Here is a 144,179-nt window from a genome sequence, read left to right as displayed (position 1 = left end):
TCATGCATATAAATTAAATTGGTAAATAAAGCAATAAGAGGTAGTCCGAAACTGAACGTTTTTAATCCTCTTAACTATCTATAACATGGAATATCAATAAATGGTTTCCAATATTTTATATTATATGTTGTTTAATTTTTTTTAACATTTATTCATTTTTGAGAGACAGAGGTGAGTGGGGAGGGGCAGAGAGAGAGGGAGACACAGAATCCAAAGCAGGCTCCAGGCTCTGAGCTGTCAGCACAGAGCCCAACATGGGGCTCAAACTCACGAACAGTGATATCATGACCTAAGCTAAAGTCAGATGCTTAATCAACTGAGCCACCCAGGTGCTCTGGTGATGAAATATATTTAAATAAATGAGTATGATCAATATTGTATTGATTGATATTGTCTCCATGTTTATTCTCACATATTTCTATGTATTATATCATAGCCCTCATTATCTAGCTTCATTTACAATTATGTTACAGTCCTTGTGTGAAAAACATGGTCAAAAATTATCCACCTTTCCAATTTAATTGTAGTTGGCAGAAATAATATTAATGATAAAACACGGAAGTCCAAAACTGTACATCTCTGGTTGAAGATCAGACATATAACTAAAGAAAATCCTGTACTAGAAATTCATTTCCTTACACAACCCGACACAACAGTGATAGCAATGTTAATAAAAACATAAATGAGATAAGCAATTCAGCCTTCCTGGTTTGTGAAAATTTGCATTTTCTTTCTACATTTGGAAAAATCTAAGTCATCTTCAGACTATTATATTGGTTTCTGGTAAGAGGCATTCAACTCTTTAATTGCCCCGCTTTCCAAAATTGTGTTATATTACCCAGTGCAACTGTAGGCATTCAATTTTCCTCATTCTCTGAAAAAAAAATACTTTGAGAACTCTGCATACCACAAGGCCCCTATCATGGTTGGGTGGAGAATGGGAAAATAAAGACACCTAGCAAATTTAGGAAGACGATTTAAGAAAGAACTGTTGTGCTATTGGCTTGTAGATCTAACTAGAATCAAGCAGAGCATGGGCCAACTTGGGTTTTGAGAGAGCTGTAATGTGAAAACACCCACCATCACTCTTAAGCCAGCATAACCTATGATTGTGGAAGACAATCTCCAGGTGACAAGAGGCAGGAAATGGGGTGAGAAAGGGACTAAGCCCCGTGAAAGTATCTTCTCCAATCCAGTTTAGACATAGTCCAGGAGAATAATGCATGAGAAGAGATGGCCAAAATACAATGCCATCATTTACAGGGAAAAGCTGCTGGGTGATGTCCTTACCTAGAGGATAGAATTAAGATCTAACCCTGGAGCATCTGCCGTCTCCAGGGTTAGGGCTCTTGCCATGCACACATGTTCAGAGTTGCTGCGTGTTGTTGATGCTCTGGGCACCTGGTATTCTTTCCAAATCCAAGAATGTATTTATGGGCTATATATCTGCTGATCATTGAGTATTGTTTCTTTAAGTTTGGAGAAGGCTTGTCTTTCTGGTATGCAGGTGTCCAGACCAAGAGGAGTCAAATTTGAATGTGATTAAAAAAAAAAAAATAGATGTCACTTAGAGTTCCTAGAATTTGAACTGAATCACAGTAACTGGACGAGAATTTTGCATTGTCTCCTGGAGGAATGAGGGAATGTGTCTGCACATAGCAAGGAGAGGAACCCAATATTGGGAGGGCAGGTAGACAGCCTGTGGTCGTCATTAAGGCTGTCCCTCTCACATCGCTGGCTCTCCTTCCAGGAATCTAATATGATTTCAGTGTCCTGCTCTATTGAAGGCCCGTAAAATGTAAGCAGAAGTGACATTGGTTAGGTCCAGGTGGAAATTTAAAGAACCAACAGACAACCTATCAGTCTTTCTTTACCCAGCCCTGACAGCAGTCATCAATTCAATATAGTGTCTGCCTTGATAACTTCAATTCTGGAGTAAATACACACAAAGCAGAGTCCCAACTACCCTTTATAAAACGTAGGCTTCAGAGGAAACATCACTTGGTTTTAAGACACTAACATAATACAGTTTTTGTTTTTTAAAACTATAGCCTGTTTTAATCTCGATAGATACAACCATTTACTGAAAATTACTCACTTAACACAGGAAAATTAAACAAAGTGAATAATTTTTATCCAGTGCTATTTTCCATGTTAATTAATTCAGACATTAGTCACAGTCCATTATGACTTTTTAAGCCAGAATATACCTCTTTCATTATTATTACATGCAAAAGAAACTGTTACCATAGGACCCATTATTTTTGTGGTCCATATTAGGGGGAATACAGTCATAGTCAAGGGAAAATTTCACTACAAGAGGCAGTACAGCCTGGCACACTGTGAACTGGAGTAGAAACAATCCGGCACACAAATATTGAGGTAATACACAAAATATTGAAGTAATACATTTTGCATATTTTTCCCCCAGTGACAATGTTTTTTTTTAGACCCAGGAACTACATAGATAGTGCATTTCCCATTTAAGTATGTTTCCCAGTGAGAAGCAATCAGGGAAGCAATTGTTATCTTGTTGCAAAAATACCTACCAAGAGAGCACAGAGCAAAAAATATGGCTTGCATTGTAGCCATCAATTTTATTGGTGAAGAAAACAACTACTATTCATTGGTTTAGGTCAGAAATACTTTTGCTACAGATTTTCCTAACATGAAAATGTTCTTCTTGGGATTTTCTAGAAGATGTATTGAAATGGAAACAAAGTAAGTGTTTGGACATAAATCAATCTCTACAAGTTAAGTTGCTTCCTAGGAACTGAATCTATTATTTATAACATATAGTGAAAGCAAAAATTTAGTAAGACAGATCAAAACAGTTTTGGGCAGTAAAGCTAAATTTACTTTACCGAGAGAATACTGGCTTTTTAATTAAAATTATTTTATGTTTCTCCAATAAAAGCATATACCAAATAATACTTGAATCGACCAGATATTTAACATAAAAATTCTTCAACTGCCTTTCAATTAGTGTATTCTGGTTATATGTGAATGAGGCTGTGATTCAGTAGCATGACATAAATTCACTCCCATGAATGTAATTATATGTTAGATTTCATTTTTTTTTTTGCATAGACTAAACATCAATTTTATTTGAATGTAAATGAGAAATATACTACAGTGTTCTTTTCCTCGCACCTTTGAAATAATTTTCGGAGAATAATTTTTATTTTGATCTTGAGTATTAACGTGAGGTATAACGTTAATATAGGAATCCTTAAAAGCAAACCTAGAATGTTCGAAAGCCTCAGAGTGCCATGGGTCGGATTACCCTGTGATGTTTCCCCATATGAATGTTCACGTGGCCCACTGCCAATCTTATAACAAGTAGTGTTAGCGCTTGTTACACAGAACTGCCTTTATCATGTCTTATAAGCTTTCATATTTTGGATACTTTATTGAATATAAAATATCCAACTAAGTCAAGTGCCTCTTGTTTAGTGTAGAGTTCAAGTGTAAACATGAAAACTAATGGATTAAGACATTCATTCTCACATGCAGCAACTTTGGTTTGTGTACCTTTGTGAAGTGCACTGTAATCATTTTGATATGAAGTGCGAGTTAAGTTGATGAAAGTACCATTGATTTTAGAATGAGGGCTTTCAACAGGGCTTGCTGGCAAACGAAATTACAATATACATACAATTGCAACGCAGGCACAAAAACTTGAAAATAAAGGAGCTAGATCCGAAGTGGAAGAAGCATAAGATGGCCTATTTAGGAAAATCTAAGTGCTTATCTTCCCGAGATTCAAAGAAAATTCTAAGATTTTTAGATTCTTTATCATTCCAAAATTTTAAATCCAGAGTAAAATTTCCCATAAAGGCATACTCATAGCTTCTGCATCTTTTCTTTCAGTTTTAAATTAGGCTCCAGAGGAAACAGCCTTTACTGCATATCGCCCTCATGCTTCAGCAGAAAAGGTGTGTCAATCCCATTGATGCACTAGAGGGTGGGGTGGAAGTGATGATCTCTAATAGCAGAGAGCAGAGACCATGGTGGCAGAAATTCCCACTCTCCTGGTGGAGCTTTCAAGGGAAGATAACGTGTCAGAGAGGCAAGGATGAGAACAATGGTGGTTTCCCTTTTTTAGTTCATGCTACTCAAATCCTAAGTCAAATGGAGATGCAAGTAAATGACTTGATTTCACAACTATCTACCATAAATCGTACTTGATATTTTAATACTTGATTTATGAGTCTATACATTTTTTCATTTATTTATTTTGAGAGAGAGCATGAGCAGGGGAGGGGCAGAAATAGAGAGGAAAAGGGAGAGAGAGAGAGAGAGAGAGAGAGAGAGAATCCCAAGCAGGCTCTGTGCTGTCAGCACAGAACCCATCGTGGGGCTCTATCTCATGAACCATAAGATCATGACCTGAGCCGAAATCAGGAGTCAGATGCTTAACTGACTGAGCCACCCGGGTGCCCGAGTCTATACATTTTTGGTAGGGAGGAAATAATGGTATTTCTGCCAACTCCATTTGGTCATTGTGGTGGCCATGAAAATCCCCCATATGATCTCCTGCTGTATGGATCACAGTTGACCGCCAGCCCCCACTAAGACCCTCTGAACTCTGGATCCACAACAATATGTTTGCCGGCTTCATGATTCCAAGAGGCTGCTCCCAGCCGTGATTGACAAAGACAAAGCTCCTAGCACAGGCCCATTTTTATGAGATTTCATTTGCAGACTCTTCTGAGTCAAATACCTCCCATAAGCTCGACCAAAACTTTACCAGAACGGTGCCACAGTGTTAAATCTTTACCGTTAACAGTGGTTTGGTAAATGTTATCTGCATGAATAGAATAATTATGACCATGGGCAGCTGAAAATAATAGAGCTCACCAAAGGGTAAAGCTAAGGGACTTAGGGAGCATGGACATAATCAATAATATGCTCTAGAGGTGTTCAAAATTATCACTGAGAAGTCTGTGTAGGAGCATGGGGAAATATTTAGGTATATTATTAGGTTAGAAAATGCGATTTAAATTTAGATTGCAAGTAGGTAAAGATACAATTCATATTACCTGAAACTTGAAGTGGACAAATTTGGAAACTTGCTAGGGTTGTAGGGATGGTGGGGGTTTTAATTTTTACTCCTAAAAAAAAAAAAAAAAAAGGTAGTTTTCGGTCACCGAGTTTGGAGTGTTGTTTTATGCAGCCAAAGAACTGGAACACTAGGGTAGTATTTCATTTATTGCCCTGCCTGTGTTAGTTCTGGTTCTAGTGTACTGGAAGAGAATGAAAAGAAGTTGGTCGTTAAAAGAATTATTTTCTCCTACTATCCCCAGTGGGTGTAGTAAACAGAAATGGAGCAATGTATTTTGTACTTTTTTGTACTTTGAAAAATTCATAAAACCCTATAATACACAATCTGGAAAGGGGAAGGCCTCATTCTGGCCAATGCATGGTTTTCTCCATTACTTCTAATTTGGGCATTGTTAATATAATCAGCATAGTTAATCTGGACATTGAGTGACAAGGCTTCATGTCCTGGCTGAATTCATATGAAGTTTCACATCTGAGGCATGACATACAAACTGAAATATAGAAGTGTGTCAGAAATCGGGAACAACATCTTATTTTGCAGGGCCTGAAAATATTGAAAATGAAAGTAACTTACATGGCTTCTCACTATAAATGACACTATGAATTTACAAGAAAATAAGAACAAAGCTTGAGCTTAAGCTGGACATGGGTGGACTCCATACATCATGGCCCCAGTAGTGAGAGATTTCACTTCTGTAATGCACAGCATGTTAATAGGGAACTTCCATGTGACTTACAACACAAGAAGTTCGTGATTGAGGAATTGAACTCATTGGAAAGAGAGATCTCAAGTTCCAAGGGGCTGGTATCTTTCTACCCTTTAGCAATGTAACTCAGACCCGCTAAATCCGAACTATGTTAAATGATAGCTGTGAGGAAGACAGTTTCTATGGATATGTTTTTCTTCATCTCTGAAGGCGTATTCCTGGACATAGAGCAGATTTTAAAGGAAGGCCCTACAGTATAGTGGATGTCCTTAATCTGTCAGTAACTGGCACTTAACGATTTAACTTGTAGTGAATCTCAAACATTTCCATTATAAGTATATTCTCCCGGTGCCAAAAATTATGAGGAGCCTCACCCGCAGTCTAATCCATTCTCCGCGTTCACTATTATCTGTTGAGTGACACCTCCCTTTTGCTTCACATTCTCCTCAAGCCACCCACCCATTTCTTAACTCTGCAGGCAAAATTTCTCAAACGACATATTTATATGGACTCTTCTCTTGTTCAGTTTGGTTGGGCTGCCAGCCCCACTCTTCCATGGAACTATCTTTTGACATTATCAGAAGTACTTTTTAATTTATGTTAGTTAGTTAGTTTGTTTGTTTGTTTATTTATTTATTTTTGAGAGAGATAGAATGAACAAGAGAGAGGGAGAGGTAGACAGAGAGAGAGAGAGAGAGAATCTCAGGCAGGCTCCCCATTCAGGGTGGAGCTCGACGGGGTGTTCCTCCCACAGCGCCAAGATCAGGACCTGAGCCAAAAGAGTCAGACACTCAACCAACTGAGCCACCAAGATGACCCAAGAAATGCTTTTGATATACATAGTCTGTCAATAGCATTTGACACACTGTTCTGTCATTCATTGTACACTCACAGCCCCCCTCTTTTTTAACTTCTTAAAAATTCACTGGACACTTGCCCTCAGTATTTTTTGCTAGTTCCCTTAACCTTCATAAACTCTATTGTTTATGGGTCTCTTTTCTTGTCTTCATTCATTTAAAAATACATCTAAACTAAAGGAAAAAGTCAAGTCAGAATAGGTTGCAAGAGGGTAGAGGAATAATACCGTTTGAATCGTGGTTTACACAACATTCATAAGTCACGTTCTTTTTTCTCTCCCTTGTCAGTTGTCTTCCCTCCAGTGTGGTCGTGAATTGGATTTGAGGACTGAGCGTGGTGACTCAAATGACAGACGGTGCCTGGAACTAACTCTTCTTCACCAGAGAGCTTCAGGAACATGCAAACCCAGCCTTACTGGAAGGTGCCAATTAGCTTGTGTTTTTGTGTGTGTGTGTTGAGTAGAAGACACTTCTAGAAAAAAAAAAAAAAGGTTTACCTAATGGGTTGCAGATTTCAAACAGCAAGCATTTGGAGAGTCTCATATACCTCATATATAATGAGTACATCATGAATATTGAGGTTTCTGGTGTCTCCGATAGGTTCTTATTGGTCTTTACATCTCTTTATATCTATGTTCAGCACGTATTCATATTTTACTTACCTTATCTCACGTGCCAGGTCTCAAAAGTGACTATTTTATCATGTCTTGCATCCTCTACAAATTATTCCAATAACTCATAAGCAACTTACTCTGTTTACTTTCATGCCTGCCCTTATTTTCTTGTCTTCCAAAGAAATGAATAGTTTCACATACGGCAGTTATCACATATTAAATCAATACTACCTAGATTTTCAGATAAAACAAAATACAATTCCAAAATGATGTTTCTCTCTCTCTCTCTCTTTAACTCTTCTGTTTCTTTTATAAAACTTTCTAAGTTGGAAGCAATAGGAATGATTGTTTTGAAGTCCTGTCACTATGTTGCATGCTATAAGTTTGGCTAAGTGAACATAAATGATAAAATTTTCAGGATTCCTCAAGGAAATTCAACCCCTAGATTCATTGAATCATCCATTCAACAGATATTTGCTTAAGTCCTGCAATCCAAATATGTGGCTGAGATATTATGAAAGGGAAGAAAGTGAATTGGATATCTTGTCTCCTTCAAGTTTGGCAGAGGTTAATGCATGAATCAGCCACATCGGTCTCCCCTTCCTACGAATACAGTGAGATTGTTTCCCAACCTTCAATTATGCTGGGGCCAAGGGACCAAATCCTTAACAATGAATCATGAGTGAGAGTGATCTGAGCTATTTCCATGCCTTGACCTTAAAAAATATTCTGCAAAACTGTATATTTTCTCTTCCTCTTCTGCTCTACACGTAAGTTATTCAAAATTTCCAGAAAGCAGAGATGCAAGATGGAAACAACTTGGATTCTTGTGTCAGTGCTTGGGGAAGAACTTCTTAGGAGAGCTGCGTGGGAGCTCAAAACAAATCCTCCTACCTTCAGAAGAGCCTAGTATTAAATGCTATTACCAATAGATATTCCAATGCAGTGGAAAAATTGACATGAATTCCTGGGAAGAGACAATGCTGGTGAATTGAGAGCAGGGAGACGTCTCTTCAAGACAGGAATCTGATAAGAAGACATAGAAAAGATGTCATTGAGGAGTGTGTTTGGCAGATTTGAACACTAGAAATAGGGTAAAAAGAAATGAGGACAGGTAACAGTATACATAAAAATAATATCCTGGAAAACATGAAGCTTCCAGGAGTCAATTAGGCAACTGCAAGCAGCTATGTGTGGAAGTTGCAAATGTAGTATTGAACCCTAGAGTGTACTTTTGCTTTTCTAAATGTGTTTAGGATTGTATTGAGAATGTTCGAGCAAGAGAGTGAAGATATCAGAATTATGATTGGTAAAATAGTCTAAAACTCTCAGGATTAGTTAGATGATTTGTGGGGCCCAGTAAAAAAGGAAAATATGGGACTTGTTCAAAGATTTTTGAGCCAGTACCATACAGTCTTGGTGATTCTGAAATCCAGAACTGTGATGCCAAAGTTCAGCTTTGGTTTTCTTCTTCTACATTACTTTGGTTATTTGGCATCTTTTGGGGTTCCATACAAATTTTAGAATTGTTTGTTCTAGCTCTGTGAAAAGAATGCTGGTGTTATTTTGATAGGGATTGCATTAAATGTGTAGATTGCTTTGGATAGTATCGACATTTTAACAATATTTGTTCTTCCATGAGCATAGGATGTTTTTCCATTTCTTCATGTCTTCAGTTTTTTTCACAAGTTTTCTATAGTTTTCAGCACACAAATCTTTTACATCTTTGGCTAGGTTTATTCCTAGGTTTCTTAAGGTTTTTGGTACAATTGTAAATGAGATCGATTCCTTGATTTCTCTTTCTGCTGCCTCATTATTGGTGTACAGAAATGCAACTGATTTGCATACGTTGATTTTATATCCTGTGACTTTGCTGAATTCAGGTATCAGTTCTAGCAATTTTTTTTTGGTGGAGTCTTTCGGGTTTGAAAATTTAAAGATGGCTACAGTAGAACGTGGCACTGAGTGTGGGGGTCTAAGAAAAGACCCTCATGAGACTGCATGAGTCACATGCTCATGGAGCTGTGTCTGCATACCTTAGCTACTAGCGATGATGGGAAGGAGAATATGATGTGCTTAGATTGAATTGCAGCCAGCGTCAATGTATATATGAAGAGACAGTTCACAGTTCTCAGCGAAAGAACAGTATTGGTGAGTAAAAATTATTTGATAAGCCACTAGGCATGGCAGATGTGGCAAACAATATGAAAGCCAGTGTCTACACATGAATATTTACTATACGTGTAAAAAAAAAGTTTCTGATCTATACATATATGTTCTCCCTACTGTGAAAATGAAATCCATGGCTTTCACATGGGGAGAATAAGAACTGTGTGCTGCAGGTATAAAAGAGAACCTGTAGTTTCACTGTATTTGGAGCTTTCTGTTGAATTACATAGTTGATTACCTGACTACTGAAATCCATTTCACTACTGTTTCCCATGATTGTCTTAACTGGGTTCTACTAAATAGGAAATTCTATACATTATTAAGCTGGTCAGAATTGGTGAGAGGAGTTACTTTGATACTCACAGATGTTCTAAAGATAATCCTCTGATGCCTTGAATAAAAGCTTCTATGATTATCCCTTCTATTATTATTACCCCAGATCAATTTGTGGGGCTAGTCATTCCAACACACAAAATCTAGCTCCATTACAAAAATAAAGTATTGAGAGGGCAGCATACATATCCATAAGAGTTTCATTTGTGCTTTATGAGAGAATATTTTATTCGTTTTTGTTGTTGTTGCTGTTTCTTTCTATATTAGTCTTGCAAAATTGCATTAGGTGTGAATAATGCAAGAACTTAAAAATATAACTTGAGGTAAAATAAACATATAATTTCTCCATAGAAATCCATCATAAAAATAAATATAAGGTTGATCATATAAATTGTTAAATGTACAAATCAGTTCAGAGGAAGCATGCTTTGGGCAGAGAAAAACATTATAAATATTAATATTTTCTATTGCCATACTGAAAAGGCTTACATTAGCATAAGGTCCCTTATTTTTTTACTTTTTAATTCAAAGCATACTTAGAATAGTTTTGTTGTTGTCTTTTATTTCTATCTCATTTTTCTTATTTCTGTCTCAATCCCTAATACACTGTCGTTCTTTGATAGTATTATGGCACATAAAAAATACAGAAGCCAAAGGCTGAATGATTGACATTTTTCCCCCAATGCCAAACTTCATGGCATATAAAAATAAAAGTTCCAAAAGCCTTGCATTTTATTATGATAGATCCTGTGGAACAATAATAGTGACATTTTTCTTAACATTGCCAACACTTATGAATATGACTTGATAAAATTGCCATAATAGGCAAAATGTTAGCCTCTTTAGTCCTTTTATTCCAAAGTACAAGTCGTCTTACCCACAAAATTACTTCTAGTGACGTGTTTGTCTCCCCTCCAAGTGCCTCTGAAACAGCACATTTATGTCGTCAACATTGGGAGTATAGTACTTGGGTTTGGTTGGTGATATTGACTATTTATTTGCTCTTTTTTTTAAAGACTAGATTTTTATAGCAGTTTTAGTTTCATAGCAAAATTGGGAGGAAGGTAAAGAGATTATCCCTATTCTCTCTGCTGTTATAAATGCACAACATCCTCTGTTATCAACACCCCCCTCCCACCCTCACCGGAGTGGTACATTTGTTAATAAACAAACCTGCATTGACACATCATAATGACCCAATATCCACAGTTTAAATTAGAGCTCACTATTAGTGTTGCACATTCTATGAGTTTAGACAAATGTATAATGACATATATCTGCCATTAGAATATCATACAAAGTATTTTCAGGGCTCCTGGATGGCTAGTTGGTTAAGCCTCTGACTTCAGCTTAGGTCACGATCTCTTGGTTCATGGGTTCGAACCCTGCATCAAGCTCTGTGCTGACAGCTCAGAGCCTGGAGGCTGTCTTTGGATTCTGTGTCTCCCTCTCTCTCTGTCTCTGCCCCTCTCATGCTCTGTCTCTTTCTGAAAAGAAAATAAACCTTAATTTTATTTAAAAAAATATTTTCACTGATATATATATGTATATACATATATATCATATACACATATATCATATATATATGTATATACATATATATCATATACACATATATCACATATATATGTATATATTTGCTTTCTTAATGTGACTTGGGAGAAATTCTAAAAGAGGACTTTTTTCCTTATTTAGAGTTTTACCACTTTTTTACAAGAATATTGTATTTTACTTTCAATGTTAATCAGAGAAGAACATTGTTTTCTGTCCCACCTCTACTCAGTTTTATTTTGTTAAACTTTTAGGACATTGTTTTTTCTTCGTTTTTACCAATATTTGCAATTAATCACAGTAGTATGTCATCCTTTGCAATATTTGGAATAACTGAGAATACTTTTTATCTCATTACATCCTCCACTTGTAGAGTCCTACTTTTATAGGACTTTGTATTTGTGAAATACACAAAGCCCCCAGAGGGGACAAAAGAGAATGAGTTTTTCTGAAAACAAACAAGAAAAAGAGTTTTTATTCTTTTTGAAATAAAACATACAAAGCACTGATGAGTTAGATGAGAGAGATTATATTAAAATCTAAGGAAATGCTAACAAAGGCAATTAGAGAAAGAACCAGTGGCATCTGATAATTGAACAAGTCTTCGACCAGATGATACGCTCATACTCTTATGCCAGATATGAAAGAACTAGGATTTATATTGTCAAATTGGAAAAAACAAATCCAGCCTAGATTAGGAGAGACTTCATTCAGAAGGAAGATGATAGAAGGAGAGAGCACGCTCTGATATCAGAAATTTGCCAGTGTCTCAAAATCAACAAGAAAAAGGCCTTTAAAAGAGGAAAAAAAAAGTAAGAAGAAATAAGCAAATATTAACAGATATTTTTCTGGGAAAGTTTGCCAGCCAAGGGGTAATGACCTGAGAGGTCTGACATGAAAGCATCTTGCTATGGTCAGTCCATTTTAAGGAAAAGCTGATAAAGGCGCATGGCCCACTTTTTACGCTTGGGGGCAAAGAGAATCAGGGACACGAAGGTAGGACAGAAGTCCGACTGAAGTTGGGTCAAGGTAAAATAGAGGGCCATAATTGAGCAGTTGTGAACATTTGGTCAGATGGTATTTTATTATTTTAGTGGAATAATGAACTAAAGAATTATTTTAATGAAATCATTAGTTTCGAGGAAGGAACTTCAACGGTAAGAGTTGAAAAGCTATCACTGCTTGGCACTGTCACATGGTATCCACACTGAGCCACCTGCCCAGGCCTTCTAATCTCTAGGCCTAAAAAAAGGGGGCTGTGGCTTTGAGTCTCCTTGGAAATACTATCATTGTAGAGGCTCCACGTACTCTTCCTTATTTTCTCATTTTGACTGGGTACATACACTAATCTGTCAAGATAAACACATCTGATGTTTTTTAGAGGAAAGTGCTTAAGAAAACCCACAATCCAAGTCATGTTTCGATATTTGTAATAAGGGCCAGTATTGGAGTTTGACCGGCCAGGGCTATAGAGAATCCCCACCATACACACCACGAGAGGTATTCAGAGAACGTTAGTGTGAAAGTGGCCCCAAAGTATTTATTACACAATCTGAAAAGCTGTGCACAGTTGCTTAGCTTTCTCTAGAGCTACATGAGAGGGAGTCTGTGTTTAAAGCAATGAAACAAGCTTCAAATGTATGTAAATGGTATTTAAAGGGTGTTTATTATCATTGCTATGATTATTCCGCAATTTACATATATTATGAATATTTATATCCAGACTTGTCTTCTATATGATAATTTAGTTGAGTCATTTGATAGCAAACCACCTATGTCCGTTCTATTCACGCTTGCCTACACGTGCACGTATCTACCTCCTTGGTCACCCTCTACAAAATACCCAAAGGTAGCAGACTAAGATCACTGGCTCAGGTGTCATGCTTCTGAAGCTTGAATTCTGATTCTGTCACTTATTATCTGTGAAGCTTTGAGGGACCTGCACTCTACCCAAACATAGCATGGGAAAAACATCTACCTAATGGGGATGTTATGCTGATTAATTGAAATCCTTACATGGAAGGAACACATAAGAGCAGTTAAGGAAAAGTAAGTATCGATTTATGTCTTCCCTACCTACAGGCTTATGTCATTTAGTATACACATACAGGCAAACTTCAAGTAACAGGTTTCTAGTAATTTAATCCCAGATTAAATGGCTGGGAGAAATCTCCTACAAATCACAACTATTAATTTCACAGTTAGAATATAGAAGATAGATAGATAGATAGATAGATAGATGGTAGGTAAAATAGAAAAGCATAATATATGTGCATGTCCAATTTTGTTATTTATTATTTACATAAACTGTTCAAAACGTGTGTATATATGAGTGGGTGTATGCATGCGTGGGAGTGTCTATTGATTTAAAGTTTTAAAATTCACTAAGACATTTGGTGCAACATATTAGAAAATATTTGGAAATGAATGATAATGACAAACATACCCAAATGTGTGGGCAACTGCTAAGGCAGAACATACAGGAAAATTAATATATCAAATATAATTAATATATCAAATAAATATCAAATAAATATATCAAATTAATATTTCAAATTATATATCAAATTAATTATATAACAAATTAATATATCAAATTAATGTATCAAATGAAATTAATATATCAAATATTAATATATCAAATATTATATAATATATATAATATATTATATATTATATAAAATAATATATCAAATGTTCATAATGAAAAAAAATGAAGGTCTAAAATTCATGATATAAGTGACCTATTTAAGAAATAACCTCCAGGGGCACCTGGTTGGCTGAGTCAGTTGAGCATCTGACTTCAGCTCAGGTAATGATCTCATGGTTTGTGGGTTCAAGCCCCGCATCCGGCTCTGTGCTGACAGCTCGGAGCCTGAAGCCTGCTTCAGATTCTGTGTCTCCCCCTCACTCTGCCTCTCCCCTGCTTACATTCTCTCTCTCTCTTTCTCTCTCTCTCTCTCTCTCTCTCTCTCTCTCTCTCTCAAAAAATAAATAAAACATTAAAAAAAAGAAGAAATCACATCCTAAAAATGGCAAACCAAACCCATAGTAAGTAGAGAATAGCAACCAATGAAGTTAAGAATGAAAGTCAATGAAATAGAAACAAAGCTTGTTTTAAGATTGGTAAAATTGATAAACCTCTATTTATAATGTGAGAAAGAAACAAGAGTGCAATTTTTATTCCATTAAGGAAGAAAAAGGTAGTGAAAAGATAAGGAGTGTATCATGAAAAACTCTATGCCAATAAATTTGGCAATTTAAAGAAAAAAAAAACTTGATGGATGCCTCAAAGCACACAAAGTATTTGACCTGGATTCAAAGGAAATACAAAATATGTGTATCCTTATATCCACTCTTAAATCAAAATTTACCTACAAAAAACTTCACACTTATATAGTCACCAAGTGATTGGTGACTTTTATCAAACATTATGCATAAATTGCACCACGTATGGACAAATTCTCTCGTGAAATAGAGAAGGAAAATAAATTGTCCATTCCTTTTTTAAGATCAACATTCCTGTGACCACAAAGCATAAAGATAAAAATCACAAGAAAATAAAACTATCTGATGCCATCACACCCAAAATTCTTAACAAACTGTTACCAAATCAAACCTCCCAGTACACACACACACACACACACACACACACACACACACACACACACCTTAGTCCATAGTGAACAAGAGGGATTTGTCCTGAGTCTGCAAAGTTTGTTTTACATTGGAAAAATCAATCCATGTAGCTCATCATATCGAATGAGGGGTTTGGTCAAACTATCCTTTCCCAAAAGACTTCCAAGTATTTCGAGCTAAATCAAACACTCCCCGTTCCTGCTCTGCTTATACATTCGTACTCAACCCCTAGCATTTCTCAGTGTCCACCTTAAAATCCGAGTAGGCAAATTTTTACACACTCCATGAAGATGTTGTTCTTTGTCATGGTATCGCACATATGGTTACCTTCCTTGATGTAAGTCGACCTACTCGTTCATCAAGCTCAATATGAGCAACGTCTCTTTTGGAAAGCTTTCCTGACTGCCTCCGTGCTCCGTCTGAAAAAACATTAGTAGATTCGGCCATATGCTTGTTGTTCTTGCAGTACTCTGTGATAAATGTATCACAACACTTATCAGAGTATGAGAAATTCAAGGCCCTTTAACTAATGGATGTCATGATTCTTTTTTACAACTTTTTAACCTATAGTGTTTTATTAGTTTCAGGTGTATGATACAGTGATTCAGCAATTCCATACATCACCCAGTGCTCATCACAAGTGCACTCCTTAGTCCCCATCACCTATTTATCCATCCCCCAGTCTCCTCCCGTCCCTTCTGGTGACCACCAGTTTGTTGTGTGTAGTTCAAAGTATGACGTAGGTCACAGTTGAATCACTATATTTTACACCTGAAACTAATATAACGTATGTTAACTAACTGGCATTAGAATAAAAACTTAAATTAAAAAAGAGTCTATTACTTGATTTCCCTCTCTCTCTCTCTCTTTTTCCCCCTTTGCTCATCTGTTGTGTTTCTCAAAGCCTACATATGAGTGAAATCATATGATATTTGTCTTTCTCTGATGGACTTATTTTGCTCAGCATTGTACTTTCTAGCTCCACCCATGTCCTTGCAAATGGCAAGATTTCATTCATTTTATGGCTGAATAATATTCCATTATAATACCACGAATTTATCCATTCATCAATCGATGGACACTCGGGCTGCTTCCATAATTTGACTACTGTAAATAATGCTGCTATAAATATCAGAGTGCCTGTATCCCTTTGAATTAGTGTTTTTGTATTCTTTGGGTACATACCCAATTGTTCACCTGCTGGATCATAGGGTAGGTCTATTTTTAACTTTATGAAGAACGTCCATACTGTTTTCCAGAAGTGCTGCACCAATTTGCATTCCCACCAACAGTGTACAAATGTTCTTTTTTCTGCACATCCTTGCCACCACCTGTTGTTTCGTATGCTGTTGATTTCAGCCATTCTGACAGGTGTGAGGTGATATCTGATTGTGGTTTTGACTTGCATTTCCCTGATGGTAAGTGATGATGAACATCTTTTCATGTGTCTGCTGATGGCATGATCCTTGTAGGGAATGGCCATACAGGAGTGAGTATATATGTATGTACGTATTTATTTTTTGTTTGTTTGTTTTTATCTACTTACAGTGCCTCATGCGTAGGAACACTCAGTAAACATTTGTACAATGAATGAATGTTGTTTATCACTTGCACTCACAAATATGACAGTGTAATAGAGTGGAAACTGTATCCATTCCGGCATCAGATAGAAGTTTGAAATCTGGCTGCAGATCCTTCTCACTGCATGATATTCCCTCAGTTTTAATTTCCTCATGCCTGATGTGAGGATAAAAAGAATAGCGGCCAACATATATCATGATGCCTGACAACCCCATGTCACCTAAAAGTGCCACAGCATCCTTTAACTACTGCTGGTGGAAGAGGATGCCGGGAAACTACTATTCATTGTGTACAACAGCATCTCCTCACTTTATAGAAAGTCGGACAAGAGATGTGAATCCAAAGGCAGGATTCACATAGGATCTTTGATGACATACAGAGAATACTTTGTCCCCTAAGAAATTTTATAGTTCAAATATTGTAAGTTTTCTTCAGTAAAGATGGATTGTGTGACAATAAGTACAACACACACTTTGTCATAAAAAAAATCTCTGATTTTTCAAGACCTGACTCTATTTGTCTCATGTTTTTCTCAAATGTAAAAAAGGACCAAACTCCACCTGGCAGACATGTCATAAGGATTAAGTAAGATTATGTGTGTATTTCTACCATAGTACTACCATCCCATATGTACTATAAAATGGAATAGCTGGGGCTCTCCATTTCTTCTGCAAAACCGAACACTCTGAACTTGACACGCCACCCTCTAGCTCATGAGCACATTTGGCTCTTAACCAGCGACATTTGTTTGCTAAGCTACTTGTGCCAAGGTTTCTTATTAAAAATATGGATCTACAAAATTTAACAAGTAAAATCTGTCTGAAAGTTACAAGCCATTCTTTTCTCTATTAACTCTAAAATACATTTTGCAGAAACGTTTATTAAAAGCAAGGTGTTAAAATGCTGTGGAAGGACATGGATGAAAACATTTAAAAATAGATACTAAAAATCATTAAAACCAAATAAGGAAAATTTATGTCCATGCAAACACCTGTACAGGTATGTTTCTGGCAGCTTTTTTCTTAAATGCTAAAACTTGGAAACAACCCAGATGTCCCTCAGTAGGTGAAAGGATAAACTGTGGTCCATTCAGATAATGGAATGCTATTCAAGGATAAAATGAAATGAGCTATCAAACCATGTAAAGACATAGAAGAATCCTAAATCCATATTGGTAAGTCAAATACTCTAACTGGAAAGGTTTCATACTTATGATTCCAACTCTATTACATTCTGGAAAAGGGAAAACTCTGGAAACAGTGAAAAGATCAGTGGTTGCCAGGGGTTATGGGGGAAGGAAGGATAAACAGGTAGAGCATAGAGGATTTGGGGGCAGGGGGCAGTGAAACTACTCCATATGATACTATAATGGTGGATACATGTCATTGTGTACTTGTCCAAACCCAAAGAATGTCCAACACCAAGAGTGAGCCCTAACTGAAACTACGGACCTTGGGTAACTGTGATGGGTGAGTGTAGGCTCATTGATTGTAACACATGTGCTACTTTGATGGGGGATGTTGATAGTGGCAAAGGCTGTTGCATGTGTGGAGGCCAGAAGAGTATGGGAGTTCTCTGTACTTCATGTTCAGTTTGCTTTGAACCAAAAATGGCTCGAAAATAGTCTATTAAAACAGGATTTTGCACCTATATGTCTGCATTTTGTGAATTCTCTCTCCATTCTTAAGACACAAAGTGGAAAACAGATACATGATAAATGTGTTTTATGGGAAACTATGCAAAGACCCATTCTGAGTATAATATCTCAAAGAAAATGCCTTGACACCCCACTTTGCTATACACACACATATCTACACATTTATATATGTATATGTGCATATATATATATAATATAGTTTTTAACTACATAGAATATGTTTAAACTATTTAAAAAACTTTTTCACCTATATTCATTTACTGACTCAGTGACAGACAGGATAATATAGAATAAGATGATTTCTGCTATATAGATTTTTATATATTTACATGTGTATTTGTACATACATTCATTTATTTTTAATTTTTTTTTTTTTTTTTAGAGAGTGAGCAGGGTAGAGAGAGAAAGAGAGAGAGAGAGAAAGAGAGACCTTAGCAGGATCTACTCTCAGTGCATAGCCTGATGAGAGGCCTGATCCTACAAGTCTGGGATCAGGACCTGAGACGAAATCAAGAGTAGATGCTCAACCAAGTGAGATACCCAGACACCCCGTATACATACATTTATTTACTGATCAAATATGTATAATTTAATTTTCAAAGAAACTGGGGCATAAACATTTAAAGTCACAATGTCACATGAATAGAAAGCAGGAGTTGGTAAACTTTTCCTGGAAATGGCTGCAAAGCAAATATTTTATGTTTTGTAGGTCAAAAGTCTCTTGCAAACACCCAAACCTGTCATTACAGCATGGAAGCAGCCATAATTTGGGCAATTTGTAAACAAATGAAAATGACTGTGTTCCAATAAAAAACTTTCTTCTTCTTCTCCTTCTCCCCCTCCCCCTCCCTCTCCCCTTCCACCTCCTCCTCCTCCTCCTCCTCCTCCTTCTTCTTCCTCTTCTTCTTCTTTTAATGAAACAGAAGGCTGGGTAGATTTGGCAAATGAACTTCTTAGTTCACAGATTCTGATATGGAGAAAGTTTGTCATTTAATTAGTATTAAAACATTACAAATTTCCAATGAGTACTTTTCATTAATTTAATATATATTTTATTATATCATCTTATATCATCTTAGATTATATCATCTAAGCAGGGTTGTTATTTTCATAGCCATATGCAAAATTGTTCATAAAATGCAGAAATGTATTAGGGATAGTATTATATTTCAGGGAACTTAAGCAACACAAAGACATGTAGTTGTACAGTATAACTCAGTCTGCAAACAAGATGTTATGTTCTAGAATCTCCATGATCAGCTCTTGACAAATAACATATATTTCGCATTTCATCACATACCCATTGAAGGTTGACATCCCTATTTTACCATGTGATTCTATTGGGTTTTCATCTTGCTTTCCTCCTTTTTGATGCTTTAAAAAATTATTTGTGCTTTTCATTTTCAAGAAATGGTTTGGCCGGAGTCTTATTGTCCCTGTATAACTCTAACCTTAACTCAACATCTTGCAAAAGTAAAGATGATAGATGATTGATTAATAGAGATCTAAAACTAGGGGTCAAGGGTGATGATTCTACATTTCTGGGGTTATATTTCTGATTTCCAGTATTTTGAGTTGTTTGTGTATTGCCAATTAAATATGTTTTTATAGAATAGGAATTTTATTATTTATGTGCTTATTCATTTGCCACTTTCCTGTGTCATGGGGTTTATGGGGTTTATGATGGTTTAGTCAAACAAAATGATTCCTTGGATGCAGAGCTCCAGAGCAAGATCCACTCACAGAAGAAAACAGTAACAAAATAAGACAGAAAATACGAGAAAAATAAAAGAAGAAAATATGGATACAGATGAACAGATAGATTTTAATTATATGAAACTAAGAGCTGCTGCAACTATAATTTAAAAGATAAATCTTCTAAGACACTACACATGTTACCATATTCAGTAAAATATTTCTTTACCAGGAGCCAAGTTTTACTGAGCTTGACAAAAAAGAATTTGTTCTTGTTTGAAATGTATGGAATAGCTAATGTTTTGTTTACTGTTGTTTTTCTTATCATTATTTTAGTTTCTCCTATTTATCATTGTGATATATGTACATTCTTTTTTTTTGATGTTTATTTATTTATTTGAGAGAGAGAGAAAGAGCAAGCGGGGGAAGGACAGAGAGAGAGGGGGACAAAGAATCCTAAGCGCTGTCAGCACAGAGCCTGATGAAGGACTCGAACTCATGACCTGTGACATCATGATCTGAGCTGAAATCAAGAGCTGGAAGCTTAACCAACTGAGCCACCCATGCACCCCATATGTGTGCATTCTTAAAACAAGTAGGAAAATATAGCGAATTGGACTTTTAGTAAAGAATAACATCTATAAATCGTACACAGCAGGAATTATTATTTTTATTTTCAACTTTTTACACAACGTTTACAGTGAATACACTTGGTTGGCAACTAGATTCAGCTAACCCTCCCTCCCCCCCATATTTGGGAAAATTAATCTGTTTCTGTACGAACTAGTTCTTACTCCTGGATGCATGAATGGCTTCATGTTTCTCAACATTTCTCTTTGGCATAATTTGTTCAGAGATGGAGACAAATAATTAGTCAGTAAAACACAAGTGAAGTGTCTTGGGGTCTCCTGGAATAAAATTATTTACTCTTTAGCACAAGAAGAGAGAATGAACCTCGATAACAAATGGCAATGTGAAGCCACCAGATCAACTAACCCTTAGCCTACTTTATCTTTCTATGCATGTGTCACATTTCTTTATTGTTTAAGCCTTTTTGGACATTTCCGGTTTTTCTTTTTTCTTTAATGTTTATTTCTTTTTGAGAGAGAGTGAGAGTGAGTAGGGAGAGGCCAAGAGAGATGGAGACGCAGTATCCGCAGTAGGCTCCAGGCTCTGAACTGGCAGCACAGAGACTGATTTGGGGTTTGAACCCATGAACCATGAGATCATGTCCTGAGCCAAAGTCGGATGCTCAACTCATTGAGCCACCCAGGTGCCCAACGTCTTTGAATTTTTCTACCTTCACGCATCATGAGTTTTTCTTAAAACCATTCATGAATATAATTTTAATTTGAGAAATCTATGCTCCAAGACTGTAGTGATGAGGATGTAGACTTTATGTGCTATCCTTCTGACCACAGTTGATTGGACTATGTCCACATATCTAACGAAGGCACTAGAATAGTTTATGCTGTGAAGTAAGTAGACCTAAAGTTTCTGATTAAAGGTTGATCTTCTAGGGGTGGGTCAGAACCTGAATAATGGATGGTTTTCATCTTCTTCCCACTATTAGATCTGAATATTAGCTGCTCCAGTCTTCAGTTAGTCAGTAGATTTACATTCCTTAATTATCTGGTTTAAAAAAAGAAATCAGGGTGCCTGGGTGGTTCCGTTGGTTAAGCGCCCGACTCTTGATTTCAGCTCAGGTCATGATCTCACAGTTTGTGAGATTGAGCCCCCCACTGGGGGCACTGTCAGCATAGAGCCTACTTGGGATTCTCTCTCCTTCTCTCTTTGCCCTTTCTCTGCTCGTGTGCACATACTCTCTCCTCTTAAAAAAAATCAGTAGTTCTTTAGGGCATTGATGAATTGTAATATTTTAATTCAAATCTTTCTTTTAGAGTAACTCAATACAGTCCTGGCTAACAACATCTGGAACATCATGCCATGTTCCTCAGACCACTGGCAGAAGACATTTGTAGAATCTACCCAGATGGCATGGAAAAGCTGACAGCTGTTTACCAGAATGTTTGTCTGTAGTTCTCAGAATGTTTCTCTATCTATGAAACAGCATCAGTGTCTCAGGAGTTACCGCCCTCCTTCATGCTTATCCTGTGGTATGGAGACCTCCCATCATCCTAGTGTAATGGCTTTGATTCTCATCTTGTTAGTAATGTACTTAATTCTGAGACGTTCCATTCTTACACAGCCATGTTCCATTCACCGTTCACAATTCCATGCTCTTTCCGCCTCTGAAAAAGACTTCATGTACTTTTCTTTCTGATACGAAGAAAATGCTGTAGAGTAAGCCCTGAGCTTATACGGTGACTAGTCTACATTCTTAATTGTGTCATAGGTATGGAGCCTTCCGGATTCCAGGTTATCTCCAGGGAGGACAAACATTTCGTAAGTAATTTAAAACACTTTGTGTCTATGTTAAAATTGAATCTAGTTTGTCACTTTGCATAGATGTTTTGTATTTCATGGTATTCCACCTGAAACGTATTAGTTCAGAACCCTACATTCTTTACAAAATTTACTCCCATCTCAGTGTAACTTCCACAGTTGTGATTATCCTTTTACTGTGATAGAATAATTGGGCTGACCTCTGTTTGCTCCCTTATGCCATAACATAAGCCCTGGAACATGGTGTTGAACATACACTTTCAGGTCGCACCAAGTGCAGTTGTGACCCAAAGTGGAGGTCAATGTGGTACCAAGACAGGAAACAATATCCCATAAAATGTTAGATTCCTACATAAACCCTGGAACAGGGATGAGTCTAGAGGATGTTATGCCAATGACCTGACTCATTCACAGAAGGACGAGTACTGGATGACCCCACTTGTATGAAGTATCTAAAGGCGTCCGACTCCTAGAAGCAGAGGAGAATGGTGATTAATTAACAGGGCCCGGGCGGGCAGAAATGGGGAGTTGCTCAATGGGGATAAAGTCTCAGCTATGCAGGGTAAATAAGGTCTAGACATCTGTGTTTAAAGTACATACTGGGTTATGTACTTTAAAATTTAAGAAGGTAGATCCTAAGTTAAGTGTTCTTAACACAATTTTTAACAAATGCTTAAGGGAACAAAAGCTCATTTTTGCTTTTGACCCACGTTGCAGAGGCATCTAAGTTGTTTATGTAGTAAATGGTAACTAGTAAAATATGTTGCTTATGAATTTACATATGAAGTAAGCATAAACCAGGCATCACATAATCGATTTAGTTATTACTGCCATTAGTTGTAATCCCTTCCCTACTATCCTTCCTTTGTTATGATAAAAAACAATGAACATGCATACGGTCCCAATACTGGAGAACACAAGTATCTGAAATCTGTGTTTGTCTCCTCACAATAATTGCTTATGTAAACCTTAACAATATTACGTGTTTCAGACATCAATTATAGTTTTAGCACTGTTTCGGCCTTAGGCCCTGTTCCTATTTTCGGACCTCTCTCATTTGGTACAAAAATACTTTAGCTAAAAGCAGCTTTAGTAATCAACAGATAGCTTATTATTACGTACTTCATAATAAATAACAATAATTATAACAAAATCTAATCATAAATTTAACACAATAAGTATATTTAGGTAATAAACCGAGGAGAAGAAAGGGATTTTAATTTAGACATTGCCCTCTTTCTGTATTTTATTTGATTCCTGAGCAGAAAGACTGACTAAAGGAGCAACCAGAAGGCACAGGCACAGATTGGAAAAGCTCTTCTGTTTTTAGTAACTTTTGTGCATGTTTTAAATCGATCATTTGTTTCATCAGCTAATCCTCAAGCGGAGGGCATGTCCTTTCCACTCGCAGAAGTTGAATTCCCTCCTTATCACCTCCAGCCAATGCGTACTTTATTTTCCTTTTGCTTGTTGTTTGGAAAAAGGAGGCGGGGGGTGGGGAGGAACTGTTCATACCACTTGCTGGAGCTGTCTGCATTTTCATCCAAGCCTATGAACGGACATCAGAGTGCCCTTATGATATTTTGCACAAAAGGCTCAGTGTTCATGGCTCTACTCAGAGAACCCAAAATAGCATTCAGTAAGCAGTGACATGGTGACATAGTGATACTAAAAGCCCAGGCATCCGCAACTCAGAGCAGTAACCCAGATGTCAGGTTCGACGAAAAGCTGGTGAAGCAAAATAAGAAGGCTTCCTCCTGCTGTTCCTTCTGCGTTTATCACGAATTTGGAAACTCAGTGTTTGCAGACCTCTTAGAACTTGAAGATACACAGGTAAGAATGTGATAATTAGGCATATTTGACTTCTATATATTATCTCTTAGTGGATAGGGGGCCCAAAGTACTTGAAAAGCTCTTTGCTAGTTTATGGTCCATAAGGGGAAAAATGTTCTACAATATGTAAAACCATGACACGTATATGAACTTTTTCAAAACCAAATATTTGTGAAAATGTTTGCCATCTCTGCACTAGAGATTTGAGGAAAAATCTAGAACATTAAAACGTTAAATTTATTGGGGGGAAAGCATCCCTGTCTCCAGGATTTTGTTTTATCATATGTTTATCTCTATACTATCAGATGCTATAAACCATGAAAGCACCTTAAAGGGATGAGAAAAATATAAAGTAAATATTTTAATTAAATTAATTGTTGATTTAATTAAATTATTTATGATTATCAGTATGGAGCTTTCTGCGTATCTGAATACAACTGAATGTTTCTTTGAAGGACTATCGATTCTCAAAGTTGACCTATAATTATTTTATTTTCTTCCCCTTTGCCAGTTGTTTTGGGTATCAAACTTTGTACTGACTTTAGAAAAGTCTTAAAACAAAAAGCTTCGGTAATGAAGAATATTATAATAATAATACTAATAAAAGGAATCTGTTGGGCATATTATCAATACAGACACATATTCAGGAATGTGCACATATTAATTTCAATAAATTATATCTATTACATGTGATAAAACTAATTCATCAAATGTGAAAGACAAAAATGTCTAAATTAAGAATATGTAAATTGTAGGAGATACTTAATATTGTTTCAGTTTTAGTTTATAACAAGCAATATTTAGTAGGGTTACTAGTTTTCATGAAATATCTTGGTGTAAATTTGCCTGAGGGATTTAGTAAATCTGTAACTGCAATAGAAGAAACACACAAAGAGGTAGCAACAAAAATATCTAAATAGAATGGCAACTATTTTCTTTAAATACATTTCTATTTTAGTTCTATGAATTCATTTTTTGAATTAATATATCTGTAGAGAAGACATTATTAATGTAAAATATTTACAACTTTAGCAATATATATTTATATTTTGGATCCATTTGCAATAACAAATAATGTAATAAAATAATATACATTCATATAATATCCTTTATTCCACATTTAAAAAACTTTAGATGTTTAAATATTACACATAGGCACATATACATACTTCTAATTTTTAATTTAAAATATTTACATTTTAATATAAAGTGTACATTTCTGTTTTCCAAATTTTGTAACTAACACAACTATTCCCAAAAAGGAATAAATATTATAAAATTAAAAGTGTAAAATTATTCAATCTTTACAAATAACCAGTTTATGAAATCTAGAAGTCATCTGATCTCTTATTCTTTACATGTGTTTTAACAATGACCAAAATGTCTCAGATCATTCTGTAAATTATATCTGTATTTTCCATTGTCAATTTTAGTTAGTTCTTGTGCCTTAATGAAATATTGAAATCTTTATACTATTAGTGTCTCTCTCTCTCTCTCCCTTTCTCTCCTCTCTCTCTCACAGACACACACACACACACAAACACACACACACACACACGTTGTAGAAGTCTTAAAGGATATATTATTTATTTATATTTTTGGTTTTGTTTTCTCCTCTGGAATCTTTCCAATATACTTATCCCCAGGGAGCTTTTTTTTTTTTTAACAAATTGAATCAAATTATCATAAATTAAGATGCATTAAAATCTTTAAAATGATGTGCACACATGCTTCTCAAGCATTCTTAAGATATCTGGCTCATCTTTCAGGAATTTGTCATAATGAAGACATACACAATTTGATAAATGATAACCTATAACTAAATATAAATTGATATTGAATATTTTTGACACTCACGCTCTTAACATGTTCTCTTTATATATTATATTCAAAGTGTTACTGAGTAGTATTTAACACGTTATTGGGTAGTAATATAGTAGAAATAAGTGTATCACATGATTTAAAAGGACATGTTGGTCTTTTCATATACCTTTCTTTAGTTTGGGATTTATTGCATCTGACCTAATGTTTGAGAACAATGATAATAAATAGGAGAAAATGAAACATTTATATTTTGTTGTCATGACAATTTCCTCTAATATTTATAATCTTCCAGTACCTATGTCTTTGCTTTGGTATAACAGGTTGAGGGTGAAAAATAAACAAACATGAAACATAATAACCCCACATGAATCCTTTCTTTCTAGCATTGCTTTTGACAGCTCACAGACTTGAGAAATGAGTTGCTTTTGCCAAAGTGACCAGAAAGATGTTTGACGCGTGCTTGAAAAACCCATACTCAAAGAGTTTTCAACTCTCATCACCACTCACTTGAAAGAATCAACTTAAATGTTCTAAAACCTACTTTTCTGCAACTTACAACAAATCAATGTCTTTCTGAAATGATGCATGCTCTGAGATGATCCAGTAAGAGCATTCTGGTCTCACTTTAAAAACCACTTTAGAATTAGGAGAGCAGAAATATTTTTGTCAGAAATTCATTGCACTAATTACTCACTAAAAAGACATTCAGAATCATCAAAGAATGTTTTAAAGTTAAGACAAAGTATCTAATTGTTGGAGGCTTTGCTTTGGCACACCAAGTCGAGTTTGAAATGTTAGTATAGGACAGTGACTTAACAAATTACAAGATCAGTACATCCACATTTTATCTGTTCCTTCATTCTAAGAACTTACATGATAAATGAACTTTGTAAATTTATAGGATAGTATATTAAAGTGGGAAAAATTCTGGCACATCAGTTATAGCTTAAAATAACCTAGGTAATTTTCTCTAAGTGCAAAATTTAGAAATGTCATTTCTGTGGAAATGAGCAAATTATACATATAAATCATAGAAAAGGAAAATGCCACCATTTTTTTCTGTTTTTAAATTGGATTATAGCTAAATTGTTTCCAAGGGTTCGCTACCATTTTTTAAAAAAATTCTAGTAGAGATTGACCTTTTTTTGATGAAGAGATAATGCTGCTAAATTCAGAGACAAACATAAAATGTAACAAGGAAACTAAAGAGATAAAAAGAAAAGGGTATACATGCATCTTTCTAAAAACTTTTTAATGGTATTGTTCTTTGTTATTAAGTAAATACTTCATGACAATGCTTGAGATTGCTTTTGAACCAGAAAAGCAAAATATAACGATTTCCCTATAATATTAGATGAAAAAGAAAGGGGTCATAACATCACTTTTCAGATAGAAGTCTCTCCCTTCTAAATAAGGCTTTTGTCTTCAGGTCCATAGAGGACATTGGTTACTCTTTGGTTATTTTCTCTCTTGTATCCAATGTCTGTAAGATATGCCAATTCTATAAGTATATCAGGATTTGACTCCAAATTAGTGGTTAATAATAAATAGCATATTTGTTTTCGTATACACACTTATACATATGTGTCTATGTGTTTGTTTATGTATTTATATATATAAATTTTAAATATTCATGAATTTGAAACATACGCATGTGCGCACACACACACACACACACTCATTTGATAATTTCAAGACCACACAAATTATTTGTTAAAATTCTATGCCTTTTCTTTTCCCCTCATCTTTTTTTTTTAATTTTTTAAAGTTTTTATTTTAATTCCAATTCATTTACATACAGTGCTATACTGGTTGCATGTGTAGAATATAATAATATAACACTCCCATACATCATCCTGTGCTCATCACAACTAGTACACCTACTTAGTACACCCATCACCTACTTAACCCATTTCCACACCTGCCTCCCCTTTGGTAACCATCAGTTTGTTCTCTGTCGTCAAGAGTCTGTTTCTTGATTTGCCTCTCTCTCTCTCTCCCTTCCTTTTGCTGATTTGTTTTGCTTCTTAAATTCCACACAGGAGTGAAATCAAGTGGTATTTGTCTTTCTGTGACATTTTGCTTAGCATAATAGTCTCTAGCTCCATCCATGTCCTTGCAAATGGCAAGCTTTCATTCTTTTTCGTGGCTCAGTCACATCCCATTGTATATATGTGCCACATCTTTGTTATCCATGCATCAGTCAGTGGACACTTGGGCTGCTTCCGCAGTTTGGCTGTGGCAGGTAGGGCTGCTATAAACATTGGGATGCATGTATCCCTTTTGAATTCATATTCTTTCGTATTTTTTGAGTGAATACCTAGCAGGGCAGTTGCTGGATTGTAAGGTAGTTTTATTTTTACCTTTTTGAGAACCTCCACACTGTTTTCCAGAGTGGGTGCACTAATTTGCATTCTCACCGACAGTGCGAGAGGGCTCCCCTTTCTCCACATCCTTACCGACACCTGCTGTGTCTTGTATTTTATGTCATTTACATAATGGATTATATATAAAGTTACTTCTATGAAATTTAAATTGAAACCATTTTAAAGATACGGAGTAATGTTGTCATTGTGTGTGTATATTAAACTAATGTTTAAAACACACAGCTCTTAGGGGCGCGTGGGTGGCTCAGTCGGTTAAACGTCGCACTTTGGCTCAGGTCATGATCTTGTGGCTCATGGGTTTGGGCCCCACTTCAGACTCTGTGCTGACAGCTCAGAGCCTGGAGCCTGCTTCGGATTCTATGACTCTCTCTCTCTCTCTCAAAAATAATAAACATTTTAAAATTTAGAAAAAAACACACACACAGCTCTTAAATCATAAGTATAATTTTGATGAGATTATGTGACATTGTATTATAATGATATTATTGAGCATTTGCATTGAGAAGAGGAACAAGCAATACATTTTTAATGCTGTATATGTGTGAGTTAAGTATCACAAATTTTAGTAAACTATTAATTAGCCGCTTTCTACATATTGTGAAACAAAATGATGTTAGGATTGCCACATTAAGAAAATAAGGTGAAGGATTATTTTGTGTAAGAACATCATCCCTTGGGGCCCCTGGGCAGCTCAGTTAGTCAAGCGTCCCATTTCAGCCTAGGTCATGATCTTGTGGTTCACGAGTTTGAGCCCCTTGTCAGGTACTGTGCTGAGAGCTCCGAGCCTGGAGCCTGCTTCGGATTCTGTGTGTGTCTCTCTCTCTGCTCCTCTCCCACTAGTGTGCATTCTCTGTCTCAAAAATAAACAAAAACATTAAAAATTTAAAAAAATTTAAAAGAACATCATCTCTTCATAGAACATATTAACTTTTTACCCATTTATAAATGGAGCGGCTCATAATCTAGAGAACTTAAGTTTTAGGGAGAAAAAGGAAATTTATTCACTCATTAATTAATTCATTAATTAATTTGTCAGATTATACTGAATGCTTCTACATTTAAACACTGAAAGGAAGCATGTTTATCTTCTCTGGCATAAAATGCAGAGGAATCAAAAACTTAAAAAATCTATATCATCTTGCTTTTGAAATCCATTTTGTACATCAAATTAACTATATTCATGTTGATTTTCCTTCTTGAAATCTATATGTATTTTTAACTCATCCCATCTCTTGGAGGTACACTTTTAGCATTTTCTAGTTCTAAATATGTATCTCTTTTAATTTTCCCTATATACATTTTATTTAGAATTAAAATGATGTACCCAAATCTCTTATTTTGGGAATCATAAAGTAGAAATTTATTTACTCTGTAAGCATGCCATTCATGTTAAAAGGATTTAAAAATCTCCCTTGAAAGGTGTTTCCAATATTGTATTTACTAAAATTTATTATAATTTTAGTCCAAAATTTTTGTGGATGAATAAATACTAAATTAAGCTCTTAATCAATTAATTTTTTTTCAGTTTTGAAATTGATTTGAGTATCATCTTAATACATGGAATAATCTGAGAGATTAAAAGTTGAATTTTCTGAATTTCTTTTTTTAACTCTCAAGTCACAGAGAAGTGTAAGGAAACTATTATAATTATATTACTATTATTTACTTATATATTGTTATTATTCATAATAAACAGAATTTACTGAGTGGTTACGTTGGTACTCAGTTTATTTTTTTCTTTGCAACATTTTTGCTTGTTATTGCTCATTTAATTGTCCCAAAAATGGAATCTCAAACACTACATTTTCTATCTTGAAACATTCTTCTTTAACTCCAAACTTCCCAGGGAAGAGTTCCCACATCTCTGCTTTTCCTCTATTAGCATCTACTTTGAATGAGTCATCTACTCTTGGAAACCAGTTCTAGACTCTAGTCATTCTTAAATCCACTCTTTTCTGATTCCTGACAATCACTCCAAAAACTTGTCTTTAGCTATTCATGAAGACGTACCACTCTTCAGTTCACTTTTTAATTGACAAACGGTTTAAGAAACCTAATCTGGGCACTTTGGGTGCTTGTTAGTTTTGGCGCTGGGTAAATTCCTGCTCGTATTGATGTGGCTTCCTTTGGTGACAAGTTAAGAGAGATTTCTGTTTTCATGTTCAGCTGGTAACATTGATTTTTCCAATTACATACAACTCACTATAGAACTCTACTTATTAATACTGTGAGTGTTGTCCACTACTAAATCTTTCTATTATCCAACGACCCAACAACTATCATTGTCATCGTCCTGTCTAATCTCTTTAAACATTTGAGTATATGTGTCAAAAGTTACTTAACTAGCTTTAACAAATAGATTTATATTTTTGACAGAATAATATATTGGTAAACAATGTTTTGCACCAAAATTTCTAAATAACAATTTGCTTCTTTAGGATTGTGTCCAGGCATGAGTTTAATAGATAAAATGGTGTGAAATACTTAATACTCCTAAATATATTTTCTAATTTTTTTAAAAAATATAGTTTCAGCTTATTTTACTTACATGAAAAAACAATTCATGACAAAAAGTTATGGATTAATAAATTGGAGGTTATAGGAAGTAAGTGCATATATTTGAGAGACTTAAGAGGTAGAATTGACCATAGATGAAGCTTGAATATGTGTGGAGGTAAAGCAAATGTGGAAGGGGGATTCTTTATTCACTTATTCAAGTGCCAGTTTTTGAGCGGGTACTGATTTTGTTCAGTGAGAGACAAAACATATTAATAAGATGAACAAGCAATAAAAGATAATGGTTTCTATGTGGGTCATAGACTTTGAAATATCTCTTAGAAAGTAGGTCTATAGATTAAGAAAAAGATAAATATGAACTGTTGGTGATCCTTTGTGATGCTTTGGTGTCTAGATGTTAATCGAAGCCATAAAATCCAAAGATAAATTATCTCATTATAGAATAAGCAAAATATTTCTTTTTTTTTTAAAATATTTTTTTCAACGTTTTTTATTTATTTTTGGGACAGAGAGAGACAGAGCATGAACGGGGGAGGGGCAGAGAGAGAGGGAGACACAGAATCGGAAACAGGCTCCAGGCTCTGAGCCATCAGCCCAGAGCCTGACGCGGGGCTCGAACTCACGGACCGCGAGATCGTGACCTGGCTGAAGTCGGACGCTTAACCGACTGCGCCACCCAGGCGCCCCTAGCAAAATATTTCTTAAGAATGGGACACCTGGGTGACTCAGTCAGCTAACTATCCGACTCTTGATATCCACTCAGGGCAGGATATCACACTTTGTAGGATTGAGACTCACTTTGGGCTCTGAGATGACAGCATGGATCCTGCTTGGGATTCCCTCTTTCTCTTTACCCCTCCCCTATTTGTGCATGTGTGTTCTGTCTCTCTCTTAAAAAAAAATGGAACTCGAGTATTTAGGGAAGAGGACAATCAAATAAAATAGAGATTCTTGAGGTGAAAGAGGAACTTGAAAGTTTATAGAGCTTTGCAAGCCAAAAAAGAGAATTTTTAAAAAGGAGTGGGGTTATGATGAAGGCAACATTGTGCTGCACCACTAATTTCAAAAAAAAAAAAAAAAAGAAAAGTATTTATTGAAGTTTGTTAAAGAAATAAAGGGGGTCCTTCTCACCCTGGATGGATTGGTTGCATTGTAGTATTGGGAGAAAAGCCAGATTGCATTTTTCTGTAGATTGGATGAGAAAACGTGGAGACTGTGAATGGCCACTTATTCTGTAATAATATTTGCCTTCCATTTCTTCCAGATCTACTTTTGTATGTTGTGCCTTTTGAATTAATCTTTTCAGTCTTTTTTTATCCTATTTTCTATATCTGTGCTTTGTTTTTGTACTTTCTTAAAGATTTTTTTTCCAAATTTATCTTTCAAAATTTCCTCCTACATATACCTTTAAAAAATAGCCAGGAATTACAATTCCTGTCTAAATACTCTTATTAAGAGCAAGCTATGATACTTTCCTGGAGGATGGAGGAAGTTTCTTTTATTTACCTAAGGAGATTTTGATCAGTCTTTCCTTTCCTTTCCTTTCCTTTCCTTTCCTTTCCTTTCCTTTCCTTTCCTTTCCTTTCCTTTCCTTTCCCTTCCCTTCCCTTCCCTTCCCTTCCCTTTCCCTTTCCCTTTCCCTTTCCCTTTCCCTTTCCCTTTCCCTTTCCCTTTCCCTTTCCCTTTGCCTTTGCCTTTGCCTTTGCCTTTGCCTTTGCCTTTGCCTTTGCCTTTGCCTTTGCCTTTGCCTTTGCCTTTGCCTTTGCCTTTGCCTTTCCCTTTCCCTTTCCCTTTCCCTTTCCCTTTCCCTTTCCCTTTCCCTTTGCCTTTCCCTTTCCCTTTCCTTTGTCCTCCACCACTCTTGGCATTTGTTTCTGCTTCTTTTCAGCTATATTTTTATGCTTTGTATTTGGTTTGGACTTTTTCTTTCAACTAGAGTCTTGCCCCAAATGGGACTTCATGTAGGTATAAGAATAAGGAATGTAAAATTGTTTGGGAAATCTCTTTTTGTATAAGTGAGGAATGGAGTCTAAATACTGCCAGACTTCATGAAACATTTTTCTGGCAAGACCAAGGTGATTGATTTAGAGATTCTGAAATATCATTTCGGTTTTTCTCTTGAGGATATATATTTCTCCATTAAAGAAAGTTGAAAGGGGGCGCCTGGGTGGCTCAGTCGATTGAGCGGCCTACTTCTGCTAAGGCCATGATCTCACAGCTCATGGGTTTGAGCCCCGCGTTGGGCTTGTGCTGACAGCTCAGAGCCTGGAGTCTACTTCGGATTCTTTGTCTCCCTCTCTCTGCTCCTCCCCTGCTCTCTCTCTCTCTCTTGCTCTCTCTCTCAAAAATAAATAAACATTAAAGAAAATTTTTAAAAAGAAGGTTGATAGGAGGCAGATAGGCAGGGGAGACAGAGACAGAGAGAGAGAGAGACTTCAACTTACAAGTTGATAGAAATCAACTTTTGTAAATCTGTATTTGGAAGTTACAATGGAACTATATGGTAATGGTTTTATCCTTCTGATATCTCTGGAGTTCTTAGGTTCTGTGACTACTTATACACATTTCTACTCCCGTCTCCTGCCAGATCCTGGCATTTCACATAATGTAAGTTGGACGCCATTAGCCTTGGGCGTAAAAACCTGAAATTATTTGTAATCTTTAGGATGTATTTCCCATTGTCAATTGCTGTGACATTGAATGAGCTCTTTCCTGCATGATTTAAACAGTATGCATATTGACAGTTACTCCTCAGATTTTTTTATTCTTGTAGCAATCAGGACTTATTAGTGATTCTGTTTTGTACTTCAGGAAGAGATTAATTAGAATTTTCCAAAGAAACCTGGGAGTATAAATATTTAAATAAATGGCATATTTTTGTGACATAATTATTACTATCTTTATTGAATATTTAAAGCATAAGCTTCAGGTCCAGCTAATTATTTTTATGTGACTTATCACAGCACACCTAGAAGTTAGGTATGTTATCTCATTTTACAGTTGGAGAAACTCAGTCTGATAGTGTTTAAGTACTTTGACTGGTGTCATGCAGCTATAATATTATAGAGGCACAAATCTTTACATTTTATATAGATTCTCCTTAACGGTCAGCATTCATTTAATAGTAAATGAAGATTTAAGTAATATATTAAGAAAAAGAACCAGCTGGAAATTATACAGTTCATTTGACTTAATTCCTTATTTCATAACCTACCTTTGTCTATCCTCAATCTGTATTACTTCTCATAACCATCTATTCTAGGTGTAATTTGGCAGCCAGAACGTTACTACTGCATGACCAGGGCATAAAGTAAAAGTTTGAGGACCCGTGCAAATTATTCTCTTGAAGAAAGAGAAAAGCAGGATAAGGTGGGCGATATGGACTTGAATATTCAAAATGGCCACGTTTTCCGTCTTGCAGAGCAGTCTCCAAGGAAGTGACTCCCTGATAGTCTCCTATAGGTAACACAGAGTGTGCCCAAGAGTGTCAACTCAACTGTGACAAAATATGAGAAATTCTGTTGAAGTTTTACCTCATACCATTGCATTTCAACTTTGAGAGTATTTTTTATGAAATATCTAGATAGTGGTAAAAGTTATAGGAATAGATGGTTAGCACCTAAAAATGTATTACAGCATTGGAGTTTACCCTAAGTATTTTTTTTGTCATAGGAGAATTGGGAAACTGCCCTAGAAATAAATCCTGGCCAGTATCTCCACATATATTTATGTTCTAGAATAGCATCCATATTTGGAAAATGGCTCCTGCAAGTTTAAGGGTACCAGCTCTGGAGGAAGTAAATTGCTCGGATTTAACTCTGGCCTGACCAATTATTACATGGCTAAGCAAAGCTATTTCTATGGGTTCACTATCTGCATTTATAAGATAGCAATAATAATGGAACATATGCCATAGAATTGTTGTAAGATAAATCAGTTAAAGAATGGCATACTCTTTGTATACTAACAACCATGAAGTAAGTACCCAGTACATGCTGGATAAGATGTTGATGATGATAACAATGATGGTGATGATGGTGATGGTGAGGATGAGGATGATGGCCGTGGTATCCTTGAACTATCTGCCTTAGAATCACGCTGGAGCTGTTAAACACACCTAAATGATGAATCTGAATCTGTGGAGTGTGGTATCCACATTTCACTTAGCTTTTCAGTTAATTCTAGTGTGAATAAGGTGAGTGCATCATTTTCCAAAGATTGAGTGATGGAACCAGCCAAGTTATTGTTTACTTTACACTGATTTAAAGAACAAGGGATCCTCTGCATACATAATAAACACTTTAGGGACACCTGGGTGGCCGGGTCAGTTGAGCACCTGACTACTGATTTCAGCTCAGGTCATGATCTCGTGGTTTGTGGATATAGCCCTGCATCAGGCTCTGAGCTGACAGTGCAGAGCCTGCTTGGGATTCTCTCTCTCCCTCTCTCTGCTTCTCCCATACTTGTGTGCTCTTTCTCTCTGTCTCTCTCAAACTAAGTAAGGAAACAGTAAAAAAATACTTTAGGGGTGCCTGGGTGGCTCAATCAGTTGTGCATCTGACTTCATCCTAGGTCGTTATCTCATGGTTCTTGAATTCCAGCCTGGCATCAGGCTCTGGGCTAACAGGTTGGAGCCTGGAGCCTGCTTCAGATTCTGTGTCTCCCTCTCTCTCTGACCCTCTCCTGCTTGTGCTTTGTCTCTCTCTCAAAAATAAATAAACATAAAAGTTTAAAAAAAACACTTTAGAGAAAATATAATCACCTCCTTCATGTTTTGTCATGTTTGTTCAGATTTTAAAATCATATTACTTCAATTGTCAAATACAGTGCTTTTGCATGGTGGCTAAAATGCTTTTAATACCTTAACCAGTTCATCTGAATCAGGTACTATCTGGTTCTATGATACTATTTTAGGGGTGCCTGGGTGACTCAGTCAGCTGGGCATCCAATTTCGGCGCAGGTCATGTTCTCATGGCTCATGAGTTCTAGCCCCACATTGGACCTCTGTGCTGACAGCTTGAGCCTGGAGCCTGCTTCGGATTCCGTGTCTCCCTCTCTCTCTCCCCCTCCCCTGCTTGCATCCTGTCTCTTTCTCCTTCAAACATAGATAAACATTAAAAAGAAAAAAATTTAGAAAATTATGATACTATTTTATAAATTTTTAAATTGTGTATTCTACACGCACACACATACACACACACACACAATGAAGTATATGGCTTTAAATTTTTTTCCATTCACTAAGATTTAGGTCTTTAAAAAGCCATGTTTATATTATGCCTTTTTCAATACAAAATTATATTTTCCACACCATTTGGCAGTGGTGCTTACTAAGTATTGCTTTTGATGGTAGAATACATTTATAGCTATTATAGTGATAAAAAATATGTACTGAAAACAATTGATAATTGAACAAAGGAACATTTAGATGATATATTTGACCATGTGTTATGTAGTTACTAATACAACATCAGCAAAAAAATGTCAAATAGGGGGTAACTGTCTTTATTTACTGTAGTAAGCAATGGCTGAAAAGATTTTCAACAAGTGAAAAACAAAATAATATATACTTAATGGAAATTGAAGACAAAATAAATAATTTTGTAATACATTCTTGGGACGGTAGAATGCATTGTTGGTAAGAAGAAAAATATTTTTCCTTTCCTTGTTTCTATGGTGATACATACATTCAATTCGCCAGATATTTATGTGATGAAAATAATGAACTCGTAGTGTTTCATATTTATCCAAACAATGTTTTGGGGAAAAATGTCTCCCTTTGCATAATTTTATGATTGTGGAAATTCTCATGCTTTACATGCATGGTAACTGGTGATTTTGTTAAACCATGATTTATTTCATGGTTCAAGAAATCTTCAAAAGTATACTTTGTTCATCGTTCTATGAAGCTTTTATTTCCTAAATTTGTTTTTTTAGTTATTTTTACCATTGAAAGTCATTATTTATTGGTTCTATACTATCAGAAAGCCGTATATTCATTAGAATTAAACTGATAATAAAGGAAATTTGGGATATATATTATATTTTCTAATTGGTGGATCAGTGGCATATCTGCATGAATAATAGTATTCAACCTGTATAGAACTACACACACACACACACACACACACACACACACACACACAGCAGAAGCCTTTAAAAAAAAACATTCTGTTTGTTTAAACATAATTTTTGTTTTTGTGTATAATGAATGCAACTTTGATTACTTTTATTCACAGAAACTAAAAATGAATCAGATTCAACTAATTATGAAGATAAAATCTACTTGGGATCAATTAAAAATTAAATCTACTCTCTATAATATTGTATGGTGATCCAAATCACAACAGTTCCTCAATTCAGTTTATATAGGTATATTATCCTAATGTCAAAAAAGACAGTGTAGGAAAGAACTAGTAGAATCATTTTTCATATGATATTAGCTGGAAATCATCATATAGTCTATATTATATATCTTAAAATTTATATTTTGTGTAACATATATATATACTGCCTACAATATATACCATAGGTAGTTTGTAATATATAACATGTATACCTTACACTTTATAGATTAAGTATTAAGTTTTTGTTATGTATTATATACATACAAAGTGGTATATATACATTAGGAATGCAAGAATGTCTCAATATTATTGAAACTATTCACTCTATTCTGTACCCTGTCACCAAATTGAAAGAAAGAAACCACCTGGTAATCTCAATTCATAATCTCATTTTATAAAAACAAAAAAACACATATTTATAACAAAAGCTCTTTAAAAACTAGGAATGAAAGTAACTTTTTAGCATATTAAAATATATGACAAAACCCTCAATATTTATCCCACTTAATGTTTAAATACTAAAAGCCTTTCCATGTGAAAATGGGGAAAAAACAAACATTTTGGAATTTTATGTGTGTGTGTATGCATGCATGTAATGTACTTTTAGATTATTGGTTATTAGGTATTTTGAGATGAGCAAGTCCTTGGCTATTTATTTCCCTGTGTGTCCCATGTGCCCTTGGCTTTTCAATTTTTTGTCTCTGGCACTCAACTCAAGCATGTGGTTATAGCCTCTGGGTTTGAAACTGGGAATAGAAATCTACAGGACTGAACATACAAGTGTCTATGCACAATAATTCAACTAATTTTTCCTGATGTAAACAAGTTGAATTGAATCCATCAGTCAGATAATAGTTAGGAGGGTCAGATTTAACAGTTGGGTTAGTGGGCAGGAGAGGTATGATTAGAAAGGAAGAAATATAATTACTACTATTATTGGAGATTTAGGTATACCTAAAATATATTACTCTCTAGAATATCAACATAAATAAAAGGTTAATATTTGAAATCAAAAGAAAAAATTAAGCTCAATATGAAAGAGTTTAAGTATTTGCTTCCAAAATAGTGAGGAAATGGCCAAATAATTAATTCAGTACCTAAAATTGTGGAGAAAATATCCTAAAAAAATCCAGACTGGGTTAGGTTGAACTAGAGAGGCCATGGCTTGACATATACACAGGAAGAAATTAGCTGAATTATACAGACTCTAGAGATTTGTACCCTATTTAACTACCCTTAATGTCCTAACTTGGAAATGGCTTAACTTGGGCAGCTGTCTGAAATAATGTTTTTGAAATTAATATGCAAATGTACTTGTCCCTGGGCACATCATCTTTCTCCCCCACTCTGACCCTATTCAACTTCTTGTATTCTTTCAGTTTAGGCATTTTTATCTCTTTTATTACTCTGACAAGACTTGATTCCAGCTACTATCTATAGCTGGCCTTTGTGACTCCTTTTTTCTCATTAGTTTATATAACCCCACTTTGGCCTTCTTTCTTCTCTTTTTAAACAGAGGTTTACAATTAATATCTCACTGATTACAAAGAAAATTAACAAGAGGAAACACGAAGTACCTCTTATGGTTCCAGGAATATAGTTGGGGGTTTTATTAGGGTGCTGGGCTATGTAGTCAAGTAACTGCCCACCTTTCAGTAACCTCATACCACAAATATTTAATGAGACTCATGGGGGTACAATATTCAGTTCCACACAGTTGCCAGTGCCCCTACCTTGATTGAGGTTCTATCATCTCATAACTACAGCATCTGATTGCCAGAGAAGGGAGAGAGTAAGACAAAATAATTATTCACAGGTCCTTCACTGCTCCAGGTCTGAAGTGATAGCCATCACCTTTATTTATAAATGGTTAGAAAGCTAATCACATAACCCAGCCAAATTGTAGGAGAGATATTGGTGTACAATAGTATGTGTACCACAGTGACCAAAAGATGTTAGTTCTTTTTTTTTTTTTTTTTTTTTTTTTACTCTCAGGTCATGTTCTCCTCCTAACCATGTCAGTTTGCTAATCATCCTGGGGTTAGGGATGGATTACGTCATCCTAAAGAATTAAAAGTAAGCCTTTCTTACAGCAATGGAGTGAAAGGAAACATCCCATGGCAACAATTACAATTCTGAGTATGGAATCACCAAGTGCCCACTTAGAATCTTCACCTGTAAGTTTTGCAGGGAGATACCTTAGTACTTCGAAGCCTACCTTTGACATTCCCTAGACAGTCTCTCTTGAAATCCAGTCGGTCATCAACTGTTGTCAATGCTGTTTCCGTATTATTGATTCTGTGACTCATCTTCTCTCTTTCTGCAGACTGTGATTAGTCTGAGTGCCGGATACACTGGCACCTTGAAGTGAGGGACAAACAGTCACGGGCCTGAGTCAGTACATCCAGGGAAGCAACATTCCAGTGTCTGGAATTGCAGATGGCCTTGAAGCACTGATTCAAACATTCAAAATATTTAATTAAAAGCTAATTATCATATTAAATGATTAATTTAAAAAGGATTAAAATAAAAATATATATGTATGTAAGTTAAATATAAAGGCAGACATTAACATGGGAAACAACATAGTAGACAATACAGATTTCCCAAGATTTTTCAGCTGAAAGAGTACAACAACCTAACAGTTTCAAGATAGTTGCTTTTGTATTTCAGTAAGTGGACAGGGGTTAAATAGATTTCCACAAATATACAGTACCTTTTTTTTTGGAGTGAATATTGAGGTAGTGTTTGACAAAAAAAATTCGAGTTCAAGATATAGTCTATAACCTGTCACCAACCACCCATGCTACTGCTCTAACAGTAATTATAAAGGTACTTATGGAATAAAAGGGGACTGTTAATAGACATTTCAAAGTCTACGTTTTTTTCCCCTTTTATAAACACATAACTCCTTAAATTAAAAGAAAGGTGGGGGAGCGCCTGGGTGGCTCAGTCGATTAAGTGCCTGACTCTTGATTGTGGCTCAGGTCATGATCTCATGGTTGTGAGCCTGAGTCCTGCGTTAGTGTCTGTGCTGATCGTGGAGCCTGCTTAAGATTCTCTGACTCTCTCTGTCTCTGTCTCTCAACCTCCCTCTGCCCTCTCCCCCACTTGTGTGCTCTGTCTCTCTCTCTCATTTTGAGAGAGAGAGAAAGGAAAAGAATACTTCCCCTGTAATAATTTAACTGCTCACAGCCCTCAGAGCTGCGTTTTATTATTTGTTTCGCACTGAGGTTTTATAAAATTTGCTTACTTAACACATTTGGATCTTAATATCAGAAGTTAGACATGCTTAATTGAATTGTGGGAGAGAAGGGTTTTATCTTACTTTTATTAAGTAGCATTTTAGAAACCATGATTTTGAGAATTTTCCTTTTTCCCCTAAGCTTTAGGATTTCCTGACCATCGCAAATTATTAGGCTTTTGATATATCATTTTGACCGAGCCACTCAACGGTTTTCTAAAGATGGAGACATTATATTAATGGCCATCTGTTTTTCCCTATGAGGAGCTGGCTTAGTTGAGCTTAGTTTTTTAGCTTTCCACAAGCCTTTCAGAAGACATTATATTTTTATAAGTTTTCACAGATGGAATAATTATCTTTATGTAACTAAGACGAGGTCATAGAAAAGACAATTCATAATTAGATTCAGTTACCAACTGTATAAGTGCATAGATTATAATATTTTCCATCCCTTAAGTCATAATTAGTCTTCTTTGAAAACATAATTGTTCTGAGTCACGCTGGGATTGCTTTCTGCCCGTATACATCCATACACTGTCACATACTATTGCAAGCATGGCAATGTTTACTTGTCAGTCACATAGCCATGTTCCAGAATAATAAAAAAAAAAAAAAGACTTTCAAACCATTTGAGAATACATGTAGAACCCATGCATTACGTGCCATGTATCCTACGCATTTTGTGATGGCCATTTATAACGGCTTTTATTTTCATATGTCTGTCTTGTTTGAAGAAATAACAGCTGAATATTTTGAAGTTGAGAAATAGATTGTCATCACCCACTTATAGGTGGCTACTTTTATGTAGTTAAAAGCACTTACATAACAATAGGTGCCGGACAATATCTAGGCACATGGACTCATTTAATCAAGATGACTCCATGGGAGTGTCACTGGCGTGGTCTTTGTTTTTCAAATGAGATGAGTAGGCAGCCAGAGTTTAGACTTCTGTAAAGACACACAGCTAGTGGTATGGCTGGTGTAGTCATTCAGTCCTTCCTTGGCTCGTCAACCCACCAACCTGCCTCTGAAGAACAGCCCCAGAGGCAGCCGATAGTGGTCTCTTGATCGTCAAGATGGTACTAAATAAACCCCAAATAAACTCGTGTAACATGTTTGTTTGTTTGTTTGTTTGTTTTTAAAGAGGCTCCCAGCATGGAGCCACATATGGGACTTGAACTCATGACCCTTAGATCAAGACCTTGAGCTGAGATCAAGAGTCAGATGCTTAACCGCCCTAGCCACCCGGGCGTCCCAGTCTTATAATTTATTACATAATTATAGGTAGACATGTAATAAATATTAAAATGTGATACACATGAGGAAAATTTTAATTGATCTATAATTTCTCAGTGCAGATATGATTACTACCTGTATTTGAGGGCATCGTCTTTCAGGCTCCCTCCACTGAATTTGTCAACATAAGTTTTTCCTAAATTAATGGATTCATTTTCTTTGCATTTAACTTATTTCCTTCACCTATCGAAGCATTACAGCCATATCTCCATATCATTAAATGACTTTACAGCACCGTATGTAATGGCTGAATAGCATGATGTTAATATGAATTTTGAAATTTGTTTTTATTCACTTGTTTCTTTGTTAACTCTGAGACCAATTTTATGTATCTCTCCAAATGAATAGATTTAGAGTATTCAGGGAATTCCCAGTGTTTTTCAATTACACAGTGAAACTGAAAGCATGGATAAATATGTGCAGTTTTATCTCCTCAAATAATGTAAGTGATATTTTGTCAGATATTAGAAGTAAAGTATTGCTTTCTCACTCTTGTTCTTTTTTTTTTTTGCTTTGTTGTTCTATGTTATGTATTTTCACAAGAACATTAAGAGAAAAAAGAAACTTCACTAAAGAAAATATTTTACAGGTTTGACTGCAGCCACACAGAAAAGTAAGTGTAAGAAATAACATATGTACATGCAGTGACCAAATTAAAATCATTACAAATATGGCAAAGATATAATTAAGTCCCATGCAGAGTAATTGCATTGGCAACGTGTAATGAAGGATACGGTCCAAAAATGGTTTTAGGCAAATCTTCGGTGCACAGACATGTAGCAATTCAGCCTTGAAATGATGAGACATCATGTTTTGGTAGCTTGTGGAAGATGGAAAAATGTGGGATACCAGATTTTTTTAAAACGAGAGTTTGCCAGTGGGTGTTTCATCGGTTGGAATCTGTCTCTTCTCCTTCTAGAATATTTTCACATTCAGGCTCAATTTTGTCATTGTTTAGCACTGAATATGGTGCTCAAGAATCCACAGTCCTCTCCACTGCTGAGAACAGAGTTCCTAGAAGCCAACCCAGGGATGAAATGGCTCCACAACTCAAGACATGACACAAATAGTGAATGGGGAAGGCCGTGATGCCAAAGAGGGCTTGAGAGACTCTTATACAGGCACTCTGACTTCGTATTGCTTTATCTGTAGCAAAATGCTTTTATTTGTGCCAGTCAATATGCAAAATATGTTTAACGAGAGTTTATAAATGTGACAAAGAAAGACCTTTTACGTCTACTTCTACAGAGAAAGAGTTGGCACATGTTTTATTGCAAATTTGGTCCAGAAATATCACTTCTTCTCACTTATGTATGCAAGCTATATCCACTTACATTTCTTTCTGTATTTCCTATTAGTGGTTCCGAGAAAGCCCTTTAAAAGCCTTTATGGGTGGTGTCACTCTATGAAGTTGCCAAGTTTCACTTGATTTTTAAAAAGATCACAAATAGGATCAAGTTTCTATATTTATCCAATCCACATTCTTCTAGCTTCAACTTTTATCTTCTCCCACACAGACACCAAATCCATCATTCTGACTTATTCTTCCCTTTTTTTGACCTCAATGATCTTTAGAAGAAGCGGGGAGAGGTACTCTAAAAGGAGATAACGGAAAACATTTTATTATGTCTAGTTTCAAGATTGGTCCAGACGTTAAAATGCAATTTATAGATATTTAGTTAATTCAAATACGGTGAACTACCACTGACAGATGTCATGCACGTTGTTAGGTATCTACGTGTTTTCTTTCTTCCATTCAGTAAGGCACAGTATATACTCTGTGCCCTTAAGATTACATTTCCAGTCTTATCTCCACCGGTAAATAATTATTTGCTACTGGACAGGTCACTCAAAATGTCTCGATATAAATTTCTTCATATGGGGATGCAATACGTTAGAGAAAATACAGTTTCTAATATTCAAATTATATGATCCTACTTGGACATAGTATGTTGATACTTACTATAATACTGTTATTCAGAGATTAGTATCATTTTATTATGTAATTTTGTGTTAATAGCAATGTCATTTAATTTTTATACATTATGTATTTTGAAATGTAGTTCATTCTACTTTTTACTTAATATTTATAAATATGCCTAGGGACTAGAAATGAAATTAAATCTACACAAATTACCACGAGACACAGTATTAGCATTTTTCCATATTGAAATATTATGCGGGTTTTCACCCCCACATTCACCTGACTGGAAAATATAACAGGACTGCAGATTTAGGGCGGAAATGTCACTCCTTGTTTCTCTAGGACCCGTTTCAGACACACTAATTGATACCATTTTCCCTTATTAGCCCAGACTCAGCCTTGAACTTTTCTCAGTCTGGCCCTGCTGACAGCTGTCAACGCTCTTCAATCAGAAGTGGACCATGATTTGAAACATTTTCCCTTCCCCTGAAATGTGTGACCATTACAGATAATTTGGCATCTAGAAGAGTATAAACAAAGCCATAATATTTCATAATTCACACATACCTACTGCATTTCATTATTGTATTTGTATAGTAAGAGGCTCAAATAAAAGGGTATTCATGTCTGTTTTATTATGATTTGGGACTATGAAATAAGATAGTTTAACTTTTAATTTTAAATTTAGTTGTAAAGCATTTCAGTCATATACTTTATCTGAAAAAATATAAGATAGAAATTTAATGAGTGTTATTATTTGACATGTTTACTTGAGATTTTTTAGAGGGCGAAAAACATGACAGAGATTTCTCAACTTCTTTAAACCCGTTTCTTTTCCTATTGTCATGGTATAAATACCATAATAAATCTTGCATATCATTTTTCTTTTCCTAGACTTTACAAAATCCGTGTATGACAATAGTCTCTTAGGGCATCATCTTATAATTTTGAAACACTTTATAATTGGTATCATATAATACCCTGATTAGAACTTTTTTTTTCACATATCCTTTTTCCAATTAATCCAATTTGTATTTGCCTCATAGTGAACAAATTTGAAATTTCTCTATGTATAAAGCAGTAAAAAAAATAGCTGTTAGTTTATACATTCAACTATTTATTTAATGTTTATTTTTGAGAGAGAGAGACAGAGCCTGAGTAGGGGAGGGGCAGAGAGCGAGGGAGACACAGAATCTGAAGCAGGCTCTGGGCTCCGAGCTGTCAGCACAGAGCCTGACAGGGGACTCAAACTCACAAACACAGGCGCCCCTAAACTAATTTTTAAATATAGTAGATTTGGCCAAACTATTCCTCAAAATAATTGCCCAAATTTTCAATTTCATCAACATTGTATTGGAGTCTGTTCTTCATGCATTTTCATCAATATCTGATATTAAACTGTTTAATGATTTTTGTCCACCAAATAGATTTAAGAAGTACAGAATAAATTATTATTGTTGTTGTTTTAGTATACAAATTTTAAATACAAGTGAAGAATAAATAATAGCTATGCCAATGCTCATGACCCAATTTCAAGAATTAATTATCAAGCTTGTGCTTGGTTTTACCTGCTCCTAAATGCTCCTACTCTTTCTGAAATGCTTTTAAAAAATTCTAGATGTCATGTTATATCCAATACCAACATACTTCAGTATACATGACATGACCAAAAATAGGGTATGTTTTTATATAACCACAAAGAAACTTCCACAACTAATGAAATTCACAATAGTTTCTCTTTTATCATTTAAAGATACTGAATTATCATGAAATATTTTCACAGATTGATAAAAAAAATGTAACTATAAAAATAAGTTTGTACAAAAGGAACAGCAAATGAAGCCTAAACCCTAAAGCCAGCAGAAGAAGTGAAATAATAAAGATGAGAACAGAAATAAATGATATAGAAACAATACTGTAGAACAGATCAATAAAACTAGGAGTTAGTTCTTTAAGAGAATTAGTAAAATTGATACACCCCTAGACAGGCTTATCAAAAATAAAAGAGAAAGGTCTCAAGTAAATAAAATCATGAATGAGAGAGGAGAGATCACAATAAACACAACATAAATACAATTATAAGAGAATAGTATGAGAAATTAGGTGCTAACAAATTGAACATTCTGGAAGAAATGGATAAATTCCTAGAAACATATATATGACCAAAACTGAAACAGGAAGAAATAAAAAATTTGAACAGAACAATAACCAGCAAAGAAATGAAATCAGTAATCAAAAATCTCCCACCAAACAAAAGTCCAAGACCAGAGGGCTTCCAAGAGGACTTCTATCAAACATTTAACAAATTAATACCTATTCTTCTCAAACTGTTCCAAAAAATTGAAATGGAAGGAAAACTTTCACAGTCATTCTATGGGGCTACATTCCCTTGACTCCAAAACCAGACAAAGACCCCAAGAAAAAGGAGAATTACAGACCAATATCCCTGATGTACATGGATGCAAAATTTCTCAACAAGATACTAGGAAACTGTACCCAACAGTACATTAAAAGAATTATTTACCATGATCAAGTGGGATTTATTCCTGGGCTGTAAGAGTGGTTCAGTATTCACAAATCAATCAGCACAATACACCATATTAATAAAAGGGTAAGAGCCATCCGATATCAATAGATGCAGAAAAAGCATTTGACAAGGTACAGCATTCATTTTTAATAAAAACACTCAATAGAGTAGGGATAGAGGGAATATACCTCAACAACATAAAGGCCATGTGCAAAAGACCCTGTATGCATTAAGACCCACAGCTAATAGCATCGTCAATAGGGAAAATTGCGAGCTTTTCCACTAAAGTCAGGAGTAAGACAGGGATGTCCACTTCCACCAATGTTATTTAATGTAGTACTGTCAGCAGACAACATAAAGAAATAAAAGGCATCCAAATTGACAAGAAAGATGTCAAACTTTCACTATTCAAGACAACATGTTACTCTATATAGAAAATCCAAAAGACTCAACCAAAAAAATTGCCAGAATTGATACAAGAATTCAATAAAGTCTCAGGATACAAAATCAGCATTCAGAAATCTGTTGTATCTCTATACACAATAATGAAGCAGCAGAAAGGGAAATCAAGGAATCAATTCCATTTACAATTGCACCAAAAAACCACAAGATACCTAGGAATAACCTAACCAAAGAAGGAACAGATCTGTACTCCGAAAACTGCAGAACACTTGTAAAAGAAATTGAAGAAGACACAAACAAATGGTAAAACATTCTATGTTCATAGATTAGAAGAAAAAATGTTGTTAAAATGTCTATACCACCCAAAGCAAACTACACATTCCGTGCAATCCCTATCAATATAACACCAGCATTTTTCACAGAGATAGAAGGAACAATCCTAAAATTTGTATGGAACAACAGAAGACCCCTAACAGCTAAAGAAATGTTGAAAAGGAAAGAAAATCTGGAGGCATCATGATTCTGGACCTCAAGTTACAGTACAAAACTGTGGTCATCAAGACAGTATGGTACTGGCACGAACACAGACACATAGATCAATGGAACGGAATAGAAAACCCAGAAATGGGTCCACAACTCTATCGCCAACTAATCTTTGACAAAGCAGGAAAGAATATCCAATGGAAAAAAAGACAGTCTCTTCAACAAATGGTGTTGGGAAAACTGAACAGCTACATGCAGAAGAATGAAAATGGATCACTTTATTACACCATACACAACAATAAATTAAAAATGAATGAAAGACCTAAATGTGAGACAGGAAATCATCAAAATCCTAGAGTAGAACATAGGCAGCAATATCTTTGACCCTGGCCACAGCAACTTCTAACTAGACACGTCTCCATAGGTAAGGGAAACAAAAGCAAACATGAACTGTTGGAACTTCATCAAGATAAAAACTTCTGCACAGCAAAGGAAACAATCAACAACACTCCAAGGCAACTTATGGAATGGGAGAAGATATTTGCAAAGACATATCTAAAAAGGGTTAATATCCAAAATGTATAAAAACATGATACAACTCAATACCCAATAAACAAATAATCCAGTAAAGACATGGGCAGAGGACATGAATAGACATTTTCCCAAAGAAGACATCTAGATAACTAACACACATGAAAAGATGCTCAACATTGCTCATCATCAGGGAAATACATCAAAACAATGGTGAGTTACCACCTCACACAAGTCAGAATGGCTAGAATTAACAACACAGGAAACAACAGGTGTTGGTGAGGATGTGGAGAAAGAGGAACCCTCTTACGCTGTGGATGGGAATGCAAACTGGTGCAGCCACCCTGGAAAACAGAATGGAGGTTCCTCAAAAGGTTAAAAGAACTCTGCTAGGAGCCAGCCATTGCACTACTAGGTATTTATACAAAGGATACAAAAATACAGATTCAAAAGGGCACATGCACCCCAATGTTTATAGCAACATTATCAACAATAGCCAAATTATGGCAAGAGCCTGAAGGTCTATCCACTGATGAATGGATAAAGAAGAAGTGGTATATATATACAATGGAGTGTTACCATGCCATCAAAAAGAATGAAATCTTGCCATTTGAAATGACATGGACAGAGGTAGAGTGTATTATGCTAAGTGAAGTCAGTCAGTCATAAAAAGGCAAAATACCATATGATTTCACTCATATTTATGATTTAAGAAACCAAATAGATGAACATAGGAAAAGAAAAAAAAAGAGAGAGAGGGAGGCAAACCATAAGAGACTTTTAAATACAGAGAACAAACTGAGGATAGCTGAAGGAGAGGTAGGCAGAGGGAGGGGCTAAATGGTTAATGGGTATTAAGGAGGGCGCTTGGGATGAGAACTGGTATAACATGTCAGTGATGAATCACTGAATTCTCCTGAAACTAATATTACACTACATGTTAACTAAAATTAAAACAAAACCCTGAAATATTAAAAAAATAGGTTGGTGCAAATCAGGTTCTAGATAATGTCCTTTTTTTATACTTATTCTTGTGTGTTTTAAATATCTTTGACTCTAGTACAGCATGTTTCCTAAAACCCCTCACTTTTTTTCCTAGATGAATGAAAATATAATAACATAAAGTTGACATAAATGTATTTACCCAACACTATAATTATAACTTCACATCGCTGTTAGTGATACTTTTCCAAATTTATACAAAATAGCATCCTCATTAGGAAACTGAGCTTGTTCTGACTGCCTTCATTATTTACTGGGTATCAAAAATATAGATTCACAATTTCTAAACAACAGACATTATTATTTGGATTTCAAATATTCAACATTAGGATGAAATCCATCTTCAGTTTTCACATCAGTTGAATTTCATGACCTTCATTAAGTAAATATATAACGAAGAATGCATCTGCTTGAAGGAGAGGCACCACAGAATGCCCATGTATGACAATGTGTTCTGTCTTAATTAGGTGTTTTTTAACAACTCTTCTAACAAGAGCCAAAGCCCTAAAATATCTCTCAAGGGTTGTTCAAAAATATGTGGAGAAGATTCAAAGTGAAATCATACAGGAAACTCGTAACAGAAATAGGGACTCTGAATTTTCTGTTGATTGTATAGTGTTAAACTCTTTGTAGATTTGACAAAATTATTTTTCTTCATGAGTCCCAAAGAAACAAATCCAATTTGGTTATATTGAGGTGCTATGTCAATGTGGCAAGTGCAAAGATATTCCATTTCCTATAAGAGTGAGAATTACCAGTCATTTCAAAGAGAATTGCATGATCAGTATCCATTAAATAGAAAGTTTTACCTGTAAAATTCAATAGTTCAGAGTTTCTCTTTTAATATTTAAATAATAGAAGATATCTTTCTTTTTTTATTATTTTGAGAGAAAGAGAGACAGCTCAAGGAGGACAGGAGCAGAGAGAGAGGAAGACCGAGAATCCCAAGCAGGCTCCACTCTGCTAGTGCAGAACCCGACATGGGACTCGATCCCATGAACCTGAGAACATGACCTGAGCTGAAACCAAGAGTCAGATGCTCAACCAACTAGATGCCCCTAGAAGATATCTTTTTTCTTCATCTTCTATAGCATAAATAATCAGACATTTGTACTCAGACACAATATTTTTGTATTTATTTTCTAAAAATAGCATCGTCTCTTTGTTAAGATGAAAACCATTTCATACCCTTCATAATATAAAATGGTAAATATCTTGCACGGGTTTTCTATCCAGAGTGTTTTTATAACTTCAGCATAACCGATTATGAAATCCTCCAGGTTTCAAGATGAGTTGTCATTTTGTCTAGTTAATACTAGATAAAATGCTATAACTTGGGAAATTGGGTAAGAAAATTTATTGCTATTGAAAAAGGGGAGTAGAAGATTACATTTTCCCCCTGCCTTGACTTGTTTTAATGGGGCAGTTTGAGTTTTACAGAGATAGAATTTTTAAATTAAAGAAAAAAAATCTAATTTCAGTATCAACTGTCAATCAAGGAGATTGCCAGATCAACTTTTCAACCTTCAGGCAGATTTATGACTATAGCTTAAAATGGACAGTGCTTGGGCAGAAGTTTCTAATTATGCCATTCAAATTATTGCTGAGCTGCAAAATATAACAAGCGTAATTGGATGATAAATTAAATGTATATTGTTGTTCCTACTTTTATGGATGCAAAAGTTATATCCTTTCTTTAGCAATTATGTGAGCAAATGTTATTTTAAATGTAAAATTTTGTGGTGTTTCTTGTTCTTTTGGAATATGTAAGATACCTAAAGCATAAAAAGATTCTAAAGGAACACTCAATTTTTGTTTGCAGCTACTGTTTCCTCCGAAGAATACCAGTTGGAATCAAACGAGCAGAATGGATTATTGCTTATTGCTGCCTTTTACGTTGGGAATTTCTCTCCTATGGCCTTGCTTTATGGCAACAGAAATCTCTCAAACAGAGGAAGTTAAGCACCCAGTGGATTCTCATTTGAGAGTGAAGCGTGGTTGGATGTGGAACCAGTTTTTTGTACCAGAGGAAATGAATAAGACTAATTATCACATTGGCCAGGTACTGATTTTATCAGAGTGTTACAGGAAATACTATTATGTAAATCTAAATGGATGGGTTGAGGAAGTTTTAAGGCATTTGATGCGTCGTACATTTTCTCGGTGGAACCCTTAGGAAGCTTTAGCCATAGGCCTAATTAATTGTTTCTGATTTCCAGGCACCTAAAATACCTGCAAAACTTGAGGAGGAAAGAAACCTCTGATTTTCAAATTTCACTTTTGTCTCCCATATGAAAATAGAGCCCTCATTTATCAACATCTGGAAATGTGATGGTGTTATTTTTGGTAATGGATCAAAGCAACCACACTGAGAATAATAACGTTTACCAACAGTATTTAGCCTGAGTTTCTATTATGCTCAGTACGTGTTGATTTACCCATCATTAATTTTTCATGAAGCAGATTAATACCAAGCCCTTTTACAGTTAAGTAGCTTCAAGAGCATACACACTTCATTTGATTATGAAGTATAAAGAATAATTATTTTTACTTTCTTGTAAGATATATGTATATATCTTTAAGATATATATATATATTTAAATTTCCTAATGAGATAGAATGTTCCCTATTTATGTTTTTGGTTTTTGTTATCATTCAATATTCTTTAAACAGAGGTATTTACAATACCGTGTCCTTTTTCTAAGGATCTTTCTCTAGATGAATGAACTGAAATAAGTTTAACCACTAATTAACTGGCACTAAAATTTAATTGGGCCCAAAGGGTGAAGCACTCAAAATTCATGAACTCCCTTTCCCTGGCCCTTTCAGGAAAGCTTCAGTGTTAGCACGATGTCCAGATTCCAGAGGAGTTCGTCTATCACCTCCGGTGAATGTGTATGTGTATACTCCACCAAAGGCTTAGATTGGGATCTTATGCAAACAGATTTCAAACGTTTGTGCATGTATGTGTTCCTGCTGTGAGTCAGATTTCTCATCTCTTTATTCTCTAAGATGACTCCAGGTAAATCACAGGCAGGATGGCACAAATGAGGTCCGCAGTTAAGTGTCTGCTGGTTAACTGAGTCTCTGGTCGCATCTGCGGTGGAGTCCACGGAGTACCATGTGCTCTGCCATCAATGAGTGGGGTGACAGACTCACACAGACGGGGAACTTTTAGTGAATGAGACTCTGCAGGGAAGTGCCTCAGTACAGTCAGAGCAGAGACTACCTCCCTGGCCAACTGTCACATTTTCTAGTTTGTGTTTTTGTGCTCCCGGTGCTCCCGGCACACCTCCTGTTCCGTTCACGTGGTGGTTGGTTTTGCCTATTTTTTTCATTCTATAAAAATACTTGTGAAAATATTCTAACGGGTGTTTGGCCTTGAAACACTGTCATTCGACTTAAATGACACACAGGTAACTGCTTTAAAAGAGAGTAATAATGAATACCTAGGTGTTGTCGTTAAAGAGCTGGTGAAAATTAAATGTAGCTGATGTGTCCAAGATGACTTTCTTTTTGCACTATTTGTTAACAGAGATTAGGTTTGGAAAGCACAATTAAGTAAAAATGTAAAGGCATACTGATTTGCCAAATCAATGGTAATTTCCTGATTGAAAGAAGTAGTTTTGAATAGAAATGTAGAAAATATCATGACACTGGAGGGGCGCCTGGGTGGCTCAGTCGGTTGAGCGTCCCACTTCGGCTCAAGTCATGATCTCCCACTTTGCGGGTTCAAGCCCCATGTCAGGCTCTGTGCTGACAGCTCGGAGCCTGGAGCTACTTCAGATTCTGTGTCTCCCTCTCTCTCTGCCCCTCCCCTGCTCACGCTCTGTCTCTCTGTATAAAAAATAAGTAAAAACATTTAAAAAATTAAAAAGAAAGAAAATATCATGACACTAGAATTCATGAAATTGAAATGTCTTTAACTTACGAACTTTGTGACCTTAAAAGGCAGATACTTAATATATATTCATGTATATTTAAGTAAATATATATACATATTTTTTTATTTTTATTTTTTTACTTAAAATGGGTCCATGAAAAGACCAAACTCACTGATCTATGAAAATTATACTGTGCAGATACTTGGAATACATTTACTCATTACTAAATTTGACTTATCATCATCCTAATATTGAATCAAATTTTCAAATTATATTAAAATGATACCTGAAAAACATAGGACATACATAACTTTCCTTTGATATAATTATTGGAAAGGACACTGTTTCCCTTAATCTCTTATTAGTAAGTCATGGAGACTTCCTTTTTATCTTATGAGTAGTGAAGAACCATCACATTAAAAGAGCTATAGCTCTTTTATTATAGCATTATTACTATTATTCCCAATCTGTTTCTTTCATTGAATAGCCGTGTTATTCAACACATTACTAAAATTATTAAAATTAATTGTTGTAGACACCTTCAGGTATTCCACACAATCACGTAGAAAAATATTAACTAGTCCATTGTACCTTGAACTATCAGAAAAGTTATGAATTTGTTTAAGATTGTGTTTCTTGGTTAGCTTTGTAAATTTTCAGGAAGCTCTTACTTTAAAGAAGGGTTTATTTGTAAATGATGAATCAAGAAAACCAAGGATTCACAATAATTTCAGGATGATGGCATACTTCTCTTTATGTAAAGGTAATTTAGATATGAACAAGTAACCAGTGTTGCCTATATCATAATAACCCTTGTTTTTATATATCAAATTCAGAAGTCCATTAACATTATGAACGAACAAATTCACTTTGCTTTTAAACATAAAAACAATTAGGGTCCAAGAAGAAAAGACATATTTGACAATTGAATAGAACATGTTGGGAAGAAAGAGTTAGATCTAATTTGGCAAAACTCAAGCCATAAATGACCATGTTACCTAGTGGTTTGCAGGAGAGGCTCTTGGGGTCGGACAGACCTGTTGTCTAAATCATAAACTTATACAAAACCATGACTCTGTGAATGTTTAAAAATTTTTCAGTCTCTCTTTCTCTGTAGAAATGATAATGTCAATAGTTTTTATCTCATGATACTATGAGGATAAATTGGGAAATCATATAGAAAACGATTTGTACATTTTATAGCATGTTATAAATGCCAAAATGGATGGCTCAGCTATCATTACCTTCCCAACACGCTCCCTTATTTTCTTGGTAATATTTTCGTATTTCCTACATGTTTTTAACCTAGAGATAGAATACCACTGTTTATCTAGACTATTATCTGCCTATCAGTCTCTAGGTCCCAATCTAACGCAAATATTTGAGAGCGTGGTTTTGGTGACTCAGAATGTAATCATAGAGTAAACATGAGCCACCAACTTTGGTGTGCATCATTTATGAAAGGCACTTTGTTTTTCAATTATTAGTTTCTAATTAGAATAATCTATTTAGAGTAATAAGATCTGTACAGTTACTTATACTGAAATATCAGACTCCTCTGCTTGATGACACAATTTAATCTTAAAATTAATATTTCACCTGATTTAATATCCTATGGGAATTACATGGGGTTATTAACATAGGGGAAAATGAACAGACAGGAAAATAAAATCATTAAAATTGATTTGTCCATTTAAATATGCCTGGAAACTAAATTATCCCTCTTTGCACTTGCAGCTAAGATCTGATTTAGACAATGGAAACAACTCTTTCCAGTACAAGCTTTTGGGAGCTGGAGCTGGAAGTATTTTTGTCATTGATGAGAGAACAGGTGACATTTTTGCCGTCCAGAAGCTTGATAGAGAGGAACGATCCCTCTACACTCTAAGAGCCCAGGTAATAGACGGCACTACTGGAAGGGCTGTGGAACCTGAGTCTGAGTTTGTCATCAGAGTTTCGGATATCAATGACAATGAACCAAAATTCCTAGATGAACCTTATGAGGCCATTGTACCAGAGATGTCTCCAGAAGGTATTGCATATTAATTTACATTAAAGATATATTAACAATTACAACAGATTGAAATTTTTGAGCTAATGTTTTGGAAGCGAATTAGTTAAAGTTCAACACTCGTACTTCCTTCTACAAACATGTTAAGTCAAATAATTTTAAAAATTAGACTGTCATTTAAATTTTGTAAACAATGGTACTATATTTTAATACATTAGTTGTCTTGTTAAAATATCTCAGTCTTCAAGGCAATAGAAGAAAAGGGTTAAATATGTGGTTTTTAGTGATTTATAAAATTCTTTAGCTTATTCACTTACTAGTTTCTCCATTGCAAGAAGGTATTTTCCAAAACAAGATATAATTTTGTCTCTGAAAAAAGTATGCACGGCCATCTGGAAAGATATGCACGTATAAATCATAGAATCCAATTTATAAGACAAAAGTACTATATGCTTCAAAGTCATGGAACATAAAGACTAAAAACAAAAAAAGGGGTCGAACACCTCTGTGCAACTGTATTTATTTTCAAAGTTCCTTTCATACCTACTGTTATTTTTATAAATATCTTAAATATAATGCCTGTAGAAGCACGTGGTTTCCATAAGATATAAGAACTGACTGCACTGAAAATCAGAAATGTCTTTCTAATAGAGGGGAATTATGGTGTGGCTGTGCAAAGTTTGTCCACTCATTCATTCATTCAGAAAATGTTGGCAGCACAATATATAGTAAAATTAAGTTCATAAAATTTTCTTAAGTGTAATAAATTCTATTCAATAATGGTCATTTTAAATTATATTAACAGGCTTTAAAACTGCTTTACCTAACATCTGATTGATTAGCCAACAATTCTAAAAGTGTATATTCTACTGTATATTTTCCTGATTCTTTGTTTTTTAACAGTCCGGGAAGCAATTTAAAGACTTCTTTCTACGTGCATTCAGAACATAGGTCTTTACAACATAAACAAATTTAGCTGTGAATATGTATCAAGACCGATTATTATTAGACATAAACGACACATGAATATTGCATTTGGTAGCCAGGCAGTGAAACATTTCATTTCTCTCCTCCTCCTCCTCCTCCTCCTCCTCCTCCTCCTCCTCCTCCTCCTCCTTTTTTTTAAACAGCATACATTATGGACCTAACATTTACTAGCAAATTTTGTAAAATGTAATTTTGGAAGTAATTGCTAGTATGAAACGTATATCTTAGTTCTAACACAGCGAACAATAACTATTTTAAATAAGGTGACCCTTGATGCTTTCCATTATGAAAGTGTTAATTATGAGTGAAATATGATGATGATTAATTGACTGGAGAAGGTGGGACTTTTAGGAAATGATATTTGAAGTGGATTACAAAGAATACAGTCATGCCATATTCTAGAAAAAGACTCACATTGCAGTAGGATAAGAATTGCCTATATCAATATGGGAGTGATTGATAGAGCGAGTCTGTAAGCATGACGATAGATGAGATCCCCTTGGCAGAGAACGTAGGTGGAGAAGAGAAAAGCATACTAGGTGAGCTGATTAAAAAGGGGGTTGACTGGGAAATTAGAATGAATGAGATTGGTCAGTGATAGAGGACAAAGAAAGACAAGAAAAGCGGTGTTACAAAGGAAGAGATCCTCCAACTTTGTTAAATAAAATCAAAGTGTACTGACTGTAGTGACTTTTGATTTGGCAAGTAAGAGGCTCCTAGTGATTTTGGTTGAATTGATGCAGCTGCAGTATTCTGAAGATTATTCTATTGCGTGAATGAATGGAGAAGAGGAAATTACAGCGAATTTAGCCAACTTTAAAAGATGTTACGCCACAGGGAAAAAATAGAGATGTAAGGCACTAGGTAGAAGGAGATAAAGGTAAAGAGGATTTTGTTGTTGTTACTTATTATTTAATCATTTATTAAGATGGGAAATTTAATATCACAGTGATATACTATAGGGAATGATCCAAAGAAGAGTATTTTTGAAGAAAAATAAGGGGGCTTTTTCTGCTGGGAACCTATTCTCTTTTTTTTTATGTTTATTTTTTTATTTTGAGAGGGAGAGAGAGAGAGAGAGAGCATGAGGGTGAGGGGCAGAAAGAGAGTGAGAGAGAATCCACCTGTGCTGTCAGCACAATGTCTGATGCAGGGCTCTATCCCATGAACCATGAGATTGTGACCTGAGCCAAAATCAAGAGTCAGATGCTTAATGGACTGAGCTACTCAGGAGCTCCTGGAAAACTATTCTTGGGAAAGGAAAGACCCATGGAATCTAGGGCAATAATAGAGGAGACAGATTTCAATAGGTTAACACTTTGGTTGATATCAAACCAGTTCATAAGTGATTGTTTCTATCCATTAAGTATGAGACAAAGGCAGTAATTGAGACCAAAGGGGTGGATTTTTAGATACAGAACAGAAGGTACAAAAAGGCCAGTTTGTAGAGTTGGAAAGTTGGCCTACAAAGAGATTGCAGTGTGTGCATACAGTATTTGCATCATGACATCAAGTGTAGCCACGAGGCTGGTTGATTCAACAGAGATCACAAAACTTTGGTTTGTTCTATATGGTATTTGGCTAGTGCATATCTCTTTGCTTTGCAATTCAAGGTTAATGTGCCTATTAACTTAGTTCATCTGTGTAATTCAGTATATCCTGTGAGAGTGCCAGTCAGGGTTCAGACCCGGTATGGAATCATAGTAAAATCAATGAGCACTTTTTATTCCTTTCTGTGGGAGGAAGGGACAAAGAGAACAATAGTCAACTGTTATCAGAAATGTCATCTACTATGGAGAGAGAGGAATATCCCCATTGTCATGTCAACTGTTGGGTAGATGGTTTCCCTCTGAAGCATTCCTGTAATTATTAACTTTGCCTTGAAGAAACCACTTAGAAGTATATGCGATTTGTTTATGTTTTTCTCAATCTCAATGCTTAAATAATGAATAATATGAATTACTTTACCTGAACCTATACTTAGTTCTTCATGTTCTTTCCATATCATTGCCATTTTATAGGTTCTTGAGTTTTGATCTTGCTTCCAAATTCCCTACTCACCTATTTCATTCTTCACAAAGCAACAGGTGCAAACATTTTATCTGTTGTCTTAACTATTTAGTATTGTATTATAGTCGTTTGCCAATTATTATATTTGAATCTGTACTTTGAATTTATTTGGTGAAGCACTTAAAGGAATCTACATTTGAGCATTGTCATCATAAGGGAGAACCAAGAAAACTACAAACTACTTGTTGCTTATTAAACACATATTTATTCACAAGTAACAGTGGACTTTTACTGATTACATTTCTATTGGAAATGCAATTCCTCTCAAAACTAGAACTACCAAGTAGAATTGAGAAAAAAACATTGTTTTTCTACTTGTCGGTCTGGAATTATAAAATTATTATCCTTCTTCCACACAAAAAATACAAGATCTAATAGGCTAAGAGTCCCACAGTACCTTAAGTTTGGGGTGATTGAGTAAAAGAATGAGTACATGGATAGGTGAAAATGCTACCGAAGTGAGTAGATGAGGTTTGGAAGATGAACAGAGATATTGGTAGATATAAAATCCAAGGAGAATCTGTGGGTGTGAGTTGAGGCATACAAAGATCAAAAGTGCTGCAGATAGCCTTCGGATAGTGATGACTCCATTTTGAAATTTCTTAGTGCAGAATTCCTAGAAATATACAACCTACCAAGACAGAATCATAAGAAATAGAAAATCAGGGGCACCTGGGTGGCTCCAGGTTAAGCATCAAGCTCTTGATTTTGGCTCAGGTCATGATCTGATGATTGTGGGATCAAACCTTATGTTGGGCTCTGCACTGGGTGTGGAGCCTACTTAAGATCCTTTCTCTCTCTCTCTCTCTCTCTCTCTCTCTCTCTCTCTCTCTCTCTCTCTCCCCCTACCCTACTCATTCCCACTCTCTTGCCAAAGGAAAAAAAAAACAAGAAAAAAAAATCAGAGCAGATTATTAGTAAGACTGGATCAGTAACTAAAAACATTCCAACAAACATAAGTCCACCATAAGTTGGCTTCACTGGTAAGTTCTACCAAACATTTTAAACAATAATTAATACCAATCCTTCTCAAACTCTTCCAAAAACTTGAAGAGGAGGGAACACTCCCAAACTCATTTTACAAGGGTGGCATTGCTCTGAGACCAAAACCAGATAAGGGCACCACAGGAAAACTACCTGTCAGTATCTCAGGTGAACATTGATGCAAAAATTGTCAACAAAATTCTAGCCAGCCCAATTCAACAATACATTAAAAAGATGATATAAAGATGAAGGGGGATTTATCTCTGGGACGCAAGGATGGTTCAACAACAGCAAATCAAATATGATATACCAGCTTAGTAGAATAAAGTATAAAGATCATATAATCCTCTCAACAGATGCCAAAAAAAACACTTGACAAAATTCAACATTTTTTCAGGATGAGAAAGGCTCTCAGTAAATCAGTTACAGAAAGGACATACCTGAGCATAATAAAAGCCACATATGACAAAACCCCAGTGAAAATCATACTCAATATTGAAACACTGAAATATTTTCCTCTAAGATCAGGAAAAAGACAAAGATGCCCACCCTACTTTTTTTGACATAGTACTGGAAGTCCTGGCCAGAGCAATACTCTGTACCTAAGTATACTCAGTGGGGAAAAACAATGGTCATTTCAACAAATAGTGTTAGTGTTGGGAAAACTGGATATTCACATGCAAAAGAATGAAATTGGATCCTTATACTACTCATAAAAATGAACTTAAGGACTAAAGATTGGACACGAAAGCATAAGAAAAAATGTTGACATTGGTCTTGGCAATGATTTTTTGGATGTGATACCAAAAATAGAAGCAATAAAAGGAAAAATAAGCAAATTGGACTGCATCAAACAAAAAAGGCTTCTGCACAAAGAAACAATCATCAAACTAAAGAGGATACTTCCACAATGGCAGAAAATATTTCTACACCATCTATCAGTTAGGAGGTTAATATCCAAAATATAGAAGGACCCCCATACAACTCGATAGCAACCCCCCAAAATAATCCAATTAAAAATGAGCAGAAGGTATGGATAGACATTTCTCCAAAGAACAATACATATGGCCAACAGGTACATGAAAAGATGCTCAATATCACTAATCAGTTCAGGGAAATGCAAATCAAAACCACAAGAAGATATTTCCTCACACCTGCTAGAATGGCTATGGTCAAAAGGACAAATAAGTGTTGGAAAGAATGCAGAGAGAAAAGAGAAACTGAGCGCTGTTAGTGAGAATGGTAATTGGTGCAACCACTATGGAAAAGAGTATGGAGGTTTATAAAAATTAAACATAAAACTACCATGTAATCCAGCCAACTCACTTCTGGGTATGTATCAGAGGAAATGGAATCACTGTCTCAAAGAGATATCTACACCTCCCTGTGCGTTCCAGCATTATTTACAATAGACAAGACATGGAAACAACTTAAGTAAGTGTTCATCATGGATGAATAGATAAGGAAGATATGGTATATATATACACACACACATATATATAAAGAGAGAGAGATAGATATATATACACACAATGGTATATTATTCAATCATAAAAAACATGAAATATTGCCATTGGTGACAACATGGATGGACCTTGAGGGCATTAAGCTAAGTGAAATAAGCAAAAGAGAGAAAGACAAATACTATATAATTTCACTTATATGTACACTTTTTAAAAAAATTTCAACTTGTACAAACAGAGTAGAATGATGATTGCTGGGTCTAGGACTTGGGAAAATGAGGAAGTGTTGGTCAAACTGTAACATTACAGTATTACATATTGGAAGGTTACCAAGACATTAGGTCTTAACTATTCTCACCGCAAGAAAGTAAAATTGTAATTATGGAGGTATTAACTCACTTTATTGTGATAATCATTTCTCAATATATTTGTGTATATCATTCATCACATCGTATGCCATAATTGACACAATGTTGTATGTCAATTATATCTCAATAAAGCTTGTAGAAAAAGAAATTCACTTTAGTAACATTTACCATCAAAATGACATAAATATGTTACCCACTATAACAAAAAAGTGGTTGAATTCAATTTAGATAATTTTACTTCTTGACCTCATAAATTATAATAATAAATTTCAACATGTAGCAGAGAATTCTCAGAAACACAAACACCCTGATTTCTTAAAATATATCGAATTTGAAAATTAAACTGTATGAAATTTATATCTTTGGACATGTGAGTTTGAATGTGATTGATATTGGGATGGATTACTCTTTGTATGCTCTCTGAACATATTGTTTGCTTTCTTAAACACAGTTTATTTATTTGACTTAAATTTTCTAACATTATGAAAAGTAGAGGTGTCAAAAATACAACACAAGAATAATAAGAATGACCTAATTTTCAGGTTCTTGTAGACAGGAAAACGAAAAAAAAATATTTGAAGAGTATTTTTCACATTTAAGGTGACAAGTGGGAAAATGTCTATTTTTTGAGTTTCACTTGGAGGTTCTAGATTGTAAAAGTAATTGCATCTCACATATAAACACAAGAGGGATGGGCCAATCAGTCCCTGTAAATAAATAATGATCCTCATACTAATAAAATAAGTTCCCAGTGTGAAACAGTGAGCACATCCACGATTAGAACATTATTTCTATCATGAGTTTGAATTCTGAACATTATAATTTGACTAAGTTATCTACTGTCTTATCTGTTTTAATGTCACAAAAATCACAGAATCAGAATGTAGGTCAAAATATTATCACTTCCTTTGGTCTTCTTCAAGATTGGCCATTATGCAATTCAACATCCTCTCAGTAAATTTGCTTCAGAGTAATCAAAGTGTACTCGTACTAGAACTACATGTAAAAATAGCTTTCCTATTAGACAATTTATATCTTCATTCTAAGAAAAATCTGTTTAATATTTTTACCACTGAACTTAACGCACCAAAATTACACACTAAAATAAATGAGTCATTTTGAAATCTACCAGTTCAAATCTTGGCATTCAAACATATGTTTAACTAGGGCACACTGTTTATTGAGTACTCTAGAATAAATGGAAACTTTGTATATAAAATGTCCTTGTCACAAGTTGCTGTCTTTTCTACTGCCTACATGATATCTCAATTAACCTGCATATCAAAATTTATCACTCTTTTACATTTTTATGCATATCTCCCATAATCTCTATAAAGAAGATAAAATATTCAGTGTGAAATATGAGATATCATCTAATAAAGTTTTGTTACTAATATTAAACTAAACTTCTGAATGAGAATCATTCAGTCCTCTGTAATACCTCTGCTTAATACTGAATTCCACATAAATCAATATTGATGGGGTTATACTATTCTTACATTAGGTTTTACTCTTGATGGGAGAGTAAGTCTAACATGTCGAGAAATCGTATTCATGCTGTCAATAATGCTTTTGACCTTCAAAAATTTTATATAGACTTGTAAGTTTTAGCACTTACGAATAATTACAAAGTGTCATTTCTATGTAGGTTCTCACATACAATAAATATTTTGTCTTATGTTAATATGCCATTATCTCACCATAGTTTTGTAACTTGTGTCACAGCAAATGAAGTATATTGGCAAACTGAAGTATATTCCCAGTTCCCACGGTTTAGACTACTAAACTATGATTTTCCTCTCAAGAATTTAGTACAAGTTTACATCCTGTGTTACCTATGTAATAGTATATTTTTGTAATATAGTATTGCTGAGAAAATGGGTAAAGTCAAATATTGTGTTAAATTTTTCATAAAGTCCTTTTGCAAAAAAAATAGCTTTAAAGAGAGGATTTTAAACATGCCTGATTTTCTATGGAAACTGCATCTGGCTTAACCCAAGATTTCCCTGGTCACTGTGTGAGCCAGGAGATTAGAGAAGCTGAGCATTGTGTATGAATAGATAATGATGAAGGGCCACCTTTCAAAGGTCATGATATGCAAGACTGAGCAAAAGGACATGATATTGAATGGAGGTTCCATCTCCCTTGTAGTGCACAAGAAACAGTTGGTGAAAAGAAAAAATTGAAATATAAAGCAGCAGATGAAACTACTAACAAATAAAACTACCTTGGCCAAGTAGACTAAAGTCATGACCCAGACTTTAATAGATTTGAATGACCCATCAGTAGGGTCTGTTGCCCCATATGCCAGACTGGGGGATCCAGCTAAGGCAGCCAATGCCCTGTACCTTAAAGGTATGGAAGTCAGGGGACATCGCCATAGCCCCAGTTCTCACCTTGAATTAACATGCTGTGCTTCTGAGAACACCAAACCCCATCATGCCTAAGGAAAGAGTTGTTTACTGGAATTTGCCATGAGATGTCTCACCAGGATGGGTAAATTACTCCACCCCTCTGGTTGAAGGAAACGATTCACTCCTCACTGGGATACCATTGTCCTGCTGCAAGCCGGACCTATTGAAACAGAATATCCCTGGAATGGAACACACACCATTAAAAGAAAGGGAAAGGTTAGGGTCCTGAGCTGGCATATCCCACCACCAACTCATCTCTTTACCTCCCCCCACCCCGGCTAACATGAGGTATGCACAGCCAGGTCAGTTTCCTAAAGCTGCCAACCTCATTCTCAAGGCCAGGTGGGCACATTGTTTCCCCCCTAGTACAATCATTTGGCTGCCTTTTTTGTTCCTTCCGTTGGCCTCAAGGACGTTATGACACATAGAAGCCCCTACTAAATTTACCCAGCAAGCCTTGAATGATAGCCAGAAGAGTCTGCCCTTATTGAATACTAAAATGTGTCTGATGATAAAAGCTTCCCACCCACCGCCCCCCACAGTAAAACAGCCATGAACACTTACAGCCTCGCAAGGAGGCACCTGTGCCATTATTCAAACAAATGTTAGGTGCTCATGCCTGATGACTCTTGTGAATGTGCCATATTCATTAAATCACATGAAGATATAAGTGCGCTGACCCCAGTTCAGAGGACTTAGTAAATCAATGGTTCAGGTCATGGGATTCTTGGTGGTAAGAGCTGTCACTTATTTGGGAATTATTGTCTTAATCAGTGTTTTTCTTGAATGTGCCTGTATCACCTGCCTTCGGTGCAGCCAGAGATGCCAAATGAGCCACCTCCATGCTAGAGAAGCCCCTTGCTGATGGCTGAGGACACACTATGGAAAAGGCGAGCCTATAAGATTGTAAGAGTCAGTCGTGAGGTTGTGGACAGTTGAGGGAGGTCACTGAGAGGATGTGTCTGCCATTTGTCCTGCATGCCGGACATGGGAGATCGGAGGCTCCTAAGCCCCTCCCCTGTCCTTGAAATGTGACTTCCACTAGTGTTTTCCTCTCCCAGAAGCTACTCCAGGAATCCAGCTTTCAGATAGAAATGAGGTGTTGTCACTGTCTGGATATTACATAGGACTGAAGCTATATATGACTGACTAAAAGCCTTTATGACTTTCAAGACTTGGTGGGCAGGTCGAAAAAACTACTCGTCTTGAGGACACCCAAAACAAGCCTCAGGAATGAGTTCTCTTGCTCAATACAACTACCACCTGCCAATCTGGAGTGGCATGTGTCATGTTTGGTCTCCTCCTGTCCTCCTTGTTCAGGGGCCGGTTTCAGATTACAGCTAGGAAGATCTGGAGGAGTTTGTGAAACTAACAGTGACCAGATCTCCAATTTTACCAAGGACAACTCTGCTTAATCCTGTTTTGTTGTTGTTGTTGTTGTTTTTCCCTGGCATTTTGTCCAGAAAGCACTTGGCCCAGAATGTTTTTTTTCTTTTATTATTATTAGTAGGTTCATTATAATAAGCCAGAGTGAATTTGGGAGACATTGACTTTGTGCTTGTACCTCTTAACATGGGGTGTGACAAGTAGTGTCCGAGGCGTGTGGCTAGTGAGTAAAGTGTCTCCTTTTAAGACATGATTAAATCTGAAAGGCGGCTAGTGATAACCCGGGACACAAAACACAATTAAGCCAAGAGGCTGATTAAATAATGCAAATACATGTGAAGAATATCTATCTGGTGATATATTTAATGTGAAAATAATCTGTATAAAGCATTTTTCATTAATGTACATATATATATCAGTTGTCCTTTAGAAATAACTTTATTACTAGGATATACTTTAAAGAAACTTTAATTAATTTTTTTTTAGTGTTTCTGTGTTTTCCAGAGGAAGAGAGACAGAGAACAAGTAGGGGCGGGGCAGAGAGAGAGAGGCAGACACAGAATCTGAAGTAGGCTCCAGGCTCTGAGCTGTCAGCACAGAGACCGATGCAGGGCACAAACCCACAAACTTCAAGATCATGACTTGAGCCGAAGTCGGAATTAACCGACTGAGCCACCCAGGTGCCCCGAGAAAGTTTAATTTTTGATCCATTAGTGTAGTTAAACTGACTTTGTCAGGTTTTAGTGAGAGCACAGTAAAATGTTGATGAAAGGAATGGAGACACTAAACAGGTTGGTTCATACATAGGGCATGTACCACGCTTCTTGCACTGATGAATAATGAATACGCTGTTAACAATAATATTCTACTGAATTCCATTTCGGTAGGGTTAGAGCAACCTGTGCAGGCTGGGAGAAAGGCATCAATGGGTATGTCTAAAGACATAAAGAATTTGTGCCTTGAGACAAATATCAGGTTATCAATCACCCAATCCTAATCAAGAAAGGCTGGCTTTTGTTTTCTTCTTTCCCTGATGTCATGCAAAATAATTCCTATCTTTATGGAAGTTTCATTATTCTATTTTTGTTATATACTTCTCACCTTTATATCTAGACTTTATTTTAAGCCGATTTTTGTGAATGGTGTAAAGCAAGTGTCAAATTCTAGATCAAAAGAGAGATGACTGATGGATGGCTGTATAAATGGCCGCAGATACCCAGGGGACCCAGTAGCATTTATTGAAACGGTTCTCCAGTGCTCACCTGTGCCATCCTTGCATGAGTGAGCTCTCCATATGTGTATGATTTTGTTTCTGAATCGCTAGTCAGTTTGTCCTCTTTTGTTCTTCCAGGGGCTAATGTTCTATTGTCTTTATTGCCATAGTTATGTCATAAGCCCTGCTTCCTGTTAGTACACGTCTTCCAGATGTTCCTTATCAGAGATGTCTGTCTTGCTTAATCCTTTGCATTTCCATGTATATTTCAAGTTAGATGTTTAATTTATCCAGTAAGACAACTTGCTAAGATTTTGATTAGGATAGTATTTACACTATGGATCTGTCTGTTGGTATTTCTAAATGGTCATTTCATAAACCCAGTATTTTGGTCCATGTTTGATCATTAATGTCTCTTTATTTTCTTTGTTGAGGTCTTTAACAACTTTTGTTTAGATATTCCTGAGTATATTTGTTTCTTATATATATTAGGTATTTAATTGAACTATTTTAGAGATATATATTTCTGGTAAAAATAAAAATGGACTTTTGTGTACCTTGTTGTGTTCCTATGACCTTCCTAATGTAATGATTTAATATTCTCTAAAGTTTTTATATGTATATTCTGCTTGATTTTCAAACAAAAATATTGTTTTTGAATCACTAAAACATTTTTTTAATGTTTTGGTTGGTTTTTTTTTTTTTCATTTTTGAGAGACAGAGAGAGACAGAGTGCATGCAGTGTGAGGCAGAGAGGGAGGGAGACACAGAACTGGAAGCAGGCTCCAGGCTCTGAGCTGTCTGACACAGAGCTCGAACTCACGAACCGCGAGATCATGACCTAAGCCAAAGTGGAATGCTTAACTGACTGAGCCACCCAGGCGCCCCTGTCATCATTTTTAATCTTTCATTTCTGTATGCATGGCATTGCCTCATTTCATTGTCTAGGAGCTTTCCTACAATGCTGCCCAAAATAGCGTGATAATAAACTTCTTGCTTTTTAACTACCTCAGAAGGAAAAGTTTTCACATTTCACAGGTAAATATGATTGCTGTCAAAGTTTAAAAATGCCCTCCATCAGACTTAAGAAGGTGTCTTTTTCTCGTAATTCCCTGAATTTTTATTGCAAATGGAACTGGGATATTTTCAGATGTGTTTTATGTATCTAATGAGAATTTTTGTCTTATGTTTTTCTTTGTTAAGCCTTTAATGCCACGAATTATATAGGTTCATTTTCTAATGTTAAAACATCCTTGAATTTTTGTAATGAAAAATTCAAAATGCCTTCTCCTATGAAAATAAACATTCTAGGGGCGCCTGGGTGGCTCAGTCGGTTAAGTGTCCGATTTCGGCTCAGGTCATGATCTCGTGGTCCGTGAGTTCGAGCCCCGCGTCCGGCTCTGTGCTGACAGCTTAGAGCCTGGAGCCTGTTTCCGATTCTGTGTCTCCCTCTCTCTCTGACCCTCCCCTGTTCATGCTCTGTCTCTCTCTGTCTCAAAAATAAATAAACATTAAAAAAAATTTTTTAAAAGGAAAATAAACATTCTAAAACAGTTCCTTAAGCATGCTGACTTGGGTCTCTCTGAACTATGTTCTTATCTAGAATAGTCCCCGTAATATTTTAGAATCAACTTCAATTTATAGTGATGGGTGGGCTGTTGTTGAGAAACGGGATGGCCAGGAGACTGGAGCCACAGGCTTCATAAAACTGACCAGAGCGATTCTTGCAGTAAACAATAAGCATGTCATAAAAGCAGTGATTATGTAAGCCTGGCAAGGCTGCTCTATGTGAAAAGGGCATCTTGGTGCTATTCATTTTGATTTCAAATGTGAGTAATGCAGCTCTATGATTACTGACAGATAAAGGAAGAGTTACACATGTTTGTATAAGAATGAGTAGAAACTGAAAAGCTATTTGTTTAAATCACCCAGTATCCCTTACCTATATTTAACTGGTAACAGAAGGAGGAGGGGACAGGGGGACTTTGGAACAATTTTGATTTTTTTCACTGAAGGACACGTTATTGGTCTTATAGTGATATTTTGTTTAAATTTTGTGTATGGCTAATTCCTAACTGCAAGTGCATGTACACACATGTTCTCTTACAAATGACAAGGAAAACATAAATGGAAAACATATATATATATATATATATATATATATATATATATATATATATATATATAAAACATATCAATTTTTTTAAATTTCTTGACTACTCTGACGTTTATTTATTATTACAGTTTATGTTACTTGACTAGTGAAGATCTCTGCAGTATTTAAATTTCTGATTAGGAAAATATGTAAGCTTCTCTCTTTTGACTTTATATTTTTTTTAATGTTTTATTTATTTTTGAGACGGTGAGCACTAGCAGAGGAGGGGCAGAGGGAGGGTGAGGACAAAGGATCTGAAGCAGGCTCAGAGCTGACAGCAGGGAGCCCATGTGGGGCTTGAACTCATGAACCAACCCTAAGATCATGACCTGAGCCAAAGTCAGCTGCTCAACCAACTGAGCCACCCAGGCACCCCTCTCTTTTGACTTTTTTTTTAGAAAAACCTTTTAGAAAATATCTAAGAAGGTTTAAAGTGGTTTAAACTGTATTTAATGAATTGTGATGTCATTGAAAAAGCAGCAACTAAAGCAAATAAAACAAAATCAGATAATTAGAATGATATTAACATTAGATAGCGTTGATAGCATCTTCAACACATCATATCCTTCTGTGTGTGTGGGCGGGGAAGATCATTTAAGATCAAGTCTTTTAGGAACTTTAAAGCATACAATACAATATGGTGGCCTAGAGTCACCATGCTGTGCACTTGTTCTCCAGAACTTATTCATTTCCTGACGGCAACTTTGTTGGTTTTGATCACCATTTATCCAGGTCTCCCAGCCTCTGTGAGTCAGCAATTTACCCTTTGTTTCTAGAGATCAGCTTTTCTAGATTCCACATATAAGTGATATCTTTGTCTTTCTCTGTCTGCCTTATCTTGCTTAGCATAATGCCCTTAAGGTCCATCCATATCATGGCAATCGAAGGGAACGTATTGTAAAACACTTGAACCTAAGGTGTTTACATTTTGAGTGGTTGTGCAGTACAAAGCAAGTGCTAAATGACTAATAAAATACTACGACAAAAGAGCAAATACTATATACATTTGAGGGCCACGGTAAAAGTTTCAACAACTTTATTACTGACAAGTAGAAGGGCTTCCCATTAGAATGTCTCGGTTTACAAAACAAGATTGTAATGGAAACGTGAATGATGTTGGTAGTACAGGAAATCGCATAGACTATTTGATTCTGTGATATTCATGTTGCCATTCTTACTGACCCAGAACATGATGTTTCCATAAATGCAGATTTTCAACAAGACCTATAATGCTATCCCAACTTTACATAAAGATGATTAAAAAGCTCAATACTTTTAAAGGAAGATGTTTAATTTAAGCATTAAGTTTAAATGTACAGATACTTCTCATTGTGTTTTACTGATTGTTATTGAATTTCAATTAAGAACATTTTATGTCATCAATATGTGACAGGGTTTTGCTTTGTACTATACCAAAAAAAAAAAAAAAAGAATTCTTCAACGTAAGTATGTTATAGAAGGGAATTAAATAAGGAAGATACTTGTGCCCATCCTCAACTTGATACTATTGCAAGCTCATTTCAATTTTATTCACATTTTATCAACATTCTGTGACTTTGAGTCACAGTTCACAGAGTGATTTTTAAAGTAAACTGCTTCCAATTTCCTTTTGATTCTTCCACTAATGATATAACACACTTTTGAAAGATCATGAAATGGACATTGTAATGGATTGTTAAATAATTATATTTCATTATAGCTTAGATCTTTGTTTAAAATTCTATATTGTATATAGAATTCATATATATATGTGTGTGTGTATATGAATTCTATATACAATATAAAGTTTTAAACAAACATCTAAGCTACACACACACACACACACACACACACACATATATATATACATATATATATGTATATATATATATACACATATGAATTAGGGCTCTTTTGTATGAGATTATATTCTCTTGTCTATGCAGAATGATATCAGTTTTGTAATTCTGAACAAGGAGGGCTAGGTTTTCATTGTATGTCTTCACCTTGCTTGCTAAAGAGAAAATGCCGTATAGAACTGAATTCATTGTTCGATAAGACCGCAGTCTTAATTTCTTGTTACTATTCATATTTTCTTCAGGAACATTAGTCATCCAGGTGACGGCAAATGATGCTGATGATCCTTCAAGTGGCAATAATGCTCGTCTCTTGTACAGTTTACTACAAGGCCAGCCCTACTTCTCCATTGAACCAACAACAGGTATTTCTAAATGAAACAAAGTGCAGTTCAGCAGGATTCTAAGTAGGCAAATGTCAGAGCAAAAAAAAATCTGCTTCCAAACGTGCTGTACAGTAGACCTGAAGTTTCCAGAAATAAATGGGTTGTATTTTAGAGACTTAATTCTTTTTAGTCCTTTAGCTGATTTTTCTAACTTTCAGAGATTGAATTTCCAAATCCACACTACAAATCACTCGTATATAAGGTATAAAACATATGCAAAGACTATGACAAAACACTTAGAAAGAGAAAAAAAACAGTTTAAAAATACGGTGAAAGACCTTTAAAGCAGTTGACCAACATTTGATGTACAGAAAGCCTACAAGCATATTAAAAATGCTCATCAACCTCAGTCGTCATGGAAATGCAAACTAAAACCACAATGAGATTCACCTTCACTCCCAATTCTCTCTGGAGTCAAACCTAGGGAGAATACTGGCAGTGTCTCTTTCATACGTTCTGTGTTTTCTATAGGGATTCATATAACAGATTACAGTTATAAAACACTTCAGTCCACAATTCAAATGCTATCACAATGTGGTCCAACTTATCTGTTTTTGTATTTACAGGTCTCACAATTTTTAATGAACACTTTTCCACAGATACATTGAGGATTGGCCATTCTCTTTCTTATGTTTGTGTTCATGGTCCCCAAATCTTTAGCCCAGCATCCCGTTGTCTTCTGTTCCGCCCTTTCCTAGTTTTTTTTTAGTGATAATAATTTTTTTAGTAAATAATTTTCTAGAAAATTTTCTGTAACATTTTCTAAAATGTAGAATTTTATAGAATAAATTTATAGAATATTTATTATATTTATTATAGTCCATCTTGAATTTGAAAATCTGTTTATAGATTGATCTGTATTATGAACAACTGTCAGTCAAAAACAAATCCTTCTTCATGTATAATAACTTAAAATAGACTTTAACATCACAGGTGCACAATATATCTTGCATAAATTTGGTGTTGCAATGTACACATTTACTTATAATTAACTTCTTTCAAATTTAAAGGAGAAGTTAACTGTAGCACACTAACATTATGTTAGAGAAGATAGCAGAAAATCGTTTGAGGTAAAAATAAGACATTCCTCTTTTTTACCCAAGAGTATATGAACATAGCATTTTATTAGGGGTCTACTAGTATTCTTAGTATTGTGTTGACTACTCTAAACTCCAGGCAGAGTTGGTATTTAATTTATTATTTTTATTGTTATTTGTGTTATCCAGGGCAGTGTCTAGCACAATGTAGTCATTTAAAATGTATCAAAAGAATGAGTGCATGATGGAATTCTTAGGAAATTAACTGGAAAGATGCATGGTTAATAACGAAATAATAATTGAAGTTTTATTACATGTTTTAAGGAATCATAAGAACATCTTCTAAAATGGATAGAGAACTGCAAGATGAGTATTGGGTAATTATTCAAGCCAAAGATATGCTCGGTCAGCCGGGAGGACTGTCGGGAACAACAAGTGTGTTAATTAAACTTTCTGATGTTAACGACAATAAGCCTATATTTAAGGAAAGTAAGTAGTAAACACCGTGAATTTTCATTACAAGAAAACTATACATGTGCTAAATACACACAGATGTTAGGGCTTGCATCTAAAGCACTGCCACAGCACTATATAAGATAAATGTATTAATTATTCGAAGGTGTGATTATTTTCATTAGTGTGAAAAGTCAAATACAAATGAGAAGGTAATGTGTTTTTTTTTTCTAATTGCTTCCGTAATAATTTCCTCGTGCCTTAAACAAATTGTTACCTGAATGAAATATGTCACAGATGTCACCAGATTAAGTTCAAGGTGTCTGTAGGGCTATTTTCCTCTCTAGAGGGTCCAGGGGAGAATCCATTTCTTTGGATTTGGTTATTGGCAAAATTCAGTTCTTTACGTTTGTAGGAATAAGGGCTCTGTTTCCTTGAAGGCCGTCAGCAGCAGGACACTGTTAGCTCCGTGAGGCGTCTTTCTGGTTCTTGAATATAACTCACACACCTCAGACACATCAAAAGGTGTCAAATCCTCCACACGTCGCCGTCTCTCCAACCCACACTTTGCCTCTTCTTCACTTTTATGGAGTCATGTGATCAGATCGAGTCCCCTTGGACAAACCAAGACAATCTCCACATCTCAAGGTCAGCTGAATAGCAGTATGAATTCCACCTGCAGCCTGGATTCCTTTTTGTCCCTTTACATAATATATTCATAGGTTCTGGGGTATTAGAACACGGGTATTTTGAGGAATTCATTTTTCTACCTACTACAAGTGATGATTTCAAATGGTAATTATTTTTTATGTTTTATGCTATCTTTATTCACTATATTTAGACTAAGAACAGGAAAAAAAATTGCCCATTTCTATATTCACCTATGATTTATATTACATATACGTATATGAAATTGCACATGTAATAGAGATCATATGGTATTTGTCTTTTTCTGACTTATTTCACTTAGTATAATGCCCTTGAGACCCGTTCATGTTGTTGCAAATGACAAGATTTTATTATTTTTTTGTGGCTGAGTAATATTCTAGTGTGTGTGTGTGTGTGTGTGTGTGTGTGTGTGTGTGTGTGTGTGTGTCTGTCATAATTTCTTTACCCTTTCATCCATTGATGGACACTTAAGTTTCCACATCTTGGCTATTGTGAATAATAATGCAATAAACATGGGAGTGCAGCTATCTTTTCTAGTTAGTGTTTTCATTTTCTTTGGCTAAATATCCAGAAGTGGTATTACTGGATTGTATGATATTTCTATTTGTAATATTTTAAGACACCTTCATACTGTTTTCCATTACTCTTTTCCATAATGGCTGCACAATATACATTCCTACCGACAGTGCACAAGGGTTCCTTTTTCTCCACATCCTCACCAACACTTGTTATTTCTTGTCTTTTGAATAGTAGCCATTCTAACAGGGGTGAGGTCATATTTCATTGTGATTTTGATTTGAATTTCCCTGATCATTAATGATATCAAGCATCTTTTCATGTACCTGTTAGCCATCTGTATGCATTCTTTGGAAGAATGTCTATTCAGATATTCTGCCCATTTTTAATATTATCATTATTAGTATTAGTAATAGTAGTAGCATTTGATATTGAGTTGTATGAGTTTCTGTATGTTTTGGATATTAGCCTCTCATCAGATGTATGATTTGCAAATATTTCCTCCCTTTCAGTAAGTTGCTTTTTCATCCTTTTGATGGTTTACTTTGCTGGGCAGAATTTTTTTAGTGTGTTATAGCCCACTTATTTTTTTTTTTTCTTTTCTTGCTTTTGCTTTTCGTATCAGGATAAAAAAAGCATCACCGAGACTATGCTGAGGAGCTTGTTGCCTGTTTTCTCCTAGGAGTTTTATGGTTCCAGGTCTTAGTTCAAGTGTTGAATACATTTTTAGTTATTTTTGGGGTATGGTGCAAGACAATGGTCCAGTTTCATTCCTTTGCATTTGGTTATCCAATTTTCCTAACACCATTTATTAAGGAGACTGACATTTTCTTTGCATATTCTTGGCTTCTTTGTCATAAATTAACTGACCATGCATGTATAATATGTGTAGTTATTTTTTACTTATGTATTATGAATATGCCACACCTGCTCTGATAATTCAAGTACTGAATACAAGCTAAATCATTTGGTATGCTCCAGAAGGGATTTCTTCTGAAATTCTTAGGAGAAATTCTTTTTTTTTTTTTTAAGAAATTCTTCCCACCCCCTCCCCAGGGCATTCTGTCCTACCTACAGAAATACATTTACAAGCAATTCTGGAAATCATGACCAATTATCATGATAGGAAAAATGCATATGCATGTGTCAAAGAGAAAAGTAGATCAAACACACACATACAAATGCACACCCACCCACCCCCCCCCCAACACACACACACACACACACACACACACACACACGCAGATACTGTTCAGTTCAGCTATTTTGTGCCAGGCCCAGAGTTAGCAGATCTTCTGAATTTTCAAGAAATATTAGAGAGGCCCCTGGGTAAAAAGACGATGAGCATTTTTTGTGTGTGACAAAAATCTTAAAGTGCGTAAATGTGATGCACCTTTTAAAGTGTCTGAACACAGGGGCACCTGGGTAGCTCAGTCGGTTAAGCACGGGACTTTGGCTCAGGTCATAACCTCAGGATTTGTAAGTTTGAGCCCTGTGTTGGCCTCTGTGCTGACAGCTCAGAGCCTGGAGCCTGCTTCAGATTCTGTGTCCCTCTCTATCTGCCCCTTCCCCACTTGCACTCTGTCTCTCTCAAAAAATGAATAAACATTAAAAAAATTAAAGAAATATTACATATCTGAATGCTTATTTGTATGCTATTTTCATATTTAACATTTTCAGTATAATTCCATTTTTAAAAATAAAAATCATATATATTTAATGTATACAGCACGATGGTTTTTCTCATGTTTATTTACTTATTTGAGAGAAAGAGTGTGAGCAGGGGAGGTGCAGAGACCGAGGGGGGTACAGAGGATCTGAAGTGGGCTCCATGCTGATCGCAGAGAGCCTGACATGGGGCTCAAACTCACGAACCATGAGATCCTGACCTGAGCCAAAGTCAGATGCTTAACCAACTGGGCCAACAGGGAACCCCAACGTGATGTTTTGATCTCATATGCATAGTGACATAATTATTACAGTCAAACTAATTACCCATCTACTCACATCATTCCCTCATGTGCAAGTGTGTGGTAAGAGTGCCCAAGGTGTTCTCAGAAAATTCCCGTTATACAGTATAGTATTATTGGCTGTAGTCACCTTGCCATATACTAGATTTTTTTAATACACTACATTTTTAAATGTATTCATCCTACATAATTGCAAATCCAACCATTTGAGCAGCACCTCCTCGGTCCTTTGAGCCCATGAAACAGCTCCTCCTTAGATGGAATTTAGGAAGCAGGGCAGTAGTTTGTGACTTTCTTCTCCCTGTTATGTACGTGATTATCTCTACAAAGTGTGGGTCCTAAAGACAAGAAGATCGTGGGTAATTCTATTTGAAACACGCAGGACTTGACAAAAATGATTCTCAACTAATAAATGTAGAAAAATAGTAGGTTAACGTGTGGAATGCATCTCGTCTGTGTTTTAGCCAGATGAAGGGAAAATCACAAGTTCAAGACTCCAGAAGGCAGAACTCAAAGGGATTTTTATTGAGACTAAATGCCCTTCAAACTTCTCCCGCCATCCTTATTTCTTTTAATTTTTCTCAACTTTAATTTTGTTTATATATATATATATATATATATATTTCGTTGTGCATATGTAATTATATAAGTGTTATATATAATATATAACTATATATAATACAAAACAATGTGTATATATATATATAACCATATATAATCTCTATTAACATTGATAAACATAAATAACAATGTATATATACGTATAATTTATATATATCCAAATGAACTAGAACATTTGAAATAGTTTTTAAAATTTTTGTAGATACCCAGAATCCTCGTGTAAGGTGATAACATTACTACGTTCACATTTGAGTGTAGGTGAACATGATTCTAGTACCATAAAGTTACCTCACTCTTTAAACAGCTTTCTCTATTTCTTTCCCACACCATACTCATGCGAAAATATGTGTGTTGACTACGCTTCCAAAATCAGAGCATGCTGGTCTCCTTACTCTTGTTCAGGCTTCTTTCCGTAATTGGAATCCCATTGCCCTCGTCTGAACGTAACTATGTCATATCTCCTCTGATATGCCCAATCTTCCCTGACCTTTCAATCAAGGGCGTCCACTCGGCCCACTAATTACTATCAGCATTCACACTGTGATGGGTGCTGTTGTTTTCATCTAAAAAACAAAGTAAAATAAAATAAAATAAAATAAATACATTATTGACTCCACTGCCGTATCCATCTAATCATGCTTCATTTTCTTTCCTTTAGAGAAGATAAGTTTTAAAGAGTTATCCAATGCATCATCCTATTTACTGTCTTTTAAACTCTCTGGAGCCCACTCCAGTGAAGGCTTTACCCGTACTACTTAGCCTAACGGATCTGGTCAATTCTATCAATATCTATGTGCAGCTAAATCCAATCAATTCTCAGTCCTAATATAGTTTGATTTCTCAGCAGCATTTGACAGCGGTTGCTCTATCCTTATATGCTTTTTCTTCTGTCTTCCTAGTCACTTTTAACAATCTTCTTTGCCTTCTTTTCATCTCTGCATACTTTAAGCTTTGGTGTATTTCTGGTACCAAGCCCTAGGGCCTCATTTCTCTTCCCTTCAGAATCACTCCTTTGTGTTTCCCTATAGCCACCTGACTTTAGATGCCGCTTCTATGCTGACAACTCCCAAATATATAACTTTAGTATGAACCTCTCCTGTGAACCCCAGATTTGTATATCCAACTATCTCCTCAATATCTTGATTTATAAGTTATATACATTTAAACTGGACATATATTTGACTTCCTGGTCATACCTGCCTCCTCCTCTAACCCTCTTTTTACAGATTTTCCCCAGCCATCATATTGCTCAGGGCAAAATCTCACCCATTCAATTCTAATTCAATTCAATTCAACTGATCCAGCTCAGATTGCACTGGGTCAAATTTAGGTCAATTCTAATTTCTGACCCAGAGTGAAATGATGATCAATCCTGCGTGATTTTCGATATTCTGTGAGCGCGCGCGCGCACACACACACACACACACACATGTACACACATACAATATCTCCTGATAATAGAAACTTACTTTAAGATTTTGAAAGTCACCTTCCCTTCTGTTCTTTCTCATATCCAAAACCCAATCCTCTGCAGATCCTTGTGGCTCTACCTTTTAAAAATATCCATAATCTGAACATTTCTCACCAACTTCCATTTGCAACCTTCAGTCATACCACCCTCTTAATCTGGCCCCCACCTAGCCTCTCTGCTTCTACCTTTGTTCCCCTCTGCTCTACTCTCAGCATGACTTTAGTGATCTTGTCGAAATGCATACCAGATCATAGCACTTCAACGTTTTACCGCATCACAAAGAAACAGTCAGAGGCCTTCATATAACCTCCATTGTCCTAAATAATCTGCCATCATCCAGTCTTGTTCCATTACGTCTGGGAGCTCTTGTGTTAGCGCTCTAGCCCTTGCTTGTGGACAAACCAACACCAGGCAACTGACCTACTCTCGGTCACTGGCTTGGTGGCCTTTTGGCTTGCTCTTCCCTCTTCCTGAAATTATATTTTCTCAACTATACATTTTCCCGCAGCGGAGGGGAAAAAAAACACTGCAGCACAATTAAGCTGTTACTTCCTGAAAATAGTAAAAGTATTGACACCTTTTAAATCACATTTCTCCCATGCCAAAAAAATAAACAAAAAGGGAAGGACAATCTCACAAGGCAATCTGTGAAGTGACTTGCTCTATACGTCTAAAAAAATCAAGAATGTTTTTTTTTTCATTTTTCTTAACGTTGATTTTTGAGAGGGAGAGAGAGAAGGACAGACCACAAGACAGAAACAGGATCCGAAGCAGGCTCCAGGCTCTGAGCTGTCAGCACAGAGCCCAACGTGGGGCTCAAACTCACAACCTGTGAGATCATGACCTGAGCCTAAGTCGGACACCAAACCGACTGAGCCACTCAGGCACCCCCAAAAGACAAGAATCTCTTTAAAGAAACATTCTATTACATGCTCTTTTTAAAATTCTACAAAGTTTCATTCTTTAGAATATTGACATATATGATTATTTCTCACATTTTAACAGAAATCACAAATAATAATTTACAAATAGCTAACTCCTTATCAGTTTTATGCAAGTCAATTCTGAAAAATTAACAGAGCTCAATTACTTATATTTATATCTATGTATTTCAAATATAACTGCCATTGTTTTCACATGACCAAAACCATAGGGTCATGTGACTCCAGCATGGTTGTCTTACCACATCCACTCACCGACTCCCATGGATCTATCTTTTTTGTTTGTTTGTTTTCATTTCCACTATGGCCAATGCACTCAGGCTCAGAATGTAAAAATCAAACTATTACACTTAGCTTTCACTTATTTGTTTTAGGCTTTTCCAACTTTAATCCACACTTACATTTACTGATAACTTTAGATATCAGAGAATGCTTGAGTGAAATTGAAAACTCTTTTTATCAATTCGGATGGTTGAAGGATATAATAAAAAATAAATTCAAAACTATTGACCAAGTATGCATATGGCTAGAAATTTGGAAATTGTATGTACTGGTGATAGGACTTCCAAGGGTATATTTGAGAGAAAATAATAGATGCTCAAGTAGGATATTAGGGAAAATAAAATACAGATTACAAAAATAAAGAAAGTATAGATAGCCCGATCGATCGATAGATATTGATTTAAAAAAAAAAAAAACAAGTGACTGGTGGAAAGTGATGGGTATGGGTTTTCTCATAGTCCACACAAAAAAAGGGTGCTATATTCGGGAGTTTCTTATATTTATTATTTGTGTGATATCTCTTGAATTTTGCTTTTAAAGGTTTTTACCGTTTGACTGTCTCTGAAGCTGCACCCACTGGGACTTCTATAGGAAAAATCATGGCATATGATAATGACATTGGAGAAAATGCAGAAATGGATTACAGCATTGAAGATGATTCTCAAACATTTGACATAATTACTAATAATGAGACACAAGAAGGAATAGTGATATTAAAAAAGGTAGCTGTATGGACAATATTTACTTTGCAGCATAATACAAATTCAAATCAGAAATACATGAAATCATTTTGTTTAGCCAGTTAGTTATTGCTTTATTAAGTAATTGAAATGAGAACCTGTGATTTATGATTTAGGGAGCAAAGGAGCTTAGAAATGAGAGAGAGTTACTGCAGACTCTCAAATTACTCAAAGAACAGTCTTTTTTTATTTTTTAAAAGATTTTTAAAGGACAAACTTTTGTGAAAGACTTAAATTAATTCTCAATTCTGTAAGAAATTTGTGAACAGAAAAGTATAATTTTAATCCTAAATTAAAAATAGAGCTATTATTCCGAAACATTAGATGGAAATAACAAAACACGTGGCAGGATTTGCTATGCAGCTGCTTAATGATACTATCAGAGGGATCCTACCAACTACCCAAAGAGCAAAACCTAACTAAAAAGCAACTGAGACTTAATAACCCAAACTTTTTTTTTTCTAAGTAATGACTTAGGTTACTGAAGCATTTCTTCTTGTGTACGCTGTATTTCTTTGTAGAAAGTGGATTTTGAGCACCAGAATGACTATCGTATTAGAGCAAATGTTAAAAACCGCCACGTTGATAAGCAGCTCCTGAAATACCATGTAGAAGCTTCCAGCACCCTCATTAAGGTCCAGGTGGAGGACGAAGATGAGCCTCCTGTCTTCCTCCTCCCATATTACCTATTTGAAGTCTTCGAAGGCAGACCGCATGGATCATTCGTAGGCACGGTCTCTGCCACAGATCCGGATCAGAGGAGCTCTCCTATCAGGTATGTTTGGAAGGCTAGTTCTGGCTTCCTAAATGAGTGAATCCAAGTTAGCTTGAAGATGAAATTTCACACAAATGTAACAGAGATGAATCTCTCTTTCTCTTCTTGGTACTTTTCAAATTCGCAACAGTTTAACCTTGTGAAAACAGGGAGCTCACTATTGATAAAGTTGCAGTGAAATAAGCAACTGCAGTTGTGCAAGAAATAGGCAATCCCCAACCAAACTTCAATGCGATCAGCTCTATTGATTGGGGGCAAGTAGGTGAGGGAAAAGAAACCATTGACTGCATCACTTCAGAAGCAAACCGATGACCTATGGTCCATTCAAATACTATTTAATTTGGGACTCCTGGGTGGCTCAATCGGTTAAGCATCAGACTCTTGATCTCTGCTCAGGTCATGATCTCACGGTTCGTGAGATCTAGCCCCGTGTCAGGTTCTGTGACGACAGTGTGGAGACTGCTTGGGATTCTCTCTCCCTCTGAAAATAAATAAATAAACTTATAAAAAAATAAAAAATATTATTTAATTTATTTTCCAAAATTGAGAAAGCCTTCACAGGATACCACTTAAAGTAGTAAAAATGAAATCAGTCCAATCAGTTAGAAATAAATATTAAACAGTATTTGCCATCTATTAAACTAGTCTATTTTCAGGTACTATACCTTCATTTTTTTCCCCAGTATTTGTGCTGTAAGCCTCGTTAGACAAAACAACAACAACAACAACAACAACAACAACAAAACCTGTTACATGTTTCCTTCCACCACCTTCCCTTACTCATCTGCTTTCAACTCTTCACAGTTCAGAGAATTATACAAACTTCCATGTACTTAGTAGATGCTGGTTACTGCTTTGCACTTTGTAGGGGCTATGATACAAAGAAGAAACTTCTTGAGAAAGAGGAATGCTCCCACTTTTCCACTGTAATCCCTAACACTGCCTTCTAATATGTCGACATAGTTCTTATTTAGTAATAGTAGTTTGAGTTATAAATGTAAGTATATATGTGGTGTTACTTATATGTGTATACAGTTATACCCAGTAAAGGAACGTAGATGTTTTTAGAAGTAATATATCTATTCACCTACATATTGTTCTTTTGAGAATACTGAAGAATACATAACTCTAGAAAATGCTTTAAGGATCAAGATATTTATATATCATAATTTATAATAATAAAGTGTTGGAAGCAATGATCTAATTGTAATGGTATAATTAAGGCAATGGATGATGAATGCTTGACAGTGATGCTTATGAACATAGCTAAAAACATTGCATGTGGGAGAGGGGCAGAAAGAGAGAGAGACAGAGGGAGGGAGGGAGGGAGGGAGAGAGAATCACAAGCAGGCTCTGCATTGATAGCATAAACATAAAACTCGATCTCACAAACTGAGATCATGACCTGCTCCAAAATCAAGAGTCAGATACTTAATTGACCGAGCTAGCCAGGCACCCAAAAAGATTATCATTTAATGTCTCTAATGGATATTCTTTCATTTAGAGGTACCTTTTAAAGAAGACTGCTTTTCATATGTTTGTTAGGATGAAAATAGCCCCTTGAACACATTTCAGTTGGTACTCATCCTTTTCTTTCTTTCTTTCTTTCTTTCTTTCTTTCTTTCTTTCTTTCGTTCTTTCTTTGGAAGCACAATGTCCAAAAAATGTTTGAAATCAAATACTAAATGATTTCAATTTGAGTTTTAATGGGGTACATCTTCCTTAATACTCATTCCATGGCAAGCCATATGGATACCAAAGGAAATGATAGGGCATTCTATTTTACCCTCAGCAGTGTTCCATTGTTTGGAGGAAAGAAATTAACACATAGTAAACAGATTAAATTATACATAATTCTAATAACTCGTATTACTTAGTTTTTCCTTCCATGTAGGAATTACCTGTTATTTCTCTGAAGGGTGGAGATTCCCAGGCCCAGTTTCAACAAGTATTGGGTGAGATAACTGGCTTAACAAATGGTTCTTGCCAGGTTGTCATTATTAAGGACAGAAAAGCTTGCGAAAATGTGCCTTGATATAAATTACAATAATAAGTTATGTGGTAAATGTTTAAGAAAAACCAGGGTGCACATATGAAGAAAGAATGTAAAAATTAGACCTGAAAGGCGGGTGATGCGGTTGTTTTAAGGGGCCTTGTGTGCTAGGAATTAGAGTCCAGAAATTGTCTGTGATAACATTTCCACCCCAAAATTAATGAAGAACTTCATAAGGAATTTCCCTTAGGATTTTCATTTTTATCCCTAAGACTACGTATTACCGTATTGTTTAGGGTCCAGATATAGGGAATGTACCCTTTTGCCACTTCTGTGTATGACTCATTCTTTGGACATTATTGAAGTTTCCTTTTAACTGAACCCATGGTCAAAATTTGAAAGATTTTATCAATATCACAATGACAGTATATTCTTTTCTGATAGAAAAACAAAAGCAGGTTCAACCCAAAGCAAGCGGGGGTCAGAGGGGAGCAGTGGTGGTGAGGAAGGAAATAAAACACAGCAGAAGCAATGACTTTAAAAACAATAGAGAAATGCAAGGAAACCAAAAACTGATTCTTTCAAATGTTTGGTTTTTTTTTTATTAACATTTATTCGTTTTGAGGGGCAAAGAGAGACAGAGCCTGAGTGGGGAAGGGGCAGAGAGAGAGGGAGACATAGAATCTGAAGCAGGTTCCAGGCTCTGCGCTGTCGGCACAGAACCCAATGCAGGGCTTGAATTCATGGACCCAGAGATCATGACCTGAGCTCAAGTGAGAGGCTTTACCGACTGAGCCACCCAGGCTCCCCTAGAAACTGATTCTTTCAAAGCACCAATACAATTGATCAGTCTTTAGCAAGCCAACCAAGTGGGAAAAAAGAAAGAATGGACAAAAGTTACCATGATCAGAAATGAAAGAGGGAACATAACTATTGTTCCCATAAACATTGAAAGATACTATAGGGAAATACTCTGAACGACTCCAAGCCCCTGAATTCAGACCCATTCCTTGAAATCCCTCCAAGGAAGCTACCGAAATTCAAGTAAAGAGGAAAAACAATCTGAGAAGTTATGTATGTGAAAAACAGGGAGAAACAGGAAGAGCTTTGGGGGTATCCAAGTGTCAGGGGTGTTCTCCTGTGGAAGGGGACTGTCTTTCACGTTTCAGCTGTGCACTAATGGAAGCCCTTAATCCTTGAAACACCCAGAGGAGCTGTAGCCTGGTTGGAAAACTCTGACTTGTGTATGGGGTTGGCTATTATGTGTCTCAGTTGCTTTGTCTGTGACGTGGGGATAGTACTTCTGTAGAGGCACGTGAGGATTAAGGACGAGAGACACAGGCATCTGCAGAAGTATGCATGGAATGGGCCATTTGTTTATTCCATTTAGGCAAGAGCTGTTAGCAATGGCAAACTCATGCAGTGACATTTTATTCATTCAGCACTTTTGTAGGAATAAAGAGTTCCATGAAAAGGAATTCTGAAATGAACGAAAGATTGATCTTTTACACATCAAAACTTCACATTTTAAGCTTTTTTAGCTCCAGCTCTTTCTAAAATCCCTTGCACACATCTTTCCTTTCCTGAATGGTATGTATTGGCTATTATTTAAAATGTTACTGATGACTCAAGGTCATCATTTTTAAAAACTTTTATTTGAAAATTTTATTTCAAACATTTAATCGGTTTTATTTGGAATGCATTATTATAGAAACAGGATATTCTAGATGATTAATACAAAATATTAACTGTTAAACTACGGTTGCTTTTTTTTTTTAATGTTTATTTATTTTTGAGAGAGACAGAGATAGAATGAGAGTGGGTTAGGGGCAGAGAGAGAGGGAGACACAGAATCCAAAGCAGGCTCCAAGCTGTCAGCACAGAACCCGACGTGGGGCTTAAACTCACAAGCTGTGAGATCATGACCTGAGCTGAAGTCGGGCACTCAACCGACTGAGCCACCCAGGCGCCCCATACGGTTGCTTTTTGTCAGCAAATCTCTTAAGGAGGAAACGTGACCATTTGGGGATATGTAAGTAAATTGCTTATTGAAGGTTTAAAAATGAATAGAGTTAAAACCAAATTCCTCTAAAGCTTAATTCTCTGTAATTTCTATTTTAATTCTCCCCTGAACACTAGTCTACAAATCAGTGTGATATTTTTAGAGACCTGTCAATTCGAGATTAAAATATTCTCATCTCTTGCCACATAATTATGGAAAAACTTACTGATGTCTCATCAAAGTCTTCAGAAATATACATGCAATGAGAAGTCATCACTGAACCCAAGTTATTACTCTTCTTTAATTTTTATTATTAATCATTTGCAAGCAGATAAGACATGCTGAGTACTTCAAAGGCTTCTTTCATTGTGGAGTTTGAGATCATTTTCCAGGCTTTGCATGAGGGAATTTTATCATCTGGCTTCTTTCCATGCATGCTCTAACAACAGCATATTCCATCTATTATTACTTTATATGTGTGTATAAATACATGCATATATATGTGTATACATGTATATGTATATATACACATATATATAATTTTTTAAAAAGTATCAGAGTGTTTCCTTTAAACAAACAAAACCAAACATTTCTCATATGTCAGCAATCAAGTAACTAAAATATGACACACAGATTTAGCAAGCCACTATATTGTGTAGGAAAGAGACTCAGAGCAGCCTAGGGGAGGCTATGCTTTACGTGGCTTCGAGGGAAAAAACAAAGGTTGGCAAGCATTCATCTTTACCCATTTATTTGGATTTGTTAATTTTGCAAATGACATTTTCCCATTTATTTACTTTTATGTTTATTTATATTGATAGGGAGAAAGAACAGGGGAGGGACAGAGAAAGAGAGAGAAAGAAAGAGAGAGAAAGAGAGAATCCCGAGCAGGCTATGCACTGTCAGCATAAATCCGGACACCGAGCTTGGTGCTGGTCTTGAACCCATGAACTGTGAGATCATGACCTGAGCAGAAATCACGAGTCCAATGCTTAAACCAACCGAACCACCCAGGCGCCCCCTTTTATCATTTATGTTTAACTAAGTCATTCACATATTAAAGTTGTCTTTTGGGAATAAGAATGAATTACATGTGTTTAGATTTAGCGTACATAAGTTCGAACCTGAGAATATTTTAGTTTTTTTTTTTCTTTTTTCCTCACTGAGTTAAATCTTAACTATATTCATGTACCTTTCTAAACACCGTTTGGCATTATGTCATTTAGCTATATGGAGCATGCATTTAATTTGTCTTATTGCCTTAAAATAGTTTAAATATCACAGTTCCATAGACAAAATAATAAAATTAAGGAATACTTTTTTGTTGTTGTTGTTGCAGTTATTCTATGACGAGAAGCAAAATGTTCAATATTGATGACAATGGCACAATAATCACAACCAATGCTCTTGATCGAGAGATTAGTGCTTGGTACAACCTAAGTATCACAGCCACAGAAAAATGTAAGTACTCATTTAGGAACCACACAGTGGTTCACCGAATATTTTAAACCATTCGGTAATCTCCAAATGTAGGGGGAACAGCTAGCTTAAAACTTTGTTGGAATTGGACTTAAATGATACATAATATGTCAAAATTCATATATGTGTATTTTATTTTATTATTTTAGATTACCAATGTCTGTCTATTCCTTTTACAGCTTATGTGTATAGTTACCACTAACTGATTTATTTTGTTTAGCATAATACCCTCTAGCAGTCAGAGAAAGGCAAATACCATACGATTTCACTCATATGGGGAACTTAAGACACAAAACAGATGAACATAAGGCAAAGAAAAAGAAGGAAAGGGAGGCAGATCATAAGCCACAAGAGACTCTTAAGAAAAGAGAATAAACTGAGGGTTGATGGAGGAAGGTGGTGGGGGGAATGGGATAATGGGCAGCAGTCATTAAGGAGGACACTTGTTGGGGTGAGCACTGGGTGTTACACATAAGTGATGAATCACTAGAATTTATTCCTGAAACCAATATTACACTATATGTTAACTAACTAGAATTTAAATTAAAAATATGAAAAAATATACATATATTTGCCACTGAATACTTTAAGACTTTTTATTATGACAAATTGAATATAATTTTTGCAATTTTTTAACTGGGATATAGTTAATATATATTTTCTGTGGGTCCTCTTATAAGTTATGAGTTTAATGAAAATAGAAAGTCTTATGTACATTCCACACAGAAAAAAAAATATCCCCCCTTAAAAAAATTCTTATGGGTGGAAAGAAGTTGGAATTTTATTGCGTAGGAATCTTTCCCTTAGAGCAAATTTTTTTAATTTAGAGAAATGTTTAATTAATGTTCTACATTATTTTACTACTATCCAAGGAATAGTAAACCTAATGAGTGGGAATTAAAAATTTAAATTTAATGTTATTTAAAACTGACTAGTAATATCATTCCATTTAACCATAATCAGTTTAAACTGATTCTGTTAGTTCACAAGGGGACTATTCTAGAAGTCACATACAGCATGCCCGTGCCTTGTTCTATTTCTGGAAGAAAATGTTCGCTATACTCTTGGACATTAGGGACAGGATAACACTCCAACACAGCCTTTTAGAACTTAGGCATTTAAAAATAATCATATATCAATGAAATTATGAGAAAGAATATGAAGGATTCCAACAACAAACATCCATTGGTACATTGCAAACAGTAACATGTTTCCAAATTAAACACATAGTGAAAGTCGTGTTGATAGTCACATCTTCAGGAATTGGCGGTGACCAGTATTGTTTGTGGTATGTCGTCGTCGTCGTCGTCGTCGTCGTCGTCGTTGTTTTCAGGCATAGGTAGATGATTCCATTTTCAGGTTGTAAAAATTAGATAAAGTCATCCTAATTTACTGCTTGGATGGTGTCTTCACGATGATCAATTAATTTGTTATTATTAAGTCAACCATTTTAATTCCAGCTCAAAGGAATAGATATAACGCAATATAAAAGACTATCAAAATCATTACTTTAATCCAATTGATAGGTTTCCTATAGTTCACTAAAGAATTAAATTTGTGAATATGAAATGTTCTAGAATGCATCCTTTAACCTGTTTTGCATAATTTTTAATAATCTTGTTTGCCTCTGTGGCTTGTTCTTTTTGAAACCTTTAAACGTATATCTGATTCCTCACTTTATTGAGCAGTTGGCAGGTGATATGGTGGAGTAAAGAGTGGAAAGCGTCTGTTGCATATTTTTTTGTCTTTCATTGAATAGCTCTATGGCAACACAGCAGGAGAACGGAGTCTGGGTTTTGAATTTTCCATTTAACTTAACAACAAAGGATGAGAAGCAAATGTTACAGGGAATACAAGTCTGCTGCAACAGAAGAAATGCCAAGGCTCTTGGTGTCAGAAAACACAAAGATGCTTATTCTAAACCAAGAAGCTTTTATTCATTGGGCTTTCTGAGAACAAATTATTTATAATATCACTATTTACCAAACTATTGAGGAAAAGAATTCAAATCAGTTTAAGGGGAGAGTGGATAGCTTGGAAAAAATGTGTTTCTCTATAAAATAATTTTTTTTAGCTATTATAAGAGCATGTTTTAACAAATTGGTAGAACCTGTAGGCTTATTTTATATATAAGGGATAATTTTTGTAAAGATATATCATTTACTTTTTGTTAAATTAGAAGTGCTGCCATGTGAGTTATGAGAAAGCAGAATCTTTAAAATAAAATGTATTATGTGTATTCTGAGACACAAAATATTCTAATATTTTATGAAAGAATACAAAAAAGGATGAATGCGCGATGGATATGAAAAGTTTGCAAAATAATCCAATTAAACCAAACCCATTAATTACATGGTTACTTTTAATCAAAAGGATGCCATGAAGATCTCTAAGGAGATATTGTTCGATGTAACTTTTTTGTTGCCCAACCCCCCCCCCCGCCCTTTTTTTAAGAACATGGAAGTAAATGGTAGCATTAAAAAATGAAGCAAAAACAGTACACAAATCTCTGGGTTGCAAGATCACTGCTGTCCATAAAAATTATTAATTCAACATATATATGTATATTTACATATATACTACAGAGTATATTATCTAATCAATTTAATTATGTCACGGCACACATACTGTGTTCAGAGGTGATATCCCAAGATTCAGTGACCAGCACAATGGAAGTAATCTTATAAACTGTTCCTCCTTACCAGCTCATCAACAGGCTTCACCTTATTAAGGAAAATAGTGGCTCCAAATGTTCTATGTAATGTACTTTTATGTATGTGTGTAGGTGTGTACGCATTTAATATTCAGGCAATAAAACTATTTCAATTGATAGTTTACAGTATTACTTATCACACAGGTTTACACTAAGGGCCATAGATATTATAATGGTGTGTGTGTGTGTGTGTGTGTGTGTGTATATATATATATATATATATATATATATATATATATATATATATATTAGGGAAAATAAAGAGGCAGTGACAATAGCTATAAAAACTGGGTACCATTTGTGATTCACAAGGAAAAAAAATGACAGCTTTGTCATGTTGTATCTTTAGATATTTGTTTATAAAACCTATATTTTGCAAAATGGTTGTGAGTATTGTTGACTACTCAGGAATTATATTTTATTAAATACATTACTTTTATAATGACATGCATATACACCTTGTGTGAAAGTACATTTAGTAGCACTTTTATGGCTCTTAATAAAAAATTGAGGCCACTTTATTCCTATTTCACAGAAGACAAATCTGAAACTGCAGTTTATTTGCCCAAATGCTAAATGATGAAGCCAGGGACCGATCACCATTAGATCTTATTCCCAAGCCTATGTCTAAATCTCATGCCACACTAGGCCACACTGTCTCTTACTGAGAATGTGAAAAATGGTACTTGCTCTCAGTATTTTCTGATGTAAATATATGCACAGTAATCTCGATCAAATTTGTTTTTTTTTTCATTTTTACTCTTAAAAAATAAAGTTTAGGGACGCCTGGGTGGCTCAGTGAGTTAAGGGTCTGACTTCGGCTCAGGTCATGATCTCGTGGTTCGTGGGTTTGAGCCTCGCATCGAGCTCTATGCTGACAGCTCAGAGCCTGGAGCCTGCTTCAGATGCTGTGTCTCCCTCTCTGTCTGCTCCTCCCCGGTTCATGCTCTCTCTCTCACTCTCGCTCTCAAAAATAAATAAACATAAAAAAAAAAAAAAAAAACGCAGTTTAATTACAAAGTTATTTCGATTACTCAAACATGGGGTTTAAGTCTGTTTGTGTTGTACGACTTCCTCAGGGCCACCCACTGATCATCTCCTTCAGTATGTGAGCCAATACCTCCTTTGATACTGATTCTGAACGTTCTCTGAGGTTTGCTCATCTCATTCTGTACTGTTGTTCCGGCCACGTTCATTTGTTGATGAAAGCATGTGTGGTTGGTAATTGATGGGCTGGTCATTGAAATGTGCCCTACAGTCATTAAAAGGGAGTTTGGAGGATGAATAATTTTTTGAATAGATTTTAAAGAACATTGTCTTATTGGGCAAAAGTATGTTACAACATATTTTTTAAAATAAATTTGCTCTTGGAACATTAAAGTCAGAACCTAGTCATATCATAATAATTGTTTTATGTTTGAAGATGGCGACATAAAATACATGTGACATTAGAAACAATAAGTTAGTGTGGGCTTGAAAACATTTTAATTCTGTTGAGAAAAAGCAAGTAAATAGGGTTTCAAATAAATTCAGGTAAAAATAGAATAAAACGAGATTTATTGGATATGTAATTTTAGATACAGAAATTCATAAAATATGATTAGATCAACATTGAAAGCTGATCACTTGATGCAAAAAGTACCAAGTTATTTAGTAAATTTTTACACTTAAAATTTTGTGGATCATAGAATATTGTATTAAAACAAATAATTATAAATAAAAGAAGATTAAAGTGCAGTCAAGGAAAACAAAGTTGTAAATGCCTGTGAAAGGCAAACTGAATATAAACTGAATATATTTATTTTACACAGAATTTAATACTTAGAAGTTAATCACTGTTTCAGAAATAAGTGATTAGAAATGTTATCAAGAACAGGAATTATACAGTTCATGCTGATCTGCTCTTGGCATTTTAAATCAGTTTCTTAGACTAAAATATATACATATCTATCTATCTATCTATCTATCTATCTATCTATCTATATATATATGTATATATGTATATATATATGTATATATTTTAGATAAAAGAGACTTGATAGTCCCACTGTTATTTTTATTATAAAGCTAAAAAGTTACACGATTGGGAATAAAATGGCAAAATAAAATATAATTAGATAAACCTTTGCAGAACCCCAAAGTTAGTGTATATTTAATTCATCCTTCAAGATGTGTTTGAATATTTTTTTTTCATTTTTTTTTAATTATCTAGAAGGAACTTTATAACCCCAAGTAACCAATTATCACATACTTTTTCTCTGGCATTTTTTTCTTACTCCGCACAAACACATGTTACACAATTTTGGAGAAAATGTTCATAGGTGCCAAATTCTTATCAATCTAAAAACAACTGTTTGACCATATAAGTCTCCACAGTAATATGAACAGAACACCTGAATGTTGGAAAATCAGGAAGTCCCAAAATCCTTACGGAGAACATTTGCTGTGCAAGGTATACACCATAAAGCTTACAATGTAACAGTTATGCTGATTATAGGAAAGAGATGTTCCATTTTAACATTTGTTTTCCCAGCAAATGAAGGTCATTGTGCTTAGTCTCTTTCCTGGAAACATTCCCAAATTAAGCACCAAGCTATTTATCAGTATGCCAGCTAAGTGAATAAAAGTCCTAACTACTCTTAAATGAACTTATGAATATATATATGTATATATATATAATAGTAGTTATACCAATTACCAATTATACCAATTTTGTAGTTATACCAATTTTAAACCTAAGTTTAAAGGGATTTTCCAGGAAAAAAAGATAAAAACCTTAAATGAATTTCTTACTACTTTAAAAAAAATGTAGCAGAAGTAGTTTTTCTGTTTTACTTAAACAAAAATTTGTTCTGTGGCTATATATATTACATGTTTAAGCCATAAAAAAATGTAAGCTCTATTTTTTAAGCTTATTTATTTATTTTGAGAGAGAGAGAGAGAGAGTGAGAGAGAGAGAGCGAGCCCAAGCCGGGGAAGGGCAGAGAGAGAGAGGGAGAGAGAATCCTAAGCACGCTCTGCACCGTCAGTTCTGAGCCCAAGGAAGGGCTAGATTCCATCAACCATGAGACATTGACCTGAGCTGAAATCAGGGGTTGGAAGCTCAACCAGCTGAGCCACCCAAGCACCCTAAGCCTTAATCTTTGAATAGTTGTATCTTGAAATATCTAGAAATAACTATATCATAATGTTTTATTTATTTATTTTTATCCTGAGCATAACAACAACAGAGAAGAATCTCGGTGATAATTCTTAGGGTAAGCCGTCACCATCCTAAGGTGATAAATGGTAGAGGCTGGATTTTTTGGTATGTCATAAACCTGGCAAATTATAATTTTAATTAATTAGAAGTTACACTTTTTATCATAATTGCAACTGTCATTTATTGGAAGAAATAATTACAGAGTCTCATCCCAATCTGGAAAGCAATCCATCATAACGGAATAGAGAGAAACCAGTTTTATCGTTGAAAAGCATTAAACCAGGAATTTCATGTGCATTAGAGAAATCTGCTGAGATTTCCAAGACCAGAAGAAATTTCGCCCTATTATAGAATCAGACATCATGTTCTCAAGATAACCAAGTACTAGCCTTCATGTAGGAAGACTTCACACGACGTATCACGCATCATTCCCTCTGTGTTCACCGGGTAGCTGGCATGACCATCTGTATTTGCTGCCCGGTTTTATCCAAAAGAAAACTAAAGTTCTCATACTTTGAGGACAAGAGGGAGTTTTGGACTTGGGTCAAAGCCTTTGCTGAAATTGGTTAGGCTCCTACCCTCCAACAGAAACTGGGAGTGCTATTTTCCTCTATAATTATATTTTAAAGAGTTGGTTCCCACTGCTTACGAAGATAGGCCTGAGTTGTAAAGTTGGCAAGACATTTATTTAATAGCTTTTAAAGGGTTACATACATTTCAAAGAACACAAAACAACACAACAAACAAACAAAAACAGAGAACACAAATTACAAGTTTCCCAAAGTAATACTTTAAGAAGAGGAAAGAGGGAAAGTCTTTCCCGTTATTTTCAACCGGAAGAATTAAGCCTCATTTTTGTTTTTTTAATGTATTTGTCCTTACAAATGACAACTGCAAATATAATGCTTTTCAAATAATTAACATGATATTACAAAGACATTAAAACAACAAAGATACCTTCCTCCCCTTTTTCTTTAATTATAAGTATCTTCCCACAGCATTAAAAAAAAACATTTAAGATAATGATATGCAAATATACAATATATCATGCTGCAATTTGCTTTATTATTATTTCACAAAATGCGGTGTCTATCACTCCTGATTAGTAGATAAATAAAATAATAATATTTAATATTTACTGCTTATGTATATCCTAAGTAATTTTATAAATACTTTATATCTTTTAATTAATTTAATCTTTATAATGGTTCTATAAGGTAAGTTACTAGTATCTTTCTCATTTTACAGAAAACCCACTGAGACAGTGGCTTTTTCTCAAATTGAGAATCAAGATTAAAATCTATTTTTATAGCTCATGGACACTGATACATTTATTACCTTAACTCATCCATTTTTAATAAGCACACACAATTTCATAGTATGGTTGTAATTTATTTGTCAATTCCCTTTTGATATGCACTTGGATAATTTCCAGTTATTTGAGATGCAAAAAAAAATGTAGAATAAATGAATTGGATCCCCTACTCTTTCTTTGTATGTATTAGTACCTTGGACCTGTGCAGTACCTGAAACCTGTGCAGGTTTCCCTAAGGAATTATGGGTCAAAGATACCTGTAGTTTAACTCTTACCATCTACTGCCAGATTAGATTCTGGAAAAGGTTTACATCCTTGTTATTTTTCAGTACTCCTCCAGCACTGTCTCTGTTTTCCATATTTAACATGGAACCCATGGACTAGGGCATCATTGTCCTCACTGCTGGTGAGCCAGAGTGTTTGTTAATATTACGATAGAGCAGTGTTTCCAATGTGCACAGTTTTGCCTCCTAATACCTTTGACAATGTCTGAAGTCAACTTTGATTGTCACAACTAGGGGCATGGATGCTACTGGCATTTAGTTAGTGGAGGTCAGAGATGATGCTAAGCACAGGATAGCCCTCTCCCATCCTCACCCCTGCAAACAGAACTGTCCAGTCCAAAATATCAGCAGTGATGAGGTTAAGAACCCTGGCATCGATTATTTGTATATTCTCATCCACAAATTTCTGGTTTGTGATTATTTCCCCCCATTTTTTTTCATATCGACTGTCGGAATTTGAAAATTAGAGCTATTAAAATTTCACATTATGATGCAAACATTTTTCCAGATCAATGGTGTTTTGTTGTTGTTGTTGTTTTTTTTTTACTTTTTTTTGGGGGGGGCACATTTAAAAATGTATTTAACCATATATTTCCATCCCTTCATAGTTTCTGCATTTCTTGACTCACTTCAGAAAATCTTCCCAATTCAATGTATACATAAAACTTTACCTAGATTTTATTGTAATTATTTTCAAATGTATTTAGATCCTTATTCTTTTTTTTTTTTTTAATACTTGACCAAACAGTGCTATTTAGAGACCTTACTGCTGGCTTTTTAAACTGCCTATTCTACATCAGCTATAACCTTAGGCCCGCCATTTAACTGTAATTTGTGGAACTAAATTCTCAATGTTTTTATCAGTAAAGTTGGGGAGGATTATATATATATATATATATATATATATATATATATATATATGTATATATATATATAATTAATTATATTTAATTTACATTTAATTTAATTTATTAAATTTAATTAATTTAATTTACATTTAATTCTGATATATATATCAGAATTAAATGCATTGATATACATATGTTCAACAGTTGCTAGAGTTAGGAAGGTGTTCCTATACCTGCCCATCTTTTTCACTACTTTTTCTCATCAGCTCTAACTAGAGTCCTTGGCAGGTAAAAGGCACTTGATTAATATTGGTTGAGTTGAATGTGTTGAGGACATTTTTTCCTCGGCTACTATTGGTAAATATATGATTGATAAATAGATCGTGTGCTTGGATGTCTTTTATTCAAGGAAAATAAAAATATACCACCCAGTCTCTAATGCAATTATCATAACCATTTTCCCCCCTAAAGAGAGCATTGACATTCTTTATTTTCATTCTGTTTAATCAATTTGCAGACAATGTGCAACAAATTTCTGCAGTTCCTGTGTATGTGCAAGTTCTTAATATTAATGATCATGCTCCCGAGTTCTCTGAATACTATGACACATATGTTTGTGAAAATGCAGACCCTGGTCAGGTAAGGACTTGCAATAAATTGCTAATGTCTAAACATTGCCATATATTATATATAATAGCTTTTGTCACTATTCCTCCCATTTTGAAATGATAAAAGTAAGTTTTATTTAACTGTATGAATTACATGCTCTTATGTCATAAGTTATGTATAATTTAAATTTCTTTTTAAAAAAATAAAATGTAACCTTCAAGCTTTCCACTTCCAGATTCCTCAAATTTTTGAAAAATCTGCTAACACTGGGAATTCGTAGTAAATCTTTTACATTTTGTCAATGTGATAAAGAAATGTTCTTTTTTTTGTAATTCTATAAAATAAATAATCACATGTTAATTAATTTTTATTTTTTCATTCATCATGGCATAAAGAAACATGATATACAAACATAAACATGAAGAGAAAGTGCTGGGATTTTTCTGTAGCTTATAACTATTATGTCAGACATATCAATCCCCCCAAAAACCTAATTTCAATTTAATTGCTAGCTATGTAAAGAATAGAAAGAATACTTAGTTTGAGATATATCACCGTTACTTCAAAGTCCTTCCCTCCCTCTTTCTTTCTTTCATTCGTTCGTTCGTTCTTTGCTCGTTTATTTTTACTTCACTATTTATTTCACATATTTCTCTTGTGGAACTCGCTCTTTTCATTTGCAGAAAGTAGAGCTAAAAACAGATGGTTCTTTGTTTTCAGTTCCACTACACAATAACCTTAAGTATCATTTGCAACTGTGGGAGTTTATTAAATGTCCTAAAACATTTTTAAAAATATATAAACTAGTTTTCCGAATACTGAATGTATGTACGTATGTGTACATATGCATGTATATATGTATGTAAGCGATTATATGTATATATATTTACTATAAAATCAATTATTTCAGTAGATTCAATTTATCAACAAAGCTAGTTGAAGACAATTTGGATTTTACAAAGATCAAAATTTTAATTTTCTACCAATAAATAATAATAGCCAACATTATGCTTTATATTCAGATACTTAATATTGTAAGAAATAGGCATATTTTAAGAATTAAGCTTTTCTGAATTGTTATGGATTGTTCAACGGTAACATAAAGGAAATCATTAGTAGCTCTTAAAATGTGTTCTGAAATTTATTTGGCTATGTTTATTTTAGAATATGTTTTATTCCAGAAATAATTCTCAAGTCTTGCCTAAAGCATATCCTAATTTTAAGATAATAATAAAATTATAATAAACATACAAATAAATTAAAACTTTAGCTACTTGTTTTGAATTGGTTAGGATCCAGGGTTTTTGATAAAGTAAAAGGTTAATATAAAACTTTCAGAGAGACCCTGCCCCCAGATCCAGAATCAAACTAACTTAGAAACCTGTGAATGGACAGTACAGTTTAAAACGAGTCACAGAAACAGAATGCAAATGACCTGCTTGCTACCCATGACTCCTATAGAAACTGAGTTTAGACATTTCTTTGAACTTGGCATTATAAATAGATTATATACTTAGAAATTTAGCATATCTGCTTTTCTCAGACTTTTCAAACACATCTGTCTACCTGGACACATCAACACACATCATAAACTCAAAATTAAAATAATGTTGGAAATAATATATCTTATAATTTTCTAAATCTCTACATCTTACATTTCCGTATTTAGGATAACTTATATTTTTACAATTATTATAAGCACGATTACAGTTTGTAGTTACTGTAATATAAGTTCTTTAAAGTTTAAATATTTTATGACTTTACATAAGTGCTCATGTGTTCAGAGTGTCCCCCTGATTAGACAGCTATTTCCAAACTTAAAAAAATAAGCTTCACTTACTGCATTTTCTATACACTTATGTCTATAAATGTCCAGGGTGGTAACTCCACTTACCCAGTAAAGCTGCATGTTCATTGATCTCAGCTGGGCTGAGGTGGAGGGAAGATTTGGGAGATAACACAGTTCACATCACAAGAGACTTGAGACCAGCGCCCCAGCCTTAGGTGATGAACACGTCTAGGGTGATACTACTTAACTCTGATGATGACACCAGCGCCTTTATTCTAACTCCTCAACTGTTGTTTGTAACAACTGTCATCAGTCACGTTTATAACAACCTTTTCAGTTTTTGGATCATGTGAGAAGATGGAAATACACATTGCTAGTAGGAACTGGCCCCCTCCACCATTGCATTAGAGTTTACTCGTGTCTTTACTCTTTGCCCATATTCTGGCTCAGAAGCAAGAACTCAGAAGTCAGTACACTTGTAATATTGTGGAATACTCACCTCTTTTGAGAAGAGTATTTGTGGTTTGGTGTCGTTTTGGTTTCTTTTTTTTTTTTTTTTAATTTTTTTTAATGTTTATTTTTGAGACAGAGAGAGACAGAGCATGAACGGGGGAGGTGCAGAGAGGGAGAGGGAAACACAGAATCCGAAACTGTCTCCAGGCTCTGAGCTGTCAGCACAGAGCCCGATGTGGGGCTCGAACCCACCAACCGCGAGATCATGACCTGAGCCGAAGTCGGACGCTTAACCGACTGAGCCACCCAGGCGCCCCTTGTTTTGTTTTCTACTCACTGCTCAAGGACAGTGGCGCCATGATCACAGGAGGCCCCAGGCATTAGGGCAAAGACGAATTCACAGAAAAGGGCAGAGTAGCTGGAATTCCCTACAGCACAGTTTTCTGACTTCAGTGCTTAAAAATGTCAATGGATTTTCCAATACCGGCACATAGAAGTGTAAAACTCACTGGCCTGGTGTTTAACATTCTCTTTGATTTAGCCACAATTTATCTATCTTGCTTTGTAAAAAAAAAAAAATGTAGATACTTTCCTCTTCATACTCTGAATTGCTTGTCATGCAAAATAGAAATTACAGTTTCTACTTCAGAGTTTTTTTCGTATCAAATCTTCTTTCTGGAATGCCCCTGTCTATTCCTATTGGAATTTTAACTGTACTGCAAAAGTGAACTCACATGCCACATAATCAAACTGTTTTAGAGAAACCAAACAGATAAAGATAGGGGAAAGGGAAAAGAGAGACGGAGAAACAAAGAGAAGCAAACAATAAGAGACTCTTTTTTTAAAAAAATTTTTTAATGTTTATTTATTTCTGAGACAGAGAGAGACAGAGCATGAGAGGGGGAGGGGCAGAGAGAGAGGGAGACACAGAATCTGAAGCAGGCTCCAGGCTCTGAGCTGTCAGCACAGAGCCCGACGTGGGGCTCGAACTCACAAACCATGAGATCATGACCCGAGCTGAAGTCGGTCGCTCAATCGACTCAGCCACCCAGGCACCCCAAACCACAAGACACTCTTAACTATAGAGAACCAACTGACAGTTACTGGAGAGAAGGTGGGTGGGGGGTTGGGCTAGATGGGTATTAAGGAGGGTACTTGTGATGAGTACTGGGTGTTATATGTAAGTAATGAATTACTAAATTCTACTCCTGAAATGAATATTACATAATATGTTAACTAACTAAAATTTAAATGAAGATTTGAGGGGTGCCTGGCTGGTCAGTTGCTTAAGCGTCCGGCTCTTGATCTTGGCTCAGGTCATGATCTCTCCGTTTATGAGATCTAGTCCCACACTAGACTCTGCACTGATAGCGTGGAGCCCACTTGGGATTCTCTCTTTCTCTCTGCTCCTCCCCTCTCAGCTCTCTCTCTCTGCCCCCTTTCTCTAAATAAATAAATAAACTTAAAAAAAAGTCTTTAAAAAAAACTTGAAATACTAAAATAAATAAATAAATAAATAAATAAATAAATAAAATACAAATAAGTATATATTTACAATGTCCCAGACATGATTCTAGCAACATTATAAACATTAAACCAATCCTCAAAAACTTGAAAAAATGTGAGGGAAATATATCATTTTCCAGATGAAAGGGCCCAGAGAAGTTGTTACTTCCTAAGAGAGAGAGATTTTATCCCAAGTGTTTGGCATCAGAATAGATGCATAGAACCATTATATTTTGTTGCCTCTCTATTCCTAGTTTGAATAGACCTTATATATTTGTGAAATGTGTCATCTCTAGTTTAGCATGTTTCCTGGATTCCAAGATACTTGTGAACAGTGAGTGAGTTTATTTTTGTATTCTCAACAACATGCAGTGTGGTTCCCGATAATAACTACTTGAATAAATGAACAAAGCATGAAGACAATAGTTCTTGAAATAAAGAGTATTTTTTCTATAATTCTCTGGGGATATACATTTGAATTTATTAGCCTTGCATAGTATGTTTAAAACGTTGCAGTATGATGAGATCCCTTTAGGAGAGACTATGGACAGAGTCAAGAATCAGTCTAAAGACTGAAACCTGGATACTCCAATACTGGTGTTTGGGGGTCGGGACGCACTAGAAAATGAAATTTGCAAGGAACAAACCAGGAAAATATGATAACATTGAAACAAAAAAAAAGTGTTCTAAGGAGGAAAGGGTTATAACCTGTTTTATTTTCTGCTTACAGTTCAGGTAAAAGCAGAAAAGAAAAGATCCCATTGAATTTAACAGTAGAGATTTTAGACTTACTAGAACATTTGTAGTCAATATTTGTCACGTGCCTAATGACACCCAGGAAGAAAATATAAAGTGAGAGTATGAAAGAACATAGGGCAGAGCCTTTGGGAATGGCAATATTGAAGGATTCAGTAAAGAAAGAGAAGACAGAAAAGTAGACTGAGTAGGCATGACCCGTCATGTAGGAAAGAAACAAGACTGTTGATGCAGAGGTGCATGAATGCAACATTTTTTGAAGAGGAAGTGTCAGTAGACTTCATTCCCACTATTCTAGGAAAGAAAAAAAAAATCATCCTCATAGTTTACCATATGGTCAAATTTATTCTTTAAAAATATGTAATTTGTATAAGTAACTCACAGCTCTATAAATAAAATGACAGTGCAAAATAACTTTATTAAAATGTGGCAAAGAGAAATCTCACTGGATGCTTGTTAGGAACGGCAAATCATGACAGAATTTAATGGTAAATCATATTACTGCAATAAAGGCCAAGACTATTGGAATAGGGGAGACAGATGCACTTAACTTTGAAACAAAATGCAGGAGAGTTTTTAACACTGGGCTGAGTTAGTGAAGAGAAGGCCTAGGGGACACATTGGGGGAAGGGGAGGTTGGCCCATGTGATTAGGCCATCTGTGTGATTGGCTCTTACAGAAGTTAACTTCCCACGCTCCCATAGAGACTGAGAGATAGGGGTCCTATCTTAATGGATGTCTACATTTCAAAGGGATGGTTTTAGGGTGTTAAGAAAGACCAGCCTGATTTCTAAAATTGGAAGTTTGGGAGAAGATTTATCTACATTACCAAGGGGCAGAGAAAGAATTTGCAAAAAGAAAGAATCTATTGTAATTGGTCTAGGAAAATAGAGGGCAGGAGCCCCTAGTCAGGAAGAAATGTGTCGAAAATTGAGTCAGGCTGAAGGCAATGCTATGGTCCTCTTGGTCAATGTTAACAAAATATAAACATGATAAATATGCATTTGTGGGTATGTAATACTTCAAGAAATTTAAAATATCTTTCATAGCTCATATTTTTGTTGAAGAAAGAATGGCTATATTCTTTCCTCCATGATTGCAAAGCATTTAATCTTTAGATTTATAAACAGCAAATATAATAATCACTCTAGTTAAAGAAAATTTCCATTGCATTTCCGTCCTTCCGGTTACATTTAGATACATTCTGCCTTCAGTAGTTTTCCATTTGCAGGATAAATCAAGTAGATTTTGGTGCAAAACACTTATAAAAGACGAAAAACTACTGTCCTGTTTATTTTTAGCAAAAGAGAACGGCCCAGATTCTTATCACAAAATATCGTGTGATGAAGTCCTTCCTGTTGAATGACTAAAAGGATGATTACTATATTTTCCCTTTATCCTTAAATTCATATTGTTCATTTGCTGATTCTTGATTTTGAGAATATTCATCTGTTTTATCTTCATCTGACGACTCAGTCTCAAACACTCTTTTTTAATACGTGATCGGTTTCTCCATCGTCTTGGGTCTATAGTGCTGGTTTCTGCTTTTGGGTTTCATCTATTCACAAATTACTGTGAGATGACTTCCTCTGTCAGTTTTTTCCCTCTGTCATTATAAATGTAAAAGGAAGCATTTCGAATTTTCAACTGTTTTTAAAGAAAAAATAAAATCAAACTAAGAAGATAGTGTATAAGTTTTTTGATGCCTTTTTGAGCGATGATGTAAATAAGCAACACATTTAAAGAACAGGAAGGAGAGAATGATACAATGGGGAAGATTTATTTCATTATTATATCATCCTTCCAGGCCTTTCATCTTGCAAGTTACATGTAAGTCTTTTAAAAGCACATTAGATTAGGAAATATTTACAAGTAATGATGAAATGATTTGCAAAGATGATGAAATAGCAAGATGTTCAAGGCATCAAAAGGATCACTAAGTTCCTTTAATGCATTCTTGATTTACAAAAGTGTCCAATGTACCCCTTCAGTAATGGAAGGTAAGATTAGTTATTTATTTCATAATAAGTTAATGTTTCCTTATTATTAGGAACAGTTCTAAATGAAAAAAAAAATGAAATACCAATCTTTAAAAACTAAGTAGAACTGCTCAACAAGAAACTTGAATGCTAATTTTTGATGCAACAAACTTGAAAGGTATGTTGAGAGCTGAACTCTGTGGAGGAAGAAATATGTCTGTCGGATGTAGCGGCATGGAATTCTTATGTGACTTGCTAGGGGTTAAATGCTATATGGGAAATCTACGACATGCTATACTTTTTTATAATTTTACAGATGTATAAAAGTTTGGTAACATTTTCAACATCATGTAGCTTAGGAGAGATTGAGCAAGGATTATAATTTGTGTCTGTGTCCAAGAATGATGCTTCTTTTAATGATGCCCAGATAATTATAGAGACTAGCTATCCTTAGATTATTTGCACAATACAAAAACCAATAGAAAACACGTGGTTTTCTAAAAAAAAATTCTGTACTAATAAATAATTACCTCCAATTTTAATGACAAAAATAAATGTGAAATCAATACAACTGAATCTCGGCTCCTTTCTAGGATATGCATAGTTCAAACACAGAAAAAATGACACTGGTCAGTGCTATTTCATAATCAGTTCCCTTTAAGGAGGAAGGCCAAGAATCATCAAAGAAGTCAGGAAACTCCTATGTGTCACTATTGAATTTAGAAACTTGTCCAAAGTCTTTAAGTACCTGAAAGAATGATACACAGCATGGCTACTTGCAATGGTCCTCCACTCAAATCTAAGGGGAAGCCAAAGCCTCCCCCCCCCCACATTGCTACACACACTGTGGTTTATAAATTGAAATCAATGTACAGATTACGAGAGCTGCCGATATATCCAACAGTACCATAGATATTTTCTTCTTAACACATGGTGGGTGATGCCTTATTTAATAATGTGGGTGTTAGGGCGCTTATGGCTCCTGAATTGTCATCGTTTGTGCCACGTTTACTCAGACATTACATGTGGAATCGATTGAGTTGGGCTCACATTTCTTGTTTGAAATTGACTTGGTAGGCTTCCTTCAAATACAATCGAAGCCAAGCACCTAAGATCAATACGTACCTCCCTCTTTCAAAAGTGCTCTTAATCTCTTACTTGTTCCTAAAAAATCAGATAGCAATGTGCGAAACTTACAACTTAATGGAGTAAGCTCTCAAAAAATATTTGCTTTAACAGATAATAAAGCATATCCTGTGTAACTGAAATGATTTGTATGCAGACAACATAATTATTTTTAATTTAATAGTGTTGATAAGCAAAATATTAGAAGCATTCAGTTTATTTTTTTTTATTATTTTTGACGTTTATTTATTTTTGAGAGACAGAGACAGATCATGAGGAGGGGAGGGGCAGAGAGAGGGAGACACAGAATCCGAAGCAGACTCCAGGATCTGACTGTCAGCACAGAGCCTGACACGGGGCTCGAGCCCACAAACCGTGAGATCATAACCTCAGCCGATGTGAGGAGCTTAACCAACTGAACCACCCAGGCACCCCAGCAGAGGAAATGCATTTTACTCTAGTTCCCTCTTTCTTCTCCCACTCTCTCCTTCCCCTCAACACTCTTCACCAAAGAGCAGGCCTCTGTGATGGTCAAAAATCCCCACACGGTATAGTTTAGAGAAGGCACACCTGTGCTCACCTATGTATACACACATACACACGTGGAAACGAAACAACAAGATGTAAGCAATCTACATCACAAAGAGAATTATAAATGGACCAAGAATGGTACGACAAACAGATCTTCAGGCATTCGTATCAGTTTCTGTGTACTTTAGACATGACCCATTAGTCTTTGATTGCTTTCATCGTTTCTGGTACAGCAATATGTTCTAGGCTCCGCCATTCATTAATTTATTGCTTTGTAGCTTCACAGTCATCCTTCAGTACCTGCTTAAAAAGTACCTGCGCTGTGACAGTGAGATAACGAATTGGTCCCTTTAGAGCATTTCTTTTATTGTGAATGCAACATTGAGCCTTGTCAAAGGAGGGCACTGAATGAATGAACACCACAGAAGAAAAAGGGCTGCTCTTCCTGGCTCCCGTGTACAGCATGTTTGAGTTCCCCTCTCTCATGCTGCACAGCTGGCTTTGTCCAGCCACAAGTATAGTCCCAAAGGTCCCGAAGGTATATTCCCTCGGCAACCATACAAGTCTTTCCCAGGCCTGATGAGTTCTATGCCGCCCTCCCAGAGCGGATGCCGTGAGCTCTAGACCTTGCACCTGCAGTGACCTCCCAGCTTTTTCTGCACTTCTGTCCACCGGCATACGTGTACCCTGGAGGTTTGTTCTGCTTGCCTGGAGAATGTGGACTAGCTCTGGCCTCGGCCACCCAGTGAGCTCCTTTGTCCTGAAAGCAAGACGCTGCAAGCATACGTTCTCCAAGGAGACCTAAAGCTTGTTTTGGAGACAGCCTCCCTTCCATACTTGTCCGTCTGGATAATTTCACTGAACTTCCAAGGGCCCTTTGGAGTTACTCTATCTTTATAGTTACTCTCGTATGGTAGCTTAATCATTCTTTATATTAATCTTCCTCCTTTTAAGTTGCTGCGTGCTTCCTGTCCCTCAATTGGACCCAGACTGATACTTCAAGCTCGTCTTTTTATATTTCCTGCCTCATGTTCGGAAGCAGTCATTTTCCTAAGATTTTGTGATATTGCGGTGGAGTGTTGCAGAACATACAGATAGAATGGGCAGTAAGTAAAGCTGAGATACCCACCCCAGAAAATCAAGAAAAATCCTGCTTCCTCTTCCTCTCTTGCTCTCACTACGTAGCTCCCCTATTCTCGGTCTTTCAACAATGTGGAAGATCACTCTAAAGGAAACTCTCCCACTGTTTGCTCTTTCTTTGTTCATTTGCTTCACTTATTTAAAATCATGTACTGTCAAGGGACACAGATAGGATAACTTTCAGAGGGCTTTCTTTAATTAGAACTATTACAAGTATTCAGAGGTAAATAATTTTCGCTCAAATTGCAAATTATAAGCCCACCCATCATTCATGAGTTGGGATAGTTCTGTCATACGTATGTGCATGTGTGCATAGAGGCACATATATATGTATGAAGCTATGCAACACTGTGGCAAATGATGCTTTTTTTTAACCAAATACTTTGAATTTCTAATACAGACATGCATCCTAGGAGTAGTCCAGAACTCATTACCTTAAATATGATTGAATTAATGTGGACAATATTTATTTATTTAAGTTTATTTACTTAGAGAGAGAGAGAGGGAGAAGGAGAGAGCACACAGGGGAGGGACAGGGAGAGAAGAGAGAGAGAGAGAATCCTAAGCACGCTCCACACTGTCAGTGCAGACCCCGACGTGGGTCTCAATCCCAAGAACGGCGAGATTGTGACCTGAGCCGAAACCAAGAGACAGATGCTCAACTGACAGAGTCACCCAGGTGCCCCTAATATGGACAATATTTAAGGGTGACAGTACCAAAAAGAGGCAAACAACGATTTTAAACATCAGAAGTGTCAGAGAAGACCGAGGATGCCAAAGCAAATTCAATAAAAAATATAATGCTTGAAAGCAGTGTCGAATTTAGTAAGTCTTTTTAATGACCAATAATTATATTCATAAACTCTATACCTTTTTCTTGAGATCAGTAAATTTTAACGAAATATAAAGCCAAAATATAGATGGGGAAATAACGACCTGCAAAGACCTGAAAAAGTCATTCTGTTATTATTATACACTAGCGCTTGCTGGTTGATAAGAAATCATCTTGTTTAACAGCTGGTTCCTTGGTATTGATGTAGTAAGTGATCTTTCAGAAATACTATGAGTGAGCTTGCCAGTGAGGAAATATTCACCTCCATTATACCCATTATAGATGACACCTTCATTATTTCTGAAAGTGAATTTTCTCTAGTATATGTTGATCCTACTGTGTTTACCCAAATCATTTTCTATAATTTGCTTTTCCTAAAAATTGCATAATTTTTATTTGTTATCAAGCACTGAATTCTATTAGTCCTTTAAAATAGAATGTCTACTGCTTATATTCATCAAGAGTGAGCATTTTTAATAAATTGATTTATGGAAAACATATTTATGAAATTATTTATGGGTATAGAAATACAAACAAAGTAAGTAGGTGAAAATGAGTATAAAATAAAATGTGCACATGTAGATGATCTTACTTAAGTTAGGAATAACAACCAAAGTAAAAGGTGTTTGGGGATGCCAATTATCCAATAAAGCACCTTAAACCCAATAAAGGAAAAGCAGTCTTTCTTTTATTTGTTTTTTATTTAATGTTTACTTATTTTGGGGAGAGACAAGAGTGTGAGTGTGGGAGGGACAGAGAGAGGGAAACAGAATGTGAAGCAGACTCTAGGCTCTGAGCTGTCAGCACAGAGTCCGGTGCAGGGCTCAAACCCACGAACTGCGAGATCATGAACGGAGCTGAAGTTGGATGCTTAACCGACCAAGCCACCCAGGCACCCTGAGAAAAGCAGCCTTTCAATTGGCTCCTAGATTAGTAGAACAACCAGATTAATGAGTCTTGAAATCACACAATTTAAGGCAATTAGATTCCAGAATAACCGATAAGTTATTCTCTAAAAGCAACATTCTCCCTCATCACCTTCATTTTGACACCAAAATTATCAGATTTTTTAAATTTGTATTTACAAATAATTAGGGTGAGACACTTTGAATTGTGACACTTGTTTTTTAAAGCTTGTGATATGACTATATGTGTGAGACTTTATAAGATTGTCCATGAGCTAAGCTGGTTCACTTTTATAATATAAATCTATGAATAAGTGGGTAGGGCAAAAGTGTAGCATTTTAAAAACTTTAAAATTTTCCAAATGCATTTCAGTGAGGATCAGTATGTCTTAAATCAATGTTCTATTATATACAATATTGTTTTAGAATTATTTTAGATAGGATTTTGCTTGTTTCTTCCCCAAATTTTAATTTCCTTTCTTTTTTAAACTCCAAATAGTAATTTCTTCATGACAAATTTATTTGGGAATGTTGGAGATTGACTGCTTGACTTCATTAGAATATTAGAAAACTAAACAATAAGTCACTTTTTTCTACTTAGTTATCATTCTTGGCACCAAAGTGATCAGAGTTAAGGAAAAGATAGGCATTTGGTCTTTCTCTTTCTCTCTCTCACTCTCTCTTTCTTTTTTTTTTTTTTTCTAGTGATATTATCTACTAAACCTTTAATGTAGTCTTAAGCAATACAAAGCACACAGCTTTCCAATGATAACTGAATGTATCTGTGTGAATTTGATGAATTTGCCTCTTTACCATTTGAGAAAAATTGACAGAATAGAAAAATAATTTTCATCCCCTTATTTGTTCTTTAAATGTTCCCCTTGTTTTTCATCTGTCTGGTTTTGTCCCAATGTTTAGAGAGACAAAGGGTACTTTAGAGAGGAATGCAATGAACATTTGCTTTCTGGTATTAATTTGGGGGCATTTCGTGGGCTAACTGATATTCTTCATTATTGTCTAAAAATCACATATGTAGAAAACCGTGGTTTTTAATTCAAATATGTTTCCCCTCGTGTGGGAGTGAAACCTCAAAAACAACAGTAAACAACAATGGCAGAAAGATTGCCTGATATAATAGCAAGAGAATTTTACTAGCTCACACACTCCCCAGATTAGATGATGATCTCACCACACTGACTACCGATTTCCTCATTTCATTTGAAAAAGAAACGTACATTGGCCCTATAATTCCTATCGTGTAAAGAGTTAGTAAGGATAAAATATTATTAAATGAGAAAATGGGTAGCATTGGCCTTTGTTAAAAATAATTTTGTTACTATTAAAATGAACAGTTAAGAGTAGTTTTAGAAGTTCTTAACATGGGGCTCATTTCCCTTCTAAAGAGATTCTAAATGAGCTGTAAGGTGTTTGTGCACATGTGACATTACCCAGAAACAAACCTGCCAATGTGGATTGCTAGATGAGGGTGCGAACAGATTAATAGTGTTTCATTCCAGGCTTAAAGGAATCCGTTATTTATAAACTAAACGTTAAAAAGTTACAAATTTCAATATAAACATTATTGTGGTTGGTTTGGTTTTGTTTATTGGAGTTTTGATTTTGTCAGATTCTTGATTTTTTTTTTTTGATTGGTTTGAAACAGATTAAGTTGTTGCTTCTTAAATCTTTGGAGCAATAGCTCAATAAATTGCATTTGCCATTTTTTTTCCTTAAAGTAATTAAATACTTCTCTTTTTGTTGACCAGATTATTTATTTGTAGTACAAGAAAAATGAAGCCTTTGAGTATGCTAATGAAAACAAACGAAATAATAATTAAATCAATAGGGGTACAGAAAACCCATATTTTATAATACAATATTTGTGTGTTCTAAAAAATGTGGAAACCTGGATAACGTGAACACTATTGCAGAGAAAATGCATAGATACATATAAATTCTCTAGTCTTTTCAACCAATTTTGCTGAGCCAATTAGATATTCATAGGAAAGAAATAGAAAAATCCACCTAAACCTCATACCTTATACAAAAGTTATTTCAAAATGTATCATACATTTATATGTACACCTAAAGCTGTAAAACTTTTAGAAAGAAGTAAACACATGAAAAAACTATTCTCTATGGCTACACAGAGTTCTTAGATATAGCACCAAAGGCCCAATCCATAAGAAAAAAAAAAGTATTGACTTTGTAATAATTAAAAAAATGTGGATATCTCTGTTAAAAGGATTAAAAAAACAATCTACAGATTGGAAGAAAATATTTGGAAACCAAAGATTAATCAACGGATTTATATCCGGACTATACAAATAACTCTTAAAACTCATCAGTAAAAAATTAAGTAACACAATTATAAAATAGGCAAAAGACATGACAAGACATTTCCCTGAGAGGTTATACGGAAAGCAAAAAAGCACACGAAAAGATGTTGACCATCATTAGTTATCTGGACAATGGAGTTAAAAATTACAATGAGATGTTACTACACACCGACCAGAATGGCTACAAAAACAACACCTGGTGACATCATCTAATGCTGGGGAGGGGTGACGTAAAAAGTGAATTATAGTTTGACAGTTTATTATAAAACTGAGCATGTACTTACCGTACAATCTAATAATCACACATTTGGGTGGAGTGTGGCACACGTCAGAGAAATACTGACATTTACATAAAAATATTCATGGCAACTCTATTCACAATACAGCCGAAACTGGAAATAATCTACATGTCAGTTACCCGGAGAACGATTAAATAAAGCGTGATACATCCATAAAATGGAATACTACCTGGCCATAAAAAGGAACAGATAATGAATACATGCAGAGGACAATGGATCTCAAGGGCATTATGTTTCATGAAAAAGGCAATACCCTAAACTTTATGTGCTTTATGATTCCATTTCCTCCAAAAGGAAGGAGTGGGGGTGTGTGACAAGATGTGCTTTATGATTCCACTTCCTCCAAAAGGAAGGAGTGGGGGTGTGTGACAAGAAAGAGAGGTATGAAGGAGTTCACCTGTGGTGACGAAACTCTTCTGTATCCTGATTGGGTGTGGTGACACTGGTCTTTACATGAGATCAAACTGTTTGAGTTACACTCATGCCAACACACACATGCACAGGTACATGGATGTAAGAACCAGTGAAAACCGATGAAATTTTCTCTTTAACACTATTGTACCCATCTGAATTTCCAGGAATTGAAATTGTACTACAGTTATGGAAGATGTAACCATTGGGTTCACTGAAACAAGTATTTAAAATACTCTATGCGGGGCGCCTGGGTGGCTCAGTCGGTTAAGCGTCCGACTTCGGCTCAGGTCATAATCTCGCGGTCCGTGGGTTCGAGCCCCGCGTCGGGCTCTGTGCTGACAGCTCAGAGCCTGGAGCCTATTTCGGATTCTGTGTCTCCCTCTTTCTCTGACCCTCCCCTATTCATGCTCTCTCTCTGTCTCAAAAATAAATAAATGTTAAAAAAAATTAAAAAAAATACTCTGCACTGATTTTGAAATTTTCGGAGAATCTACAGTTATTTCAAAATGAAACTTAAAAATCATTCGCTGGAATGAAAGATAATAAAAGACAAAAGATGTAAGAAAAATAACAAGAGTTTCAAAGAATAATCATTAATATTATTGAGAATACTTGAGGGCAAGAAATCCACGAAGTTGAATAATATCAAAATTATAAATTACAACTAATCCCTATGCTATATAAACTTTCCCAAAGCCTCCAAAACAAGGGAGCCTCCTCAGGTTACTTTAAATAGCTTTACTCACAGTAAAAAAAAAAAAAAATGACAGAATTAAATACCTGCAAACATAAAGTCAAACACAAAACTGTTATTAAGAATACGGCTGTCTGTAAGCATTATATGTGAATTGCAATTAAAAACAATTTATTAATGTATTAAGTGCTGATACACAGCACAGAAACGATATCCTTAGGAGAATAACAAAAAAATTAGATCTATGAATATTTTCCATTATATCAATATCTCAAAGGAACAAAAAGATACACACCAACTTTTCATTTGATGATGCTAAGAAGCCCTTTGATAAAATTAAACTTAAATTCTGGGTAATGAAATGCAGCCATAATAAGTATCGTAAGAAAAAAATGATAAAACTAACACCCAAATCAATAGTCAAGATCTCAATATTGAAACAAGTGGGGTACCATACTTTAAAACAATGATGGAGGGGCACCTGGGGGGCTCAGTTGGTTAAGCGTCCGACTTCAGCTCAGGTCACGATCTCGCGGTCCATGGGTCTGAGCCCTGCATCGGGCTCTGGGCTGATGGCTCAGAGCCTGGAGCCTGCTTCGGATTCTGTGTCTCCCTCTCTCTCTGCCCCTCCCCTGTTCATGCTCTGTCTCTCTCTGTCTCAAAAATAAACGTTAAAAAAAATTAAAACAATGATGGAGAAGAAATTTCTGCTTTCACACTGTGATTTTTCATAGTGTTCTGAACCTCAGGTCCATACAATAATACGTAAAATAAATTTTAAAAATTACTGAAAAGAAGGACATTTGTTTGAGGAAGTGAGATCTACTGCAGGACTGTAAGGAAATATGGTGGACTTTTAAGCACTTGAAGTCATATTTAAAAATGTAAAATCAGAGAGTTGCTGTTCAACCTGTATAAAGTGTCGGTTATACAAGATGAGTAAATCTGTGCCTGTAGTTAACAATGTGGTGTTGTGTACCTAAAAAATTTTTAAGAGCATAGATCTTAACCATGTTCTTAGCAAATTAAAGTTTCAAAATTAAAAAAAAAACAGAAATAACTCACTGCGTATTTCTATGATATATACCGGATGCTATCATTTTCACAGGTAATGAATTAAAAATCATTACGGAAATATTTTATGTGTTTTCTCATACTGTGAAGATCATTCTTGGTCTTATTTCCCACAGGCTTAATTTCTGGGCAAGATGACAAATTAAAAAGTGTCTATGTGCTTTGGATAGGTCATCCATATATTGTAGAAAATCAAAATACCAGAATAGGTGCCCTCGATCCTGGAGAAAATCAGGCATTTCCTTGATGATCCACATGGTTCTGTTTTTGTTGTTGGTGTGTAAATGCCCAGGGTGGGGAGCAGAGGAGGGAGAGAATACTCAGTAGTTTGCAGAATATGAATATAATAAATGAGCTGACATTAGGGCAATTTGCCTTTCCTGTTTGGTGGAAATAGTTCTAATTTTTCAAATTAATGATTCCCATTATCTTGACTGATACCAAATATCTTTTTGAGAAGTAAAGTATAATATCAGTGATGTTAGATTCTTTTATATCAATATTCTGTCTAATGTAAAGACATGTTGTCTCCATGTAAAAACTTTCTGCTGCCTAAATTTCCATGATCCTACATTATAATCTGGTTTTCTTCTCACCTTCCTTTCTTTCTTGTGTCCCGTCCTTTTAGTTTTTTTTTTTAAGATCACTCTTTCATGATAACTTCTAGATCTTTACGCCTGTTCTTTCTCCTATATTTCAAGCTGTATGCCCAGTTAACTAGAGAGTTCCGCTTGTATGTCCTAAGGTTACACCACATTTTCTTCTAAGCCTGCCCTGTTTTTTTCAATATCCCTTGCCAAATTACCATAACTCACCAAACTGTGCAGGAAAGATGGACGTGTGGACATCATCCTTAATTCAGTCTGGTCGTTTCTTCTTCATATTTAATCCGTCATTAATTCTGTTGATTCCATCCCCTGAGTACCTCCGTACTTTAGCCTCACTCACCCTACCAGAGACCTAATATACCTTCTGGAGTGAATCATGGATGGTTCTGCTGAAGGACCAACCTAGAAAATCAAATTTCTCTTCCAGTCTCACAGCTCACATGCAGGGATACACCACAGTTGTTGCTGTTATCAGTTAAGTCTGAGAGCATGGAGACAATTTCCATGGCAGTTTTTAGTGGTGGGAAAATAGTCAGAAGAATACATCGTACACCCTCTTGGAAAGGGTGAAATGTTACATTGATGATGTCAACATTCCCTATGGGAAAGTTGGAGTCTGGGAAACCTTCACCTGAGAGCATGCTGTTACCATCTTCAGTTTAGGCAAACACTTCAGCAATCTCCATATAATTTTTCATTTAAAATAACACGTTCTATAACTGTGGATGTTATTGTCTTTATGTATCACATCAGGAGGTTTTGAATACAAACCAAATGCTCCCCTGGATCATGGCAACAGCTTGTTAACGAGGTTCCCTATTTCCAGATCCACACTAAAGGTGTCTTCAGAATGAACATTCTAAAATGCAGAAATTTCCCAAACATTTGGATCATGGGATCTCAGATAAAAAATAAAATCTTTTTGGGGCACCTGGGTGGCTCAGTCAGTTGAGCAACTGACTTCAGCTCAGGTCATGATCTCACGGTCTGTGAGTTGGAGCCCCGCGTCGGGCTCTGTGCTGACAGCTCAGAGCCTGGAGCTTGCTTCGGATTCTGTGTCTCCCTCTCTCTCTACCCCTCCCCATGCTCATGCTCTGTCTCTCTCTCTCTGTCAAAAATAAATAAACATTAAAAAAATGTTTAAAAAATAAAAATAAATAAAAATAAAATCTTTTTTTTCCAAGTTATAACTTGTGAGTGGACCTCGGTATAAAGTACAAACTTGGTGATATGCCCTCCTAGAACATTCATGGCATCACCACTGCTCACCTCTGAAGTGTAATCTTTTATTTTTAGGTTAGATGCCAGGTCCTCTGACCCCCAAATGTTTAAGTATTATGTGTTTTGGGTGTTTTATTCTGCACTTTTATTCTTCAGGTATTACGTCCCTCTTCTCCATTCTCCACAGAATGTAAACTGTGGTGACAGAGACACTTGGTCCTGGCCACTGTTGCACCCCCAGGGCTTGAGATGGCTTGGTGTGTTCCAAATGCCAATGAAATATTTGCTAAACAGATACCTTTGGGATATTAGTCAAATATTTTTATACATTAATTTTTTTCATTTATATATTATGTTATATAAATTTTTAGAAAGTATGTTTTTAAAATCCATTTAACAAAAGGAATATATAGATATAGATATAGATATACTGATATACAAATTTAAGAAAGTACAATTTTTAAATGAATATAAGTAGATATCTATAAGTAAACATCAAACCATTATATATCTGTGACATTTAAATGCGTATAATTTTGTTAAAAGTCCTTTTTAGAAACGTAGAGTATCTCTGTCTCTGTCCAGTACCAAAACATTAGAATACTATGAGCTTCTCAACATTTTCTCCTAATAACATGCTAAACAAAGAAAGAAAACAGACTATCAACTAGATTTTCTTGTTAGCTCTAATTCTATTACTGTATTAATTAATACTTTGGCCTTTTGAACAGATATTCAACAACAATTTCGAATCCTTTATTTTCTCAAAACAAGTCTAATTTGTAATCATGTTCTCAGTGGAGTGGTATAAAAAGTGACAGTCTTACGCAAATGTGTTGACTCTATTTCCAGACGGTGGGAGAAAGAATTTGCATTTATAGCTTGATGTAAGGTACACCTACCTAGGATAACTAAATAAGCAGCAATTTAGTTGAAATTTTAAAAATCCTTCCATGTATTCATTTAGTGCAGCTCTCACTTTTTGTTTAATGTGTATTAATAGAAATTGTTTATTAAACACATTCCAAGGAATTCAGAATTTATATCAATACTCAATACCTGGATTTTGATTCATCATTTATTTTTTTAATTCATCGTTTATAATCTGATTTGAAAATTCCTCAGCTAATCCTGGAAGTAGATTTCACTGAGATCTACTGTTCAGGTAACGAAACAGACTCAAATGTATTAACTGTTTGCTCCAAATCCATGTATAATACTTACTTCTTTGCCTAGCTATCAAAAAATTGCATGTTTAATAAAGGTCATACCTATATTCTGTGTCAAAAATGAATGTTGTACTGATTTTTTAAATCAGAATAATTAATCTAGGAATGGCATTTTAGTAAGTTGGCCCATGTGTGCCTCTTTTTTTTTTTTTTTTAAAGAAGTCATTATGCATGGTAATGGACAGGTGCAAAATGATTATTTTTTTTCCCATGAGTATCTTTAAAGTCAAATACCATTTGTAGTTCTATAAAATGATTAAATGGAAACTTATGCCAATATTTAACTACCTTTGACCTGTAAATGCAAATTTCTTTCATTTCTACCTAATAATATGTTCTCTGTCTGCATTCATGGTTTTCACACGGTATTTCTTTGTCTGGATCACACTTGCCCCATTAATTCATGTTTTTTACTCAAGTATTCATTCACTTCCACCTTGGAAAATCATTTTCTTTCTCCTACGTTAATACTCAGATTATTTTCTTCTTTTTTTCCTCAACCATTATTTTTAGTGTCTCTCTTTTCCATAGGAATTATATTACTTATTTCTGTGCATGTCTCTGTCTTGTATGAGACTTCGTTTTGTTTGCTTCTTGTATGCCACATCCTTTACAGTGTCTTTTTGTTTTTTTTTTTTTTTTTTTTTGTATGCAAACTTCAGGAACAAGAACAGGTCCAGGGCTTGAACAATGTGTTCTGTGGGGGAATAGAAAATGGTTGCCAGGGGCTTGGGGGTGTGAGATAGAGGGAGAGATTGGTAAAGGATAAACTTTCAGTGATAAGATGAATAAAGTCCAAGGATCGAATGTGTAACATGGTGCCTATGCTGATAAAACTCTATACATTTGCTAAAAAAGTAGAACTTGGAAAAATGATAAAGATGTAAGGTGATGGATGTGGTAATTAATTCCATGGAGAGAATGTTTTCACAGCGTATATGTATATCAAATCATCCTGATGCACAGTTTAAATATTTTCCAATCTTATTTTTCTCAATAAATCTGAAGAAAATGTGCTCTGAGGCCCACGTTCGCTACTCACTTCACGCTAGTGGTAGCGTCAGCTTGCATTCAGATTCTGACCCAACCGTTTTATTTACCTGAGATCCTTAGGTGACCTGAAGCGAAATATAAATACATATCAAACGGAGACAATAATAGGATTTATCGCATAGGATAATTGTGAAGATGGCCTACGGTGATATATAAAATAATCTCAGGCCCTTAGGTGAGTTCCCATTGAGACGTGGTTATTTTTAGATTTTCTAGGCTGTCACACTGTTTCCATTATGGATTTTAAAGTGTTATAGATGGAGAATCACATGGATTGGGTCAGAAAAAAAAATTAGAAAAAACTCTACCCAAAACAAAGAGGACTTTAAAAATCTGAGTTCTCAGAATTTGTCATCACATGGCCATTCTTCTTTGTCTAATCTTTGCTTTTTGATTTGTCTCGGCCCCTCTCATCAATGTATATGACCACTGATAGGCTCCAGGTAAGTAGTTAGAAGGAGATCATTTAGAAATCTAATCAATGCAAAGATTTTTTCTTAGAATTTTATTTGAAAATGAAAACCAAAACCCTCCCATTGTCGTATGAAAAGGAAAATTGAGATCCTCAGTCAAGATTTTTGTGTTCAAAAATGTTGGCCCTGTTTGAGAAATGTGTGTTCTCAAGAATAATGTACATGTTCAGGGTTAGTTCAAAAGAATTAATGATACCTACTATGTGACTGATTCTGTCAGTGGCTTCCTATTTTTGTAAAGTGGTTCATATGTAACTTCAATCTATAAAGCAAGTTTAAGTGGAGGCACATACATTAAAAAGGGACCAAGGTTGGGGCGCCTGGGTGACTCAGCCAGTTAAGCGTCCATCCGATTTCAGCTCAGGTCATGATCTCACGGTTTGTGAGTTCGAGCCCGGTGCCAGGCTGTCTGCTGACAGCTCAGAGCCTGGACCCTGCTTCTGATTCTGTGTCTCCCTCTCCTCCTTCTCTCTCTGCCCCCTCCCCCAACTCACACTCTGTCTCGCTCTCAAGAATAAACATTAAAAAAAAAAGGGGGGACCAGGGTGCTGAAACCTATGCATATTCAGTTTGCCTATACGTATGTAGAGAGTAGTTTCATTAATTAAAATTATTTAAGAATATATATAAAGTGAAAATCTCACCAGTGTGCTTCAGCCTTCATTCACAAAAGGGAAACATATTCAACATTTAGTCTGATGCATGTATTTAATACAGAGTCAGGTAGTGAGATACATTATTCCTTGTCTAAAAATCAAGTCTGCATATGGCAACAAGATAAACATGAATTTTTGCAGTTTGCTATCAATCTTAATTAAACAAATATGCATATAATGAGATTACACACAGTATTCCACAGGATACCTCTTTTTCTGTGCAAATCCCAATAAGACTATGTTTTCATGAAGAAAACGCATATAAACACATACTGATTGTGTGAAAAGCACTTTGACAAGCTATGACATATGATTCTACATTTTTTTAGTGTTTATTAATTTTTGAGAGAGAGAGAGGGAGACAGGGTGCGAATGGGGGAGGGGCAGAAAGAGAGGGAGACACAGAATCGGAAGCAGGCTCCAGGCTCTGAGCTGTCAGCACAGAGCCCAACATGGGGCTCGAACCCACGAAACAGTGAGATCATGACCTCACCCGAAGTCAGATGCTCCACTGACTGAGCCACCCAGGTGCCCCATGACAAGTAATTCTAAAAATGCATCCTAAAAGTTAAGTTAGTATCTCCATTTTTTAACTATAAAAAACTAGTCAGTGGCAAAGCCAGGGTTCAACATATCCGTGTTTCAAGTTCCCCCTCCCTTTACCCTAACTATGATGATAATCCAAAATAAAAGCACTGCCCTAATACAACCCACATTTATTATTATAGGCATGGATTGAATGGAACTATGTTTCGTTGCATTAACACTGTATGATTATGATTTAATTAGGAATGCGTTATACAGAAAAAGATAAGTCAAGAAATAGAGAAATAATGTACAAATTATGTTAGCTCTTTAAGCAGGTGGATATGTATCTATTCTTTGAAGTATAACATTATAAATTTTGGGGCTGTCATCTTGCAGCTAAAGATATTTCTGTCTGACACATGGTTAAAAGCACTTTAATTCTAGAAAATCCAAAACAATAACTTCTATAATCAATTTACTTTAATTTCTAGAATGAATCACAATCTCACTATGTGATCATGACAGCATATCTCTTTTTTGACAATAATGAACTACTTGACTGACACATTCATGTCTGGAAAAAAAGAATTAACTGTGAATTGATGTGTTCAAAACTGCACTATTTTACTTTTTTTTATGATCTGAAATAGGAATTTATTTGATGTGGAACACTTTTGCCATAATCTTTATGGGTCAAAGGAAATCATGTACATTGCCCCTAAGCTCTAACTGCATTATTTCCTCAAATCAATTTAAAAACTCATTAGTTTAGCTAATACTTTAGTAAGACAATAAGTTTACCGCAGTTATGCTCTCAAATAAGCAGGGAATATATAACTGCAACAAATCATAATGGCCACTATTCAGAAAAGGAAGGGAGAAGGAAAAAAAAAGGAAGAAAGGGGGAAATCAGACAGAGAACATGGGAGGGAATCTTGATTTCTAAGCAGTAATACTTTGAGAACTTCTAACAAACTTAACTGATGGAAATCATCTTATCCATCAAGACTAATTTATTATACAATATCAAGTCACTCTTTTAAAAGGTACAAGTGAACTTATTTATAATCTGAGAATATTGTAATATTCTCCCAAATTTGAGTTATCTTCTGCAATATCCATAAAAAAATGGTAAAACAGTTTTGATGAAAGGTAATGATGACGATAATCTTTCTAACAGTAGTTAGTTTCTAGAATCAAAAGCTAGCAACCTATTTCTGTCTTTTCTAGGTAATTCAGACCATCAGTGCAGTGGATAGAGATGAATCCATAGAAGATCACCATTTTTACTTTAATCTGTCTGTGGAAGACACAAAGAACTCAAGTTTTATAATCATAGATAATCAAGGTAATGGCATTCGTCATAATGGCCTTTTATCCTTTCTTTGAGAAATGTGTTTGGTTTTAAGGGAATTTATAATGCTGCTGCTTTTTATATGGTTCTTGGGATATGATAACGTTGAGAGAGTAGGGAGTGGCAATGAAAATGGTAAACAAAACTCAAAGTCAAGTTCTGAATACTAACCCCATTTCTCACTGGATTCCTTTAAATGAAAAACCCTTTTTCAAATCATCAGTGGCTATAAGACCTTGCAAACTCTGAAAGACCCTGCAAATATAATTGCATTTCTGACAGAATGGTTCCTTTCATGTCCTTGTATAACTCAAATTTCAAATTTATGTCTGGGGAAGAAAGTGATATGTACCTATAGTCATGTTAACTCGATTGATCCACAGATATTTGGAGTCATTAATTAGAAGCTATAAATATATAAGATTGGTTTAAGATTATTCCCTTCCTTTCAAAATGGAACGATTACATCAATCTCAGGACACAATGTTCCCAAGGATTTTGTTTGGAGAGACAGAATATTTTATCGCTCCATACGGATACAGAAGTGGAATGACTTTGTATAAAGCAGTTCTGTTGTTTTTTCCTTCCCTTCAGTAAAAGTTTTTCTTGTCATCCTATGGATTTCTATCTTAATTTTACTTTATATCTTAAAGATAGGAAACACCACAGGATTTATTACACAAGCTTCCATAGTCAAATACCTGTAGCTGTCCTTTCTCACAACTGAGTTTAAGTTTCGAGCTAGGGGAGATGTTTATTCAATTTTTAAAAATGTTTACTCATTTATTTTGAGAGAGAAAGAAAGAATGAACATGAGCTGGGGAGGAGCAGAGAGAGAGAATCCCAAGCAGGCTCCGTGCTGCCAGTGCAGAGCCCAACGTGGGGCTTGATCCCAGGATCCTGTGAGATCATGACCTGAGCCAAAATCAAGACCCAGGGGCTCAACCAACTGAGCCCCCCACCAGGCACCCCTGGGGGGAGATCTTTTACAGGAGAGTAAATGCAGATATCTTCTCCTCCTCTCCTGGTCAAATTCTCCAGTGAAGGAAACTCAAATACTCTTGGGATAAAAAATGCATGTAACAATATAAGAAATTAAGTTTCAGCTCAGATTTATTTACATTAATATAAAATAAGTTGCTGAGGAAAAAGAAGTATATTAAAACGTAAAGAAAATAATTTCATTCAATGTTTGTGATTACAAGTAATCTAATAAAATATATATGGAAAAATGTGAACTTTCTTACCTTTCCAATCTGCCGAGTAAATAAAATAATATCACAAGAGTTTTATAGGTTCCAGGTACATGATGGAGAATTTGCTTTTAAAAGATGATTTGGGAAAAGTTGTTAGCAGGCACACATTTTGAAAGACTTCCATTTGTTTGCATTTTACTGATTGTGTCTTCTAAGGTTTCATTGATACAGAAAACATTTGGGTGGATGACAGGCCAAAAGGAAAAAAAAAAGGGTTGGGGCGGGGGGAGAAATATAGTACCCAGGCACAAGACTGCACCAAAAAAGATTACTTAGAATATTTTGGGATTCAGGGAAAAACAACTTCAAAAGTGTTGGAGTATATATTGTTCATCTTTGTTAAGCTTTTAAAAATGTTCTATCTAGATGAGTGATCAGTGCTACTAAGGTTTAACTATTATCTGGATTTTATATAGAAAATGGGTTAATAATGTCAAAGTGAAATGAAACATCCCAACAGAATTTCTCCTACCAAGTAAAACTAATCGTTTTGTCTCATTAGTAAATATATGATTTGAGATCACTTGCTGTGCTACTTGTAAATGACTTTGAAAATCTTGTGTATTTGTAGTAGTTGTGAAAATAATGAGTTTCTACTAGAAAAAGAACTGTGTCATGAGTAAATAACCCAAATGAAACTGACTGTCAACGTAAATTTAATGCTGGTCCCCCCCTAGAAAATATTGACATCTCATTAAAAAGCTGCTTTGTTTTCTGTGTTCCACATTTATGTTTTCTACCTTTATCAAGGACGTTTTGGAATTGATTGGTGTAATTCACCTAATTATGTAATTAGTGTTAGGGCCAAGTCAAATCGATAATGACTTTTTGAGTGGATCTTTTGTCTTTTTATCAGAAATTTCCTCTTTGTTTTTTTTGTTTGTTTGTTTTTTTACCTTATATGATACATCTATACCATGACTTCTAGTACATGTGACTGGTGTGAATTTCTTTTGTATTATTGAAAAATGATGCACATGGATTTCTGTTTTAGATAACACAGCTGTAATTTTGACTAATAGAACTGGTTTTAGCCTTAAAGAAGAGCCCGTCTTCTACATATCTGTCCTAATTGCTGACAATGGGAGCCCATCACTTACAAGTACAAACACCCTTACCATACACGTCTGTGACTGTGATGATTATGGCAGTACACAGACCTGCAGGAATAAAGACCGTATGCTTTCCATGGGATTCAGAACAGAAGTCGTACTTGCTATTTTGATAAGCATTATGCTAATATTTGGTAAGTAGTGCTGAACAGAACCTATCTTCATTTATTGAAACTAAGAAATATAAAAAAATAGTTAATTCCATTACCACGGCACAGTATGGGTTTGTGTGTGTGTGTGTGTGTGCATGTGTGTGCGTGTGCATGTGCATGTATGTGCGTTTAATTGCTCTTCTGGATGTGTTGCAATTCTTAAACCAGTGGAGTAAATTAAAAAAAAATAGAGTGACTGTGGATTTCAAGATGAAAACCAATGATCCTTGAATTCAATGAGTATGTCAGCATGGGTGTCCACTTCTGTTTAGGGATGTTTTTGTCACAATGCATTTCAGCATATACAGTTATATAACAATCGGTCATAATAATGGTGACCTTCTGCTGAGTGCTTATTACACTCCAGGATATTGTCTTGAGTGCTTTACCCACAATATGCAATTTGATCCTCATAATAACCTTATGGAGTAGAACTATTATCACCTGCGTTTTATGGATGAGGAACGTGAAACTTAAAGCACTAAGTACTTTGCAAAGGGTCATGTAGCTGGTACACGAGGTGCTGAAACTTCGTAACTGCACACAACTCCCTTCGACCCTATACTGCAACTCACTAGGGTCCTGTGGCCATTAAGAAAGAAAGTAAATGTTAGTGTGGACGAAGGCAAAAACAGGGTTTTACTTGATCAAAGTGCTAAACACGAAAGAAATTCCAATCAAATAGTTCCCTTTTTTTGTTTGTTTGTTGTTTTCACAAGCAGATAAGTTACACTCATTTTACAGGTGAGGCAAATGAACCCCAAAATGTTTTTTGTCAGGCTTTCAAGACTAAAAAGAATTCATTTGGCAAAACCTTTTCTCTTTCTTTAACATACCCGTGTATAATCTAAACCCTCTCTTGCTTCCCTTGTAACTTCATGTCAAAAGTCAACACAACTTGACTGCATGTTGAGGGCAATCCCATCAGCCACTGGGTCTGCGTCCCAAACTCACGGCTCAAATTGACATCTATGTTTCAGGACTTGCTTGGCTTTCACTCTCATTTTTCTCAAAACTTCAAAAATCATGCCTTTCTCTTTCCCATACAAATTACCATTATTTCCTACCTCGCCTCAGTCTTGACACTAATTTTTTAATCGTCTTTGATCATAAAACTGAAATGAGAGTTACAGAGCTAGGTATCAGAATCAAGTGAAATATGGCAAGTACTGATATACACACAGGTACAGACCTACACCAAGTCTCAAAACCCTATAAGGAAACCAAGGGCAGCCTCACAGTCAAGGGCATGAGTAATATTTAGAGGGTTGGAAATGTGGGTCAACCAGTAGTCAGTAGTTTCCTTTGAAAGTTTTGTGAATACTCTCTCCAAATCACAGATTGAAAAATTATTTATTAGCTCCCTTTCTATAACAACCATATATCTGAGCTGCATTTTATAGTACTTGGATTCAAACCTAATGGCCTTATTTCAAGAACACGACTTCAATTTTTTTAAATGTAAGGTATATATAAAATATTGCCCAATGTATTTCTCTTTATGATAATATGGATAACATCACTTTATTTTTGCTTCAATTCCTATAGATGAAATTCTGAATACATCCAAGGCTGTGAAAGGGTTGGCTAGCCTTGACACACACACACACACACACACACACACAATTTTTATTTACTAAAATAATAATAATAATAAAAAGTATTCGGAAATTGTCCTATTTCTCCATGATGTTAAAATTATCTTAGGTCACAAACATTGATTGTGGGCATCCCAGTGTTATGATTTTTTTTTAATGATAGTTCGGGATTTCTGAAATGAATGTGGTGTCACAGAGCACAGGTAGTAAACCATCTATGGTGGCATATACTTTCTAGTCAGGAAATATTAACTTAGAAAATAATTATGCCGCAGAATTTTCCTCAGTGGGGAATTTCAAACTGCTCCGTTGTGCTTACCTTCTCTTAACGTGGATCGTTGGTTACTAAAATTGACCAATGCATATAGGTAGGAAAATGTTCCCTTTCGCTGCTTTTCTTTTAGTTTTCAATATCTAAAAAAATAAAATTTTAAATTATCCTCAAAACACAGTTTGCTATATTTTTATGGTTTTCTACTCCAGAAAGATTGTTGGGCTGCCTTGTGTCCCCTGGCCTGCCTCTGTTGTAAATTTTCAACAGCTAATACTGTATTTAAGTTTGGAGGGAGTCAAAAGTTATATGGGGTTATTCCACTGCCCAGGAGAGGAAGTCCCCAACCCCTGCATTGTTCAAGGGTCGACTGTATGTTTTGTTGTCTTATAATCATAAAATCTAAGCTCATGTCTGAAGCTTATAACAAAGGCAAGGATTGTAAAGTTTATTATAAATAAGATATTAAATGCTATGTAATATCTGTAAACACAAACTTATAAGTACAAACTCATATTAACATATTATACTAACATATTATATTGTTATATTAATTATACAATATGATTATATATTGTATTATATATTGTATTATATTGTATTAATAATCATTATAAATATTTATAAATCATTGTGAATAATTATAAATTATTATATCATGGGTTAATGGATATTCTGGTATGCTTTCTTTGTTAGGGTTTATCTTTTTGATCCTAGGTCTAAAACAGCGAAGAAAACAGACTCTGTTTCCTGCGAAAAGTGAAGACTTCGGAGAGAACATATTCAGATACGACGACGAAGGGGGAGGAGAAGAAGACACCGAGGCCTTTGATGTCGTAGAGCTGAGAAGCAGCGCCCTCATGCGGGAGCGGAAGGTGCAGAAGACCGCTACGGAGGAGATCAGGCGCCTGTACAGGCAATCTTTGCAGGTGGGCCCCGACAGTGCCATTTTCAGGAAATTCATTCTAGAAAAGCTCGAAGAAGCGAATACTGATCCTTGTGCCCCTCCTTTTGACTCCCTCCAGACCTACGCTTTTGAGGGAACGGGGTCATTAGCTGGATCCCTGAGCTCCTTAGGATCGGCAGCCTCTGATCAGGAGGAATATTATGATTACCTTAATGAATTGGGACCTCGCTTTAAAAGATTAGCATGCATGTTTGGTTCAGCCACTCAGTCATATAATTAGGGGCCTTTTATTATTAAAAAGTTTTTAAGAATGCTAATATGTGTTTGGGCACACTGGTAGTCACTTGAGTAGAGAGGTGTTATCTGGGGGGAATATATAGGCACAGATAGAGCATCTTCTGATTTCCTTGGAGTAAATACCCCTCGGTTATTTCAAGCTACCCGCAAGCTGTCAGTGAATGCAGATATGGAGTGATGCTAACAGTCGGCTCTCCGGTACATGTAACCGAAATATTCCTCTAGCATTTTTTTCACTACCATCCAGTACAAATTCTCAACATTTTTGGATGTTTAATGTGAGAAAGGCCCTGAACTACATCAACTTAATATCAGTTCATGTATCCATTTTTTTTAAGTCTTACCGAATGAGAGAAAAATGCTTCTCTATTTTAAGTTCCGATGCTATATGGCTATATGGAGATAAACACTTACAGGGAATCTGGATGATTATATAAAACCTTTAAAAACTGTTTCTTGCTAATGAATATGCAAGTTTCTGGCTGAGATTCTAGGATGATGGGTAGTAGTTTGATGTTTGAAAATCATTGTTAAGACCTCACTTGAAACTGATCTCAAATTTAGACAGATACTTGTTATATGTTACTTAATCAAGGATACAGTGTAAATTTGTATTATCTTTGATATTACAGATTTGTATAAAAAAGGGGGCATGAAAAAATGTTTGAGAGTTTTCTATAAGTTATTTTTCCATTTAACCAAAGTAGGGCTTTGGCATGTCACAATACAACAAAATATATGTTGACGTTTACACAACATCCAATTTAAACTTTATTATAATTGGGGAAAGTGTGAAAAACTGTTAAGTGAATTTTATTGCTACTAAAAATGATAGCAATAAATGAAAGGAGTATTTGATTCAAAGTTGAATTACTATTCATCCAAAATATTATGATCAACTGTACGGATTCTCACCACTCATAGAATAAAACATGATAAGATTCTCAGCATTTCCTTTTCTATTAAGAGCTTAGACTGTAACTGGTTCTTAAGTGTCATATTTTTATTATGGAATATAAAATTAGGTGCAATAGTTACTTTTATTGTCACATTATGAAGAAAGTATGGTAGGCTGTCGGACCTGGGAGCACCCAGATAACAAGATTTATGACAACATTAGATAATAAGGTCATAAAACACCTTAAATTTAATGAACATTTTAAGAATGATCCTTATTATTCTATCCCAATGAAGATGGAATTCAAAACTCATAGGTTGAACAGAAAGAAAAGAATGAATAAAATGTCCTCAAAATTGTTTTATATCTTCATTTCTTATTAACAGCATGTGAAAATGAACTGAACCAAATTGACCCTATGTATTAAACAAAATATTTTGGATTATTTTTAGCTGAAGATAGAGGAATTGAATGGCTATAGTATTTTGCTTTCTCTGTACTTTCAGACATATGCACCATACCATGTAAGAGGAGAGTGGTTTTCCATCATTGTCAATTCAGGTACCATTGTGTAGGCAGCATAGAGATCTTGAAAAAAGCCCAAGACTGGAAATCAACAATTTAGGAAAATATTAAAAGTAGATGAGAAGTCATAAGCTGTAGAAAATCCTTATGCATTCGTATCATTATTTACTTAGGGAAGTGTAAGAATAGGAAACAAGACAGAATGTTAAAACAGAAAACCTTGCAAGTGAAATAGAAATGTATGAGTTGAGAGAACATTTGTATTTCTATCATATTGACACAAAAATTGGAAGAGTATAGTTAGGGATATTTTCAGGAATTATTCCATACAGGATTACTCCTTGTATTTAAAAAATAGTGCTCTGTAATCTGGGTTGAAGAAATGGCAAGTGTGATGAACAACAGATAAATGAATCTATGGAAAATGGGCGAGAGAAAAAAAATGGGGTTTCTGAGGATCTAATAGGTTCTGTCATGGATGCAAGCCTTATGCACAACTTACCAATTTTGGATGAAGACTTTATAAAACGTACATCTGCATTAACAGGGTTTCAAGTTTGAGTCCAATGGCACAAAGCGGATGTGTTAAAATAAGTTCTGGCTTAGTTAATGATAGGATTGTTAACCACAGGTACGTAGGAAAAGCGCATACATGGAGCTCTAGCAAATATCCACCTGCTAGTCTGCAAAGTGTCCTTTTAAGGTATATCAAAAATACTATCTGATTCTAGTAGAGAAGTTACAATTTCCTGGAAATTACACTTGGTCATATTTCAATAAAACTTAACCTTTTTGTGGTGTTTCAGGAACAGGGCTGTATCCTAAGCTAAAGACATGGCATTAAGATCTTATCTTTGTAAATTTTAATAAAGGCTAAATCAATGCAGATATTTATGAAAATAGCACAGCTTCACACTAATAGCTGCAGTGCTTAAATATCAGCCTTAGTTAACTCACAGGCTCACGTAGACGTCTTCAATTACTGACAGTTGAAACCAGAAAATATGTAAAGTCCTTTATAGGGATCAGAAAACCGCTAGTGATACTATGTGTTTCCGAAGCATGTGAGGTTGAGCCCGCCAGAGCTGAGCATGAATGAGTTCACTTTTGTTTAAATCACTGTGTGAACTTTGTCGGACCGCCTTCTGCTTCCAGATCAGAGATTGCAATCTGGAACATAAGGTCCCATCCACCTGTTTCACATGGTTGTTGTGACCGATGAGTCAAAATAGTGCCAGCAGCACCTGACCCAGTAAATAACCCCCTCGTGATGATGGCTGATGTCATTCTGCTTGAACACACAGACCCCTTTATCTTCTAGGACTGAGGGATCTCGCCGGCTCCATGGCATGTTGGAAATAGAAACCAACTTTCTGACCTGACATATAAGGTCACGTGGTATTCTGTCCTTCCTATTTCCGTATTTTCTTAACTCTTCTGGTCTCATGTTCTAGGCCTGAAACAATCTGTCCCCAACATTTCTCCTTTTCATTCCCGCCCTTCATTCGGCTCTGTGATCAATGGTGATTTTCTCTGAAAGGCCTGACTGACTCTTGTCCTCTACTGTGGCCCATGCTCTGTCTTGTTTTTATTCAAATCACTTAGCCACCTGGTATCATAATACATACATATATTTTTTTACTTGTTATGTCTTTATCACTGATTAGAATGTAAACCCTAATGGGTAAGGAATTGTCTGTCTCATTCATTTGTTCTTGTCTAAAATTGTTTGTAGCACATAGTAAGTGGACCAATAAATATTCTCAGTATAACAATGAATCCCAATCTGTTTTACTTGGTTATGTATAGAAGCCATATTGGATTTTGTTAAAGAATAATGCAGAATTAACAGATTTTTTTCAAAATAAGTCACCACTGGGAAGTTCTTGGGTACGATAAGATTTTTCAAAATGTTTCTAGTAATTATATGAGTTTGGAATTTTAACTTGTTTGGACATATTGGTATTATCCCCAGGGAGGAAAAAAGATAATGACTTTAAACTGTTCAGTGAAAACTGGTCCTATCATGAAAGCTGTGGAAATTCTCATATGACTAAGTTCCCATGATGTGTCATGAATATGAAAACATGTGCAATGCATGAAAATTCTGCTTCCTGTTTATAAGACAAAACTTAGTAGCAAATGCATTGTTAGACTTACAAGGCTACTCAAAATCTCCAAGGTAGCTTCGTGTTCTTTTATATGATGTAAAAGGACATTGAATAGCAAAGGCTGGGAGACCAACTAGAGAAATAAATAGAGGAAAGGAATATGTGGCTTTTATGTTTCCAGTTATGTCTGTCTGTCATCTACCTACCTATCATCTATCATCTATCTATCTATCTATCTATCATCTATCATCCACCTATCTTTTATCATCTATCATCTATCTATCTTTATCATCTGTCATCTATCATCTACCTATCTCTATCTATCATCTATCTATCTATCATCTATCACCTACCTATCTTTATCTATTGTCTGTCATCTATATCTATCTATCTATCTATCTATCTATCTCATCTATCACCTGTCTATTGAGATAAATTGTGATTTCCCAGAGGAAGGGGGACTAGTATCTCAATCACAAAGCGGATCCTTAGGACCCGTTAGAATGTGTCACTGCCTTCTTTTCTGAGAAAGCTCTCATGTTGGAGGGCTGACCAAATGGTATGAAATGGCGAACAGATAGAGTTCAGGAGCTGGACAAAATGCAGTTCCTAGCTGTCGACAAGGCAAAATTTCATGAATTTCCCATGGGTTAAGAGGTTGCAGCTGTAGAAACTTTCCACAGAAGGTAGGAGCCGAGAGGGAGCTGAAATCAGTCATCCAAAGAACATATAACACAGGCTAACGACAAATGGGAACCGCAAGTCCTTAAAATGTCTCCAGATACCCCAAGCATCAGCCCACCATAGAGCGCCAACAGTCGCATGCCTGACGTCACACAGGACTCTGGCTGTGAGGCTTTGGAGTCATGTTTATTCTGCCCCTTCCCTCTGTCTCCAGACAGCAAGTGTCCAGAAGCAGCACAGTAAGTGGGAGAGGGTGCAACAGAGCACTTTATCTTGGATGCAGGGAAAAATAAATTAAAACGATGTTTTGGACAGTGAACAGAAGTTATACAAACTGGGATTGGGCCAAGGTAACCATCAGAAAGATCAATGCAAACGTGTGTAAAAAGTGAATAGTATAAAACATTTTCATGATGTTTCTTTCAAGTTCAAACTAATCAATAACCCAGCTGGATATATTAACATACCAAATCAATTTGGCATTCCATATATTTTAAATAGTTCAGAAATCAATTTCCTCATCTAAATCGGAAGCAAAATACAAAAAATGAGTCTAATTTATAGTGTTCTTAAAACATTTGTGAGCATATGAACATAGTTTATACCACTTTATTTCATGCCATTCTTTTGAGCTTATTCACTTTAATGCTTACAATGTGATATGTTCTATTGAGTTCTGCAGTACTAAGTGATTTATCTCAGCAACAAATAAGGTTGGACATGGAAAATATCCCATATCCATGATTACATAAAGGTACAGAATTACACACAATGTTTTGTCTAGAAAAGGGAGTGGGGCTGAGGTACGTATTCACATTTCCATAATATTATGTCCTTTGGATGCTAGAGAGAGTAAGTGGTCTATGAAGTACATTTTCAATTATTTTCCAGTTGCTAGCATTTCTTTGTTGTGCAAACTTTGATTAATTATTTAAAATGTTCTCTTTTGGTATCTTTTTTTGTACAGTGGGGACATTAAGAATAGATAATCAGACTATCATAGGAATTAAATAAAATAATACATATAAAGAATGAATTATGCCTAATATAAAGAACACATGACATTTTATCTGTTATTGTCAACGTAACAATTATTGTGATATTATGAAGTTTATCTTTGGAAATGCTCACAGACCAAGCTCATTACTCTACAATTAATATGGACAAGAGGAAAATGAATTAATGCAGGACAATAATTAGCTTGCTGTTACTTAACTGCCTCCCCACCTTGACCCTTCCAAGGTAATGTTCCATTATTACCAAAGGAAAAAATTAATTGCTCAAGTCATGCATTATGTATGAGATGTTCTGACTGAAAATCACTCCCCTATGACATTTATTTGGGGGGAATATACTCTGCTAAGTTATAACCACAGATCACAGCAACTTTTTCTAGGTATAGATATTTTAGGGAAAAAATATCCAAAAAAGAAAAGGGTTCACTCACTTTGTACCTAATTATCTCTATGTTATATTAGCTTTACATGAAAGAAATAAAAAAAAACATGCTAATGGCTCCAAAAGAAAGCTTTCAGACCTGTGTTAATATCTAACATCTGATGCCCATGGTTCTAATTTTATATTAGGAATTTAAAATTAAATGACAAAGAAGATTGTTCTCATCACCTCTTACACTACAAAATAAAAACCCACCCTTGTCTTTTACCTACATTCCCCTATCCTCTCTCTTTTGGAAAAAACAAAAATTAAGAACACATTGCCATATGTTCTCTGCTGAGTAAATCTTCATCATCTTTCCTTCTTTTATCCTATCTTAGGGCTCAGGCAAGTTCTAGGCAATTGTCCAGTTCATAATGAGACCTCAGTTTTCAGAAATTTCATTCTCATTCCAGGTGACCTTTCCATTATTCTGGAAGCTTCCTCTGTCTACAGAACTAATTATCTAATTTTACCTTTCTTTAAAACTTACCACATAACCTGCACTTGATTAATTCAATTTACATAGAATCCCCCCGCCCCCCAGTTTTTGAAAATGTTTTTTTTTACTAAATGTGTAAATAAAATTAGACGTGGATACATCACATAGTGTATTTATTCCTAATAACTTATCACTACCACACATTGTTCAAATAATTTGTCTCCACACAGTTTTTAAGAGCAAAATCTTCTTCTTCTCTATAAAATATTGTCTACAATATATTTCTGTAAATACCTGAAGGTAAAATCCGCACATGCTAAGAAAAATTGTGAACTATAAAAATGCTACGTATTTCTCCCTGTTGTATTCACTCGTTCTCAATAAGTAAATGAAGAGACACCGAAGGTTTTCTCCACTAGTAGTATCTACTGAGCATCTCTAAGCGGAGTGCTATGTTGTAAACCCTGAATAGAATCTCAGCAAAGAAAGTGTCCAGGTCCCAGCCTGAAAAGTATCGGTGAGGAACGCTGGGAAGTGAAGGCGTGGCTTTTGACCAGAATGACAGGTTCGTGCGAACAGGAGACTTGGTGACGGGTGCAGCCCTCCTCCAGGCTTCGCAAAGAGTAGCTGCACCTTAATGGTCTTATGAGTTATGCTACTGGCCAAAGCCAAATGTTAATGATGGGAGGATTTGTATTCTTTCAAATGTTTCTGAATATACCAAAGCTGTTTCCCTAAATCTCCCTCACTTCTCCTTGTTGTTGTTGGTTGGTTTTAAGCCTTTGTGTTTCCAGGTCCTATGCTCAGTGTTTTTCTTTTTCTTTCTTTCCTAAAAGTGTGTGATCTCGTTTAATCCTCTATTAATTAAAGGAGAAGCTGGTGTTATTCCCGGGATACTAAAAAGGAAACTAAGGCAAAGAGAGACAGAAATTCACCTTAAGTCATACATGTAATAAGTAGTAATAATGTGCACCTGGGCAAGCTAGTTCTGGTTTCCATTACACTATGCTGTCTCTCCATAAACTTCAGCTCCGTAGGTTATTAACCTAGGAGCTTTATAATATGACTTATATTTTTCTCTCTCCATAGTGACGATCGTCCTGTAGAGGGTATTCAAGTAAATACTTGTGTGTATTTGTATCATCACGATTAACAAATAAATAAGCAAAAGAAAGAAAATTGAGGCAGGAATATATTTCTTAAACCCCCAGTAAATTCACATTGGAGTATTCACAGCACCTGCCATTCATTTGCATTGCGTTTTTAAAGTTTATTTATTTATTTTGAGAGAGAGAGAGAGAGAGAAGGAGAGCACGAGCGGGAAAGGGGCAGAGAGAATCCCAAGCTGGCTCCGCACTATCAGTGCAGAGCCCCACGCAGGTCTCCATCTCACAGAGAGACCTCACAGAGACATCTCACAGAGAGATCACGCCCTGAGCCCAGATCAAGAAGCAGATGCTGAAAGGACCAACCGAGCCACCCAGGCGCCCCTCATTTGCATTGCTTTTGAGATTCACGGGGCCAAGAACCAAGCACTGAGACTCCCAGGACTGGTGAAGGATTCTAATGTGTGGGTAACACAAGGTGAGCATCATTAATGTCAGCCCTGGTTCCCTGGTTTATCTTTCAGCAGTAATCTGTGTCCCAGGAACAAAAGCAAGATAATAAGGCCAACAGGTTCCTTTAACTTTTCCCTGCTGATATCAGACTCCACGGTCTCTATCTTATCAAGGAATGTAGTATTCCTTGATTAAAGGAGACAGCAAATGGCCAACAGTTGACCCAAATACCAACGTAATAGGCACCATCACTAGGACCTGAGGTCAAGGCTGTCGATTCCTCTAGCACACGTCTACTTCACTCAAAGATAAACACTAGGTGGAGGTTCCTTTTTCCCAACAGTTCACGGTATAAAATGAACACATTGGGAAGCATATTAATCACCCCCAAGTTTTTGCACATCTGAATTGTAATTGATTCTTAACCTTCCTACAAATATATTTGAATGCGGTATTGATTTTTAAGGCAGCCGACTTAGAACAATGGAAGTCAATTTAATTTGCATTTTTAACGTGGAATTCTGTATTTGAAAATGTCTCCGGGTCAGATTGGGGCCAACACATGCAAATCTTTAAAATAATAAACCCAGGGAAGAAGAAAACAAGAAAGAGAAAATAAATCAGGAACTGCGTATCTCCACCCACTTAAAAAGGGCAACTTTGCGTAAGTAACTGCTTTCCATGCTTTCTACTTTTCTTGTTGGAAAGCAAGGGGTCTAAAATCCTTTCTCTGTAATATTTTTTGAGAAAATATTAGAATATGGGGGTTGGTCTGTAACACAAAATCACTGCTGTATTCCTTACCAGGCAGTTAAAATACCTTGTTGCTACTGGTAAACTGAGGCTTGACTCCTCTCTGACAAAGGCAAGGTTGACAAGCCATAAGCAAGATCTCCACCAGGCGTTGCATTCCAGCCATTTGTACTTAGAAGACTGTGCCTCCGCTTTGTGCCAAGTCACACATGAGCATCGTCAGCTCAGAGGTGCAAAGTACAATTGAATATGAGACAGTAGCACCAACCCACAGAGAATTTTATATTACATCAAAATTCTACATTTCTTAGAGTTTCTAATTCTGCTTTATTGTTGGTTTGCAACGTTAATAAAAATTAATAGGTTTATTGACATCGATAGAGATAACTAGAACTGGAAGTCATAGTTTAGGCTTTTTGAGTGAATCATCTTGGAGTATTTAACATTCCAGATGGCAGCAGGGTTTCTGCCCTTGTAAATCATGTGCTACTTTAAAATGCGTTCTCTTTTCTAATTAAATTGATGGCACCAGGCGGGTGAAGCCTTGGGATTTGAACTCAAAGAGCGTTATGGACGCCGAGCTATTCATTGCCAAGCTGGCGCCTGTTTTGTCACTTGCCAAACAATTCAAAAAGCCAAATGCTACTTTCTACGGCATGTATGCTACTCCCTAAGGTAGACTTCAGCCCCCAATTTTCCCTTCCCTAATCACTTTCATTTCTTTTTATACGGTATATAACATTAAGTAAATCAGAGTATTCCATTATGGCCTCTAATTGCTTTTCTGATAGGTAGGATGCTTAAATGTATTAAATATGTCAAACATGGCAACAGTCCCACGGAGAGACTTGGGATCTCAACAACATCATCACCTTTATAAAGCAATTGCAAAGGCTTCTCTTTTTCCAGGCAGTTCTTTAATTCAAGTAGAAATGATCTGAGATGTGGCTTTTATAATTAGCCTTTGCCTTAAGACATTGCCCCAGATGAGAAAAGATCAGAATAATAATGAATTTTTAAATAACATACCTACACTGCTTTGCATTAATAATAGAAGAGTCAAGGGATATTGGTTTGGAATACTCAAGTATTTAGTAGATATCCTTTGGAAATGTAGTAGCATTGTTAATTTTTTCAAAAGTTAAATCTCAGACAGTTAAACCACTGTTCAAACACCTGTAAGTCAATATGTCCCTAAAGTGTCCCTCAACCACTAAAAATATCAAGAGGTGAAAATGCAAATTTTAAAAGGTATTTTACTACTTAAGCAATTATTTTCACCAAAGATCCTTTTGAAGAATACCATTAAATATCTTTAAAATGTGATATCTAGGTGATCCCTATATCATTTCATTTTTAGGATGATTTGGTTCTGTACACTAAGTAACATAAATGGATACACACACACACACACACACACACACACTTAGCTTAAGTACTACACAGAGCTGTGCACTGTAAAATAATGTTACATACATAGTTGAGTGCTGAAGCCACAGCATAAGGTAGTGAGAATCTATTCTGATATATTCTCCTCCTAGGAGGAGCCCTCTCACTTATTCAACTTCCATTTTTAATCCCAAGCAGTACATATTTATTGCATACCTGTCATAGGGCAAGCACTTTAGCGGATGCTGAGGAAATCAAGGAGAATAACACAAAGTCTCTTAACACCAAAAACATATTCTAAATGAAAGAAGGTAGGTGCACAGCAATACAATTATCAGTCCAGATGCTATTGGAGGGAAGTATAAAGTGGATTTGGAACATGGTGAAGGGAACCACTCACTGGCTCATTATGGCGGTAGGGGATATGGCAGAGGAATGTAGTGAGGGACCACTTTGCTTCACAAGAAGGTGATATTTGAGCTTGGTTTGAAGAAGACTGATAAGGATATGGTCATTCACATGATCTCTGCAGATACCATACTGTACCTCTCACACATTTACCTCCAACCCAGTGGAATTTCTTTGGATGTTAGAATTTTCTTGTGATACCTTGCTCAATTGGTAGGGACACAAGAGTTACCACAAAACTAGGGCTGCACCAAACACACAAGTAGTGAATACCAGTCATGGTGCAAAACAAACACCTTTTGCATAATCCCTTTAGAGATCATAATCCCACTGTAGAAAGAGAGCGCCATATTGTCCAACTCTAGCGGCACCATTTATTTTTCAGTCAGTGTTACGTAGCGTTTGATTTATGAGGCAACTCTGGCTACAAATATCTGTTTGCAAGAACATTTTGAATATACTTACATTAAAAAAACAATTTTAGATTGACTGAAAAGTCGTGAAAACAGTATAGTCTTCCCATAAGCATGTGCAGTTCCCCCTAGTATTAACACTTTACATTTAATATAATTAATGAACCAACAATGACACATCATTACTAAAATTCATAATTTATTCAACTCTCCCTAGACTTTACCTGATGTCTCTTGTTCCAGGGTCCCATGCAAGATACCTACCACGTTACTTTGTTTTCATGCTCCTTCGGCTCCTCTTAGCTATGACAGTGTCTCAGGCTTTCATTGTTTTTGATGGCCTTGACAGTTTTGAGTAGCTCTGGTTGGGTATTTCATAGAATGTCCCTCTATCTTGATTTTTACTGGTGCTTTCCTAATGATCAGACTGGGGTCATCGGTTTGGGGGAGGAATTGCACTGACATAAACTGCTATTTTCATTATATGTTAAAACAAGGGTACATACTATCAGCATGGTTTATTACTGCTGATGTTGACCTTGAGTACCTGTTTGAGGTAGTGTTTGTCAGTTATCTCCACTCTAAAGTTATTCTTTTTTCTTCCCTTTCCGTACTATATTTTTTGGAAGGATGTATCTACCTGTAGCCCACACCTAGGACATGGAAAATTATCCTTCCCCTCATTGAGGACAGAGTGAGTGCCTAATTTTTAAGGTAACTTTTATGGGATATGTGTCTATTCTCACAACATATGAATCGTTGGTTTATTTATATCAGTATATACTCATAGATATCTGTGTTATATTTTGGGTTATAATACCATAGTACTTTATTTTGCAGCTCAAATGTTTCCAGCTTTGGCCATTGGGAGTTCTTATCTTTGGCTTTTGTGTCCTTAGGACATAGTCCCGTGTATGTGTGTGTATGTGTGTGTGTAGCACTTCCTCACTTTTTAGCACTACAAGATGCTCTAGGCTTATCTTGCATATTCCTTCCTCTACTCCCAGGAGTAGCCGTTTCTCCAAAGAGATATGGTAAATTTTATTGGAGAATGGTATTAGAAACCAAGATTTGGGCAATAGGTACTGCTATTGCTATTGGGATATTGTTGCTTTCCTATTAGGCTTTTTCAGCTAACAGAGCAAGGAAATATATGCGTGTATTTACTGTTATTTGCATATACACATATCTTAATCATATTTCCATACATTAATATTTGCATTTGCATTAAGCAAAATATGAGTTTATGCTCATGTTTCCAACACTAAGCCACTAGCTCATATATCATTCTAGCCTTCCGCACTTGCTTATTGTATCTAAACTGTGCTCCAACAATAAGAAAACTGGCTTCTTATATCTGTCATTTATTTACTTGACTATTCAATTCTAATACACATTTACAGCAATGTTAAGATTGTGAGCCAGTTTCCCCTTTGGGACAAAAGGGTTATCACCTAGATTATAGGCCTTCTGTATAACTTCTTTTACCTTTAGTTTTACAGATTCCAGTTATTTCCATGGTTATTTGGGTCAGCACTTCCCCCACCCCTGCATCTTTCAGTGAGGTTGTTTCATGGATTTACATAGTTATATCATACACTTGTATTTCCTGTCACATGCTGTATTTAATTCTGAGATGCCCCCAACATCCTAAATATTTTTATTTGCATATATTAAAGTTAATTCTATGCTATACATTCAGTGGGTTTTGACAAAAGTGTAGTGTTTTATAACCTCAATCACATCATCACACAGAATAGTTTCCTTGCCCTAAAAATGTCCCTGTGGTTTTCCTATTTAACCGTCCTTCCCTTCCCCCCCCAAATCCGGAGGCTGTTGGTCATTTACTTTCTCTATAGTTTTCCCTTCTCTAGAATACCTTATAATTTGAATCATACAACAGATAGTCCTTTAGACTGGCTCTTTTCACATAGCAATGTTCTTTTATGGTACCTTGTATCCTTTTGTGGTTTGATAGCTGATTTATTGTATTGCTGAATATATTTTATGGAGGTACCACAGTTTGCCCATTCACCTGTAGTGGCACTTGTTGGTTGCCTTCCTTTCTTACTATCATGAATAAAGCTCATATAAACATTCCTATACAGGTTTTTGTGTGGTGGACATAAATGTTCAAATGGGTTGTGTAAAAACCTAGGAGCACGACTGCTTGATCATATGGTAAGACTATGTTTAGTTTACTAAAAAATACCAAACTGTGTTCGCAAATGGCCGTACCATTTTGAATCTCCACCAACAGTGAAGGAAAGTTCCTGCTGCTCTTCCCCTTCACGAGCATTTGGTATCAGAAACTTTTGGATTTTAGCCATTCGAATAGGTTTGCAGTTGTATCTCATCATTCGCATTTCCCTAATTATAAATTATGATGAGCATCTTTTCATATTCTTATTTGCCAACTGTACATCTCCTTTTGTGAGAAGTCTGTTCAGATCATTTGCCCATATTTTAATTAGGTTGTTTTGTTGAGTTTTTAGCATTCTTTCTTCTGTATTTTGGGTAAAATACAGAAAAAAGAGCTCTTTCTGTATTTTGGATAAAATATATTTTTCAGATATGTTTTTCAAACATTTTATCTCAGTCTGTGGCTTGTCATCTTATTTCCTTTACACTGTCTTTTGCAGAGTGGAAGATTTTATCTTAATAAAGTATATCTGATCAATTTTTTTCATGGATCTTGCTTTTGATGTTGCATCAAAAATTGATGAAACAATCCAAGGTCACATAGATTTCTGCAACGTCCTCCTCTAAGATTTTTGTAGTTTTGTATTTCATATGTATATTCATGATCCATTTTGGAATAAATTTTGGGAAAGATATGATGTCTTTGTCTAGGTTTATTTTTTTCCATGTGTACCTCTAATTGTTCCAACACCATTTGCTGAGAAGACTATCCTTTCTCCACTGAATTCTCTTTGCTCCTTTCTCAAACATCAAGTGAGCATATGTGTATTTCTTTCCCCTGGGCTCTCTTTTCAGTTCCATCCATCTATGACAATACCATGCTCATTAGCCACATAGAATGAGCATAGAATGAGTTAAGAAGAGTTCCTTTTGGGGTGCCTGGCTGTACCAGTTGGTAGAGCATGTACCTCTTGCTCTTGGGGTTATGAGTTTGAGCCCCATATTGGGTATAGAGATTACTTAAAAAAAGAGTTCCTTTCACTTCTACTTTTTGTTGAAGAGAGAGTAGAGAAATGGCATCATTCTTTATTAAATATTTGATAAAATTCACAAATGAAATAGTTTGGGCTTGTTGTTTTCCTTTTTATAATGTTATTAGTGATTCAATTTCTTTAATAGATAAAGACCTACACAGAGTATCTACTTTTTCTTGTGTGAGTTTGGCAGTTTGTGTCTCGATAAATTGGTCTGTTTTATCTAATTTATCAAATCTGTGGTCAGAGATTTTTACAGTTTTCACTTATTATCCTTAATGTTCATGAATTAAGACTGATAACCCCTCTTTTATTTCTAATATTTATAATATGTGTCTCCACTTTTTCCCCCCTTGGTTGTCCTGCAGACATGTGTTAGTTGTATTGATTCTTTCAAGAAATCACCTTTCTTTTGGGGTGCCTGGGTGGCTCAGTCAGTTGGGGGTCTAATTCTTGATTTCAGCTCAGGTCATGTTCCCAGGTCATGGAATCTATCCTGTCCATGAGCTCCGTGCTGAGCATGGAGCCTCCTTGGGATACTCTCTCTCCCTCTGCCCCTCTCCTGCAATCACTCTCTCTCTCTCTCTCTCTCTCTCTCTCTCTCTTTCTCAAGGAAAAGAAGAAGGAGAAGAAGGAGAAAAAGAAGAAGAAGAAGAAGAAGAAGAAGAAGAAGAAGAAGAAGAGGAGGAGGGAGAGGGAGAGAAGGGGGTAGAGGGAGGGGGGAGGGGGAGGAGGGGGAGGAGGGGGAAGAAAAAGAAAGAAATTACCTATGGTCTTACTGATTTTGCCTATTGTTATTATACGTTTTTTTCAATTCCATTGATCTTTTTTTAACGGATTTTATGATTTGCTTGCTTTTGTCTTAAATTGTTCTTTGTCTAATTTTCTAAGGTGGAAACTTGGATTATTGATTTTATGTCATTTTTCATAACATTTAAATTTAAATTTCATTGAAATGGTATCTTTATTTCACTTCTGTTAATTTTTAAGATTTTTTGAGATTTACAGGGCACCTGGGTGGCTCAGTAGGTTAGGCGTCCAACTTTGGCTCCGGTCATGATCTCACAATTCATGAGTTCGAGCCCTGCATGGGGCTCTGTGCTGACAGCTCAGAGCCTGGATCCTGCTTCAGATTCTGTGTCTCCCTCTCTCGGTGCCCTACCCCCACTTGCGCTCGGTCTCTGCCTCTGAAAAATGAATAAACATTAAAGTAAATTTGAAAAAATAATTTTTTTGAGATTTATTCTTTGTCCCATATATTATTTAGAAGTGTGTACTATGTTCTTCAAATATCTGGGAATTTTCCAGGTATCTTTCATATAGACTTCTCTTTTAATTCCATTTGGTAACAAAATACACTTTGTAGGATTTCTATCCTTAAAGGTTGCCAAGGTGTTTTGATCATCAAGATTGTTGCCATCTTAATGAATGTTCCATGGGAGTTTGAGAAGAATATGTATTCTGCTGCTGTTGGATGGCATAGTCTATAAATGTCAATTTGATTGAATGATAAGGCTGGTCAGGCCAACTATATCACTTCTGATTTAATGCTGCCTGAACTGTCAATTACTAAAAGAGGGTGTTGAAGTCTCAAAGTAAATAATGGACTTGACTATTTATTCTTTAACTTCTGTAAGTATTTTCCCTTCCTAGGTTTGTGTTTTTTTGTTAGAGGCACACACATGCAAAATTATATTTTCATGGAGAATTGACTTATTTATCTCTATCAATCTTCTCTATAGATATAGATGTATAAGCATATAATTATTTACATAGAGATATACAGATAAGTGTACACATCTATATATCACTATCTATCTAAAGATATGGAGGAATCTGTCTATAGCTCCCTCTTCACACCTGGTGCTTTTCCCTCTTCTAAAGTCCACTTTTTCTGAAATTTATATACTGATTAAAGAGATTTTGTTATTAATATTAACATGGTACACCTTGTCATCCCTTTACTTTTAACTTATTTGAGTCTTTACACTTAAAGTAAGTTTCTTGGGGCACTTGAGTGGCTCAGTCAGTTAAGTGTCCAAATTTGGATCAAGTCATGGTCTCCCAGTTTGTGAGTTTGAGCCCTGCATTGAACTGTCTGCTGTCTACGCAGAGCCTGCTTCGGATGCTCTGTCCCCCTCTCTTTCTGTCCCTCTCTCTCTCTCTCTCTCTCAAAAATAAGTAAACATTTAAAAAAATAAAGTGGGTTTCTTATATATAACATGTGGTGTTTTTTTTTTTATATCCACTCTTACTTTTGTTTCTAATGATTATATCATACACGTGAAAGTGATTACTGACATATATGAATAATATTTGTCATGTTAATAGTTGTTTTCCATTTGTTTCAAATTCCTCTAGTGTCCTTTGGGTCTCCTTACATAAAGCCAATGCCTTGTGATTATTTCATCTGTAATCCACTTTCATTTTCTGGAGCTTTGATGAGGTGGTGATAAGGTGTGAAGGAGAGGATGCATTCTATACTGTTAGGATTACATTTCAGTGTATGATTAATCTCTTTTTATGGCTTGTGTCCCTGTGCTGTGACCTTCACAATGATTTCTCAGCTCTGTCTCCCTCAGGTGAGATAGAAATCTAGGGAGAGTTAGAGTGACAATGCCCTTGTCTCCAGGTGGGTGTGTTTCTGGTAAGGTCTCCCCTGGCAAGCAGACATGGTGATAGGCCGCTCCACAGGGCCATGAAGAACATTCTGGCTATAGCTTCATATGTCCCACGGCCAGAAATACAAAAGGGGTCTGGGTCTTTCAGTCGGTTAAGCATCCTACTCCTGATTTCGGCCCAGGTCATGATCTCAGGGTTCCGTAAGGTTGCGTTTGAGCCCCGCTTTGGGCTCTGTGCTGACAACACGGAGCCTGCTTGGGGTCCTCTCTCTCCCTCTCTTTCTGCCCCTGCCTCTGCTCACGTGCACACACTCCCACTCTCTTTCTTTCTCAAAATAAATAAACATTAAAAAAAAAAGAAATACAGGAAAGCTTTCTTCCTTTCCTTCTATTCTTTATTCTTTCCTCCCCTTTCCCTTTCCTTTTCTGTTGTTTGGCTCTTTACCCTGGGATGCAGAGAGGAAATCTCCAAAAGAATGCAACTCCCAGGACTTTTAGGCTCTCCTGCTGGCCCACAGGATCTCCAGCAATTCTTCCAATTACCTTGTAAGCCCTCCAGGCAAGCAGACGGAGCTGTGACTGACTGGGTTCACCTGTCTGCAGATTTCCGTGGGGGCAGTCTGCTTGCGAGATTCCCTGTGGTGCAGCTCTCTGATAAGAGAAGTCAAGGATTTGTAGTTGGCTTCATTTTTGTTGCCGTGATTGTCACAATAAGGGTGACATCGTCCAAATTCTTGACCCTTTGTTGCTTGTGCCAGATTTTTTTTTCCCCCAAGTTGTTGGCAAGGCAGCGGGGATGCATCAAGTTGGTACTGGCTGGAAAGAAGACGAAGAAATGGTGGTTCCCACCAGCCTCCCTCTCAGGAGCACATCGGTAGGCCCTGACCCTCAAGCCATGGCTTTAAGGTTAGCAAATGAGCGCGGAAAGTCTGGGAGTTTTCAAAGGGCTCCTTCAGGCTTGGCCCAGGGGCGTTTAGGCCCTTTAAGAGAGGTTTCTCAGTTCGCTGTTATTTGTGGGTCTTGTGGTGGCTTTCAAAGCTTATGTTTTGGCGGCTCATCTCTCAGGTGTGGAACTTAAAAGTTGGGGTGCCCCGTGTGGAGTTTAAGCCATTTACTCCTCAGGGAGAAGCTCCGGGTTTTGAAATCCTTCCGGATTGTGAGCTGCTGCTTTTTACTACTGTTGTGTTGTAATTTGAAATTGCTGGCAGCTCTCGTGGATTCCAGGCAGTGGTCAGCAAGTCTTTCCTGAAAGGACCAGATGGTCAATGTCACAGGTGCCCTGTACAGATGGTCTCTAGGGTTGCTTTTCAACATTTCCTTTCGTGGTACAAACCAGCCATAGACAACACAGAAATTAGTGGATGTGGCTATGTCCTAAAAAAAACATTACAGTATTTGTGAAATCGGGCAGGTGGCCCACAGGCCGTGGTTTGCCAACCTTTGTTCTCAGATAGTCTTGGCAACGCAATAGGCTTACCACTATGTGTTAATGCTGTAGTGCTTTAAATCGTGATTTCTTTTCAGTGTCCTAAGAATTAAACAGTCTGTGGAACTTTGCTGGATTATGATGGGAGAACAGGTTCTAGTATGAGTTCTATCACATATGAACAGGCAATTTAAATTTTCTGCTTCAGCTTATTCGTGTGCAAAATCAAATATAGTCTATCTGAGAGAGGAGGACAGAATCGAGGAAAACAAATTAGATTGTCATAGCTTCCCTGTGTCTGTTACAGTTCTTTGTAGGAATTCATTAAACACGCCTGCTTTACATACTTGGCTATTTTAAGATCAAATAAGAAAACGTGTCTGAAAATCTATTGTGAATGATAAGATCCTCGAAACTTAAGATTTGTTATATTTTGACAACTAGCAAAAACATTCCGTCCTTTGATATACAGGTAAATATTATCTAAACTTGCCACTGGATATATTCAAGGGAATTGATGCACTATCTGATCTATTTATTGATCAGCAATTACTCTTTCCTTGTGGGTTCTCTGGTATGTTCATCCCTTAATGGAGACAGATACTGCTGTCGTACTCATTGGTCAGATTTGCTTTAACTTGACTTGGTTCGGAGACGATTGTATGACTTTGAAATAACCTAGATTTCACATCTAACTCCACATTTCATTGATAATTTCTCCCAATGCGGCCATTCTTTTGAATGGACACTTTTGGTAGAGTGATTATCATATACAGTGCTTCCCGTAAGATAGTGATCTTCTTTAAGTAGTGGCCATCCCTGTCATTTCTTTAAAGCAAAAGCCTGTAGATCATTTTGTTCTTTTATCATTTAACAGTGAAGTGAGTTTAATGCTTTACTAAAGAATTATGGAAACTTTTGTAAAACATGAATTTGTCAGGATAGAACTGTATATTTATGGGCAATTTTATTTTGAAACATAGTCCGGTGCGAATCAGCCTTCTTCATTTCAGAATTAACACCAGTGGAGCATATTCTGAAATGGTTTTAAAGCACTGTTTCCATCCACATTCACTTTTGGAGAAACTTGTAAATGCATAGAGAGTACATTTAGAACGGGGATTAAATTCAAGTCACTTCATTTGCAAAGTCCCATTGTGACACTTCACAGGACATAGGAAGATATAGTGGTTACTTATCTTTTTATTTCTAGTTCACTTCGATTTTTTTACTCATATCTGTTACTCCTTCCTGAATTGATCCTAATTTATCACACCAAAAAGTTATCTCTTTAATAATCACAGGGCAGAGTACAGAGCTGAGTGCTTAATAGGTCACCAATGAAATCATCAATTAGGCTCTTAGGATAGGCATAAATTATTCTTACAAAATTCACTTATTCAAAAAGCAGAATGGTTGAAACTGGGCTGACAGAGATGATTGCTCTTTTTGGGTCATAGATGCCTCCTATTTCAAGTTAATAAGAATTAAATGAACTGCTGCAGCCTGAATGCTCTCTTGCATTTATATTGCGTGAATTTACACCAATATTATTTTGATATAGTCTTATGTCAAACATAAGAAAAAGTGCCAAGCAGGTGAAAGATCTCCCGGGACTTCTTATAAATTAAAGTTTTGGATCTGGCAGGTGTCAAAATAAACTTGAGTAGTAAACTGGCGAAAATCACAAGGCAAAGAGAATTATTAACAGTATACAACTTATTCTTTCAATCTCTCAGCTTTATGGCATCTGATAATATGATAAAATATCTCCTACTTTTTGATCAAAGTGTTGGACAAACATTTGGAGAGTTTAGAGTTCAATGGCAATCTATGAAAAATCATTAGTATCGCACGTTAGGGTCTCAACTGATGAACCATACAGTCCGATACTCTCCTTAACATGCAAACCTCTTCTAAAAACAATATCATCGAGCCCATATCATTCAGAGGGATCCTTAAGAATACCATTAGAAGCACTGTCAAGGTGTGGTTATTTTTGTTGTTAGTATCTGGATGATTATTTTCTGACTCTATGCCCTAATCTTGTAACTGTTAAATATAATTTACAGGACTGGGTGATAAGTCTATTGAAGTTTACAACATTCAGGGTAAGCCAAAGAGAGAAAAGGTCACTGGAGGAATTAAATGCCTGATAATTACTGGAAGAATTGATTTGTAAAAGTCTAGGAGAACCTTTCCTAGATCGTTTCCTTTTAGCTTTCAGGAAATCAAAACAAACAAACAAACAAACAACACAATTATCAAACTAGCAGGAAAATGCCAATGATCATAGGTGCCTCTAGTACTGGACAGAAACTTTGTGGTAAAAAATAATAATAAAAGCTGGAGGAGCTGCAGAATATTACCTCCTTGGAAGCCCACGAGTCTGCCCACTACTATGGGAGCAATTGCTTTTGTTTAAGCTTTTTGTTTCCAGCTCTCACACAACTACTTTAAAATTTTTTTTTATTGTTTATCTTTATTTTGTTGAGACAGAGAGGGACAGAGCATGAGCAGGGGAGAGGCAGAGAGAGAGGGAGACGCAGAATCTGAAGCAGGATTCTGGCTCCGAGCTGTCAGCACAGAGCCTGACGTGGGGCTGGAACTCGTCAACTGAGAGATCATGACCTGAGCCAAAGTCGACGCTCAACTGACTGAGCCACCCAGGAGCCCCTCACACAAATACTTCTTATCAATAGAGTTAGAAAATAATGCAGTCTGGGGGGAAGTTCAGCCAATCTCTGATTTGGAGCTGAGTTTAGCCAGAGTTGGGAAAAAAAATAGAAACCACTCTTTTCTGCAGATGGATATTTCATACAAGGAATTTTACTTTTATTTTTTTAATGTTTCTTCATTTATTGAGAGAGAGAGAGAGAGCGAGTGCACAGGGGAGGGACAGAGAGAGAGAGAGAGAGTGAGAGAGAGAGAGTCCCAAGCTGGCTCCACTCTGTCAGCACAGACTCGGGGCTTGATCGATCTCACAAGCTGTGAGGTCATGACTTGAGCCTAAACCAAGACTCGGTTGCTTAACTGACTGAGCCACCCAGGCACTCCAAGGAATTTCATTTTTAAAATTCCTTTGGAGTGCTGGAGAGGTCAAGGCCTGGAAAAGCATTCCTACCTTTCAATTTCAGTCTTCGTTTTTAGAAAAATCAGTAATTTGCGAAACACAAGGAAATTTGTCACAATAATTGTCATTGTCTATAGCAGCATACAGGGACATTTTTAGGGGAATGCCAGAAGAGCTTCACAAATTATGCCTGCCAGAGCCCTGGTTGATGCCTGAGACCAGGAGAATATGGGTTTTAATTCTCTTTTGCCGTCAAAGTTGTCTTTGCTTTTCTCCCTTTCCAAGTTTCTCATTGGCAAAACCTCAAACCTGAAATGTGCTGTCAGTGACTTCTTTCCTAATTCAGGGAGTGTCGGGGGATGTTGAGGGTGACCTGCCAGTTGTGCATAGAATTTTCCCCATTTCTTACTCATCCACACATAGCCCATCATCAAGTTCTATTGATTCTACATCTTTATTTTCTAATGCTTATTTATTTTTATTTTTGAGAGAGAGAGAGACAACAAGGGAAGGGGCAGAGAGAGAGGGAGACACAGAATCCAAAGCGGGCTCCAGGCTCCGAGCTGTCAGCACAGAGCTCCATGAGGGGCTTGGACTCATGGGCTGCGAGATCATGACCTGAGCTGAAGTCGGGCACTCACCCGACTGAGCCACCCATGTGCCCCTGTTGATTCTACTTCTTAAGTAGATCTCAAATATATTCACTTATCTCCACATTTATCATTATCCTCTTGTTACCAGCCACTGTTCTTTCTTACCTGGACTATTGCAATGATTCTTAATGATTCTCTACACATTTCTAATATAGAATTTGTCTTCTTCAAATTTGCTCAGCAGGCAGAGTCATTGTTCTAAAATGCTCATTACATTATATCCCACCACTACATAAACTATTATTTCATATCTGCCTTTGCATTTCAAATAACATCTAACTCCTTAAAATAGTGCCAGCAATAACATTTGTTAAATATTTATTATGTGCGATATATGCATAGTATATATATATATACTTTATAATCCTATTAAGTTTTTAGAACTATCATT

The 144,179-nt window shown here is 35.8% G+C and overlaps 1 protein-coding gene across 4 annotated transcripts; it reads left to right on the top strand.

Moving 5' to 3' along the window:
• The first annotated feature begins 23,573 nt into the window (after nt 1-23,573).
• Nucleotides 23,574-123,519, top strand: CDH19 (cadherin 19). 4 transcript variants are annotated; one of them, XM_027069149.2, is made up of 12 exons: nt 23,574-24,109; nt 50,416-50,655; nt 54,215-54,509; nt 69,609-69,728; nt 71,111-71,275; nt 78,250-78,431; nt 78,971-79,224; nt 84,559-84,680; nt 93,578-93,699; nt 116,504-116,621; nt 118,878-119,129; nt 121,734-123,519. In XM_027069149.2, exons 2-12 carry the CDS (start codon nt 50,461-50,463, stop codon nt 122,201-122,203), a joined length of 2,295 nt encoding a protein of 764 aa, XP_026924950.2. In that variant the 5' UTR covers nt 23,574-24,109; nt 50,416-50,460; the 3' UTR covers nt 122,204-123,519. The 4 variants fall into 4 exon arrangements, with proteins under 4 accessions (XP_026924950.2, XP_026924949.2, XP_026924951.2 ...); XM_027069148.2 differs by having other exon boundaries at nt 23,576-24,109; nt 121,713-123,519; XM_027069150.2 differs by lacking the exon at nt 121,734-123,519 and having other exon boundaries at nt 23,585-24,109; nt 118,906-119,088.
• Nucleotides 123,520-144,179: the final 20,660 nt, after the last annotated feature.

This window comes from Acinonyx jubatus, chromosome D3, assembly GCF_027475565.1.
Source record: "Acinonyx jubatus isolate Ajub_Pintada_27869175 chromosome D3, VMU_Ajub_asm_v1.0, whole genome shotgun sequence".
Taxonomy (NCBI): Eukaryota; Metazoa; Chordata; class Mammalia; order Carnivora; family Felidae; genus Acinonyx; species Acinonyx jubatus.
This window is presented reverse-complemented; position numbering and strand designations above follow the sequence as displayed.

What these genes read in the sequence shown, in the direction of transcription:
- CDH19 (XM_027069148.2), top strand. Translation starts at nt 50,461, where the DNA reads ATGGATTATTGCTTATTGCTGCCTTTTACGTTGGGAATTTCTCTCCTA. An exon ending in CTCCATTGAACCAACAACAG is followed by an intron (nt 69,729 to 71,110) that starts GTATTTCTAAAT and finishes ACATGTTTTAAG; the next exon opens with GAATCATAAGAACATCTTCT. An exon ending in TAAGCCTATATTTAAGGAAA is followed by an intron (nt 71,276 to 78,249) that starts GTAAGTAGTAAA and finishes TTGCTTTTAAAG; the next exon opens with GTTTTTACCGTTTGACTGTC.